This window comes from Hemiscyllium ocellatum, chromosome 26 (genome assembly GCF_020745735.1).
Source record: "Hemiscyllium ocellatum isolate sHemOce1 chromosome 26, sHemOce1.pat.X.cur, whole genome shotgun sequence".
NCBI lineage: Eukaryota > Metazoa > Chordata > Chondrichthyes > Orectolobiformes > Hemiscylliidae > Hemiscyllium > Hemiscyllium ocellatum.
The window spans coordinates 33,998,056-34,142,234 of NC_083426.1; the positions used below are offsets into that span (position 1 = coordinate 33,998,056).

At 39.6% G+C, this 144,179-nt stretch overlaps 1 protein-coding gene across 2 annotated transcripts; it reads left to right on the forward strand.

Annotated features, from left to right (window-relative positions):
• Positions 1-10,609: 10,609 nt before the first annotated feature.
• Positions 10,610-103,060, forward strand: LOC132828203 (receptor-type tyrosine-protein phosphatase R-like). Of its 2 annotated transcripts, none has more exons than XM_060845149.1 (10): positions 10,610-10,775; positions 11,011-11,096; positions 72,135-72,312; positions 85,837-85,921; positions 90,738-90,817; positions 91,408-91,545; positions 92,150-92,260; positions 95,288-95,445; positions 96,467-96,580; positions 100,878-103,060. In XM_060845149.1, the coding sequence occupies exons 2-10, from the start codon at positions 11,080-11,082 to the stop codon at positions 100,984-100,986; spliced, it is 990 nt and encodes a 329-aa protein (XP_060701132.1). In that variant the 5' UTR covers positions 10,610-10,775; positions 11,011-11,079; the 3' UTR covers positions 100,987-103,060. The 2 variants fall into 2 exon arrangements, with proteins under 2 accessions (XP_060701132.1, XP_060701131.1); XM_060845148.1 differs by lacking the exon at positions 10,610-10,775 and adding an exon at positions 17,204-17,452 and having other exon boundaries at positions 11,012-11,096; positions 100,878-103,058.
• The last annotated feature ends 41,119 nt before the right edge of the window (positions 103,061-144,179 follow it).

Sequence of the window (144,179 nt, forward strand, 5' to 3'; positions counted from 1 at the left end):
CTTTCAATGGATGTAGACAACAGGGTAAAGACCAGCTACATCTTTGTAACAGGAAGATGGAGTACTGGGCTAATGGTCGGATACTTGGTAGTGTGGATGAGCAGAGGGATCTTGGTGTCCATGTACACAGATCTCTGAAAGTTGCCACCCAGGTAAATAGTGCTGTGAAGAAGGCATATGGCGTACTGGCTTTTATTGGTAGAGGAATTGAGTTCCAGAGTCCTGAGGTCATGTTACAGTTGTATAAGACTCTGGTGCGGCCGCATCTGGAGTATTGTGTGCAGTTTTGGTCGCCATACTATAGGAAGGATGTGGAGGCACTGGAACAGGTGCAAAGGAGGTTTACCAGGATGTTGCCTGGTATGGTAGGAAGATCGTATGAGGAAAGGCTGAGGCACTTGGGGCTGTTTTCATTGGAGAAAAGAAGGTTTAGGGGTGACTTGATAGAGGTGTACAAGATAATTAGGGGTGTAGATAGGGTTGACCATGAAAACCTTTTTCCATGTGTGGAGTCAGATATTACGAGGGGGCATAGCTTTAAATTAAGGAATGGTAGGTATAGGACTGATGTTAGGGGTAGATTCTTTACTCAGCGAGTCGTGAGTTCATGGAATGCCCTGCCAGTAACAGTGGTGGACTCTCCCTCTTTATGGGCATTTAAACGGACATTGGATAGGCATATGGAGGATAGTGGGCTAGTGTAGGTTAGGTGGGCTTGGATCGGCGCAACATCGAGGACCAAAGAGCCTGTATTGCGCTGTATTTTTCTATGTTCTATGTACATCATGGTATTATTGCTTGAGATGAACCATTACAATCTCTTTCCAAACATGTATTTTTCTCTCTCAAATCATGCATATTTCCCTCTCTAAACATGATGCTGGGAACACTGGTAGGACCAGATAAACTTCATATTGATTTTGCTGCTGAATTAGATGCTTTATTGATGAACCCTGCTGGGACTTAACATCAGAGACCAGTGCAGCAGATCTTGAAATATTCTGCATTCTCAAATGGAGCCTTTCCATATTCTGCGATCTCCTCCTACTCACATGTGACATCTGGGATACCATGTGAAAATGCAAGATAATTTGATATGACAAGTGATTTGTAAGATCTGGCTTTGTAAGCGGGATTGGTTTTGACACGTCAGGATTCTGCTTACTTCTCCTGACTTGATTAGAATGTTAAATGTCTGAGTACTTTTTCATTTGCGCCATGAGTACCATTACTTACCATCCTTAACTGCCCTGGAGAAGTTTGTTTTAAGATGCTTTCTTGAACCCTTACAGACCTTGAGGTGAAGGGACACTTGTAGTGTTGTTCGGGGCAGAGTTCTTGGATTTTGACCTAGTGACAGTGAAGGAAGTGACAATTCCAAATCAAGATGATGTGTGGCTTTGTGGGGGATCTCCCAGATGATGGCTACAGACATTGTGACACTGTAATTCTGCTAATCTCCTCCTCAGTGATGAGAAACCATGCTGTTCTGTTCTTCAAGGTTCTCTTCTTCTCCCAACATTGGAGAACTATAACGAGGGTAGAAAATCCGTTTTGAAAGAAAACTGAGAAAAGTTTTATTTTAGCAAATTGCAGATGAAGAATGCTATTTGGTCTACCTCTCTCACTCTGTCAAAAAAAACCTACCGAAGATTAGATATCTTTTGTGTGAACCTAGACCATCTCACTCATAACAACATCAGTCCTACTAGGTCACATGAGTAGAGTTGAAAGTGATTTTTAAAACCCTCCTTTAAAAGGAAAAAAAACACAAAATGTGTCTGCAGTTTGGGACATAATCCACAGAGAGTGACTTGCTTTTGAATAGATGTCATCAATCCCCATCCCCCAGCCGTTACCTTTGCAGCAACAAGATCACAGTGCTGTCAGTTTTGACTTGCCTGAAAAGTTGTTTGAAGGTACCTTCACAACTTCTATGGGTCTCCTTCTCCAGTTTCCTCATTTCCCCTCCCCCCACCTTGTCTCAGTCGGTTCCCTCAACTCAGCACAGCCCTCCTAACTGCAATCTTCTTCCTGACCTCTCCGCCCCCACCCCACTCCGGCCTATCACCCTCACCTTGACCTCCTTCCACTTATCACATCTCCATCGCCCTCCCCCAAGTCCCTCCTCCCTACCTTTTATCTTAGCCTGCTTGGCACACTCTCCTCATTCCTGATGAAGGGCTTATGCCCGAAACGTCGAATTTCCTATTCCTTGGATGCTGCCTAACCTGCTGTGCTTTAACCAGCAACACATTTTCAGCTCCTATTCTCTTTCCAGACAACTAATTAATTTATATATGAAGCTAGTTTGGGTTCTAGCATCCCTCTTCTTAAAAAAAGCATGTTTTAGAATGATAATTTTAAAATGTCTGCAGTACTTTGAGGTTCTGACCCATGGTCATGGCAAAATGCTAATCACATTAGCAGAGAAAATTTTCATTTTTCAACCTCCAGCATCATCTCTAGGGAGGTACAAATAAAGTGCTGACTTCTAACATTGTGAATCATTACTACTGTGTTTGCACAACTGTATCATGCATCAAGTTTCAACCTAGCAGAGTACCGTTTATATCGTTAAACAGAAATGGATTATTACAGCTTGTCACCATGCCCACACACCTTAAACAGTAAAGAAACACTGAAATTGGATGCAAATGCAATGGAAAGGCAGCTAAAAACCACATTTCTGAAAATGTTGGACTCTTGATCTGCGCTCCACTTCTGCATGTGGGTCAACATGATTAACTCAATACTCAGGGTCTGAAATTGCTCGCTTCACTAGTTTTGGTGAAAAGAAATTAATACGAGTAAAGTACATGCAATAAAGTAGGAGAAAGTGAGGAATGCAGATACTGGAGATCAGAGTAGAGAGTGTAGTGCTGGAAAAGCACAGCAGGTCAGGCAGCATCCGAGGAGCAGGAGAATCGACGTTTCAGGCATAAGCCTAATTCCTGATGAAGGGCTTTAGCCCAAAATGTTGATTTTCCTGCTCCTTGGATGCTGCCTGACCTGCTGTGCTTTTCCAGCACCACACTCTCATGATGCAATAAAATACAAATGTGAGTCTTATACTGCTACGTTCTTTCCTCTTCATAAAAGGTATAGCATAACAGAGCAGAAATTAAGCAGAAAAAGAAAAGTTTGTTTCATAGTGGAACTAACATTTACAATGTCATTTTAGGTAGCGTAGTGACAACAAGTGCAAGTAAGTACTTTGGAATCTTTCTAAGAGGCAGCTAAATGCAACCTCCAGGTAAAACAACAATGTCTCCAAAAATACTTTTTGTCATGCCTTATTTATAATACAATAGACTTCAAATTTGAAAAATACGGTATTCAGAAATTGTTCAGGTAAAACAAATGAATAAGTAAAGATTTTCAAGAGATATCTTGCAATACATTGGTTGATTTACTAACTGAAATTATTTTACAATTAAAATGATATAATGTTCAAAGTCGTAAAACCCTATTCAGCATTTAGTAGCTGACACTTTGATGATGATAACATGGCGCAGAGATTTTCTGATGGTTCATTTGCCTACCAGGGGAGATGTTTAGGGAATATAAATCCATTAAGCTGGAAAAGCATAATAGGTCAGGAGAGTCGACATTTCGGGCATATGTCCTTCATCAGGAATGGGGAGGGGGAAGGGAGATGAGAGATAAATACAGGGGTAAGGCTAAGGGGAAGGTAAGTGGGACGGCGATTGGTGGATGCAGGTGGGGTGTAATTGTGATAGGTCACTGGGGAGGGTGGAGCGGATAGGTGGGAGGAAGATGGACAGGTAGGATAGGTCAAGAGAGCGGTGCCGGGTTGGAAGGTTGGATCTGGGATGATATGAGGGGAAGGGACATTTGGAAACCAGTGAAGTTGATGTTGATGCCGCTCTATCAGAAGCTGTTGCCACTGCTGGATTAAAAGCAGTCCCCACAGTCAAAGTTTTTGAGGCTTGTGATGCCTTTGGGTCTTGTGCAGCTGGGATCACAGAGCAGGAAAGCCAGGTTAGTGACTTTAAAGGTCAAAAGAGGAGGGAGCACTGATATACATATATATGAGAAGGTCATGTGAGCTCCTTCCTTCAACCACTGCAGTCCCTGAGCAACACCCACAGTGGTGTAAGACAAGGATTGCCAGAATTTTGGTTCAGTGTTCATGAAGAAATGAGGATACCGTTCAGGATGATATGCAATTTGGAAGGGAACCTGCATCTGATTCTATTCCTCTGTGCTTTCTGCACTTGTCCTTCTCATAGTAGAGATCGCAGGTTGGAAGATGCTGCTAAGGAGCCTTAATATAGGGCACCTTGTAAATAATGCACCTTGTAGATAATACATCACGCAAGTGGTGGAAGGAGTGAATATTGAAAATGGTGGATGGGATGACAATCAATCTTTGGTCATTTAGTCCTGAATGGTGTCAAGCTTCTTGAGTGTTATTGGAGGTGCACCCTCCCAAGCAAGCAGAGAGTATTCCATTATCCCTCTGAGAAGTGCCTTATAGATGGTAGACACGCATTGGAGAGACAGGAGGTCAGTATCTCACCGTAGAATCTAATCTTGGACCTACTCCTGTGGCTACAGTATGTGTATGGCTGGTCCAGTTCAGTTTCTGGGCTTGTCATAACAATGAACTTGAATCACATTTGTTTAATGTGTGTTTACTTGTCAGTGATATACACTTATACTGCAGACTCAATGAAATGTATCTAAAGGATTTTTTCCTCTTCTTCACTTTTCTTCAGTACTAAAACCCCAACTTGCTCAAACTTTTAACTTATTGCTTTAACTTTGATCCTTTGCATACCTGATAGTCATTTACCCCAAGACATGCTATTTCATGGTCATTATATCACTTTTATATGCAAGACTACTATCTGATTCACTTGTTGTTGGCAGGAAAATTCATTTTGAATTTTAGTTACCTTTTGAAAGAAAGAGATCCTTAGCTAAAACATATTGAAGAATTCCCACTGCTGCAAGGGTTCAATTTTATATCCAAAATAAGCAAATACTAGTGACTTTCTCACCCTTCACTAAAAGCCTGTCTGCAATTATTTGGATTAATTTCAGCAGTTCTCTATGACCTTGTAAATTTATTTCTTCCCCTAAAGTGTTTTATGTAAGAGTGAATATCAGACAGACTTGGGATTCAGGCAATCTGGCAGACAGTGTGAGATTATATTTGATTTTTTTATTTCTTGAAAATGAAGCCAGGGTACTTAGTAACTGCATTGAAAAGTGAAGTTTAAAATGATTAGAATATTTGTTAATTAAAAATTTGCACAAGTAATCCAAGCAAATATTTCCTGTTTAAATATAAATTAGGTAAATGTGATGGATTATGATATTTCAAATTAAGTAACCCCTCCCAACATCATTGGAAAATTAAGAGTGGGAACAGAACTTTAATATAACTATAAATTTTGAAAGATTGCTTTGGCCCTCACAGTAACATACCACAGATGAACTATCAAACACTTTTGCCCTGCTTGTTCTGTTAAGGGTGGAATGTTAATGAATTGGCACCACACACCACATATTACTTGTTAAACCACTGAGGTCATGGGAATCTGCTGAATAATTTACCAAAAGATTCACTATAACCACCACTGGACCAAAAAAATCGTTTAGAGATTTACAGCAGAGAAACAGACCCTTTGGTCCAACTCGTCCCATGCCATTGTTTCTCCATGAGATGTATAAGCACTATATTTGTATGTTCTGGCTCTCTGATGTCTCCTTTCACCATGTGGTGAAATGCAAGTGCTTCCTCCACCATTAGTTTATCTTAAAAAATAAGAGTAAGTATTACTAAGATGCCACAACCTACAAATATAGTTTGACATGTTGGAAGTGTTTATCAAATATTGTGTTCTAGTCACTTTTTAGAAATAAATCTTTCATAAGATTTGAGTATCACCTGCAAGGTCAGCCTTTTTGTCCTTAATTGCCTTTGGAAAGTGGTGACAAGCTGCCTTCTTTAACCATTGCCATCTATCTAGTGTAGGCACATTCATGTGGAGTTCCAGAATTTGGACCCAATAACATTGAAGCAATGACGATATAGTTTGAAGTCAGTATGATGTATAACTTTGGGTGTGAGAGGCATCTGGTTGAACTTCAAAGTGTCTAGTTCCTTGTCCTTCCACATTGGAGAGGCTATGGATTTCACAGAATCCCTACAATGTGTAAGCAGGCCATTCAGTCCATCAAGTTAATACTGACTTTCTAAGGAGCATCCCACCCAGTCCCAACCCCCTACCCTATCCCTGTAACCCTACGTATCCCATGGCTAATGCATATTTTTGACTGGGTGAGGAAACCAGAGCATCCAAAGGCCCAGGGAGAATGTGGAACCTGCAGACAGACTGTCGCCCGAGGGTGGAATTGAACCTGGGTACCTGGCACTGTAAGTTAGCATTGGAAACGACTGATCCACCAAGTCACACCAATATTTGAAATGTGCTGTCAAAAGAGACTTAGCAAGTTGCTGCAGTGAATGTATTGCTTACACCATTAATGGTGAAGAAATCAAGTGTTTAATCTGATGTTTGAGACACCAGTCAAGTGTTGGTGTTAAGGTTCCTGAACATTGCTGGATCCACACTCATCCAGGTCTTTTGAGTGTTGTCTGTCACTTCTGAATTGTGCCTTGAAGATGATCGACTGCTTCCAAGATGCACGAGGTGAGTTATTCTCTGTAGTCTCTCATTTACTCTTGTAGTCACATAAAATATATGACTGGTCCAGTTTTCTTTCTGCTCAATGGACTTTGGGCTTTAATAACAGCAATAATAATGCTGTTGAATACCAAGGGAAAATGGTTAGATTCTCTCTTGTTGGACATGATAATTTTCTGGTATTTGTATGTCCTAAATACTGCTTGCCAATTATCAGTCCAAGCTTGAATGTTGCTCAGATCTTGCTGCAAATGGACAGCTGCTTCAGTATTTGAGGAATCACGAACAGGACTGAGCAATATGCAATCATTAGCGAATATTTCCACTTATAAACTCATGTTAGAGAAAAGATCATTGATAAAGCTGCTGAAGCTAAAATGGTATTAGGAACTTTTGCAGTAAAGTCTTGCGATTGAGATCATTTGCCTTCAAAAACCATAACCAGCTTCCTCTTTGTGTCACTTGACAGCACTGTCAATGGCATCTTCCAGCACTTAGCTAATAACTAGGGGTAGAACAGCAACTGGCCAGATTGGATTTGTCCTGCAATCAAGCACATAAGAATTGAATACATTTTTCTGCTTCAGTTAAAGAAAAGTGCCCTATTTCTCCAGATGATTTATTTGAACCGACTTTCAACTGAGGAACAGCAAGAAACACAGAAGCAATTTTCATAGCCCCAAAAGAAGTTTTGGCTGGTGAAATAGTTTTGTTGAGGAAAATTCAACATTCAGCATTAACACAGAATCAACATGTTACAAATGTTCATACTGATCTAAGGTCCATAACAGCAAGAGCTGCATTTAGAACATAAAACATAGAACAGAACAGTACAGGACAGAACAGGCCCTTCAGCCCACAATGTTATGCCGACCATTGATCCTCATGCATGCACACTCAAATTTCTGTGACCATATGCATGTTCTGAAGTCTCTTAAATGTCCCCAATGACCTTGCTTCCACAACTGCTGCTGGCGACATATTCCATGCTCTCACAACTCTCTGTGTAAAGAACCCGCCTCTGACATCCCCTCTATACTTTCCTCCAATCAGCTTAAAACTATGACCCCTTGTGTTAGCCATTTCTGTCCTGGGAAATAGTCCCTGACTATTGACTCTATCTATGTCTCTCAATATCTTGTATATCTCAATTAGGTCCCCTCACCTCCTCCTTTTCTCCGATGGAAATAGTCAGAGCTCATTCAACCTCTCTTCATAAGATAAGCCCTCCAGTCCAGGCAGCATCCTGGTAAACCTCCTCTGAACCCTCTCCAAAGCATCCACATCTTTCCTATAATAGGGCGACCAGAACTGGACACTGTATTCCAAGTGCGGCCTAACCAAAGTTTTACAGAGCTGCAACAAGATCTCACAACTCTTAGACTCAATTCCCCTGTTAATGAAAGCCAAAACACCGTATGCTTTCTTAATAACCCATCCACTTGGGTGGCCATTTTAGGGGATCTATGTACCTGCACACCAAGATCCCTCTGTTCCTCCACACTGCCAAGAATCCTATCCTTAATCCTGTACTCAGCTTTCAAATTCAACCTTCCAAAATGCATCACCTCGCATTTATCCAGGTTGAACTCCATCTGCCACCTCTCAGACCATCTTTGCATCCTGTCAATGTCCCGCTGCAGCCTACAACTGCCCTCAATATTTGGAAGGCATTTGTGACTGATGGACAATTTAAGCACAATGATAACCCAGCAGAACAATCCCAGGGGAGATCAAATCAGGTTAATGACTTGAGCCCTGTGTGTTTGGGGGCCCCATGCTGGGTCTGTAGGCACCTGGGGAAAAAAATGGAAGCCAGTTTTGTTTTCATTACTGCAAGAGGGAATAGATGGGAGACTTTGGTGAATGATAATCACAGCAAAGTTACATCAGCATTCTTGGAATAATTTGTTCACAGAATGGAAGAAAACTATGGGGGTGGTCCAACGGATCAGAAAGGGGCGAAGGGAGAATTGGGCCTTCCTGGAAATCAACCTGTGATCCAAGATAATATTGGAATGCAGTGAAGTTGATTTATGTTTGATTTCTTTAATTACTACCATGCTTACTTTTCTTCTGAATGATTAGTCTGGTAGATAAACGTTTTCATGACTCAGTTGTTAATCACTTTATGGTTCACCATGCTGAGGTGGAACAAATTAACTGGTGTCTTCCTTCCTCTGCCTTCTCACCTGAACTCTCTCCTTACCTTTGTTCTTTGTACTCAGGAGATTTCTTACACTTTCTCAAGTAACTGCACCCAGGAGTCTAGTCAGAAACAGAAAAAGCTGATCTCTGATATGTGAATCGGAGGAGCCAATCAGTGATGTCTATACAATTAGATGTAGTAATGCACTTCAGGCACTAACTACAAAGTGAAAAAGCAAGAAGTGCCCTTTTTTGGCAGAGTGCCAATTCAACCTGTTCTGCATGAAACCGAATTTACTGAACATATCTCTGACAAATTCCAAACCAATATAATGTGTTGCAGTCATGACCATATCAAGTTAAGTGCTAGCAATTACATTCTGATGTGCTTTAAAGTTGTTAAATCTCTGGACCTTTGTTCCAGTTTTGTGATCAAATGTGCTTATTGAGTAGAGTGACTGAATCATAACATCACACAGCATAGAAGCAGACCCTTCGGTCCAACCAGCCCATGCTGACCATATTGCCAAACTAAAATAGTCCTACCTGCCTGCACTTGGGCATATATCCCTCCAAACTGTTCTTATTCATGATCTTATCTAAATGTCTTTTTAAACGTTGTAACTGTACCTGCACCCACCACTTCCTCCGGCTGTTAATCTCACACACAAACCAATCTCTGTAAATAACGTTGCCCTTCACATCTTTTTTAAAGCTTTCTTTGTCACCTTAAAAATGTGTCCCTAGTTTTGTACTCCCCTACCCTAGGGAAAAGATCCTTGTCATTCACCATATTTGTGCCGCTCATGATTTTATGAACTTCAATAAGGTCACCCCTCAGCCTCCTACGCTCCAGTGAAAAAAACTACCACCCTTTCCCAGTCTAGTTTTATAACTCAAACCCTCCATTCCCTGCAACATTTTAGTCAAATCTTCTCTGAATCCTCTCTAGTTTAATAATATTCTTCCTATAACAATAATAAAACAGAATTAGACTTAGGCTGAATCACACTGTGATAATGTGGCTATGTGTTTTCATTTTGTTAACAAAATGGAATAAAGAAATTACCTACTCTCAATCGCAGCTTGGCCTGACAGCAAAATGCAAAGGTGATTTTATTCATTTTCTGATAAATGGAAGAAATCCATATGGAAGATTTGAAAGAAATTCATTTATTTTTCAAATAAAACTAAAACACATTTCTTTATTACCAGTTACATGAAGTACATGTTGATTTTCCAAAATGAGTCATATATTAAGAAAGATTGGCAATGTAAATATTTCAACACTTTCAACTTCAAATGCTGAGCTTCATATATTTTCCCTCAAAAACCTGAAACATTCTGGGTTAACTATATGATGCACATGGTTAGTATGAAAACGTATTTTAGTTGTCAGAAATATTATTAAGCATTGTAGCTATGTGCAGTGTTTTAATATATAAGTCTTTTGGTTTGTTAACTAATAAAGGAAACTTATATTTCAAACTAAATGTTTCTGAGTTGTAACCTAGTGTTTTGGTGTGTATGCGTGTGTGCTTTTAAAATACACTGATAAATGTGGAAAGCTCATACTTTTGGCGAAGGATTCACACTGGCATTCAAAATGTTGCAACATTCTAAAATAGATGTATTAGGCTGTATCACCAATTTTCCACTTTTTTTTGCCATGTACATTTAATGTGACCTTTTGTTTCACCTTGTCAGCTTGCAAGTGAAGTAGAATGATGAAAGTGCGTAGGCCCGTGTGTAGGTGGTGTGGGAGGAAGCAGCAGCAAACAGTGAGAAGAACCTCTCTGCTGATAAGCAGCTTCCTGAACATTCAGGAAAATGCAGCAGTGTATAGTATAGGCTGGGATTACTACAGAGAGCGAGAGAGAGAGAGAGAGAGAGAAGGGGAAAGCAATTCCAATTTTCTACTGAATGTTTTAACTTTAACTTTAGGTGAGTACATAGAACAGCAAACAGAGAACACAAGGGGGACAGAAATTTGGCTTTGCCTTGAATGGGTTTAAACTTGAGAAGTTGTGCGGTTGAACTGGTTTTCAAAGTCCAATTTGACTGTTCCTGTAAGCATGCAGTGAGAAGTGTGCCGATGGAATTGTGAAACTCTTTGAAATACGTGCCTGTTCCTGCCCTTGTTCTATCTCATTCTATTGTGTGCTCTCTGCACTTTTAGAAATAAACTTCATGGACTCAGTTTGAGTAACAGTCAGCTGCTGCCGTCGTGGTGTAAAACACATTTTAAATGCTTTCCTTTTGTTGGTAAGTAACTTTTTGAACTATTTCCTCTTCTTGTTTGATTAAAGTGATGTAGCACTTTATACAGTGATAGAAAAATGGTTTATACTATCGTATTTATATGTTAGGACAATAGAGTAAAATTAATCCAACATGAATTGAGAAAAAGACACATAATATTGCATGTTCTTTTGTGGAATGTTATGAGTTTATCCAATCATTTATCTGTCTGGTATAATTTGAATGAAGCTTATTTTGCTGGGATGAAACTTTCACATTCATGAGTAGATTTTAATATTGAGTGCAACAGAATGCACAAATGACTTTAATAGTACAGTTTTTTTTTAAACGATATGCCCATTGATGAAAGTAGATCCAGTGTGGGTGTTACTAGATTCCTTTGTGAACTGAGAACTGGTTTGCTCTAAAATTGCTTAGGCATTCTGAGGCCTTTATATCAAAGACAGACCAATGAAGGAGGTCCAGATAGATTTTTTTACCTCGGTTTTCATCTTTGGTGCAATTTAACAACAGACTATCTCCTAGATTTTCTTTAAACATAATTACATTCATTTCAAAAATAAGCTTAAGTTGAATAGAAACTTTTAAAAATCATATTTAAAGTAACGTAACTAAATCAGATTTGAAAATATTTATAAAAGAACTAGATGGTTTTAGTACAAGCAACTTTTATTAAATTAGCGACCACTATGAGCAATATGTTCATTATCATATGATTATTTATAATATGTTAATAATTTTCACAAGGAGTTATCTCTGAGTTTATGAGAATGAAAACCTGAGGATTATATAATAGTAAACTGAAATTCAAATGAACCTGTTGTTACTAAAGAATAGATACACACTTTCCGATCTTTAATTGCAACATCTGGCTCCTGTACAACACTAGCAAGCATTCATGATAATTGCCCTTAGATTGGTAGAATTAAAATATGTTATTGATAATCAATCTATACAATAATCTGGATACATTCATTCATGGGAAATAGTCCAGCTCAGAGAGACGTTCAAACATCCTTTCCAATTACCTTGATGAATCATAATCTAGCACACAGTTTTGTTTCCAGTATGGTCAATCCCTTTTAAGTAAGTACAGAATATTCTCTTAGGAAACAGCATGCAATATCCAAAATCTCTTTACTTTCATCATATTTATCCATTTGCAATGAAATTCTTCCAGCTGTAAATTCCTGTTAAATGAAGAGCAGCTGCTTGACTTTTATTCCTTTCTAAGTCATAGGAAAGAGCACCAAGTCCAATTGCAAGCATGAATGGAGATGACTTTTCAAATATTCTCTTATTGCTTGTATTATACAATATAAACTAGCCAATTCGAGTAACATCATTGATACATGTAAAATATTATATGGCTTAGATATGACTATACGTTACCTCAAATAAGACCAGGAGGCTGTAAGCATTGGGTATCAAGCAAAGAATATGAATGTGACTTGAAACATATGTAAAACAAAGAAGAGTGATAAGAGATTTAGAATAAGCAACAGCATTAATTATACGTATGATGAGAGGCTTAAAATGTAACTGAATGCAACAAGAGTTTGACTTGTGGAATGGTGAGTTTTGATGGCATTTTCATCTTATTTTTTGTTATGTTGTCATGATCTTAGTTGGATTTGGTGCAAAAGAATACTAGTCATGGATGAACTGTATAGTCTATTTGTTTCAGAGATACAGCATTTGTGCGCCTTCTGTTGAACTTCTCATGTTATATGACTTGAATCACACGTGATGTGCATAGAGTAATGCCAGCTTTTATATCAGTATTGAATATAGTATCCAACTTTGCAGTAAAACAAGCTACAGTGATCAATTACATATCTAACCTGACTATGCTGATATTGAAAATTCTGTGACCATTCCATTAGACCACAAACTTGTTACATCCATTCTAATATATATATACCTATTTCACAAAAATATGCTAGAAACTAAATATTATTTCAAGCCCAGAACTTTGCAGGAGCATCCCCCCTTTCTTTGTAAGAATAATTATTATGGCCAAATATAACATTTTGGCCAAATGCCTCAACAGTGTATTATTTCATTGCATGTTTCTCTTAATTTCACTTTTTCTTTATACTAAACGTAATATTCAACTTCAAAAATATATTTAGTTTAACAACCATTCTTATTGCATGGTGACATCTATTTGTAGACATAAAAACACACAAGAAAATGCGCACATATCATACTTTGTTCATTCACATCAGAATTCCCGTATTATCTCTTTAGAACATTCACTTGCAAGATGGCTATTAATGTACAAATCCTGCAATAAATTGTTTTCCACAAAAGCAATTTACATGATGTTGTATGCAAGTTGAACCTGCTTTTGATCTGTGCATCACAATACAAAATATATTAAAAGCTCTGTTGCCATGGATTTATGGACTAATATAGCACAAAAAGTGAGTTTGGCTCATTGTACCAAAAAGCTAACCACTTAGCCCCACACCCTTGTTCTTGCCCATAACCATATATTTTCTTTTTCAAGTTACCTTTAAATGCCACCACTAAATCTTCTACTTCAGCTGGTGTATTCCAGATCACAACTACTCATAAAGAAATGTTTCCTAACATTGCCTCTGCTTTCTTTCTCAAACACCTTAAATCTGATCATCAATCCTTCCATGAAGTTTCTGCTATTCATGATCTAGAACAATTTGATCAAACCTTCTCTTCAATGTTTTTGCTCTTTTGAGAACATCTCCAATTTCTCCACAGAACTGAAGCTTCTCACCTTGGTACCATAATTCAAGTGTATCCTTCCCAAAATGTGGTACCCTAAATTAGATAGCGTACAAGTGAAGCCTAACTAATGTTTTGTAAACATTTACCATGACACCCTCTTTTTTTTGTTGTACATTATGTTTTGATAAATAGCCATGGATGCTATTCATTTTCTTTTTAACATCTTTCTCAAGTTGTCATGCTACTTTCAAAAATTTGTGCATGTACAGGTTTCTCATTTCCTGCATTCCCCTCCAAATCTCACCACCCCACACATAAATTCTATCATTTTGTTTGTGTTACCTCTTTTGTTTTGTTATCAAATATGAATCAGTTCACACTTCTCTGCATAACATTTCATCAGCCACATGCCCACTCTTTTCACAAGTCTGTCTATACCCTCCTGCCAGTTTGAATATTCTCATTAGTTACTAGATTTCTAAATGCATGCTATCAATAAATTTTAAATTACTCTGCATACTAAGTTATTAACAATTATCGAAAAGAGCAGTGATCCTAATACTGACATCTGAGAAATATTATCTATCCTTTCCTTGACTTTAACAACTCTATGATGGATTTAGTTTGTTAGCCCATACTTTACTGTGCAGTAATTAATAGCAGACATGTCACTGGACTAGTAATCCAGAACCCAAGGCATGGAGAGTTGGATTCAAATCATACCATGATAAATGATAAAAGTTTAATTCAATAAAAATCTTGAATAAAAAAAACTAGCTTAATAGTGACCACTACTGATGTTTGCAAAACCTCGTTTGGTTTACTAATGTCCTTTACGGTCAGAAATCTAATTCTGGCCTATATGTGATTCTAGATCCACAGCAATTTGTTGAATTTTAACTACTTTTTGGGGCAATGACTGTTGGCTCAAGCAATGGTGCTATGTCCTATGAATGAATATTTAAATAAAGCTACTATTTAGAAAAGCCTACTTCCAACATGTTAATCAATGTGTTCTATTATAATGAAGAATTGTGACTCACCGACACTAATGTACTTTTCAGAATCCAATTTATACACAAAAACCTACTTGAATTCTAATTGCTCATGGGTTTGTGATTCCCCACAATTCCACAAATTTTAAGTAAGTTGCCAATAAGCACTCAGACGAAGGACCAAGCAGTAACTAGTGCCTTTGGGAGTTAGTATATTCAAGAGAGGATCAGAAGTCATACAACACCAGGTTATGGTGCAGTGCTCCGAAAGCTTGTGATTTCAAATAAACCTATTGGACTATAACCTGATGTTGTGTGACTTCTGACCTTGTCCACCCCAGTCCAACACCAGTACCACCACATCATTCAGTAGAGGACAAAGCAAGTGAAGATAGAACAGGTGAATAATACATTCCTCAGCTTTAACTAAAAGCATTTATTTGTTATATCAGGAAATAATTTTATACACTAATTTTCCAATACAAACTTAAACCTCTTGACACTAATTTTCCAATACGTACTTAAACCTCTTGACACTAATTTTCCAATACATACTTAAACCGCTGACATTTCAGATCTTGAAAAAAATAATTAATTTGTGAAAGAAAATATCAAGGCACAACTGTAGAAGTGAAAAGATTTTTAACTGAACAAGAAACAGTACATCATAGGAACAGGCCCTTCATCCCACCAAGACAATGCCTTTCTAAACTAAAAGCTGTTTTCCTCTACCCTGTCTGTATACTAATATCCCCTGCCTAGTCATATATGTGTCACGAGCCTCGTAAAAAGGGTGACATTGTGGCTCAGTGGTTATCACTGCTGCCTCACAGCGCCAGTTGCCCAGGTTCAATTCCACCCTCGGACGACTGTCTGTTTGGAGTTTGCTCATTCTCCCCATGTATAGCTGGGTTTCTTCCAGGTGCTCTGGTTTCATCCCACACTCCAAAGATGTGCAGGTTAGGTGAATTGGCCATGTTAAATTGCCCATAGTGTTCAGGGATGTGGAGGTTAGCTGCATTAGTCCTGGGAAATGTAGAATAATAGAATAGGTGAATGGGTCTGGGAGGGATACTCTTTGGAGGATCAGTATAGACTTGTTGGGCTGAATGACCTGCACCTACACTGTAGCGATTCTATTCTAACATTGTTATTATATTTGCCTACACTTCCTCCTTGAGCAATGAATTTTAAGCATTTACTATCTGCTGAGTAAAAATCCTGCCTCTCACATCTCCTTAAACATACTTTCTTTTACTTTAATTCTATGTCCCCTTGTAATTAACATTTCTACTCCGGGAAAAAGACTCTAACTTTCCATTCTATCCATACCTCTTGTAATTTTATAAACTTCTATGAGGTCGCCCTCATCCTTTGACGTTCAAGTGAATACAAAACAAGTTTGTTCAATCTCTCTTCATATCCAATACCCTATAAATCAGGCACCATCGTTGTAGGCATTTTCTATACCCACTCCAAAGCCTCCATATCCTTCTGGTAGTGTAAAGACCAGAACTGTGCACAATATTCTAAATGTGGCCTAACTACAATTCTACACAGCTGCAGCATGACTTGCTAATTTTTATACTCTATGGCCCAATCGATGAGTTTTGTTCTTCTCCTTTTGATGCGATTCCATTTCAACATGAATTGAACACCAACTATTGTGCACTACAAAGACATTGCAGTCAGGAAATAGAAAGAATATGGAAATTATGCAGCTTTCAGTCGTATCACTAAATAAATAGGAGTTGTGTTCTCCACCTCTGCGGACCTCAATTTGTAATTATTGAATATCTTCATTACTGAAATCCATGTCAAACATTCCAAATTTATACTTTACCTTCACGGTTATTTTATAAAAGCTAGGGCAATATAATCTTGTAGAAGGCCGGTTAATCATAGTAGCTTATCAAATAAATTCAGTAACGAGCTGTATGACCAATATTTATTGAATGACCTTTAATAAAATATTGAAATTCTGAATCACCCGAAATGGTTCCCTTTCACAACACTTTAGGGAAATGAATTGCAGGAGGCTGTTGAAGCCTTTGCAGACTTGATATTTTTTAAGTTTATATTTTGCTTTGTAGAAATTTCTGCTATGCAATATACATATCAAGTTTTATATTAACTCTAAAAATTATGACAGATGCTTATTTTAATATCTATATTGAATAAGCAGCTTGGAAGAATAATTATTGCGAACTTATGCAATACTCAGACAATAATCTTTAAGGGAGATATAATAAAGTAATGTTTTAAAAGGTATAATTGTAGACATATAGATAGCCTCAAAGATATAATTATTCTGCACACTTAACTGTAAAGTGACTTAGAAGTTTATGCTGTGTATGCAGTGTTTGTCACCACAACAAATTTGTCATTTCTAATAATTTACAGATGTATTATCATTCAAGGGTGCCTTTGCATCCAAACTACCCACAACATCGTGAAGCCAGCAGGTAGTGTCATCACAGGCCTGCCTTGTTCTGAAATATATGCAGCACACAGCATGGTACAGTCTGGGCTAGCTTCCATTCCAGCACATACTGTGAGCTGTCAAGGTCAACATACAACAGAGAGCATGGACCACTCATCAACATTTTCCACATCATTCAAATCAGTGAAACACACCCGTCTTCAGGAAAGGTGAGATTGTAATAACTCAGCAACAGAAGAATCACTTTTGTATAGAACAATTTCATTCAATTGATCTAAAATAGATTTTTGAATATTTTAGAGTTGAAAGTATGCCAGGAGATGATAAAATAGATCCTTTGTTAAAAATCTATGATTATGAACTTTCATGGAAGAAATTCTTAATAGTAATTCCAGTTATCATCTGAAACTCCAAAACAACCTAAGTATTGAAATCTTGAAATCAACATCAATTCTATTAGTCCTGTGATGATGCTATGAGTTTGCCTGTTCAATGGGCAAACTATGTTAGATCCCCACTCTGCGCTCATTTAGATAATGTCATTCCAAGTAAAATTAGAGACACAATGTGGGGGAGAAGCAGATTTGTTAGTGTAACTGCATGACTCACACAGGCAACAGCCTATGATGCTGTCTAGCATGGGGAATTGAGATAACTCTGTGTAGTGATGCTTTGAATTAATTTTCTCTCTACAACTTGGTTTCTGCGTCACAGAAGAGAAAGATTTGCCAGGCTGCTGATTACAGCTTGAAGCTAATGTGCAATATCTAGCTTGGATCTAGCATGTCGATGATTCCCTCCATGGCAACGTAGCATGCTGATTCTCGTCCTGCTGATTTCTTTCCCTCTGCTTTGTAGTTCAGTTCGCATCCATCTCTGTTGAGTAATTATGGGATAAACAAACCAACATGAAATAAGTTGTCCCTTGATCTTAGAACTCCCCAGGAGGTCCATCAGGCTTCTTTATTTGTTATCTTAATGCATATTATATCTTTTCAAATTAGTAAATTGTTTGCTGCAATGACAACAGACCATTTTCTGTCAATGCTTGTCACTTTCCTGTCAACTGGATAAGGCAAGGATACGTGGGACTCTGTCACTACTTGCAACACTTCCACGCATAGAAATATTTAATAACCACTACAATATCCCTTTTAACAGTTAGCTTTGGGCAGCATTAGTTTAACCTGTGAAATGGTCCTCCACTCAGGAGACAGGGAGCTGTTATATTGAGTGAAAATACATTGATGAGTAAGGAACAATGGCAAGCATAAAAGAATAAGGGACTTGTGAGCATTGCACTTGTTCAGAGTTTTCTTGATATTCTCTGTCAAATACTGCTTTGTGCCTCAATTTTGAATGTGTGCAGGTTCAAATGGGATTCCTTTGCTGACTCCTCCACCTCTTAACTGTATTAACATTAGAGAATGTTGTGTGATTATTTCAAGTTCTTGACTTGTCCTATTGCAAAGCTGCAGCACATATTTTCCCAGGTGCTGTTGACACTGAGACCTCAACATGCTTGTACGATTAACCTGCTACATAGGATGGACATCACAAAGGAAATATAGAGCTGGAGTTAGCAGTGGCCAAAAACATTTGCAATGTGCAATAAAATATAGGAATATAGTTTTAGAAATGTAAACAATATAGAACACAATAGAAACGTGACAATAAATGAAAACACAGCCAAAACGTCTGTACACTGTTCAATCAGAAAAGAAAGTTTCAGCTGCCAGTACTTAGTAATTTAAAACCTTCCTTTTCATTTTACAATGTGCTTTTGTTTGTGGTGTTCAGATAAAGGCTCCTCATTTAATCAAAAATGCACCTGTCATGGAACTGATGGGACCGTGGTTTTACCCTTTATTAAAATCAGATCAGACATGAAATTGGAGCTCAATCTGAAATTCGCAGTTTCCTATCAGATGAATTAGGTTAAAATTGTTCAAAAATATTTTTTGAGATACTTTCAAATTGAATATTTGGTGCTTATTCCATGAAGTAGCTCTTGGTTAGAAAATCTAACTTCTTTTATCTATTGGTTGTCTATTGGGACCAAAAGACTATTTCTACACATTGCAGTTTCCTGGTTAATATAGAGTGTGAATGAGTCAAAATTTCCACCATCTTAAACTCCTCAAAACTATTGAGATCACTAGCACCCATAGCCGTTAGGTATAACTTCAAATCAATCTTCCTCATGAACAGTGCCTCAGGCTAAATAGGGATGTGTGGAACTTTGATGTAATGTTTGAGCAGGTGCAAAGTTTCCTCTGTTAAGAAACTAGGACAGTTTTATCCAATTTCCACAACCTTCATCCCCATCACCCTCCTCCTGGCCAGAATCTAGTCCACAAAGTTATGACCTACAAATCAAATCCCTCAAAATGTCAGAAAATAGAACAGGTCAGGCAGCATCTGTGTAGAAGGAAGTGACAGTCTCAACCAGTTTTTCACCAACTTTGCTTCCAGTCCTTTTCTGCTATTTCTGACCACATTATCAGGCTTTCCGGTTTTGGAGTCTGCCTTTAATAGGTTTGATGGTTGTGGGCTGCTTTGGGTCATAAACCCAACCCAGCACTCATGATTAGATTAGATTAGATTACTTATAGTGTGGAAACAGGTCCTTCGGCCCAACAAGTCCACACCGATCCGCTAAAGCGAAACCCACCCATACCCTACATTAGCCCCTTAACTAACACTACGGGCAATTTAGCATGGCCAATTCACCTAACCTGCATATCTTTGGACTGTGGGAGGAAACCGGAGCACTCGGAGGAAACCCACGTAGACACGGGGAGAACGTGCAAACTCCACACAGCCAGTCGCCTGAGGTGGGTGTTGAACCCGGGTCTCTGGCGCTGTGGGGCAACAGTGCTAACCACTGTGCCACCGTGCTGCCCACATCATGATCTACGATGCAGAAACATACATGTTCTATTCTACACGTGCAAACTCCACACACACAGTCAACCGTGGGCGGAATCAAACCTGGGTCCGTGGCGCTGTGAGGTGGCAGTACTAACCATTGAGCTGCCATGCTGCCCCAAAAAGAAATAATTCAATATTTTGAACAAAAACATATCACATAGACAAGCCAAAGGTCAGGAAGAAAAATCTATTTGTGGCTTACCAAAAAAGTTAAGCTTAATATTAGATTTAATGAAGGGATTTAACTTTGCGAAGAGTAGTAATAACTCCAAGAATTGAGAGTACTTTCGAAACCAGCAAAAGTGCAACCAAAAAGTAGCAGGTTGGTCAGTCATATTCCATTATCCTTTGCTCACTGTATTATAGCAGTGCAGGCAGAAACAGGTTTTGAAGACTTTATGTGGGGCTCAGTAGCACCAGGGAGTGGCAAGCAGGTTGGCTGACACCTTGACCACCTCCTATAATGTTGTGTCAGCTCAGAGGTAAGTGAGAGGATGCTGGGTGAGCTATGTGTTTTATTTTACACAGCATCTGCCCCTCCACCTTCAAACCCAGTGGGGAGGAGGCCATAAAATTCCCCTGTAGATTTGCTGCTGATACTAACCTATCAGGGAATGCAAGTTGTGGGGTAGACATAGAGGCTGCAATGAGATATAAACAGGTTAATTGAGTAAACAACAAATGGAAGACGGAATATTATGCTGCAAGTGTGAGATCGTAAAAATGGAAAATCAGAATGTTAATCTCTTATTAAATTTCGCATTAACTGTATTAGCTCTGAAGCAAACAGTCCCCTCTTTTCAATTCCTGTCATAGAACAGGGTGTTTCCTACAACATCCCTATCTGGACAGTGGGGCAGAATATCACAGCTGAGTCTGATTCAATCTACATACATTTATCAAAATATTTGCTATGAGATCCCAGTTTTCTTACTTAATTCTGAATCTGAGGTGCTGAGACTCATTGAATTGCCCACTCAGTTTTCCACTAAGATCATCAATGTCAATACTCATGTAATATGGTACTGATCGAATCAAGTCTTTCTGCTCTGCTACTAAATGAGCTGAGCCTTTTTTGATTTTTGTTTTATTCTAATAGAATCCAAGGTAAATATTTAAAGAACAGCAATACGTTTATAAAAAAGTCTTTCTCACTTCTGACCTTTAAAGCCATTTGATATTAAATCTCGGTGCTTGAGGCACACATAAGATATATCACAGATTTCAGCTGAGTGAGATTGTATCAATTATGAAGGCTTCTTGAAACGTTTTAGAAAGGAAACTAATTTCTGACTGAATGTGTTATTTACTGTTCTCACTCTTCCTTTCGAATCCAGGTTTCAGTTCGACCATAGGTTCCAATAGTTGATGATTGAGATTACATCTGTGCCTCCCTTGGGTAAACCTCCTAGTAAATATTGTAATAGGCACTTCAAACAGGATGTATTCATTTTCAAGGCATTGATTTTCAAAAGCTGTAGACTAATAATACAGCATTTCAACAAATACAGTTATTAACAAATCAAACAGCAAAGAGATGTCAGATTGCTACTTAAGGGAAATTACCTGATGTGTAATTCAAAAAGGATGGCAAGATTTTCAGTTACCAAATATTCTTTGAAATGTTATCCTTTGAATGTCAAAACGTGATGCATGTAAAATAGCTACATTAGCTCATGTTTTAATTTATCATTCTAAAATAATTTCCAACCTAAAAGTCAATTTTGAAGCCACTATTATTTATCCATATAATAGAGGGCATGGAAATTGATAGACATGAACTACTATGAGGGTAAGAAAGACTATTTAGAATAGACATCACTAATGTCAAATAGTTGTGAAATCAGAACTACAAAACAAGATAACTGAGTCTGTCGCTGGGGGCCTCTATAGAAAACAAGGGAAAAGCTGCAGTGTACACACTTTTTTAAAGTCAGAGTCACCTGAGCATGATACTTTTAACACGCAGCACCTTCAGTTGACTGTTGGTGACTGCAGCTGTGGATGACAGCCACTCTGGGTTCAGCAGGGGAAGGTGCCTTGTGTGTTCCATCATGGCAGCCCGACTATCTGACCTTAACCCACATGGCCGAGTAGCAGTTCCAGTAATATGTGGATGTGTCTTAATTGACAGGCCCTTCAATTGCAGATCACTAAAAGAATTGCTTACCAATCAAACCCAAGCTTCCTGCCATGAAATGTCTTGGGGTTGGGATTGAGACTGGTGTGCCAAGTTGAATGCCTATTTGCCTCTGATCTAGAGTCTGGCCACTTTTAAAGATTCCTCCATGAGTCTAGCTTCCATGTATGTGTATGCTAATCCCATCTATCTCTTCCTCTTCACAAATTCGCAGGAACCCTGTATGTTATCTGTGCTATGACACTGTTTGTCTGAAATCCTGCCTTGGAAGAGTCACAGTTTACTCCAACTCCTGACAGGCAGAAAACATCAGCTTGGATTTTACCATAAACTCTATTTTTTCAATATTGATTCTATTTTCCTTCCTTGTGACCTTTCCAGGGCTGACCTAATTTTTTTTGTGATCTCTGTGCCCAAATCAACTTCAGCTGAACTCACAGATCCACATATAACTCTATTTCCTCTTTGCAACATCTCTGTCCTCCAGACTCCCTTCAACTCCTCATTTACTAAAACCTACTTTTCTCTGAGTTACCTCCACATTTAATTCCTTAGTTGATTAATGTTTGATCTGTAAAATCTACCTTCTTTCTAAATCATAGGATTCCTACCGTGCAGACAGAGACCATTTGGCCTTTCAAGTCCCCATCAATTCTCTGAAGAGCATCCTGCCCAGACATAGCCCTGTACCCTATCTCAGTAACCCCATATCTAGCATGGCTAATCCACCCAGTCTACACATCCCTGGACACTACAGGGCAACCTAACATGGCCAATTCACTTAATCTGTACATCTGTGGGAGGAAACTGGAGCACTTGATGGAAACCCACGCAGACACGGTTGTCATGCAGGTTCTCCACACACAACCTGGGTCCCTGGCAGTGTGAGACAGCAGTGCTGATCACTGTGCCATGTGACACCCATTTTGATTGACTGCCCATAAAGTTTGATTCATTCAAAACTCTGATACCTATGTATTGCCAATCATAAATCCATATAATCCTCACTCAATTAAAGACAAAAAAACCCTGCAATGTTGGAATCCAAAAGTGGACAAACAGCATCAGGGGTGGAGAAGTCAATGTTTCAGGTTCTGAAGAAGGGTTGCTACCCAAAACATTGACTTCTCCACCTCTTGATGCTGCCTGGCTTGCTGTGTTCTTCCAGCCTCCTGTTTGTCTACCTCACTCAATTAAATTGGTTCCCAGTTGTCTGAACTTTTAATTTTCATACTTACATCTCTCTATGGTTTCAGCCCTCCCAGCACTGTAATAATCTCCAGCACAGCAATCATTCCCATTAAATTCTCCATATCAGTGACTGCAAGCTCTTTGCATCTATCTCTTCACCCTATCATTAGCACTATGTCTTCAGCCACTCAGAACCCAGACACTCAAATTGATCTCTAAATCACTACACCTCCAAACCTATTAAACATAAAAGCTACCTCTTTCACCAAGCCTTTGATCACCCTTCTTACTGCTGATTTTGGCTGAGTGTCCAATTTTTCATTATTGTTCAATGAATCACCTTGGAATTACTTGTGCTTTGTACATGGCAAGAAAAGGGCTATCCTAAAAAGAAGCTATGATTTATACACATTCAATGGTCCAATGGGCATCTGAAGAAAATGCATTGCCTTAACCAAGCATTAATGCATTCTAGCATTGAGAAAAAACACTTTCTCGTAACATGAAAGAATAGTAATTTGAAAAGCAAAGCTACATGCATGTGTTTTAACTATTTAAGGATAATGCCCTGTTTTGATGATTATTTGGAGGTGACCAGGCAATATAATTCAGTCTTGACAAGTGTTTTAGAATCCAAGACCAGAAATTGTCATATAACAATCATCAAATGTAACCACAATAGCTGACAAAAGTAAAGGTTTAGCAAGAACTGACAGTATTTTGATTGTCAGTGTATTTTGCATTAACACTTTATTTTGCCGTATCCTCTTGAAATATTCATTTTATTGATTATTTGTGTTCTTTGAATGAATATATGTTTCTGTTTCTCAATATGACTGAAGTATTTATTGTTAATGTCTTAATGTCTGATTTGGTGTTTGGTAAGCTGATAAGTTGAATATTAATGAGGTTGAGTTGGCTGTTTCAATAATGAGATGTTTCACAAATCTTAATTGTACTTACTTGGCAGCTCGCCTCTAGTGAAAAACTCACCACACAGCTCTGCAAAACATAAAAGATGTGGTGAGATGCTCCTGACATCATGTAGGCCCCATTGGACCTCCCACCTCACTGTGCCACAAATCCCATCATAGCCCATGCCAGTCAGACCCCTATAAGGTTGTATCCCATCTGTCCAATATGTTTTGTCCACCATCTATTCCATGACTTTTCACGAAAGCAAACTTGCTTTGTGACAAATTATGTTTTCTCTCTTTGTTGAAATATTAATTTTCAATTTCTTTCTTTTACTTAAAGCATCCATTTAAAACATAAAGGCCAAGTACATCATAGATATAAATAAGTAAACATTTTTAATATTATTTATAGACATGTAAAAATTAATTAATCCAGACATTGAAGTAATTAATAATATTGTCTCTTATTGATTTGTTTCATTAATTACCCACTTTTTATCTTAACTTGATTTAAAATCATTCATTGCTCCTGCTCCCCACCCACACAAAATTATTTTATTCACCTCTTTACCAATCCAGAAATGAGTCAGCAGACACTAGTTTTGTTTTATGTCATTCCTGATGAACATGTGATGCATTTATTTTTCTAGTTCCTGTAACAGTTGCAGCCGGCTGCTGTACAGATCTGACCATTTCTAAGCGTGGGCAGTGAAGATTTCTCAAAACAAAAGGTTATTCCTTTGCTGGTGCTTTTAGTACAGGTCCTCTGACTTCTGCAACAAACAGACAAACCCTGATCCAGATGAGCTGTGATCTTTAACTTCTGTGCAACAACTATTAAATAGCTCTGATGTTTTGCATTATTGCAATAAACCTCATAGCCCTCAGAAAATGTGTACATAATTCAAAATATAATTACATTTTCAAAGCGCTGTACATATTCATCTGGATTAGAAAAAATACACGCATTTGTACAGAATGTGAACTTTGTAAACCATCCCAAAATTCTTCTCAGGGACCATATCAAATAAAATTTGACATTAAGCCATATAAAGAAATGTTATGACAGGTAAGGTCGGTTTTAAGAGATTTCTTGTGGAAATAGAGAGAGGTAGAGAGGCAAAGAGAACGGGAATTCTAAAGTTTAGAACTTAGTGAACTGTGTGTATAGCCATCAATTGTGGAACAATTAAAATTAGGGATGCAAAAACAGCCAAAATTAGAGAAACAGAGAGATCACACAGAGTTGCAAACTTGAGGGAAGGGACAAGGTAATGGAGGGCTTTTAAAACAGAATTGAAAATTTTGGAATAAAGGTGTTTTATATTTTGGATATAATGTGAGTACAGTGATGGTAGGAGAGTATAATTTGGTATGATTTAGAATATGGGGAGCAGAGCTTTGGATAGACTCAAGTTTATAGACAATGCAAAATAGAAAGTTAGCCAGGAGATTATCGGAATAATGGAGTCGAGAGGCAACAAGGATTATGAAATAAATGCACTGCAATACAAGTTCCAAGAAATATAAAGATTAAAATGATCATTTTTGTGTGTAGGTTTATTGCAATTAGTATTGCATTATTCATTGAAGCTAAGTTTTATTTGATAGATATATGTGAATGAGTATGGTGCTGGAAAAGCACAGCTGGTCAGGCAGCATCTAAGGAGCAGGAAAGTCAACTTTCCAAGCGTAAGCTCTTCATCAGGAACAATCCTGAAGAAGTGCTTATGCTCGAAACAGCTGTGCTTTTCCAATACCACACTTTTTGACTCCAATCTCCAGCATTTGCAGTCCTCTCTTTCTCCTAGATAAATGTGGATGCTGAAGAAAAACACAAAGAAAGCATGGAAAGACAGTTGCTAGGAGCAGATAGACAGTTGTGACATGGACCATGCACTGTGATGGCATGTTAAATTAGTGCCCCTCTGTGACCTGAAAAGATTCAATATTGAAAAGCAGGTTTAGAAAGAAAAACTTCATTTCTTAAAAGTGGCTTTCACAACCTCAGATTCTCTCAAAGCATTTTATGAAAGAATTTGTTGATATCATCCTTGCTATAATACAAAATATAGCAGACAATTTGCACTCAAAACGCTCTCACAAACAGTAATGTAATAATGATCAAATAATCTGTTTTCTTTTTGTGATATTTGTTAAATATTAGCCAGCCCATAAATGAAAACTCACCAGTTCTGTTTGAATAGTGCCATGGGTGTTTTAATGTTTATCTGAAAAGGGGTCAACATTTCATCAGAAAACTAGTACCACTAACAATACAGCACTTCCTCAGTGAGTTAGTGCAATCAAACCAGAATGTTAGCTGAGAAAGGCAGAGGCCAACCTTCTGCTCAACTCAACTCCACACCTGGTAGTCTCACCATATGCTGGGTTGCTCAACCCAACCCGCAGAGTGCCCCAGCACTCTGGAACAAAGCTGCAAGTTTCAGGGTACTTTATCCTGTTCCTTTTACCATCTACAGTGATGGCTCAGTCCTCCAGATCTGGGAGCAGTAATCCAGCAGTACGTCGTTTTAGATTGGTAGAATCTGGTTTGTATTAATTTGCCATAGTTAATAGTTCACGAAGTGAAACCCTGGGTTCCTCAGCCTGTTAAAATGTTTAAATTAGCCCCTTTGTATTAACAACACTGTAAAACATAGTGGGAGGCTAGCCTGTGTCACTTATTTCTCCTGAAACATAAATAGATTCAAACATTGTTTGCAATTTCATTGAAGTTGGCGATCAGTGGATATGTTGTGAATACGAGCTACAAAATATAATGATGTTAACCATAAGAAACTAAAAAAAAGTATCGGAGGGTCCTGGATAAAGGTATTTGTTTCATTCATATTGTAGGGCAGTTCACAATTCATTCCGGGCAAGTGAAAAGCTGCTCGACTGACTGAGTGGGTAGAATTACTTAGCCAGTCGACAACATGAAAATCTGTCGACATAATCTTGTGCAGAAGTTATTATGGTCCCTCCAATGGCATTATCATTTTTAGATGTTCTAGCAAAACTACCAAGCAAGATATCCTTTTCACTTTCATGCAGGTATATCTTATGGGCTAGATATAAAGCATATTTGTCGGTCCTCCATGCTTGTTGCTGACAGTAGGAGGATGCAACAAGCATCTTTGTGAGCGAACCCTTGTGTGTTCTTTTATAGGTCACTTTTTCAAAGTCCTCCTCAGGATCCTCCACCGCAGTACATGTCTGCCACCTCTCTCTATGAGTAACTTGAACATCTTTTATCCTTTATCTGTCTGCAGCCCACTAGCGCATAAATGAAACTTCACAAACCGATTCCAGCTCCATAATAATTTCCCAGTGTTTCTGATTATTTAACCAATGAAGGTCGGCCAAACCAACACAAGTTTAAAATCAAGGCTAAACCTTTCCAGATCTGTATAAATCAGAGTCACACCATTCAGTTATTCACCAGTAACTGTGAAGATTGTTATTTATTGGAAATCTTTTTGTGTGCTTCGCAGCAATATTGCAATGGTACAGAATCTTTTCACAAAAAATCAGAATTTGTTCACAATCTTTGACCCCGAACTGGAACCAAACACACGTCTTAGAGATGAAAAGGTGTCTTTCATTCTTTTTTAAGGGGAAAGGCAGGCATCAACCTGTTCCAGGAAAACTTACCACAAGTCCCAAGGTGTCTGACCATGGCAAGGAGCTGCTAGCATTGGATAAGTTCATTAATTTCAGGAGCACACTATCTGAAACTGTCTATAGCTATAACAAGATACAAAAATGGTCGAAGCAACTGTAACCTTTGGCAGGAATCAGAGCCCATCTGCTCTACACTTGCAACTCTTGGATTATGTAGACCAAAGCCATGCCAAGAACTCACTTTTATTTGAGCTGCCCTTGGAAGCTTCTGAAACTTAGATTCCAGAACAAACTATGAGATACGGAGGTGCTCAACCAAGTTGAAACAACTGGACATGTAACCAGAATCCACGACACTGGACTATCACAAGATTGAGTCTCAAGTGCACTGGAAGTGCCAAAAAACAAACATATAAAAGCTCCTCTCAAAAGTTTTGAATCAACTTGAAATCCTACGAATAGCTCACTCAGGATCATAACCAGTCACTAAAATAAAAAAGAAACAGTGGGGCTTACTTCAAAAACAAGTGCATATCAAAGGCTGAGAGAAAATGCAAGTTGTGGAAATTCTGAGTCAACAACCCATCAAAGACTCAACTTTCTATCAGTATCTTATTCTCTTTAGCTCTAAAATCTCCGCGCAAGGATCAGCATTAGCATCATCTTTGTGCCTACTGAACCCTAGCAAATATCCCAGATGATGAACGTAGTCATCTTCACGTTACAGGTTGAACAAGAATGGGAAAGGAGGATTCTTAAGAAATATTCTAAAACATTTTTTTAATAAAGTGTTCAAACACCTCAGCTCTAAACAACTCAACCTCAAGAACTATCAGCAGACATCAGTCAGTCCACCCACACATGTCAGGACATATGGCACAAACTTAATCACCACAATATCAGGTTTGGTATGTGGTTAATGAGCACATGACTCAACATATCCGGGATACTCTTGTTGTTGCAGAACATTTAATGGCAACATTTCCCTTTCAAATTACAAAATGTTCCACTTCACTGCAAGCGCCAAGGATATCTTAACAAATCCTTCTAGTGACAAATTACTCAAGCTAAAGGGGCCTGATAGTCCTTGTAACTGGTGAAAATAAATGCAGGAAGGAGCTACTTTAGGTGGAATGGCATTCACAAATTTTGTGAGGTAACACTTTTCTTTAAGCTGCTGGACATTTTTAGTCAATGTTTGCACAATTAGATACTTGGCCAATTCTTGACTGAATTATTAAGCAATATGCAGAAATGATTACAGCATGTAATTTAAGAGCCTCTGTTAATTATCTTGTTAATCAAGTGAAAGCTGATAATCTTGGACTTATCCTTTGAAAGAAACAAGCAAAGTAAATCAAATGCAGAACCTGGAGTGAGAGGGGTGATGAAAGGGAGGCTGGGTAAAGGTTGAGTTCATTTTCCTATACATCTTAACTGTACTTCAGTTCAGGAACATTGACAGAATGTATCATCCTTTCATTGGGATGTGTCATCCCAGCAATGATGCAGCTGGAAAAAAGAAGATTCTTTAAGCAAGTAATTCTATATATCATTTATCAGTAGATATTTTACATGAGTTGTGGTAATAAAAAGATACAACAAATAAAAGAGCAGTTTATAATTTATGACATAAGAAGGCAAGTTGCTTCTGGAGAAAATCAGTATTTGTCAGTAAAGCGCTATGACTTAACATCTGCAATAAAACAGGTCTTATACTCCCCAGCTGCAAAGTCCTTTTACCAACAAGCTCTTGTACCTAAGACAATTTGATCTGGCTAAGAAGTGGCTCCATTGGTTCAGTCCAAGGAAACGCAAGATTTGTTTTTATTCATTCATGTGATGTGTTGACTGGAGCTTGCATTTTCTGCCTACCTTTATCAGTGAGAAGCTGATGGTGAACTGGTTTATTAAATCACTATAGTCCATTTGGTACAGATACACTCACAATGTTCTCATAAAGGAGTAAGATTTTGATCCAAAGAGAGTAAAGGAATCCCATGATGTTTCCAAGTCAGGATAATGAGGCCTTGGAGAGGAACATACAGGTGGTGGTGTTCCATAAGTCTGTAGTCATTGTCCCTTTAGTTGGTCATATGGATGGTGCTAGTGAAGGTGGATTTTTGGTGAATGGTGAATTTTTGCATTGTTTCTTGTGGATGGTACACACTGTCATTACCGTGTATCACTGGTGGAGGGTGTAAATGTTTGTGGATGTGGTGCTGGGCTGTTTTGTTCTAGATGGTGACAAACTTCTTGAGTGTTGTTGGAGCGGCACTCCTCCAGATAGGGAATATTTCATCATTTGTCTGATTTGTTCCTTGTAGATGGTGGATAGGCTTTGGGAAATCAGGAGGTGAGTTACTCAGTCCAGTTTTTCTTGCCTCTCTTGTAGCCATTGCATTTATGTGGTGAATCCACTTGAGTTTCTGGTAAATGGTAATCTCCAGCATGTTGACTGTAGGGCATTCAGCAATGGGAATGCCATTGTATGTCAAAGGACAACAGTTTGTTGGAGATGGCTATGTCTTGGCACTTAAATGTCATGAATGTTATTTTACACTTGTCAGCCCAAGCCTGGATATCATGCTTTTGAAAACAGACTGCTTCAGTACCTGAGGAGCCTTGAATTGCTCTGAATATCATGCATTCATCAGTGAATCTCCATGCCTAACCTTACAATAGAAGGAAATTTATTGATGAAGCAGCTGAAGGTTGTTGGATGTGGGACACCACCCTGAGAAATTCCTGCAGAGATGTCCAGGAGATGATAATGACTGACATTCAACAACCTCAAGCACTTTTCTTTGTATCAGTCATGGCTTCAACCAGTGAAGAGGTTTCCTGCTCATTTCCATTGACTGAAACTTTGCTTGGGCCCTTTGATGCCATACTTGGTCAAATGTGGCCTTGATGTCAAGGAGACTATCTTCAGTTCAGTTTATTTGTCCACATTCGAACCAAGGCTGTAATCAGGTCAAGAACTGAGTGGTTCTTACAGAACACAAACTGAGCATCAGTGAGCAGGTTATTGCTCATTAAGTCCTGCTTGATAACATTGTTGATAACCCCTTCCATCACTTTACTGATGATCAAGACTTAACTGATATGCCAGTAGTTGGCCAATTTGAATTTGTCTGCTTTTTGTGAATAGCTCACACCTGGGCAATTTTCCACATTATTGGGTTGATACCACTATTACAACTGTATTGGAACAATTTGGCCACAGGAGCAGTAACGTTCTGGAGCACAAGTCTTCAGAATGTCTACCAGAATGTTGTCAGGGCTTTGGTTTTTGCAGTATATAGCCCTTTCCTGATATCATAGAACATAGAACAATACAGCACAGAACAGGCCCTTCGGCCCACGATATTGTGCCGAACATCTATCCTAGATTAAGCACCCATCCATGTACCTATCCAATTGCCGCTTAAAGGTCGTCAATGATTCTGACTCTACCACTCCCATGGGCAGTGCATTCCATGCCCCCAGCACTCTCTGGGTAAAGAACCCACCCCTGACATCTCCCCTATACCTTCCACCCTTCACCTTAAATTTATGTCCCCTTGTAATACTCTGTTGTACCCGGGAAAAAAAGTTTCTGACTGTCTACTCTATCTATTCCTCTGATCATCTTATAAACCTCTATCAAGTCACCCCTCGTCCTTCGCCGTTCCAACGAGAAAAGGCCGAGAACTTTCAACCTGTCCTCGTACGACCTATTCTCCATTCCAGGCAACATCCTGGTAAATCTTCTCTGAACCCTCTCCAAAGCTTCCACATCTTTCCTAAAGTGAGGCGACCAGAACTGCACACAGTACTCCAAATGTGGCCTAACCAAAGTCCTGTACAGCTGCAACATCACTTCACGATTCTTGAATTCAATCCCTCTGCTAATGAATGCTGATACACCATAGGCCTTCTTACAAGCTCTATCCACCTGAGTGGCAACTTTCAAAGATCTATGTACATAGACCCCAAGATCCCTCTGTTCCTCCACCTGACTAAGAACTTTACCGTTAACCCTGTATTCCGCATTCTTATTTGTTCTTCCAAAATGGACAACCTCACACTTGGCAGGGTTGAACTCCATCTGCCACTCCTCAGCCCAGCTCTGCATCATATCTAAGTCCCTTTGCAGCCGACAACAGCCCTCCTCACTGTCCACAACTCCACCAATCTTCGTATCATCTGCAAATTTACTGACCCACCCTTCGACTCCCTCATCCAAGTCATTAATAAAAATTACAAACAGCAGAGGACCCAGAACTGATCCCTGTGGAACTCCACTTGTAACTGGACTCAGACTGAATATTTACCATCTACCACCTCTCTCTGACTTCGACCGGTTAGCCAGTTTTCAATCCAATTGGCCAAGTTTCCCTCTATCCCATGCCTCCTGACTTTCCGCATAAGCCAATCATGTGGAGTGAATTGAACTGGCTGAAGACTCGCAAGTGTGTTGTTGGGGAGCTTTGGAGGAGGTTGAGATGAATTATCCACTCAGCACTTCTGATGAGTTTTCTAAATGTTTCAACCTTTACTTTTGCACAGGTTAACTTGCCAATCATTGAGGATGGATATACTCCTCCTCTAGTGACTTGTTTAATACTTCACCACCATTCATGGCGAGATGTGGCTGGACTGCTGAATTTAGATATTTCCATTGGATGTGGTTGTGGTAGCTTCAACAGGTTGACAGCTCATTTTTAGGCATCACAGAATTATTATGGTGCAAAAGAAGGCCATTCAGTCCAGTGTGCCTGCACCAGCTAATTATCAGTATTCCCAGTGTGTCTATTAGTATGTAAGCTGCTCCTGGCACGCCCTCTGCAATCATCATTAGACCTTGGCTTGAGGTTAATGATAGAATGGGAAATACACCAAGCCAACAGGTTGCAGAATGTGCTTTGAGTGCAATTTTGCTGCTGCTGATGGTGCACAGCAATGTCTTCTCAAAGCTGCGTGGGTGCATAGCTACTATGAGTTTGCACACAAGTTGCTTGTCAGGCAAATGCAACAACTTCTGGTTTCAGAAGTCACTTCCACACATAGATCTTAGAGATCTATGCACAAAGAAACAAAATAGAGGAATTAATGGTTCACAGTGTGTCAGGGTGCTAAAACTTGAGTTGCTAGATCTATTCAAAATCTCTTTCATTGAGTACAGTGGTAGTGACATACAGGATGGTGGAGGGAAGCCTCAATATGAAGATGGGACTTTGTCTCCACAAGGACTGTGTGGTGGTCACTCCTGCTGATACTATTATGGGCAGGCAGATTGATCAAGATGGAGTCAAATATGTTTTTTGCCTTTTGTTGGTTCCCTCACTACATTTGACACCCTTACCATCCACCGTGCTTCATCAAAGTTGTGCTCAAGGTGGAGGATTGACTCTTTAGCCAAGTGTGAATGGTAATTAGCAGAAGGTTTGCTTGCCCACATATGACCTAATGCCATGAGATTTCATTGAACACAAAATCAACGTTGAAGACTCCCAGGGCAGCCTGGCTTCTAATCGTATACCACTGTGCCACCACCTTTGCTGAGTCCATCCCACGGTAGGAACAAGTGATAACCAGGGCTGGTGATGATGTTATCTGGGATATTATAATGTATGATTCTTGACTCATGAAACAGCTCTCTCAATCTTGGCATTGGCCGCTTGATATGAGCAGGGAGAAGTTTATAGAATCCATATGGCTGTGTTGTCATATGCAGTGCCTAGTTATAGGCTGTCTTTCTAGTTTCATTCCTTTTCGCTATTTTTTAGCTTCTTAGATTTGGACGAGATAAACAATTTATCATTTGCAAAGTTTTTTTTTGTGAAGCAGTCAATTCAATCAATTAACAGAATGAAGTCCACAGTCTTTGAATCAGGCTGGAAGATTGACAAAACAAATTAATTCCTAGTCTAAGCTATTGAATGCATTGCTTTAACAAAGCAGACACCTTCTGGATAGAATCTGAAATGCAATCACATTGTATTGTCCATGGAGACTGAGGTTTAAAAGGTATTTGAATGGCGTTGTTCTGCCAGTGGTAAATCAATCCACTGGCACTGTACATTGGAAAATCAGATTATGAGTTGCTGATTTTTGTTGCTGACACTATAAAAATGGTCTTCTCTTAAAGGGAACTACATAGAAAACAAACAGTTCTGCCATTGACCTGGTTCAAACAATACATTTGAAATGCGATGAATTATTCATAGACATCGGTGCAATTTGTAAAGGCCTTGTTGATGAAAAAAACATTGCTACATTGCCACATAACAGGAATTACACATTGCAGGATAACCTATTGTGTGAGGATCTTTGTAGAAGTGAAACAATGCTTCATAAATACATACATTTTTGCTGCATTTTTTTTGTCTAGACTTGTAAACAGGGAAGATTTGTCAGCACATGCTGACAAAGTTAGATGTTTGGAGGTGTGGCAGGCTTGGGAATCTATAGGTGCACTTTAATGGCCTTACAGGCAATACGTTCATAAATACAGCCACTTGGATGAATGAGTATTTCCACAGTTGTTCTTCAGCAATTCTTTATAGTTAAAATTGAACAAGATGAAATCCATGACCCAGCAGTGTAAAAGTCCAATTATTTTAAATACGGTAAAAGCCTGGAGGATAATGAGGCAAGACAAAGGCAATTGGTTGAAGGCTTCACTATTTACCCCATTGGTGGGAGTCCAAGGATTTAAACCTGGGACAATGGACTCCAGCTTTAAGGCATGGGAGAATAAGGGAATCTTCTGTCTGGGAGACTTATTTGAGGGGGAGGTCCTGATGTCATTTAGTCAGTTAAGTCAGAAATATGGATTGTCTAATAGGGACCTTTTCCAATATTTCCAGATAAAGAACTATATACAGAGGAAGACCATACTCCTGGTTCAGTTTTACAAATCAGATGTGGAGAAAAGAATACTCCGGTGTACGGGTGCTCTTTCACTCATTACTTTATAGCATTTCCTGAAAGGTCACGCTCTGAGGGACATGGAAGGGCTCTGTAGGATGTAAAAACGAGAGTTAGGAGAGGATATTTCATTTGAGGTATGGGAAGACATCTGGTGGAATGTAAGGAAAATCTCAGTATGTAACAGAGCGTAGCCCATACAATTGAAGACCTTACACAGGGCTCATATGACGCCAGAGAGGCTAGCTAAGTTCAAGAGAGGAGTATTAGCAGGTTGTCCCAAATGTAACATTAGTATAGGCACTCTTACACACTGTTACTAGTCCTGTTGTAAGATCCAGAGATACTGGAGTGCTATAGTAAGGGAGCTAAAGGACATCCTGGGGATTGAAATTAATGTGGATCCGGTATTTCTTCTTTTGGAGTTGCCAAATTTGCCCTCTCTGGGGGATCACAGGAAGAGATTGTGTAATGTTCTTACCCACTGTGCGAGGAAGAACATTCTGGTGAATTGGATATCAGAAAGACCACCAGGTCTTATGGGGTGGCATGGGCTGCTGAATGGAGCATCTCCCCCAAGGCTACCTCACAAATATGGTGCACCACAAAATGAAACAGTTTTACAAGAGGTGGCAGCCCTTTTTGAATTATATTGACACTGACTTATCAGCAATATTAATCAAGGCCGTGGTATAACCGGGGAATCAGCATGGACGCTTGTGGGGCCCTGGGAGGAGGAGACTGGGGGAAAAAGAATATGGATACTGCAGCTGGTGCTCCCAGGATGGGAGCGTGAGTGGATGTGTGAAAAGTGAGATCGAATAAAGTAGTGAGATATTATTCAATTTAAGTTATTTGAATTTAATTTAAGTTAGTATTTATTTAATATGTTTGTAATTTAGTTTAAGTAGGTATGTTTGTTCTGGTAGAATAGTAGGTCGTTTATTAACAATAGTATTGTGTTATGGCCTTTTTTGTACTGCCTTTTTTCTGTTTTGATGGTGTTATCCTTTTTCTTTGTATGTAAATGTTTTGTAAAAGATTTAAAAAGGCTTTCAATAAAAATATTTATTTAAAAAAATTATAATTGATTTATAATGCAAGAAGTGAAAATAGCATTATTCTTTCTTCAGAACTATGAAAAGTTGTGCTGAGCTTGAATTATCTTGTTGACAATAAATACTTGACTTTTAATTCCACTCTAATATTGGATCAGAGGAATGTTCAGTGGCTGCAGTTCATATTAGAAAGGCACATGTGACTCTAGACCCACAGCAATGTGACTGACTCGTAATAGTCCTCTGGACAATTAAGGATGGGCTGAAAAAAAGCAAATTCTAAAGGACTAAAAAAGTGGTATCAACTATATTAATGCATATTCTTCTCCATTTAATATTAGTTCCGTGCAAAATAGAGGATTTTCCCGTCATAAAGTAATGGCAAAGTCAAATAATTGCACCTAGAAATACATTGCAATCTATTTGATCAAAAAAACTATTGATCAGAAAGACCAATTGTTTGGAAATTAATTGAACAAACTCACTTTCCTTCGAGATTATTGGCAATGTTTCACAGTGCGCTTGGGAAGTACAAACATGGAAACTATAATATTTGTATAACAAGTTTCTTATGCTATATAATATTTGATTACAGTTACATTGTTGAGGTAATTATTCATAACTGCATTGTGACTTGTGTTTCAATAGAACATAGAACATCATAGCGCAGTACAGGCCCTTTGGCCCTCAATGTTGTGCCGACATGAGAAACCAATCTGAAGCCCATCTAAGCTACACTATTCCGTTTTCATCCATATGTTTATCCAATGACCATTTAACTGACCTTAAAGTTGGTAAGTCTACTACTGTTGCAATGTTACTAATGTCACTTTATAATCCAGAAAATTCCAAAATCCAGAAAATCATTCACAAGCATTCTGGACTCATAACATGGGGAATTAAATAATTATAGGGTGTAGGTTTGCTCGCTGAGCTGTAGGTTTTATATCCAGACGTTTCATTACCTGGCTAGGTAACATCATCAGTGGCGACCTCCAAGTGAAGCGAAGTGTTGTCTCCTGCTTTCTATTTAATCTTTCTCCTGGATGAGGTTCCTGGGGTTTGTGGTGATGTCATTTCCTGTTCGTTTTCTGAGGGGTTGATAGATGGTATCTAGATCTATGTGTTTGTTTATGGTGTTGTGGTTGGAGTGCCAGGCCTCTAGGAATTCTCTGGCATGTCTTTGCTTAACCTGTCCCAGGATAGATGTGTTGTCCCAGTCGAAATGATGTTTTTTTTCATCCATGTGTAGGGCTACGATGGAGAGAGGGTCGTGTCTTTTTGTGGCTAGCTGGTGTTCGTGTATCCGAGTGGCTAACTTTTTTCCTGTTTGTCCTACGTAGTGTTTGTGGCAGTCCTTGCATGGAATTTCGTAGATGACGTTGGTTTTGTCTATGGGTTGTACTGGGTCTTTTAAATAAAAAAAACTCAAAAAAGACAAAAACATCATTATATTACCTGCAGACAAAGGTCAGCTCACAGTCATCCTGACAGAAGGAACTACATGGAGAAAGCAAATGCACTACTCGCAGACACCAACACCTACCAACAGGTGGCACTAGATCTGACCCCACAACTAGGTAACAACATCACATATCTCCTAAGAAAATTACACAATTCCAGACAATTAAACAAGACGGAATTCCAGAAAATGCAACCAGACGGGACCAACACCCCATGATTCTATGGACTACCAAAAATCATAAACCAGGTGCACCCCTCAGACCCATAGTCTCATTACCCAGAACACCAACTTACAGACTGGCCAAAGAACTACACGCAAGACTGAAATACCTAGTAGAAGAGGCACAGCACTCCATCCACTCCACCCAGGAATTCCTAAAAATCATCAAAAACACCAAAATAGAGGAAGATGAAACAATGATCTCATTCCACGTAACAGCACTGTTCACCTCCATCAACATTAACCTGGCAAAGGAAATACTCACCACACTTTTAGAAGAGACCATCACACACACACCCAACCACCATCATTCACATTACCAAAGAAAACATCATGAAGCTAGTGAACCTGTGCCTCACCACCCACTTCACTTTCAACAACATAATCTACAAACAAACCAACGGCACACCCATGGGCTCACCACTATCAGGATTCATGGCAGAAGCGGTAATGCAAAGACTAGAACAAACAGCCCTACCAACCATCAAACCAAAAATCTGGGTCCGCTACATAGATGACACCTTTGTCATCTCAAAATGAAATAAGATAGAAGAGACATTTAACATCATCAACAACACCCTCACAGGCATAAGGTTCACCAAGGAGGAAGAAACCGATGACAAACTCGCATTCCTGGACGTCACAGTCAAAAGAAAGGACAACGGAGAACTACAAACCTGCGTATACAGAAAACCGGCAAACACTGACCAAATACTTAACTATATCAGCAACCATCCCAACACACACAAACGAAGCTGTATCAGAACACTATTCTAACGAGCCACCACACATTGCAGCTCAGACGAACTTCGGAAAACAGAGGAGAACCACCTATACAACGTATTGAAGAACGGATACTCAAAAAATACAGTCCGCAGATTCTTCAAGAACAAACAACGACAAGCAGACCAAACACAGCCAGAAACCCTAACCACCTTACTATACATCAAAGAAGTTTCAGAAATGACAGCCAGACTACTAAGACCCCTCGGAATCCTACTAGCACACAAACCCGCCAACACTCTCAAACAAAAACTAACAAACTTAAAGATCCAGTACAACCCATGGACCAAACCAATGTCATCTACAAAATTCCATGCAAGGACTGACACAAACACTACATAGGACAAACAGGAAGAAAGTTAGTCACCCAGATACACGAACACCAGCTAGCCACAAAAAGAACCGACCCTCTCTCCCTTGTAGCCCTACGCACGGATGAAAAAAAAACACCATTTCGACTGGGACAACACATCTATCCTGGGACAGGCTAAGCAAAGACATGCCAGAGAATTCCTAGAGGCCTGGCACTCCAACCACAACACCATAAACAAACACATAGATCGAGATAACATCTATCATCCCCTCAGAAAACTAACAGGAAATGACATCACCACAAACCCCAGGAACCCCATTGGAGAAAGATATAAATAGAAAGCAGGAGACAACAGCTTCACTTCACTTGGAAGTCGCCACTGATGATCTTACCTAGCCAGGTAATGAAGCATCTGGATATCAAATCTACAGCTCAGCGAGCAAACCTACACCCTAAACCTCAACCTGAGCTACAAACCTTCACAAACCCTGCAAGAATTGAATAATGCAGTTTCAAATCCCTCAACAAGGGGCAGAAGAAGGAAAAAAAAAAGAAGGCACACAGACAAGTAGTAGAAAGACAGATCAGCAGAAAAGTACACAAAAACTGAAAAAGAATGGGACAACAAGGGGGGACACATAGGGACAACTGCCTCATCCATTTAAACACATTTAATGCAGTGAAATGTAGATGGCTGAAGTTTCGATTGAAGAACTGTCTTAAGGAAGAAAGAACGGGAGACTGAGAGTATTTCAAAGTTTTGACCTTGATAGGTAAAGGAATAGCGTGATTAAAATTGAAGATCACCAAGAAAATGGAGACTGAAATTAAAGAAGAACAGATATCTGAGAGAGTTGTAGGTTTTGAGGAGGTGTGAAGTTAGAGAAAGGCGGAGAATGGAAGAGTTTGAAAACGTGGATGGGAAATTTAATATCAAATGTTTGCTTAACTGACAACCAACCCGGGTCAGCAAGCACAGGAGTGATTGGTTCAATTTGACACAGGTGAAATGAGGGAGATTGGTCAGAATACTTTTAAATTCTCAATTCCATACATAACAAAGACAGGAATGAGTATTGCAACAGCAGCTAATCAGAGTCAGGTTATTTTACTGTCATGAAAATAGGTAGTCTTATTGAAATATGTTGGAAGTTTGTTAGTTACAACCCTCAGGACTTTGGTGAGGGAAGCCACATTGTAGCTGTGGTGGACGTTGCATGCAATAGGGATTTCCAACAGTGAGTTTCTTTCTAAAGAGAGCACATGTGAAGGAGAAGTAAATAGAGCCTGAAAAACCAAGGCCTCTAACATCCACCAGTGAGAACAATAGCTTTGTGCCGATGTGCAAACCTGCAAAATTAATGCTAGATTTAATCCATTAAACCTGGAAGTAATTTAGACCACCTTGAGAAACTCTTGAAGGTTTGATATTGTGTTTTTTTTTTTATTTTCTGCTATAATGTGCAATAAATTCTAAGAATATCATATCTTTCTGGAAGGAGTTGGTTAGTTTTTGCAATTCCTCAAGAAACCTCCATGCCCTGTGCCGACATCCCATTTCCTAAATAAGTGTGGAATGACAATACAGTTGTTATGTTACACAAGATCTAATATGATTATAACAATGCACTCATTTTGTATGTTATGAAAAACTTGTATTGTGCAATTCTTATTTATTTGTCCATGAGATGAGGGTGTTACAGGCAATGTCAGTGGTTACTCTCCGTAACAAATAGACCTTGGAATAGTGGCAATTGGCCTTGTTGATTACAGCAAGCTTTGGGATGTAGATACATGCACAACGCTGTTAGGAAGGAAGCTCCAGGACGTTGATCTGGTACCTTTGCAGGAACAGTTACACATCAGAGTGGTGTATGGCTTGGAGGGGAACTCACAGGTCATAATGTTCTTGCACCATCCTTCTAGGTGGTAGTGATTGCAAGTTTAGAACATCCTTTTAAAGGACTTTTTGTGAGTTACTGCAAAGCATCTTGTAGATGGTATGCACTGTTGGCAGACTGGTGAAGGGAGTGAATGTCAAATGTGATCAATGGGATGCCAATCAAACGGGCAATATTGTCTTTGATGGTCATAAGCATTTTGAGTGTTGTTAGAACTGCACTCATCCAGACAAGTGAGGACTATTTCATAACACTCCTTACTTGAGCCTGGTAGATGGTGTACAGGAATTGGGAGATGGACAAGTTACCTGACTTGTCTTTCTACAGAAGACTGAAAATCACACAGCACCAGGTTATAGTACCACAAGTTTATTTGTAAACACAAGCTTTCAGAGTACTGTTCCGCTGTCGGGTAGCTACCTGACAAAGAAGCAGTACTTTGAAAGCTAATATTATCAAATACATTTGTTGGACTCTAACCTGGGGTCATGCAATTTTCAACTTTGCCATCACCAGCACCTCCACACTATTTTTTAAAAGAACTATACCTAGGTCTACTGGGCATGTGCCATGGTTAGCTGGATCATTCACCTCGTATCAAAACTGGCATTTTTCTGATGACTATTTGATTTGATGTGCAGCATTTTTGTGAGATTTAGTTCATTCTCATTGTTGGTTACTTTTGTCCAATCTCATGACTGGGGGCAGCATAACTATAGTGTGGTCAGGAATTGAATGACTTCAGTATGTGCCACATCCTAGCATACTCCAGGCTTCTTGCATGTTTGTAGGATCTGCAACATTTACAATAGCTTCAACTTTTGATGAGGCAGGTGACAAATGACTGAACAAATCAATTCTGCTTTTATTGCACCTGGCTTTGTTGAAGGTGTGGTTGCATTTTCTAAAGCATTGTAAATATGTAGGTAGGTGTGTCCTGAGTTCATTTTCAGTGCAATTCTAGATGAGATTGTTGTCATTGATGTTTAATGTGTCTTCAAGTCCCGAAAGCACAGACTGACACATATTACCTGACTCCAAAGTTGAAACTCTTACATTAAAAACATCTGCTAAAGTGGATAATACTGAAAAATACCTCAATTCTTCTGTAAGTTCAATTTGTTGGTAGTTTATCAATATTAAATGTCAGGAAAACAATTGGCTCCTGTCCCATAGCATCATTAATTGTTAATGTCATGTGGCTTTTTGTTGAATGGCTTGGTTTGGTAACTGTAGACTTTACTCTGGTTCTCAATCTTGGGAAGATGGATACCTTGGTTCCTCAGGATAGGCTCATCCCCAAAATTTTCCAGGAAAATCAAGGGCTGGTAGTTGATGAAGTTCCTGCTCTTTCTGCTTTTTACCACTAAATTGCATTCATTGACTTCTGCTTGATTTTAGGCCACTTAGGGTCTATCTGCATCTTGCATGTAAAAGCATTCAGTTTATTGATAACAGTGAAGCAGTCAACATAAACTTCAAGAATGTTGTTGATATGTGTATATGATAGCCATTCTGTGCAAATTTGTTTCTGTGTGGAAACTGATAAGTATAACACATTCTCCAGAAATGGCATAGTATAGATATTGTTTCCTTTGAATGAGATTGGTGTTTCAAAAGTCCCAAAAACTTTCAGTGGTTTATCTTGTTAGGCAAAATGTTTTCATGTTTGCTGATTTACAGAAGATGGGACAGTCTGGAAATTATTGAACATTTTATCTCCAATGACATTGACATTACTTCCAGACTGAGGAGATCATCTACTTCCATGCAGTCAGTGGTCACATCCCACATTACGTTTGAAAGAAATCACAAAACTATATTTAAGGTCCTCTGTCTCCAGTTTGGCAACATTCTTATACGTATGTGGCACCATCTGGTGATAATGGCCTTTACTTGATCCTTACTGATGTCAGAAGCAAATAGAAGCAAAACTATTGCATTTTCCACAGGCTTTATACTATATGCCAGCAGCAAGATGTTCTATTCAGTATAGATAAGTCACCACAGTGGAAGCTTCCTGTGGACAAATTGTAACTCTGTTGCTGTTATTGCTTTCCAAGTGTTTCCTGGCAGATATGAGGTAAACAATATTCACCGGAGTTAGACATAATTGCGAAAGCTATTGCTACAGCCTCAACTTCAGTAACTATGGACTCGGAAAGTGATAGTGATCTTGCTAGCTCCAGAAGCTCTTCAAATATTACAGCTTTCTGGATTGCTTTTTGGCACAATTGATTAAAAAGATACTCTTCAATTATTTGTAGTTGAAATTGCCTTTCGACATATTGAACAACACGTACTCAAAATAAATGCAAAATACATCAGGTGCTGGAGACCTGGAATAAAATCAGAGAGTGCTGAAGAAACTCAGCAGGTCTGGTAGCATCTTTGGAGAGAGGAACAGAGTTAATGAGTTCTCTTTGGATTACCTCAAGTGAGATTTGTCTCCTAACTGCCTCAGACATGTGTGATATGAGTCAATTGTCTCATTTGCCTCTTGCTTAAAACACTGAAAGACAATTAACCTTAAGCTTATATGCCTCTTTAATGTATAATGACAAACCAGATCCTCAATGTGTTCCCTCCTAAATTAAAATGCTGTCTGCATGAAATAGTGTTATATTCAAGGCTGGGGGCAAGTCTTGTTACTCTAGTCCCAAGCATTAAAAATGATTTTGCAGTTATCAAGATGACCAACTAAATACCTTATCGAAATCAGGTTTTAAACAACAAATCTAATAACCAGGTATATTTATAAAGCTAATTATGGGTTTATTACCAAATCAAACTTATTCACTAAAGGTGTAATTATTGGTTAACACTGAGAATCAACAATAAGAACTATAAATGCTCATCCCTCTAAATACATCAAAACATACACACCCACTCTCTCACTCTCTTCAAGAAAAGAGAAAACAAAAAAAGACATCTCTGCAGAGTTTAGTATTCTGAAAGAAAATACTTTTGTTATTCTTGAAGGCAAAAGGATAAAGAGTAGAATGTTCTGGAGTCTGATGTTGTGGCATGAGTTATTTGTTCATTCATGGGATATGACCTTCACTGGCTGGGCTAGAATTTATTACTCATTCCTAATTGCCCAGAAGGCAGGCGAGTGTCAGTCATGTTACTGTGGATCTGGAGTCTCATGTGACCTTTTCTTTCTCTAAAGTAAACCACATGTGGTTTTCCCTAACATTCAACAATAGTTTCATGGTCATCATAAAACTCCTAATTCCAGTGAATTCAAATTCAACCATCTGCCATGGCAGGACTCAAACCCAGGTCCCCAGAACATTACCAGAGTCTCTGGATTAATAGTCTCGTGATAATATGATTAAGCTATTACTTTCTCCTTCACTCCCCTTAAGTGGTCAAGTCACTAATCAAGCATGTCTGTGAAGTTGTGCACAGCTTGTTCAGAAAGTGCAAGCCTGAGATGATCTTTCAATCAGTCATTCTTTCAAAAGACGTCGGTTTTGTGAGTAGCTGTAATGTGTTTACTTTTTACAAACAGGAGAGACTTACTGGGCAGCTTTTCGTAAGCAGGCTTCCCACCAACTCCATTGTTTCTTAAAAAGGCTTTCCTCTGGTTGAACCAGAAAAAAACAAGAACCTGTCCAAGCAAGTCACTGTTCAAAACAGCCCCAGCATGCTTTACAGCAAAGCAAGCTGTTATGATCATTCATCTGATTTCTAGAAAGCATTACTGAAAAAATTCCAATATGCACAATTGAACTTTCAAGTACCTTTCAAGATGGCAGCGGTGAGATAGGGGAGGAAGTGTTCGGGCTCCTCAGCCCCGTCTGCTTCTGATTACCAAGCCTGTTGTATCATTTTAAATTATCATTTCCATTTATACATGTTTGACATCAAAATTTATCGTATCTTCTTTTAATTGTTTCGGTGGAGGAATGATGTTCCGAGAGGTGACTGCACTGGTGAAGGCAATATGGTCCATTCTTCATGGCCATTGCAGCCATGTCCTGGTGGGTTCTGTGGAGTGGGGGTCTGCTTTGGCAGCTCCAATGTCTTCACTAGCGTGGTGGATCTGACCCAGGATTTCAACAACCCAAGATTAGGCAGCTTCAATGTGAGCTTTCTGCAGCAGTGGAGAGTGTGGCTTCTTCCTTTTCCTTGATGTTGGGAACCCATGAGCCATGAATTGAACAATAATGAACTTCTTTCATCATTTAAAAAAAAACATTACTTCTGTTATTAGTATAGGCACCAGAATATGCAGTCTTCTTTATTCATTCACAGGACAAGAGCGTTGTTGGTTAGACAACATTTAATGCCCATCCCTAATTACCCCGAAGGCAGTTAAGAGTCAACCACATTGCTGTGGGTCTGGAGTCACATGTAGGCCAGACCTGATAAGGATGGCAGTTTCCTTCCTAAGGGACCTGGGTGTACCAGCTGGGTTTTTCCAAAAATTGACAATCGATTCATGGTCAACATTACATTCTTAATTCCAGATATTTATTGAATTCAAATTCCACCATATGGCTTAGAGGGATTAGAACTTGGATCCTCAGAATGTTACATGGATCTCTAGATTAACAGTTCAGAGATGGTACTACAAGACCATTGCCTCCCCTTAAACACTCTTCATTGTATTTTTTTGCAAAAATGAAAGCAACAATAAATTGCTATTCTATTCCAAAGTGTGCCTTTTAAAACGTTGCAAATATTTTCTCAAAATTTAAATGAATTTCTTTTCCCACAATTTTTAAAAATTGATGTTGCCCAAGTAATATTAAATATAAGGTGTCTTCATAAAGTGGACAAATACCATCTAAAAGTCCCACACGAGAAAACAATGCTTCCAATTTCTCACCAAATTCCTCACCAGTGGAAGGTTTGTTGGGAGAAATTGTAAGATTCAGAAAGAAGTAAAACTGCTCATGCTGTTAAAACATGGATTCCTTTACTTTTCCACTCTTATATAGGTATGGTTGTTTGAAGTGGGAGAAATGCTCAATGCAATTCTTTAATACGATATGATGCATGGGAATATAATTTAGATCCTGTGGCCATCACTGAGTTATACTTGTGAAACAAAGAACCAATATTTATGTAACTTGAACACTTTCCACTTGTCAGAAACCCACCACAGAGAAGTTTCCAATTGAGAATTCAGCAAAATGTAGAAGGTTCCAACTGCTCTTGTGCAACAGCTATTACTAACATCGTTCCCAAGATTTCCAAATTTTTCTTTCCAGGCTGTCACCCAAAATTATCCATACACAGGAGGCTTTTAATTATTGATTTCAGGCTGCCCACAGTTCTTAGCTTCACACACTGGCCAGATCCAAACCGAACAGCTTGGTGAGCCACACATGATGTCGCAATCAAAGTTCCCATCAGTTTGCTTATATACCTTAAGCTAACCCAATTAGTTGCTAATAGAGACATTTTGATTTGAAGGAATCCACAAATGATGCAATAGTATGAATACCAAGCTTTTCTAAACATATTATTGCCCACCCCTAATTATTCTTGACAAGATGGTGGTGAGCTCCCTTTTTAAACCACAACCGTTCATTGTGGGTACATCCAGGCTGCTATTGAGAAGAATATTCTTTGTTTTTTATCAAGTAAAATACAGGGAAAATATAGCGTAGGTCAGGATAGTATGTGACTTGGTGGGATACTATATGTTCACATGATTCTGCTGTCTTTGTGCTCTCGATTGTAGAGATTGCAGATTTGGAAGGTGCTGTTGCAAGAGATTTCGTGAGTTGTTGCAGTGCATGTTGTAGATGGTAACACATGTACTTTATAGATGCCAGGCATGTTTTAAGGATCCAGAAGGTGTGTCACTATCTACCTCTGACTTGGTCTTATAGCCACAGAATCTATATGGCGAGTACAAAACCTTTGCTCGTCAGTGGTAATAACATGATATTATTGGTAGGAAATTTCACAATGGCAATGTTGTTGAACAACGTGGGGATATGGTTACATTCTCTTATGTTGGAACAGTTATTTGCTGGCAATTTCATAGCATGAATATTGCTTACCACTTATCAAACTAAGCTTGAATGTTGCCCATGTCTTGCTGCATGCAGGCTATATCTGAGAAGTTGTGAATGGGGTTGAACATTGTGCAATCATCAACAAACATACTCCCACTTCTGACCTTCTGATAGTGGAAGGTCTTTGATGAAGTAGAGGGAGTTGTTTGGGGAAACAGAAAGACAAACCAATGTCCTGGGATGGAGATGATTGATCTTCATTAATAACAATTATGTTCCAACAAAAGAAAGCATACCAAACACCTTCACTATCCTATCGACCAGCGAGTCTGCTTTCAAAGAACAATGAACCTGCACTCCAAGGTCTCTTTGTTCAGCAACACTCCCCAAGATCTTACCATTGAGTGTATAAGTCCTGCTCTGATTTGTTTTTCTAAAGTGGAGCACCTTGCATTGATCTAAATTAAACTTCACCTGCCACTTCTCAACCCATTGGCCCATCTGCTCAAGATCCCATTTGTAATCTGAGGTAACCTTCTTCATAGTCCACCACACTTTCAAATTTGGTGGCATCTGCAAAACTTACTATCTATACATCCTATGTTCACATCCAAATCATTTACATAAATGACAAAAAGCAATGGACCCAGCACCAATCCATGTGGTCACACTAGTGATCACAGGCTCCAGCCTCCACACCCTCCACCATCACCCTCTGTCTTCTACCTTTGAGTGTCTAGGTTCCACTAGTCTCTCTGACAAACAGCAGAGCTGAGATCAGGAATTATCCTGCAAAATTTCAGTCCTATGCTTTGCCATTGAAACATTCTAGTCTTGACTACATGCATATTGATCCAATGACAATTACCGATTATTCAATATTTAACAAACTCATACTATTTAAGGGTCTGAGCTGATTTGTAATGCTGAGTAGTGCCAATGTAACAGTATTAGCGTGAACCTTCACTAAAGTATCTGATTGTCATTTTAACAAGAGTTGTACGAAGAAACTCCAATTTGAAAAGAAATAGCAGGAAAATAAATAAAACCACTGTCTTAAATAATTAAAACATTGAAATAAAACAAAATTTAGAGGCAGATATGAAAAATTTAATGCCTACATCATTTCTCTGCATATATGTCACAACAATTTGAATAAAAATAACTGCAGATGTATCAGTCTAAAACAAATGAAACGCTACATTTCAGTCTCTGTGTTAATGCCAAACAGCCTCTTGCAGATATTTAAGAATAGAGGCTACATGTGTGGTAAGAAATGTTAGTTTATTTGAAACAGAGCTGTTACCATTTTAGTAATGGCAGATACTATTGTCTCAGGATCTTAGTTGCAGAAAAATAAATAAATCCATTCAAGGACCATCCACTAGTGATTACTGAAGTGAAATGAACTGAGAGAAGCAGTAATTGTTTACAAAATGAAAAGCTGGTGAGGAAGTGTTTTTGTAAATACTTGCTTCTGCTCAGTCCTTGAGAATGATTAATGGGTTATGCTGAGCACACATAACATTCGGTCATTTCTATCCCACAGCTGACAGGAACCTGACATTTGCATTAACGGGAAACTCTCCATCAATAAGGTGGTGACAGCTCAACATTATGTAAACTGACATTTCCTACCATATTACATATAATAATGCAGTAAGTGAGAGTGCCATGTAGACACATATCTACAGCCTGACAGCTTTTGAGTGGAAGTTGCTCCATCAGTGTTTTATCAAAATCATGGAGTTTTTGATAGACAACTGACACCTCGAGCTTCACCTCTCAATAGTTTCAAGGCCTGAAACAAAAAAAAATCTAGCTACTCTTAATCAATTTGTTTGGCATTTAATTTGTATAGTTAATAAAAAATTATGGTCTTTGACATTGCACTCAGTAAAAGTCAAAGTAATCAATTTGCACAAAAAGACACATCAAAAAAGTGGTCCTTACTTCCTTGGAACATTGTTAGTAAACAATGAAATTTCAAGATCAAACATGCTAAAGCAGAACGCTTTTCTCAAGATTGGAACATTTATGTATTCAGTTTACACACGGTACGCCACATTAGGTGTTGCATGACTGGAATGGTAACTAGTCAAGGAAAGGCAACCATCACTCAACAATAACTACAAAAAATAGGCTATGTAAAGGCATCACATTAGCTACATGGACTTAGCTTCTTATTCAGTTCTTACTCTTCCTCCAGTTTTACTTCAAAGATTATCTTTAAGAGCTGGAAGTTTTTTTATCTTTACAACACAACAGGGAAATAAACCAAGTGGAAGCATTTGCACACATATTAGAACTTGCACATTTTGGCTTTCATCAATATCTGAACTTAAGAATTAGGTAGGCTGTATAATTGGACTGATTTCTCAAAGCTAGCTAAGACAAACACCAACCTCAGTATCTCAAATTCCAAAAGCATATTACATCTGAATTGTTAGGAAGGGCAATAGAAGATGCAAACAGGAAATAAAATAGTATATATTGGATCTTCAGAGAAGGGAGGTGATTGACAATATCTGGGATGATTCACTTGTCAACTGTCTATGTATGTGTAACAATTTATAATATTAATCTCTTATTTACATAGGTAAAATTTCACAAAGTGTTTAGTAAGTAAAACAATCAAGCTACTAAATTTTATGATGTAAGTAATTTGGCCCAGGCATTCTGATGGCTAGAATGTTGTTGGAACAATGTAGAGTAGAGTTGCATCCCAGGACACATTTTACTGAAGGTTTTCATCTTGCACTCGTCAGAACATTGCTCAAGAATATAAATTGATGAGAAAAACCAACATTTAAACAAAAGCGTAGATTGAAAATTGGTTGGTAATAGGAGTCTTATTAACAGGCCCCATGGAGATTATTTCTGTTAATGCTGATTGACAATTAACAGCCAGGTTTTGTTTAAATTTTAAAACAGGCAAGTTGATTCTGATTGATGGCTGTCAACTATTTTAGTCAATGAATCTCTTTTTCCCTTTACTTGACATGGGTGAGTGTGATCGTATGTTTTGAGTAACTTAGAAGGGTAAAGATTTATATTGTCAGACAACAAATTATGTGTTTAACCAATTTATATTTTGGCTGAGAAGGGTTTTGTTTTATAATAAATTGATAATTTTATGTTTGCTGAAGAAATCTGGTTGATGAAACTTTTCATTTTAAGTCTTATACATAAAAATAAGATTGCCCATATTGGGACATAGGTAAAATATGTTCTTAATTTATGTTGTGACCTGTGGAGCACTGGGACAAGAGAAAGACAGTGCACTCCTCCCATCACAGTCTTAACAATACCTAAAGCCATTTTGCCTTATATGCTTATTATCTTCCCCATCTCTTGCTGTTTATTCTTAATCATAGCATACCAAATTTAGACTTGTACATTTACTTTCTACATCCAAATTACTAGGCTGAGAAACCTCAAAAAGTAAAATGATGTTTTCAGCACAAGAGTTATTTTCAAACATCAGCATAGTTTATACACATTCAGAACATTGAAACAAACCAGAAGAATGGACGTTTTTAAGACTTACTGTAAGTTAGAATAAGTGTATGTTTGGCTTGAACTACCCAAGAGAAGTGGATTAACAGATTAAAATTTCTGCTTTGGTTGCAATTGACGAAAACTTCATTCAATCATTCCAAATCTGATCACTTATGGTTGGTGGATTGATGCTGTGATGTAAAATGCTTTTTTATTGTGAGCATCTCAGTTTCAGTGTATTATTCAAACTCCAGTTTCGACTTTCTGCTTTGGATGTAACCGGTGATTCTGATGCAAAAGGCACCATAAAATGAGCCTATTTTGTAAACTATTTTTATTTAGTTGTAACAAAATATGTTTGAATATTGATCATTGTAATGTTTTTCATGAATGAGCACAATTGAGCAATATATCTAAATAGTGATAACGTGGTAGAGTTTAAATAATACACTGAAACATTTGTCCCAGTTATGCCATTAGCAGAGGAATTGTCCTTAAAATGAAAATACAGTTTAGTAGAAACACCAAGTCAATATGTTTAATGTTTGGTGAGACGGACTTCCTCAGCTTTTCCTGTTCCTTGTTGGCTTGTCAAATCCGATAATTTACATCGTCTTAAAAGTTTTCAATTTTTTTTCACAGGAAGCTTAACTACCTGCATAAAATGCAAAATCTGATAATGTACCACAAAAGCTTTGAGAAATATGTAGTGTTACTTTCAGTTTGGCAGAAATAGATATGAATGAAAAAGGCAATTTCAAAGTCTCTGCTTACTCAACAGCAGCAGCTTCCAGGGGCACACATTGAAAGGAGCAGCCTAAAGCAAGCCAATCTAAGACTCCAATATGTATAGTAGCTATAATGGAACATATTCTGCTTTCATTGTTCCATTTTTCCATTTAATATTCACAAATTGATAAAATTTAACTCTGTTTTAAGAAAAATTGCAATTAGCTTTCACTGTATTGCAATAAATGTGTCAGTTATTACATGCTTGCTATTTGCTAAGAAGTACTAGTGACTGAAGCAGCACTTGCTATCATAGCTTTTTTCAGCATAGACCGTTTGTTAATGTGTAGAATTTAAGCATTAATGTCATGCCAAAAGTAATCACGACAAGTAAGCTACAACAAGTGAGCTTCAACTCAAAATTTTAACAGGTTAAAGAGGAACAGGACAATGATAACCTGCATTAGGCCACTACACTCTTCATCGACAACTGCTTTTGAGAAATTAATTGTTCAAAACATACTAATTTGACAATGGTAAAAAGAATGACTGCAGATGCTGGAAACCAGATTCTGGATTAGAGTGGTGCTGGAAGTGCACAGCAGTTTAGACAGCATCCAAGCGTAAAAACCCTTTATCAGGAATACACACAGACAGCCTGAAGGGTGGAGAGATAAATGAAAGGAGGATGGGAGTGGGGAGAAAGAAATGTAGAGTACAATGGTGGATGGGAGTGGGGATGAAGGTGATAGGTCAGAGAGGAGGGTGGAATCGATATGTGGAAAGGAAGATAGGCATGGGGACGGTGCTGAGCTGGAAGTTTGGAGCTGGGGTGAGGTGGGGGCAGGGAAAAAGGAAACTGGTGAAGTCCACATTGATGCCCTGGGGTTGAAGTGTACTGAGGCGGTAAATGAAGTGTTCTTCCTCCAGGCACGGGTGGTGAGGGAGCAGTAGTGACGGAGGACCAGGACCCCGATGTCCTTGGCTGAGTGGGAGGGAGAGTTGAAATGATGGGCCACAGGGCTGTGTGGTTGATTGGTGCGGGTGTCCCAGAGATGTTCCCTAAAGCGCTCTGCTAGGAGGCATCCAGTCTCCCCAACATAGAGGAGACTGCATCAGGAGCAACGGATACAATAAATGATATTAGTGGATGTGCAGGTAAAACTTTGATGGATGTAGAAGGCTCCTTTAGGGCCTTGGATGGAGGTGAGGGAGGAGGTGTGGGCGCAGGTTTTACAATTCCTGCGGTGGCAGGGGAAGCTGCCAGGATGGGAGGGTGGGTTGTTGGTGGGTGTGGACCTGACCAGGTAGTTACAGAGGCAACGGTCTTTGTGGAAGGCGGAAAGGGGTGGGGAGGGAAATATACCCCTGGTGATGGGGTCCGTTTGGAGGTGGCGGAAATGTCGGATGATTTGGTTTATGCGAAGGTTGGTAGGGTGGAAGGTGAGCACCAGGGGGCTCTGTCCTTGTTACGGTTGGAGGGGTGGGGTCTGAGGGCGGAGGTGTGGGATGTGGATGAGATGCATTGGATAGCATCTTTAACCACGTGGGAAAGGAAATTGAGATCTCTAAAGAAGGAGGCCATCTGGTGTGTTCTGTGGTGGAACTGGTCCTCCTGGGAGCAGATACAGCGGAGGCGGAGGAATTGGGAATACAGGATGGCATTTTTTCAGGAGGTAGGATGAGAAGAGGTGTAATCCAGGTAGCTGTGGGAGTCGGTGGGTTTGTAAAAAATGTCGGTGTCAAGTCGGTCATCATTAATGGAGATGGAGAGGTCCAGGAAGGGGAAGGAGGTATCAGAGATGGTCCAGGTAAATTTAAGGTCAGGGTGGAATGTGTTGGTGAAGTTGATGAATTGCTCAACCTCATCGTGGGAGCATGAGGTCGCGCCAAAGCAGTCATCAATGTAGTGGAGGAAGAGGTGGGGAGTGGTGCCGGTGTAATTACGGAAGATGGACTGTTCTACATAGCCAACAATGAGACAGGCATAGCTGGGGCCCATGGCTACCCTTCTGGTCTAGAGGAAGTGGGAGGATTCAAAGGAGAAATTGTTAAGAGTGAGGACCAGTTTGGCCAAATTACTAATTTGACAAGCCAACCTCAAATTGAAATTCTTTAATCAGCCTTAATTAACAATTATCATGGGTAACAGCAGCAAAATGCAAGAATAAAACCTCCACCTTCAACATCAATTGTTGGGTGCTTCTGTAGTGCAGTGATAGTATCTCTGCCTCTGAGCCAGCAGGTTCAGGCTTCACCTTCTCGAGAGGTGTGCAATAACATTTCTGAGCAAAGTGAGTAAAATAAATAAAACTTCTCCCTCATGAGCGGCAGAGGTGATATGTTAAAATATTAATTTTAGAAATACTTTTTTGTTTAGATTAGATTCCCTACAGTGTAGAAACAGGCCCTTCGGTTCAACAAGTGCACACCGACCCTCCAAAGAATAACCCATCCAGACCCATTTCCCTCTGACTAATGCACCTAACACTATGGGCAATTTAGCATGGCCAATTCACCTGACCTGCACATCTTTGGACTGTGGAAGGAAACCAGAGCAAACCCACAAAGACATGGGGAGAATGTACAAACTCCACACTGACAGTTGCCCAAGGCTGGAATTGAACCAGGTGCTGTGAGGCAGCAATGCTAACTACTGAGCCACTGTTCACCCCAAATAGTGATCTATAATGGCATTATGGCCATGGCTGTCACCAGATCATTATTTTATGATATGACGAGAACAAGTAAGGTAGGTGAGGTAAATATTAGTAAGGTAGTATAAGTCTCAAATTCCCTCAGGGATTCCGTTGACCACTTGCAGTAATTTTGGTAAAAGGCCAATAGAATCCATTAGAAAATACCAAGAACTGGTTGTAAGGAAACTCAGCAATTTCTAGGATTTTCCAATTAACTTTCTAAGGGCTGCAAACTCTGCCCAACCATTTTAAGATTGAGGATGGAATTTTTTACTAGGAACTTCCTATTTTAAGAAACCTATTCCAAGTGCTCTAATGAGGGGATTAGAATAGGTGACTAGTTTATACAGCTGGCACAGACATGATGAGCTGACTGACCTATTTCAGTGCTGCCGCATTTCGATGGTTACTTCATTCCTACTTAATTCAAAATTCAGCTAGTGGCCTGGACTTTGCAATCTCCTTTGAATTTGCTCAGAATCAAAAAATTGGGAAAGAAGAGAGATTTTGCAGAAATAGTATGGTGTGTTATTAGATAAAACAGAAACTGATATCGATCCAAGTTAGAAACAGTCAAGTTTGGGACTGATGTCAAGAAAATTTTGTTGAAAAAAGTAACACAAAATAGATTTCCAGCAAAAGAGTTGAAGCAAAATCATTCAGAAATGTAATAGATAATATGATGGAGATTAGTAAGATTTATTTCATGGTTGGATAAGTTAATTGATGCTGAATGGGTTTCCTTATCAATTTCTTGCAATCTTAAAAGAAAATAGCAACAAAGATACATTTTAAAAATTGCAGCTTGTTTAAAACATTTGTGATGAATTTTTTTTAGCTGGCCTCAGTGCTGGTATTGGCAGTTAAAGTCCTATTTGGCTGATTAATTTTCTTTCTCAGATTCTTTGGTTCTCATTCAGAACAGAAGGATACAATGATTCATTCATTTTTTTTTCCCCAGGTTATGTCTTTGCAGTCTTTGTCAGCCTTTCACTTTCTCTTTATTAGAACATCTTGAGCACAAATTGTGATTTTAAATAATTGGCAAATGTGTTGTGATTGCCATCAGTGCTGTTTTATGGGAAACATATTTATAATGGATGGAGCCAGCATTGCATATCACAAACAAGAAACTATTTTCTACAGATCCATGTTAAGCGACAACCGGAATCAAAACTTCAGCAAACAACAACTTTTAGGTTGTCCTAGCTAAATGAGGAGAAACTGCAAATTAGCTGGAAAAGTAAACCAGTGGCAGCTGTGCAATTGAAGTCCCAGACTTCCTGTATAAACCAAGTCTTGAGACTCAGTAGTAATGCATGTGTGGGCATCCAGTAGGCAGATTGGACATCAGTGTAGAAGATAGCATTGATGAATGAACATTATTTAAGAAGCAAAGAGGGAGAAGCTTTAGGTGAAGAAAGCATTTCTTTAACATCTCCATCACATCTATATTTTATGCTCATTGAGTTGGGGAATACAATAAAAAGTGACTGATGCTCTTTGAGAATTAACAGCCGGATATCAGTGCTGCTTTTATGTTCTGTGAAAATTTGCTGATGTTAATAGTTTTCAGATTTATCAGACACAGTGATTTTGTTCAATGAAAATGGATTCTGCTGCTAAAGCAGTTCGTCAGAATAGACAAAACTGCCACCTACACAGTGAGAAAGAAAGCAGTTATTAATGGATATTTTGTCACAGCAGGAACTTGAAAGTCAGTTTCTCTATTAACTATTTAAAAGCCCAAATTCCATGCCAAAACCATTCCAACAATTAATACTATTACAGTCAGGTTGTGGGTGGGTGGGTGGGTTGGGGGTTGATTGTCTCCCTTCATTTACCGATCCTTGTGAGACAGCAACAGATTTTTTTTTATTTTGAGAAAGGATCTACTTGTCATATATGCAATTTACATTCTGTGATTACCAAAGAACTGATCGGGCAGGGTTGCTTATCTTCATGATGCTTAAACAAATCAAGGTAAAATAATAAAATTCAATTTCACATTCACTCAAATACGGATTACAAAATGGAGCAGAAGAGGCCAAATTAGAGTCATAAAAGTGTAAAAGGAATATGCAGTGAAGTTTGATGGCTTGCCTTTCTTCAGGTTGAGCTTAGTGGTCTCAGTGCTCCAATGAAAAGATATTGAGACTAAGCTGGTTGATCTTCGAGAGACAGAAGCTGGGTTAAATTCACTTTCGAAATCTGCCTGTAGCAGTGCAACCTTGGATTATTACAGTCATCAAACAGGAGCCTGAAGTAGTAAAGAAGTAGTATTTGACAAACTAATGTCAGATATGTCTCCTGACCCTGATGGCTCGCATCCTAGGATCCCAAAAGAGATAGCAACAGAGATAGTGCATGCACTGGTTGCAATTTTCAAAAATATTGAGTCCCAGCACCTTTCATGTGATATTAATTTCAGTTCAGAATGATCCTTATTTAGTGACAGTTTCATGAGTTTGGTTCAACATGGTCAAGTGATCACAGCAGCCATTTTAGGTACATCTCTTTTACTTTAGTCCATGAAGGTATTAACTTCAAATCATGTCAATAATATCAATAGCCTGTGTTTACCATTATCATAACAATATAGTCATGAAACTACAGGAATACCAGCAGTGAACAAAACCTAAATTACAAAGCATCAAAGAAATTAACCTTTTTTTTCTGCTTGAATTCATTCAATTTTGGTGCAATCAGCAGAAAGAGTCAGGCTATTTTAAAAGCAAATTGTATTCACAAAATAAAGTTCCTGGAATCTTCTTTGTTAGTTTTAAAAATATGAATCAAGAATCAGGCTCTACTCACAAACAGTCACTGTCCCTGTCCCCAGAGTGAATTAGTTAGCACAGGAAACTCTGTTAATTATACTTCAGTTCAAGGTTTAAGTAGATTCAAAAAATTATACTGGATTTTCTAGGCCCATGAACAGCTACATATTGAAAAGTTTTGGGATGATTTCTTTTAAGTTACAAGGAACTGACTACTGTAATCAATCTAGAGGACTCTACAGCATCAAAACAGACCCTTTAGCCCATTGAGTGTGCAATGGTTAGTTAGGTTAGTTTATTTTCTGAATGTAATTTTCAGCAATTTAAAATTGGGTTACTATATCTGATTTTGTTGATATCCTTAACGATAGTAATCAAAATTTAACAAGTTAATACTCATAATTGTATCAAGGAATATTTTGTCAATGTTAGTGAAAATGTTGCCTGTTTGTGCTGTATATTAGAGAAACATTTCTTCACATATCGCCAAACAAAACTGAGTGTTGATTTAGGATTGGACATGGGAGGGAGTATACTTTTCAAAACAAATGTAAATTTCAATTGATTTACTACCTACAGCTTTTTGTAGAAAGTTCTATATTTTCTACTATTTGGTACAAAAAGCTTCTTCATTTCACAATTAAAAGGCTGAGCTTAAACTTTAATAATATGCCTCCTTCGTTCCGAAATACGCTACCAAAGGAAGTAGTTTCCTTGGACACACACTTTCGAATTCTTTTATCGTTCTAACCACCTCGACAGGATCAGTTCACAACTGAACTAAAAATGGAAACAAATTTAGGTAATGTAACCTGTGCCAGTTATTGATCTTTGAAGCCCTGGTACTATTCTGGCAATTTTAGACTGTACTGCCCCAAGTGCTATTTTCAGAGGCACAATGCAATCAATACTCCAGTTGGGTTTAACCAAAGCTTTGAAAAAAATGAAGGTAACATCCTTTCTTTTGCGTTGCAGTTCCCATGGAATGAAAACCAACATTCCATTAGCCTTTTTGTCTACATGATGTACCTATGCACGGGTCATTAATAATTTATGTGCTTGGACAACCAAAGCCCTTTGCTTCTCCTTGCTTTCCAAAACAAAATGTTTTTGGATTTACAGTGGGTGATGTCACACATTCCGTTCCATTTCTCACAGTCTGTCTGGGGGAAAATTTAAGGCTGTGTCTCCTGACACTCTCAAAACTTTTATATTGCGCATACAGAAATCACTATGCATTGCATAATTTGGGAAATGCCCTGCTAGTGAAATAAAATCAGGGTGGCACCCAAATAAGCAGAATAAGTAAGAGTAACTGGAATAGAATGATGCCACTGGGAGTGGTCCTGCATATCTACATTTGGCACATGAGTACTGAGGGGAAAATGAGGACTGCAGATTCTGGAGATCAAAGTCGAGAGTGTGGTGCTGGAAGAGCATTGTGGGCCAGGCAGCACCCGAAGAGCAGGAGAATTGACATTTCGGGCATATGCCCTTCATCGGGAATGAGGCTTGTTCGACCGGGGGGGCTGAGAGATAAATGGGAGGGGTGGGGCTGGGGGGAAAGTAGCTGGTAATCAATAGGTAGATGAATGTGGGGGAGAAGGTGATAGATTGGAGAGGAGGGTGGAGCAGATAGAAGGGAAAGATAATGGACAGGTCAAGAGGGCGGTGCCAAGTTGGAGGCTTGGGACTGGGATAAGGTGGAGGGAGGGGAAATGGGGAAACTGGTGAAATCCACATTAATCCTGCATGGTTGCAGGGTCCCAAGGTGGAAGATGAGGAGTTCCTCCTCCAGGCATCAGGTGGTTAGGGTTTGATGATGGAGGAGGCCCAGGATCTGCACGTCCTTCGTGGAGTGGGAGGGGGAGATGAAGTGTTCAGCCACATTGGTTGGTGCGAGTGTCCCAGAGATGTTCTCTGAAACAATCTGCAAGTTGGTGTTCTGTATCCGTTGTATCCGATTGGTCTCCTCTACATCAGGGAGACAAAATTATTCCCAATTGCTCTGCCTCTGCGGCATCTGTTCTCAGGTTAACCAATTCCACCATAGAAAATCCCAGATGGCCTCCTTTTTCAGAGACTGTAATTTTCCATCCCACGTGGTTGACAATGCCCTTCAGCACATCTCCTCCACTTTCTGCACCTCCACTCTTGAGCTCTACCCCTCCCAAAGTAACAAGGACAGAAACCCCCTGGTCCTCACCTTCTACCCCACCAACCTCCGTTCACATCACATCCTCGTCCACCACTTCTGCCACCTACAAACAGACACCACCACTAGGGATATGTTTCCCGCCCCACTCCTATCAGTATTCCAGAGAGACCATTCCCTCCGCGACTTCCATGTCAGATCCATGCCCCCCACCAGCCCTCACCCCACTCCTGGCACCTTCCCTTGCCACCGCAGGAAGTGCAAAACCTGTGGCCACACCTCCCCTTTCACCTCTGCCCAAGGCCATAAAGGATCCTTCCATATTCAACAGAAATTTATCAGTACCTCCACAAATTTCATCTACTGTATCCGTTGTACCCAATATGGTCTCTACATCAGGGAGACAGGATACCAACTTGCAAATCCTGGGCCTCCTCCATCACCAAATCCTAACCCCCAATGCCTGGAGGAAGAATGCCTCATCTTCCGCCTTGGGACCTTGCAACCAATTAATGTGGGTTTCACCAGTTTCCTCATTTCTCGTCCCCCCACCGTAACCCAGTCCCAACTCGGTACTGCCCTCTTGGCCTGCCCATCATCTTTCCCATCTATTGACTCCACCTTCCTCTCTGACCTAACACCTTCTCCCTCACCTTCATCTACCTACTGCATTCTCTCCTACCTTCCCTGCCCCCAACCCCAGCCCCACCCTCTCCCATTTATCTCTCAGCCCTCCGGCCCACAAGTCTCATTCCTGAAGAAGGGCTTCTGCCTGAAACGTTGATTCTCCTGCTTCTTGGATACATGCCTGACCTGCTGAGCTTTTCCAGCACCACACTCTCTACACATGAGCTCTGAGAATGCTTTGGGCATGTCAGCAAATATTCTCAAATTTCATAATGGCTGGAACTTTGGAGTCAGGTGTGGAGCTAATTCAGGAACAAGAGTGCACAAACGGAAAGCCAATTCTCATCCAACTGACTTCCACAGTTAGGCTGCACACTGTACCTTGATCAGGGGAATCAAGTTGTTGATATCAATATTCTGATCTGGGATCCACAGGTCTCCCTTATTCCCTGAACTTAGCATTGAAAACAGATGAGAAAACAGATGCAATTCAAGATATTGAAACATGACAGGAAAATAAAACTGATATGTAAAGAAACAACACTATTGATTCTTTGTGGGAAGGGTTTTGTTCACAAAACTTGTGCTGAGGTGTTGCTTTTGCAACTTTTGAATTGTTACCTGCATCATGAAGTGACCTACATTTCAGATTTCTGATCCATCAGATCAGCTTAAGATGTGCTAATTTAGAAACTAGGTGAAGACCAAGTTGAGCAACACCAGGATGAGCAGAGGTAGCACCAACAGTTGCTCAGAAACTAGCAGCTGTACTGGAGAGAGATCAGCAGAAAAGTGTGCACTACCAGCGGTCATCTCTAGCATGCAGGTCTATAGAGAGAGGAGAGTTTCCTCAATATCTCCCGGTTATAGGAAAGATGTTGTGAAACTTGAAAGGGTTCAGAAAAGATTTACAAGGTTGTTGCCAGAACTGAAGGGTATGAGCTATAGAACGAGTCTGAATAGACTGGGGCTATTTTTTCTGGAGTATCAGAGGCTGAAGGGTGACAATAAAGGCTTATAAAATCATGAATGCCAAGGATAGGGTGAATAGCCAAGGTCATTTCTCCGGTGTGGGGGAGTCCAAAGCTAGAGGGCTCAGGTTTAAGGTGAAAGGGGAAAGGTTTAAAAGAGACCTAAGGGACAACCTTTTCATGCAGAGGGTGGTGTGTGAATGAAATGAGCTCCAAAGGTGGTGGTGGAGGCTGGTACAATTACAACATTTAAAAGGCATCTGAATGGGTATGTGACTAGGAAGGTTTTAAGGGGATATGGGTCAAATGCTGGCAATTGGGACTAGATTAATTTAGAATATCTAGTTGGCATGGATAAGTCACACCGAAGGGTCTGTTCCCACACTATACATCTCTATGATTCTATGTTAGAATATCAACTGCGTCAGTAAATACATGCTGTTGTGTAAGGTAGTGTCAGAAATCTGCAGCCTCTCACAGCAAGACCCATTACCAAATGGGCCTGGTGACTATCCATTACCAGTGGCTGTCAAAGCTATTTTACACACTCAACATCTTTGCTGCTGACATTTGCAGCATCTCACAGTTGCCAAGCCACAACCACATGATGACTGATGGCTTGTTTACCAAGGTTGGCAACGACGCTAGCCTTTGCTTTGATGACATCAGTCAGAGTGAGTGGGTGCTCAGGTTTGCAACTTTCCATATGCCCAGAGAAACATTGACAGCAGGCACATGGCAATTGAAACACCCCCAGACTACCTAGGAGTACTCATCAACTGCAACGGCTTCAACTTCAGCAATGTGCAGCTAATGTCCAACTACAAAGTGAACTTGTGCATGATTTCCACCTACATCCTTTTATTTTGCCATCTTTCCTATACTTGTTATCTCAGCATCTCAAAGCTGATTTCTGACTTTCTGCTCAGACTTGAGGGATACTTCCTCAGAATGTGGTTGATGACAGCCATGAGGATCCCAACCAAAGAGACTTGGAATAGCACAGTGAAAGCCATAGGTCAAATGAATGCGGCACTGAACAAGCCTACAGCATGCTGGAGATGTGATTCAGGTTCCTAGACCAATCTGGAGGTGGCTTTCAGCGTACACCAAATACAGTGTCACAAATATGCATGTACACAATATTTTGTGGTAATGAAGTTTGTGCCTGTGGGAGGAACAATGTGCAGAACCCACAATCTCCTCAGATGATTCTGGGAAAGAGGAGGAGGAGGAAATGGAACATGATGTGGTCAGTGTACTGCCACAGTACACGTTACTCTCCGGATGCCCTCATTTTTGTGAGGGTCACAGTTTCCACCAGCTCACCTATCTGAAAACCACATGAAATAACAATTTATTGCACCCCCTAACAATGCTACCCTCTACCCAACTTTTGATGACATGTGAAAGAAATATTTCTGTAATCAACCCACCATCCTTTTCACACTCATCCATTGTTTTCTGTTAGTTCGTTCCCAGAAATGGAAAGGTCGCTGGCCAGGCAGAAACCAAAAACAAAATAAGGAAACTGTGAAAGTCGTGAAATAAGAAATATATACATAGCTCAAAAATAAAACAGAAATTAAACATTAGAATGTATGTCACATGGCCGTACTCACAGTTTTATGCAACCATAAATCTTTACTCTTAAGTGGCAGTTCTATGTGCTGCAACTGTTGTAAATTCAGCTGTTATAGAAACTGGCTTCTCATATCTCTGCCATTGCAGTTCTTGGCCTATGTCATCGGGGCTTTGGAGCCTATGAGAGTTCTCCAAAAGCCTTCCATATCTGCATCTATGCGAGCACAGTCACAGCTAAATGAACGCCAGGCAACATGTCAAGAACTGACATGGGTTGGGAGTGTGGGGTGAGAAGTAGAAATGCTCTCAGCCAAGATCCTGTTTCAATTTCCCCTCTCACCATCATCCTTCTCATGGTCCAGCTAATTGCTAGCAATGAGCTGGAGAATACTTTGCTGCAGGTAAACAAGATGAGGAACAGTCAAGCTTGTGAAATTGTTTATGTTGGAAAATTATAGTATTCATGCTATTAGTAAGGGCTTGTATGATGTCATTTCATCACTATGTTTCATGCTTCATTTCCTTGAGTAAAGGTATCATCACCAAGCTTTGTAATAACATGTCACTCATGCTTGAAATGGACTCCTCTACGCTCTCAGCAAGCGCGCATATTGTAGCACAGCACACATTGTTTGTTATTGCTCCAGAACTATCCTGTTCATTGATGGTGCCCAAGACACAGCATTAGTATTAAGCTAAGCAAAGTTTGGAGCATACTTTCTATTCTGCTGGGGACTCACACTGCTGTCCCTGCTGTCAGTTCCTACTCTTGTGCACGAGTGTAAATCAGCATTAGCAAAATCAACAATCTGTCTTCCTAGTACCAGTAAGTCTGAGTATCTGAGCTGGCCCATATTCTGCATGTATCTTATGACGGGGCAGCTTCTGAGTCAGTGATCTCTTCTTGGAAGTTGGAAACTTACTTCTGGAGTGAGATGGTTAAGTTCAAGAAAAAGCTTAAAGATTTAAATTCAAGCTGTCAAAGTAGCAATCTTTTAATTGATCATTATGCACAAGATCACACTTCACTCATTGCTGATATGAATGAATGTTGCATTCCATAAGGCAGCATGATATTCAATTCTGTCTCCATCTTAGTAAGCATGCTGATCATGACTAGAGGGTCAACTACATTCTCTGCCTGTCCTTTTGCTCTGTCTCTCCATGGAGGAGACCAAAAAGGAGCACAGGGACTTAGAGTATTTGCATATTTGAATGAGTGAGTGCAAATATTTGTTGAGGGTGGTTAAAAGGGACAGCAATATCATTGCACGAAGATGCAAGTGGGTGACAGAGGTGGATAAGAAGATGGGGATGTGAGGAAGTGTATAAACAAAGAGGAATAATATGTTAGACTGAGGAGTGATGTTGTATAGTGAGTTTAAGTACTGACGTTGGGATGATATATCATACTCCAGGTAAAAAAGTGACATCTTCCCTTTACTATCCTCACCTTTCCTGTTCTGTTTATCTCACAAAATCACTTATGACATTGAGTCCACGTGCATAGCACCCCATTCCTGTTGCTGAATGCATGGGTAACCTTCAGCCATGCTTTCCCCATTTCATTCCCTTCACTTGGGTAGGATTACTCCTTGCAGGCCCCGATAGACCAGCAACACAATTAATAAACCAAAGTGCATTTTTTTCAACACCTGGACTGCATTTTAGAATTTTTCTGTTGTACTCCATACTTTTTCAAATTGCAGTCTGGAATGTCACTTTAAATAATGAATTTAAGTTGTTTCTTTCAAGTCATCATCATTTCTGCTTATGCTCGTTACTTTGAAAGCCTGGAAATGGTTTAATAATATTGTTATTGGCCAGTCATGCTGTACTTATGTCCAGATTGTCCATGGGATTTTAGGATATTCCCAAAAGGATTGTCTTTCCCTACTCTACTGAGGTCCCTTGGTCCCAGCGTGCCACCATCCCTGAGAAAGGTGGGTCAGCTGAGTGGTCAGTGAAAGGATGATTTGACAAGCTATACCTTCCCACTACATAGCCAACAGAAAAGAAGAAGTCATCCCATTGAGGGAGTTCTGGGGTAGTTGTTTGAGGAAAATCTTACAGGTGGAAGAAGGCCTCACTATTCCACTTTATCACCATTTTCAACACCACTCTATCGGAATTGGCAGAATGCAAACAAACTTCCAGGCTGCTAAGCCAGTTATAAGATGCATTTCTCCATAATGCAGCCTAATATCATCAATGATATCTTACCAAATAGTATGTTGTGTGATTTTGTTTCCTTTGAAATCTGAAGATAGACCATGTATTTAGATGTTTCTTGAGATGTTTACATCAATCAATCAAATTCAGTATTTTGTTATCATTGATAGTCTTAAATGGAGATAACAGGGACTCCACACAGACTTTCAGTTTCCTCAACAAAAGCCTTGAAGTTCTATAATTGTTGTGGAATGATTTTTCTAAAAACACAATTGCATTCAGGACTCTGAATATCTGCAGCATGTAGAGTGTAAAGTGATGACATAATAAACCAAGATTTGTTGAATATAAGCACAAAAAGTGTGGCTGGCTGTTATAACCTGCCAAGTATTGCTTTTGTAAGGGAACCATATGCTGCCGACAGGGAGGCAGGCATTGTGCTGGCGATATCTCCTGTCTGTGGCTATGAGGGAGCCATTTTAACAGTCTGCTCTACTGTACAACTATAAAAGAGGCAAATTTCCCTTGCGGCTGCACCCTTTCCTTTGTGCAGAAAATGAGAGAATATACTGTCACAGTAACTTCTAAGATAGAAGCTCATCCAAGACATATGACCAGTCTGAAGGAAAACATGATGTGGCAGTGGTGGTGGTTGGGACAGGGTGGGAGAGATGTCAGCAACAGTTAAAACATATAGCGGCAAAATGAAAATGTAAAATTCTGTTCTCACTGACCTGAACTTACATGTAAATTTATTCGGAATGGTAAACAGTATTCTTGGGCATTTGAGAATTGAAGGAAGCTGCAATTTCCAACTGTTAATATCACCCCTCCCAAGCTGTGAAATGTTAAAACAGATATTTGTTTACTTCAAAATGCAACAATTCTTGTATTATTGCACAGATCTCAAAAACACAGTATAACTTTAAGACAGCTCAATGCCATCATTACATGTGATGCTCCAATACAATGTTCTCCATCTTACTTTCTGTACTATCAATCTGTTAGTAGGTCAGCAAGTTACCGTGCTAGATCAGTCAGTTAGCCAATTATGGATATAATGTAATTGTAATCTAAATAAGCATATATTCCAGACAGTATATGTAAAATTGAGATGTCACATTAGTGTACATAAATTCAAAAGTCTTGATAAGATTGAGTGTCTGTGCTATATGTTACATGGGGTAACTGAGAGAAAACCCCATTATAGAGACAGCAAGTGAGCTCTAGAAAATGATGACAGAATTAAGCACAAAAAGCTATTCACAGCAGGTTGGTATTGCTGTAGTAGCAGCTGCGAAAGCCTTTTCTGTCTTATGATTATCCAAATATATTGGAGGCACATTTCAATTTTACTTTATCTGAGCACATTTCACAAAGTTAAGGGTGCTGTCAGAATGTGAAGCTAAAGATCACATCTAATATCCACAAATGATGACTACAACTGCATTGAAGTACAGCAACCCTGTTGACAGGAACTTGTTTGTAGACTCTCTCTCTTTCTCAGAAAAGAAACATAAGGCACGTCTAACTTAAATATATATATATATATATATATATACAGTATATATATATACTGTACAAAAGGCCAAGGACAGCTCCAAAGTGTCAGTGATTCTAGACTGAAGTACAGCCCAAAATGTGAGAAAATATGTTCTAAATATTAAGCCTTTCCTGTCCACAGTCAACAGTCAATTCCACTATTTTGTTTTCTTTAGAAGTAGTGCGAAAACAGAAATAAGGCCAATATGATGTCACTCTGATATTTCTTTGCAGAAATGCTATGTATAGGCAATATTCACTGATTTCTTTTAAAAGAAGAAAATATAATGAGAAAGAAAATGGCAATCTCAAAAGCAGCAATAAGGAGAGGAACATAAAGAGAGAAACTAACAAAATACGGAAAGTGTTACACTACAGTACAGATCCTTCACCTACAGATAATTTTTAAGGAGTACAATGCTTGCACGAAAAGTTAGAAAACAAACACTTGAACATGGAATGGCAGTCCAGTGACATTCTATCAGAATTTCAATTTCCAAAGAAATAATTCATCTTCACTTCATAGATTAACAAATAATTGACAAAGACAGTGAAACATATTCTCACTTTTGGAAGGAAAATATTGTGAAGAATAAAACTCTTGTGCACAAAGTTCACAACAATAGTTCCAATTTTTAGAAGATTTTTAAATTCACATTATTTCATTTGGAAAGGCAAGGACTGATTAGGGATAGTCAACATGGCTTTATGCATGGGAAATCATGTCTCACAAACTTGATTGTGTGGTTAGATCTCATGGAATACAGGGAGAACTAGCCATTTGGATACAGAACTGGCTCAAAGGTAGACGACAGAGGGTGGTGGTGGAGGGTTGTTTTTCAGACTGGAAGCTTGTGACCAGTGGATGCTACAAGGATCGGTGTTGGGTCCTCTACTTTTTGTCATTTACATAAATAATTTGGATGCGATCATAAGAGATATAGTTAGTAAGTCAGCAGATGACATGTAAATTGAAGGTGTAGTGGACAGTGAAGAGGGTTACCTCAGATTACAATAGAATCTTGACCAGATGGGCCAATGGCTGAGAAGTGGCAGATGGAGTTTAATTCAGATAAATGTGAGCTGTTGCATTTTGGGAAAGCAAATCTTAGCAGGACTAATGCACTTAATGGTAAGGTCCTAGGGAGTGTTGTTGAACAAAGAGATCTTGGAGTTCAGGTTCATAGCTTTTTGAAAGTAGGTAGATAGGATAGTGAAGAAGATGTTTGGTATGCTTTCCTTTATTGGTCAGAGTATTGAGTACAGCAGTTGAGAAGTCATATTTCAGCTGTACAGGACATTGGTTAGACCACGGTTGGAATATTGTGTGCAATTCTGGTCTCCTTCCTAACAAAAAGATGTTGTGAAACTTGAAAGGGTTCAGAAAAGATTTACAAGGATGTTGCTGGGGTTGGAGGATCTGAGCTACAGGGAGAGGTTGGGGCTGTTTTCCCTGGAGCATCAGAGGCTGAGGGGTGACCCTATAGAGATTTAAAAAATTATGAGGAGCATGGATAGGATAAATAAACAAAATCTTTTCCCTGGGGTCAGCGAGTCTAGTACTAGAGGGCATAGGTTTAGGGTGAGAGGAGAAAGATACAAAAGAGACCTAAGGAGCAGCTTTTTCACAGAGGGTGGTACGTGTATGGAATGAGCTGCCAGAGGACATGGTGGAGGCTGGTACAATTGCAACATTTAAGAGGCATTTGGATGGGTATATGAATAGGAAGAGTTTGGAGGGATATGGGCCGGGTGCTGGCAGGTGGGACTAGATTGGGTTGAGATATCTGGTCAGCATAGATGGGTTGGACCGAAGGGTCTGTTTCTGTGTTGTACACATCTGTGACTCTATGAACCATCAATTCATTGGTAGATAGGGGCACACACGTCCAGAATGTGGTTTCCCTTAATCTAATTTGCCTGCAAAGCTGATGGAGCTAGTCACTGAATCTAACATCCATCAAATCCCTCTAAAACGCACATCTAGACAGCCTAAGGATTATACCATTAATGCACTGCTCAAAGAAGGATGAAATTTTGAAGCAATTGTTGCAGGACAGCAGTACATGCAGGTGTTCAACTCTGTAATAATTATTGCAACTGTCAATTCTGTTAGCTAAATAGTCAAATGTAGATCGCCACAACCAAAAAAATGGTGTTGAGTAATTCACAATACATGCAAGCTATGTCCCATAATAGGACATATGGCCACAATATGCAAGAAGTCTGAATGCTCAGAGGAAACCAAAGTGCGACAGAATTTTCAACAGCAGCATGTGAAATGGAAAAAACCAAAGAACTTCCATCTATGGTCGTCCAGCATAATGTTCAAAAGGTACCTACAACGTTACAGCTTGCAGATTTAGTACAGTCAGACAATGCATGTGATGAATTTGACACATGGTAAAAAATGAGGTCTGCAGATGCTGGAGATCACAGTTGAAAATGCGTTGCTGGTTAAAGCACAGCAGGTCAGGCAGCATCCAAGGAATATGAAATTCGATGTTTCGGGCATAAGCCCTTCATCAGGAATGAGGACAGGGTGGCAGGCAGGTTAAGATAAAAGGTAGGGAGGAGGGACTTGGGGGAGGGGCGATGGAGATGTGATAGGTGGAAGGAGGTCAAGGTGAGGGTGATAGGCCGGAGTGGGGTGGGGGCGGAGAGGTTAGGAAGAAGATTGCAGGTTAGGAGGGCGGTGCTGAGTTGAGGGAACCAACTGAGACAAGGTGGGGGGAGGGGAAACGAGGAAACTGGAGAAATCCGAGTTCATCCCTTGTGGTTGGAGGGTTCCCAGGCGGAAGATGAGGCGTTCTTCCTCCAACCGTCGTGTTGTTATATTTTGCCGGTGGAGGAGTCCAAGGACCTGCATGTCCTCGGTGGAGTGGGAGGGAGAGTTAAAGTGTTGAGCCACGGGGTGGTTGGGTTGGTTGGTTCGGGCGTCCCTGAGGTGTTCTCTGAAGCATTCCGCAAGTAAGTGGCCCGTCTCCCCAATGGAGAGGAGGCCACATCGGGTGCAGCGGATGCAATAGATGATGTGTGTGGAGGTACAGGTGAACTTGTGGCGGATATGGAAGGATCCCTTGGGGCCTTGGAGGGATGTGAGGGAGGAGTTGTGGGCGCAAGTTTTACATTTCCTGCGGTTGCAGGGGAAGGTGCCGGGAGTGGAGGTTGGGTTGGTGGGGGATGTGGACCTGACGAGGGAGTCACGAAGGGAGTGGTCCTTGCAGAATGCTGATAGGGGAGGGGAGGGAAATATATCCCTGGTGGTGGGGTCCGTTTGGAGGTGGCGGAAATGACGGCGGATGATACGCTGTATACGGGGATTGGTGGGGTGGTAGGTGAGAACCAGTGGGGTTCTGTCTTGGTGGCGGTTGGAGGGGTGGGGCTCAAGGGCGGAGGAGCGGGAAGTGGAGGAGATGCGGTGGAGGGCATCGTCGAACACGTTTGGGGGGAATCTGCGGTCCTTGAAGAAGGAGGCCATCTGGGCTGTGCGGTGTTGGAACTGGTCCTCCTGGGAGCAGATGCGGCGGAGACGAAGGAATTGGGAATATGGGATGGAGTTTTTACAGGGGGCAGGGTGGGAGGAGGTGTAGTCCAGATAGCTGTGGGAGTCAGTCGGTTTATAGTAGATGTCTGTGTTGAGTCGGTCGCCTGAGATAGAAATGGAAAGGTCTAGGAAGGGGAGGGAGGAGTCTGAGACAGTCCAGGTGAATTTGAGGTCGGGATGGAAGGTGTTAGTAAAGTTGATGAACTGTTCAACCTCCTCGTGGGAGCACGAGGCAGCGCCGATAATTTGACACACCCTCCCTCATGGCAGTTTGGGTCCATCCATACTAAATGGACTATATCAGTTTGAGAAGGAAGATCACCACTGTCTTCTCAAGGGCAACTAGGTACAGGCAATAAATGCTGGTCCAGCCAGCATCACCCACATCCCAAGGCAGCTCAGAGAAAGTACGCCAACATGGAAAGGGAAATTTATACTTCAGACTCAGAATGAAAAGGTTTCAATATATCCATTCAGCAAATATTTCATTGTTCAGAACAACCACAAGCAGTTGTTTATGATTTGTTAGAAACCTCTCACACATGTATCTCCATGACCATAACTTGTAAAGACTTAAGGGTATGATTTTGAAGTACAGTACAAACCAGGTTCACAGGTGAATGTTCTCAAAGCTCTTAGACAACTCCCAAATCCCACTCAGAACAAGGATGCTCCTTTGTGTCAGTAGAACATTTCTACACCAATCTCATTCATTTTGATAATAGCTAAACAGTGCAAGTTTAAGAAGATATGTCTAATGATTACAGCTCACAAAGATCATCACCAAAACAGTGTTAACACAGTCTGCAGGTACCTGAGGAAGCAATTTATTTTTGACCATTCAAAGATGAACCAGAACTCACTAGGAACATGATTTTCACATCAAACAAGTAATTATTCTTCAAACTTTACACTGAGATATGCTTCGTCATATATTCATCTTCCACATGGGCACTGAAAAACCCAAGAGATTGATTCTTGATCTATTTACTAGTGCAGCATTAATTAGGACATCAATTGCCTGATTAGGTCATGTGAAACATCCCTCAATCTTCAAACTCAACAAGAAGAGAAGCTTTCATTTCCATAAGAGTTGTGCTGCAAGGATATAACTGATATTTTCTTGTCTAAGATTTTATTCGGGCAACTGAATTTGTCAATAAATTCTGCTCTGTGAGATAATCAAAGATACAATTAGTGCAATAATTTTGACACATTAGCCACCATATTTAGTATGTTTGGTGTTCCTGAACAAATTGTGTCCAACAAGGATCTGAAGTACACTCATGCCAACTTCTAAGACATGCGCAGAAAATGGGGTATCCAACACATTACCTCAGTTCCTGACTACCCTCAATCAAATAGTCTGGCAAAATGTACTGTCCATATGGTAAAGTCCTTGATCAATACTTTCAAAGCTACTTGCCAAGATATTTCGATAGCCATATTAAATAACTGTGCATGTCTCAGTTTGGAAGATAGTTATTCCCTTTCACACACTTACCACCCAACCACATAGCGTATAACGCATTGATGGAGAGAGGGGAGAAAAATGGTACAAGATAATAACCAAGGCAATGTAGACAATTATGCTGACTTGAATCAAGCCAAAGGCATCACACTTTGAAGCGTTCGTAAAAATACGTAAGTTCATGGAATACTGTGATGCTGTGTCCAGCCCAGATCATATAACATTGTCACAAACAATGGCCAAAACTTACAATTAAACAGCGGAGTTGTACTTGATTTACAGATCCTATGTGCTGAAGACTAGAACCAGAGTTAATAGTCCTCAAGCCAGAATTCAGACAGTTGGTACACTGGAAGAATTGCAAAACCTTCAGATTGCCAAAAAATTTGTGATGTCAGAGATTTTAGAGGAGATGGGACAATAGTAAATGTTAATATAGTTACAGACCCTAATGCTCAAGTGTTAACCATGGAGACAAAGGCTTGGAGGAGGGGAAATATGGTGTAGGATAATGATTGTGGTTAATTTCAAAGATTCTACCCAATCTTATGTCATCATGTATTGTTGGGTAGGGAAGGGAAGAGACTAGCTCAAAATCTCAATGGGGACAAATGTGTCATCATGTCTTCTGATTATCTTTATTATTATGTCTATCAGAACAATGTAGCTTACATATATTACTACCATGCAGCTATAATTTGTGAAGGTAAGTCCCTTCTCTTGTTAATAGGAGAAAGTGAAGGCTGATGAAGGGCTTGTGTCTGAAATCTCGACTCTCCTGCTCCTCAGATACTGCCTGACCTGTAGTGCTTTTTCCAGTGCCACGCGTTTTGATGACTCTTCTTGTTAATGGTCACTAGTGGTTCACAATGTACCACTGTTAATTAAATGGGCTCTTAGACACAGTGTAGAATGTTAGTGCCCCTACCTCTGAGCCAGAAAGTCTGGAGTCAAATCTCACCCACCCTGGAGATATGTAATTGCATCTCTAAATACATTGATTAGAAAATATCTAGAAAGGAGAATTCTCAACACATCCAGACAGTGGGTTGTGGAGGCATCATGGAACTCAAGTGTCTGCTTCTCTTTGGTGGTTATGTCTGTGCTTGGTTGTCCATGGAGAGGGAGCATGCATAGACCACCAGCATACTATTGGCCTTTAGTAACAAATGGGCATTGGAATAGCCGGGGTGTGTTGTCATTCTAGTGATAGCATTCCAACCTAAGTTTCTTTTGTAAGTTTCTGTCGAAACAATGCATTACCAGGTGCTGTCTGAACCAATTTAATATTTATTTCAAACAAGTAGAAAGAAAGAATTGTGGAAATATTCTACACCAAAGTTAATGGTTGACTCTGCAACATGTTCAACAAGTTGGAAATTCATTGACAGAGATGCTCATTCTATTTCTCAACTTGCTTTCTATTTCCAACTTATTTTGAATGAATGATGCAGTCAAAAAGATTAACAATTTGACATAACAAAGCAGAACTTCCTTGGTGATTTTGTTGCTTGTCAGATTTCACTTCAGTGCGGAATCAGCAGGAATCCTTTTTTGTGCACACAAGTGGAGGAATTGCCAAGTTATGGCAGTGGTGCAGAAATGCCAAGCAAATGCTCATTATAACTATTAAGTAAATGTAACACCTCTTTCTTATACATTCTAGGAGAGGCTCGAATGTATCTCTTACACTGGATGTGAGTGCTTTGGGTAATATAGAACCCATCAAGTCTACCCCACGAGAAATAACTCTGTTGTACCTCAAAACCACCAGTTCTGTGTTAAACAAGGAACAACTCAAAGAAGCCACGAATAACACACAAGCACTGGAAGCTGAATTTTCGGTAAAGTATTTTCAAGTTATAAGTTGAAAAATAGATTGCATTGAGCAACATTGTTTTATGCAGCAGTTGTTGTAGCACTACTTGTCTGGTTAGACTGCTTGCAGGGGAAATTAAGGGCAGCAAGGTAACCTGTTTATATCACTAAAGGAGAGACATTGGACTCCAAACGTTAACTTTGTTTCCCTCTCCATAGCTGCTGCCAGACCTGCTGAGTTTCTTCAACAATTTTTGCTTTTGTGTGCTATTTAAAACACCTATTGGTTTTCATTGTTGTATTGTATAGAGTATTTTGGAAATGAAAACTTGAATGATAACAAGGACTCAAAAAATTGAGACACAAAGAAATAATTCATCAATAAAGGAAAAGAATTATGTTATTGACCACAATTTTCATAGATGACTGAATAAAGAATAGGAATTAGGGCAACACTTGGTGTTTTTCATTATTCACAGTCCTATGACGTATATAATTTCCTTACCAAACTGGTTTCGGCAAACAAGGTTTTTGCCAATTTTTGTAGCAGTCAGTGACTCTTTCCTATAGCAGAGGTATCCAATCTATGGCCTAACCAATGACTTTGAGCGAGCACAGTGTGGGCCTCGAGTAGGCCCTGCACGTGGACCTTGATGGGTTCATTGCGTACCATTATTGAGTCCAGCACAGACCTAAAGAGATTCCTTCCTTCCCTTCCTGGGGTGAGCACAGGGCCTGGCATGAGAATTGGTGGTTGTTACATTAGCAGAAGTGACCATTGGTGAAAGATGGCACCCGAGGATCAGTGACTTCATTGTTGGTTGGAGCTGGATCTGGTGACGGCAAAGCGGTGGGGAAAGGGCATCATAGCAACATTGACTAGGTGGGCCCAGCACCAAGAGATGCGACTCTGATGTTAGTTGGTGAAGCACAGGTGGTAGCGAGGCATTAGAAGAGGAATGGTAGCACAGGTATCATTGGAGGTGATAAGCTGGCTCAGGACTGATAGACTCTCTTTGAGCAAAGTCTTTCCTGTTCCTTATTCTTAAATTAATCAAAGTGGTGCCAAATAGTGGCAACAAAGGAAAGCTTTCCACTGTATTTTATTGTATTCCTACTGTAAAATACTCATGACAAAAAAATCATTCATTCATTCATTCATTTACTCATTCATAGACACATATGGCTCAACAGACCATTTCATACTGTCTGGCCTCTGTTTTATTGATAGATGACATTACCAGTTCTTTCATAGGGTTTCCATATTCAATAATAGCCTTCCAGCTTTGAATTTTAAAATACAAAATGTTTATTTGAAGCTGAAATTTCATATTCGGGTAAATGCAAGTGAAAAGTTTTGCTAGGTGCTCCTCTCAATCAGAGACCCTTTCTTTCCTAATGATCATGAATTGGAGCTCATTCTTTTTCTCCCTCTGAAGAAGGAGGTTAAACTTCTTAAACAAAAAGGTGAAAATGGGCTTCCTTATGAAGCTATATAGCTTGGCACATTCTATTTCGATTGTGAACTCATTTAAATGGCCAATTTGTTGATTTTGATTTATGTTTTAATTAAAGTCATGTTTATTTTTGTGACAACCCTTATCTTTCTAAATTTTGGTCACCTGTCACCTGAGAAGGACAGAATTTAAGATCTGGCATCCCAAGATGGCCACCATTGTCCTACCTTCACATTGCAAAAATAGTTTATTGCAATCATTTCACGTAAAAATATTTCAGGCTAAATGTTTTTTTTTCCAAAAACACTAAAAATAAATAGAGGCTGCAGTTTGCTTCCATGATGTGAACCCAATACTGGCATCTTGACCTTGACAGTCTGTGATGGTCTTCTGCATCCAGTTCTCACCTATTGGAACTGGCTGTTAATCATATCCTCTCTGCCTTGTAGCACCAGATGCAGCTGAGATCTGTCATCCACAAGGAGACCTGGCTCCTCTCTTTCATCCTTATCCATAGATGATTGCTCCCATTCCCCTCATTCTTCAGCTACTATCATATTGCCTCATTGCCTATCATAGTTATGCAGTGCTCATCAGGCCAAGCTGAGAACCTCGAGGACTTTCTTCTCCTGTACTGCCCTCAAAGTTGTACCATTGGGGCCTGTGTTGCCTCTCCATGTGTCTTCAACCAAAATTCAATACCTTTCATCTCTCTGCATTGAAATTCATCTGCTAGGTATCTGCCCATTTGGCTAACTTGCCAATGTTGCTCAGCGTATCCTTACAATTCATGACTCTCCCTAGCTTAGTATCATCTTCAAATTTAAAGATTTTGGCCTCAACATAGATCTCCAAATCATTTGTATAAATCAGAAACAGCAAGGATCCCATCACAATCCCTGGGGAACATACCTTGCAACTCGTCGTAAGTCTGAGAAATACACATCTCTACCTACCCTGTTTTTTTTTTAATCCTTCAGTCAGTTTCTACACCATGCTGCCAGGGACCAATCAATCCCCATATTTTCTAAATTGCCAACCAACATGCCATGGTCACCCTATCAAATGCTTTCTGGAAGTCCAAATATACAACATCCACAGCGATACCCTCGTCCACTGCCTGGGTCACTTCATCAAAGATCTCATTTAAGTTTGTCAGACATATTTTGCCCTTGACAAAGCCAAGTTGACTGTCTAGTCTTAACTTGTTTTCTCTGTGTATATTTATTTTATCCCAATGCATGGCCTCCATCAGTTTTCCCGCTATTGATGTCAAGCTGACAGGTTTGTAGTTTCCTGATACAGTTTTGCTCCCCCTGTCCAAAAGCAATGTTGATAATTCCGTAGGTGTTGAGATACTAATCACCTCTTTTTAAGTCATTGCTTCTAACCTTGGCATTTTTGAGATGGCAATGTTAGATTTGCAAGCACCAATGGTATGGTGCAAATCACATTGACTGGCACTTGAATGCCAAGCATGTCCACCCTGCATGCATTGCAAATGGAAAAAGAAATGTTTGTAAATAAAATTTACCTGGGATTTACAAACCTATGCATCATATATTTGCCCTTTTAATGTCCTAATATCCAGCAGATGTGGGACCCCCACTTTTGCACAACAGACTGGCATTGATTATGCCTACCCTAGGCATTGCCTGAGGTATTTGTCAGCTGCATTTTCCATCTAGAGAACGGCAAGTGATTGAAGGGAATGCATTTGTTGGGAACCATTAGCATCTACGAGTAAAAAGTGAGGTCTGCAGATGCTGGAGATCAGAGCTGAAAATGTGTTGCTGGTTAAAGCGCAGCAGATCCGGCAGCTTCCAAGGAACAGGAAATCCTTCCTGATGAAGGGCTTTTGCCCGAAACGTCGAATTTCCTGTTCCTTGGATGCTGCCTGACCTGCTGTGCTTTAACCAGCAACACATTTTCAGCTCAACTATTAGCATCTAGCCCTGCTTGGATTCCAGGTAATCCTCAAAACCTCCACGTCCCACTTTACCTTGCACTATCGTGACTGCCCATTTCAATCTATTATCCACATTGAGCTTCACCTCCAACTGTCCTTTCCACCTCCTGAGATCTGGTATTATGCCTTAATGAAGTCCATCTTGCTTCTCCACATTCCCCCCTTGGAGTTCATATTGGTGGCACCTACCAATAAAACCCCATCTCCTATAGTCTACTATGCCCTCTGATTTTATTTGACCTATCCCTCCCATACACCTTGGATATCCCACCAGCACCACCCTTGTTCCCATCTCTGCAAATACCTTTGCTTTACTGCCCTGCCCCCAACCTTTGACTCCAAACCTGTTTTGAAAGTGATACTGCATGCCTCCTTTGCAGCCTGCTTAATAATTGATGGATGGATGCCCAGGACTGCATTTCGAGTCATAGAGTCACATAGCACAGAAACAGACCCTTCGGTCCAACTTGTCCACACTTAACCAGGTTTCCCAAACTAAACTAGTCCGACTTGCCTTCATTTGGCCCATATCCCTCAGATCTAATTATACAAAGGAGATGAATTATCACAATACCAAGGTCACCAAGGTCACATGCCCCAAATCAAGTGTCACTTTCTGTATTGAAGCTCAAGCAAAACAAAACAAAGTTGTACATTTTTGTGGTGATGTCTGCGATCAGCAACCTGGGAAATACTCTGTGATTCTCCTAGCCAGTTTCTCACCTGTGCTCCTCTCATTGCTATCTGAGTGTTCTGCTGGCATCCAGGTTTTGAGGTCACCTGTTGACAGCCAGGAATCAATGGTGATGGAAATACTGTACCCATTGTGCAGGTAGTGGTTACCTGGAAGTTGGGTTTGCCCTAGACCTCAGATAGGCTTCGATGTGCAGCCCCTAGACAACATGAGTGACCAGACTCTGACCGCTGTGTTTGCAGCTCCCCATCTGATGATATAAGACTCCTCAACCTGCCGGAGGAGGTCCTCCAAGATTGATTATTGTCCTCTTCCCGGACTGCAGTCAGACAAACCCCCTGATGGCGAGTGTCCCAACCTGACTGTGTCCAAGCCCCTGGACTGTGCATAGACGGTGCCCCTAACTGATGATACCAGGACCCCTGATTGACACAGTTTGAAAGCTTTCCTCACCATCCCCCACCTTGACTGGCCTGAGGACTAGCCACTACCCAGTTTCCAGCCTAATTGTTTGGTTGAGTGAACATGCAAATGTGTTTGATGCACACACAGCTGGCACACATTGGAGCAGTTAGATTGTTGGCTTGGTGTGCCGTGCAGCCAGAGAGGTCCCTCCTCCCCCTGCAGAAAGATCCCACACTGATAAGCAGCACATCTGTGTGTCTGCATAAAATAACATATCAGCATCAGAATGCTAATAACCTTTTGCAAGCAAGGCTTTGGCAAAACAAGGCTTTGATGCTGTGAGGATGCAGGTAGCTGTTAACCTAAGGAACAGGCAAGTAGTCCTGAGGTGCATTGTAGTCCAATCTGTGAGCTGAAGGAAACATATCCCTGCTGCAACCGTGTCAGGGAATCCAGAACACAAGTCTGTGCTTTCAAAGTGTTCTGTCAGTGGATTGGGGAGGTACCACAATGGTCATGAGGAGTTGGCAAATATTGGGTGACAATGTCCATGGACAACGAGCGGGCATGGCTGGTGGTGGCCAAGGTACCCTGAGATACTGTTTGAAACTGAGCACCAAGGAGACACCTTGCAGTCAGCAGTGAGCTGAAATCACCAAGGACCTCCTCCGATTTCCACGTTGGCATTTCTCAATGTCTGGCTTGTTTGCTGCATTTGGTCAGGTAGGAAGCTGGGGTGTTAATAAAATGTTTGACAAGCAATAAATCTTAATTGTAAACTTGCTGCCTAGCGAAAAACTCACCTTTCCGCTTGTGAGAAGTATAAACAGGAAAGGTGATGACCTAATGGTATTAGCTCTAGAGTATTAATCCGGAAACCTATGTAATGTTCTGGGGAACTGGGTTCAAATCCCACTGCAGCAGACAGTGGAATTTGAATTCAATAATAATAATAATTAATAATCTACTGATGACCGCCAAATGATAGTCGGGGAAAAACCCACGTAATTCACTGATGCCCTTCAGGGAGGCGAAATCTGCCATCCTCATCTCGTCTGACCTACATGGACTTCAGACCCATGGCTGATTCTCAGTTGCCCTCTGAAATGGCCTAGCAAGTTATTCCATTGGACCAATCATTACCTGGCATTGACCTAGGCACCAGAAAAGACAACAACAGAAACAGCATTGTCGATGCTGCAAAGTCCTCTTCACACTCATCTGGGGGCTAGTGCCAAAATTGGGAGAGCTGTCTCATGGATTAGTCAAGCAACAGCCTACATAATCATACTCATGGAATCATACCTTACAGACAATGTCCAAGATACCACCATCACCATTCCTGGAAATGTCCTGTCCCTACAGCAGGACACACCCATCAGAGATGACGGCACAGTGGTAAACAGTCGGGAGGGAGTTGCTCTGGGAGCCTTCTACATTGTCTCTGAATCCCATGAAGTCTCATGGCTTCAGGTTAAATATGGGAAAGGAACCCTCCTGCTGATTACCATGTACCGTCCTCCCTCAGCTGATGAATCAGTACTCCTCCATGTTGAACAACACCTGGAGGAGGCACTGAGGATGGCAAGAGCACAAAGTGTACTCTGGGGGTAGGATTTCAATGTCAGCAGTACCTACTGAACAAGCTGGGTTTGCGGCAGGTGATGAAGGAACCAACAAGAAGAAAAAGCATACTTGACTTCATCCTTACCAATCTGCCAGCTGCAGATCCATCTATCCAAGACAGTATCAGTAAGAGCAACTGCCGCACAGTCCTTGCGGAGATGAAGTCCCACCTTCAAATTGAGAATAACCTTCATTGTGCTGTCTGGCACAATGGGACAGACTTCAAACAGATCTAGCAGCTCAAGACTGGACATCAAGGAGGCACTGTGGGCTATCAACAGCAGCAGAAATGGACTCCAGCACAATCTGTGACCAAATTCCCTGGCATATCCACCACTCAACCATTACCATCAAGCTAGGGGATCAACCCCTAGTTCAACAGAAAGTGCTGAACAGCATGCCCGGAACAGCTCCAGGCATGCACAAAGATGAGGCGTCAACCTGGTGGAGCCACTGAACAGGATTACTTGCATATCAAACAGCATAAGCTACAAGTGACAGACAGAGCTAAGCAATCTCACAACCAATGGATCAGATCTCAGCTCTGCAGTCCTCCCACATCCAGTCATGAATGGTGGTGGATAATTGAACAACTCACTGGAGGAGGAGCCTCCACAAATATTCCTATCCACAATGATGGAGGAGCCCAGCACATCAGTGCAAAAGATAAGGCTGAAACTTTCGCAACAATCTCCGTAGCAAGTGCCAAGCGGATGATCCATTTCAGCCTTCTCCAGTGGTCCCCAGCATCACAGATACCAGTCTTTAGCCAATTCGTTTCACTTCACGTGATATAAAGAAACGTTTGGTGACACTGGATACTGCAAAGGCCACTGGTCCAAATAACATCCCGGCAATTGTACTGAAGACTTGTACTCCAGAAGTGCTGTACTCCAATTGTACTGAAGACTTGTACTCCACTAGCAAAGCTTTTCCAGCACTTTTTTGTGGAATATCTTTGTGGAAAATTGTCCAAGGCTGAAAATGTGTTGCTGGAAAAGCGCAGAAGGTCAGGCAGTATCCAAGGAGCAGGTGAATCTTCCTGAAGAAGGGCTCATGTCCAAAATGTCAATTCTCCTGCTCCTTGGATTCCTGAAGAAGGGCTCATGCCCAGAACGTCGATTCCTTGGATGCTGCCTGACCTGCTGCACTTTTCCAGGAACACATTTTTAGCTCTGATCTCCAGCATCTGCAGTCCTCAATTTCTCCTGGAAAATTGTCCAAGTATGTTCTGTACATAAAAAGCAGGACAAATCCAACTGGGCCTATTACCGCCCCATCAGGCTACTCTCGATCATCAGTAAAGTGATGGATGGTGTCATCAACAGTGCTATCATGCAGAAGCTACTCAACAATAATCTCCTCAGTGACACCAGTTTGGGATCGGCCAGGACCACTCAGCTCTTGACCTTGTTACAGCCTTGGTTCAAACATGGACAACAGAGATGAATTCCAGAAATGAGGTGAGAGTGACAGCCCTTGGCATCAAGGCTGCATTTGAACAAGAGTGCCATCAAGGAGTCCTAGCAAAACTGGAATCACTGGATATCACGGGAATAGAGTCATACCTGACACATAGGAAGATAGCCGTGGTTGTTTGAGGTCAATCTTATCAGCTCCAGGACATCTCTGCAGGAGTTCCTCATGGTTGTGTCCTAGGCTCAATCATCTTCATCAGCTTCATCAATGACCTTCCCTCCATCATAAGATCAGAAGTGGGGATGTTGGCTTGAAACTTGAAAGGGTAAGATAAGATTTACAAGGATGTTGCAAGGGTTGGAGGATTTGAGCTATAGGGAGAGGTTGAATAGGCTAGGGCTGTTTTCCCTGCAGCGCTGGAGGCTGAGGGGTGACTTTATAGAGGTTTATAAAATCATGAGGGGCATGGATAGGGTAAATAGACAAGGTTATTCCCTTGGGTTGGGGGAGTCTAGAACTAGAGGGCATAGGTTTAGGGTGAGAGGGGAAAGATATAAAAGGGATCTAAGGGACAACGTTTTCACACAGAGGGTGGTGTGTGTGTGGAATAGGCTACCAGAGGAAGTCGTGGAGGCTGGCACAACTGCAACATTTAAAAGGAATCTGGATAGGTATATAAATAGGAAAGGTTTGGAGGAATATGGGCCAGGTGCTGGCAGGTGGGACTAGATTGGGTTGGGATATCTGGTCAGCATGGACGGGTTGGACCAAAGGGTCGGTTTCCATGCTGTACATCTCTATGACTCCATGACTCAATGTGAATAGCCCCTAACCAAAACATGGGTTCTCATGTTTCCAAATTAACATGCTCCTTTTCCCACATTATTTAAGAGCATTATTTTAACTGTGATTAAAAATTCTATCTATTTTGCATTTTTACTGGGCGAGCCAGAAATCTAGTGTTGCTAATGTTTATGTAACAGACAGTTGGGATGACATGGTGGCACAGTGGTAAGCACTGCTGCGTCTCAACTTCAGGCACCTGGGTTCAGTTTCAGCCTTGGGCGACTGTGCAAATTCCACATAGACATTCTCCCTGTGCCTGTGAGGGTTTCCTCTGGGTGCTCTGGTTTCCTCTCACAGTCCAAAGATGTGTTGGTTAGGTAAATTGGTCATGCTAAATTGCCCATAGACATCAGAAATGAGTCAGCTAGGTGTATTAGTCTGTGGTAAATGTTGAGTTTAATGAGGTTTGATCTCACTTGGGAGAGATTCTGGGAAATCCATGGGATCTGTTTTTGTTACATTTGTTGCTTGATGTATGCTGTGAGGTGTTGATGACACCTGTTACTCATTATCCAGGTTATTATTAAAAAGGTTGTGTATATATTCTAGATTGTATTACTGTTCTCACTTTGTATGGTAAAGCGTTTGTTCAAAACCATGGAAGCTGGTTGTTTTATTCTCTGAGCAGGTCCTCCAGATCTTACTTTGTTTACTTTAAAAATGAAAGTTACTGGTTCCTATCCAGGTTGGAACATAAATTTGGAAGTCTGGACAGGGATTATAACATCGTAAAATAGATAATTAAAGTAGTTTATGATCAAGGCCTGTTAATTAGGGTATCCATCACATGAAGCTTTTAAAACTAAACCACAAATGTGGAAGCAATAAAAAAACAATTGCAGTACTTGACCATACATGTTCCAATCTTCTTTTCAGACAAGATTTCCCATTAAACCAGATATATACTCTCTGTTCGAATGCTATTTTGCATTTTCCTTTCAACCACATGGATATAATTACAGGACTCACACTAGAGCCCTCCTAAACACAAGTATTCTTAACCAAATAAATGAGTATTATATTGGATGTGTTCAAATATCAGATATTAACTATTTGACAATTATCTTCTTGAAGGGGATCCTGCCGTGTGTTCTGGTTATATGGCTGTCATGTTCTCACTGCTATAAATATCTTTTCTTTTTTATTTCATCCTGTGCTCCATTTCCTAAAGCTAAACCTGCAGAGTAAAAATTTTGGCAGACATCTGAACCTCCCACTGTGGACACAGAATAATCAAGTTGCCTTGCACTTAACCCCGTAAATATATATGGGCACTCGTGCTGGTGATGATTTCACTCCCGAACACTATCTCCCCATCCTGCTCAGTCCGTAAATTACTAAAGTAAGCTTAAAACCAATTCAAGAAAAGAAAACAAAAAAATAACAAGGTGACTATTTTATAATAACTAATTTAAATCTGGGCTTCAATTAAATATCTACAGCGAACACCAAGTCAACATATTATGCATCTTCCCACATTATCAGCAACATAATCACAGGATCTGATCAGTATCAAGACACTTATGAAAAGGAAAATTTTGAATATTAAAAAAGAAACATCTGATACCTGGAACTGATTAATTTAAGTCTAGCATTTAAGAAATTGGTATATACATAAAGGACATGATCAGAGCTATGCAGGAGTAAAATTAATGATTGAAAGAAAATTTGAAATTGATTTAAGACAAATTAATTTATTTTTGGTAGTCAAATAGAGCGACATATGTCTGATATATCATGCAAAAGGAAAAATAGTGAGTGTCTTTTAAATTGTATGGTTTGAGCACGACTGCACATGTTCATTTGACTGGTGCACTGAATTATTGTCTGACCAGACATTAGCCCCACCTAGTGGCCAAGCTGGGTTATTCTGTTCCTTGTTTCTAGTTTTAGTTTCTCTCGACTCCTATTGGGAAATGCTGACAGAGATTTGCTAAATCCACGCATTCACGTTCTACCTGCCTCGGAGGTATGGCATGATGCTGCTGAAAAGGTTGATTAAAAGTATTTTTTTTATTTTGTATGACAGCATCAAGTCACAGTCACTGGTGTAGTTCAGTTGCGTTAGGTTGAACCTTACCTTTTTTGACTAAGACCCAACTGATGTGAGTCTTTAGGAGGGATTTCCACCACAAGATTTTTGTTGCACTGAACTTGCCTCATTAACCCGCCCTATGGAATCCGTCATGTCCAGTTCTGGGCCTCACATTACTATGTGCCATTCCCAGAACAACCAGGATATCTTGGATTCACGACATCTCTTGCACCCACCTCATCTTTAAGAATCTACTGAGCACCCAAGCAAGTACTCCCAGTCCAAAGTTGCTCTCACAGATCCTGTCACTTGTCCCAGATGTGGCAGACAGGGGAAAATTGGCACCGTGTGGGCAGGGACCAGGAGCACATGGTGTCCAGCAGTGAGACCTTCACATCTCCCAGGGCCAGCTGTGGACGCCACAACACCAGACTGTGCCAACCTAATCTGAGCTTGCCACCTGGGTTAAAACAATCCCAGCCACCCAGAGAAATGCACAGCACGCTTACAAAATTAAACTAAAACAGAAATTGCTAGAGAAACTCAGCAGGTCCAGCAACTTCTGAGGAGAGAAAGCAGAGTTAATGTTTTGGATCAAGTGACCCTTCTTCAGAAATTTCTCTTGTCAGATGCGGTTGGAGCTGCTGAGTTTCCCCAGCAATTTCTGGTTTTGTTTCTGATTTCCAACATCTGCAGCTATTTTCTTTTTTACACAGCATATTTATCTTCCTTATCACCTCATTCCAGGAGGGAGACAGACCCCAATAAAACTGAATGACTCAAGATGGGTGGTGGGATGCCCAATGTTCAGGTCTTCAGCTCTTATGTGAGAGCACCCTGACTGGATACCCGGAGTGACTGACTATTTCCAAATCTTTGGACTAGTATGGGAGGCTACCCTTTACAACCGTGCTGGGACCCTTTGACCAAAGCCTATAACTTTTGACTTGCTGGCCTGCTGATAACCATGCCAATTTGTCTTCCTTTGTGTTTGCATAATGTAGCAAGGCAAGAATGATGTACTATGATCCTGGTACCTCTGGCTGAGATGGAAAACACAAAAGGAAGGGCAAGGCAGCAGAAGGCAGATGTAGTGAACAAACAGTTAGACTCTCAGTGTGTGTGTCTCTGAGCACACAGTGTCATAGAGCCATATAGCATGGAAACAGACTCTTCAGTCCAACTTGTGCAAACTGACCAGTCATTCCAATCTGACCTAATCCCATTTGCCAGCATTTGGCCCAAATTCCTTTAAACTCTTCCTATTCATAGACCCATCTAGATGCTTTAAACGTTGTAATTTACTAGACTCCATCACTTCTTCTGGCAGCTCATTTCATACACGTACCATCCTCTGTCTCTCTCTCTCTCTATTGCTTAAACCTTCCAACACCTTTGTAAATCTTTTCTGAGCCCTTTTAAGTTTCACAACATCCTTCCTGTAACAGGGAGACCAGAATTGCATGCAGTATTCCAATAGTGGCTTAACCACTGTCCTGTACAGTGCCCAACTTCTGTACCTAATGCATTGACCAATGAAGGAAAACACAACAAATGCATTCTTCACTATCCTGTCTACCTGATACTCCACTTTCAAGGAACTATGAACCCGCACTCCAAGATCTCTTTGTTCATCAACACTCCCCAGGACCTTACCATTAAGTATACAAGTCCTGCCCTGATTTGCCTTTCCACATTTATCAAAATTAAACTTCATCTGCCACTGTTCAGCCCATTAGCTCATCTGATCAAGGTCCCATTGTACTCTGAGGTAACCTTCTTTGCTGTCCACTACACTAATTATGTGCTGGATAGTGTGTTGCGAGAAAAACACAGCAGGTCAGGCAGCATTCAAGGAGTAGGAGAATTGATGTTTCAGGCATATGCCTTTCACTAGGAAGGGCTTATGCTGCCTAACCTGCTGTGTTTTTCCAGCAACACACTCTCGACTCTGATCTCCAGCATCTGTAGTCCTCACTTTCTACTAATTATGAACTGTCAACATACAACACAATTCGTTAAATCTTGAATCTCCACATAAGCTCATCCTTGCAGACACACACACAGAAGAAACAATTACATGGATGTTAGAGATGAAGGGAAACTGGGAAAACAACTCAGAAGGTTCTGTTCCCTGGATCTGCAGAGTTGGTTCTTGTGCTGATCAGAATGATGCTTCTTAGTCTTTCATCTCCAGATGCTTTAACGTTTTTACAAAGAGACGGGTTAGCTGGTTCACATTTATGAAAGGTCCTTGACGTATTACTTAAAAATTGAAGCTTACAGCAATTGCTAAAGGAAAGATAGACTGCTTAATCAGTTCAACTAGGCTTAAAGTGGCTTTTACCACTGAGAACAGAGAGAGCTCCTCAGCAGGTAGAGATATTAAGGCTTCTCCCTGCCTTGTTCACAGCCCCAATCTGTTTCGCAGCCCAAGAACCATTCATACAATTATTAGCAGGCAGAGATCTTTTTTCATCAATAACAGGTCACTAGTTCACAGACCATCAACTATCTGTTGCCAGCCAAATCTTCATTTATACATAGCCCTTGGCTTGAGCTCATCTGGAAATTACACTTCATCTACTACTTAAACTAGCAGATAGATAGTGTATACAGGTCATTTCACTATAATGTGCGTTTCATTAAAGTAAATTTGTTGTAATGCAATTGGTGAACTGGGTAACACTTTTTAAAGTGCAAACATATAAAATGTGTGTTGGCTGTAACACGCTTACATCGCGAACCCTTTAAGCACTGTTTCTAAAGTGTGATTTTACTGTAACATGGGGTTGCCCAAGAATGCAGCCAGCACATTATAGAACTACCTGTAAAGAGTGCTAACAGTGAGTTACTTGCTTATAAAGTACAGCAGTCTTTCAGCATTTTTTCCTTTTTATAACAGTTATTTTTCCCATTCCAGTCCATAATTAAGAATATAGAAAAATAAAAATTGTGATCTTTTATATTTTATCTTTTATCTTTTACTTACCCTTTTAATCAGTGCAATATTAACAGTAATATTTCATGGGCTCTATGCTTTTGTTAAATGTGCAATAATTCAGGTCGCATTCTGATGTCCTTTCTGTTCCTCTTTAGCGAATTCCACCCAATTTTATTGATGCTGATGAATTGAATATCCCAGGACATGCTTCTAAAAACAGATATAAAACAATCTTGCCAAGTAAGTCTGTTATATAAATACTATTTAACAACAATCCTAATTGTAATTTGGTGCATTTTATCAGCACTTACTTTCTCCAGACTGTGGAAATGTGAATTTGAATGAAAATGTTATTGTATTATTGTAACATTATTTTAATATTATCACTGCTAGAAAGATAAAATGTGTGCACTGATATGATATTGTTACATTCTCTATACATGTTTTTCTTCATACCACACACTGACAGTCAGAATTATTGAAAATAAAAACATATCTATTGATTAAGAATTTTAATAAAGCAAATTATTTGTTGTCAAGAGTGTGGTGCTGGTAAAACACAGCAGGCCAGGCCGGGAGCAGGAGAATCAATGTTTCTGGCATAAGCCCTTCATCAGGAATAAGGCTCATGGGCTGGGAGGCTGAGAGATAAATCTCTGACTTATTACCATTATCCACACCTCCACCTACCCATCGCACTTTCAGCTACCTCCCCCCACACACCCCCCCCCTACACACACACACACACACACACACACACACACACACACACACACACACACACACACACACACACACACACACACACACACACCTCCCATTTAGCTCACCAGCCCCTCAGTCCACAGCCTCATTCCTAATGAAGGGCTTATACCCGAAACGTCGATTTTCCTGCTCCTTGGATGCTGCCTGACCTGCTGTGCTTTTCCAGCACCACACTCTCATCTCTGATCTCCAGCATCTTCAGTCCTCACTTTCTCCTGCGTCTGTTTGCTGTTTATTGACTTGAGCAATTAAAATATTTACCAGTTTATATTTTTTGTTGTCAAAACAATCCAAAGAATTCCTTCTTTATTAAAAACTTATATGGATTAGAATTTAAGAATTATATCATTTCCAGAAAAAAGAGAAGGGGGAGAAGAATAAAGAGGGAAAGCTAAACAGAGAAAGACATAAAGGAAGAAACCAAGAGAGTGGTAGAAAGAAAGAAAGTGTTAATGAGAGAGGCAAAGCAATATGATGAATTTTATTCACTTAACTATAGTACCTTTGTAGAGAACAACAGCCACGGTCATATTGAATGGCAGAACAGGCTCAAAGGGCCAAATGACTTACTCCTGCTCCTTTATTCTATGCTTCAATGTTTATAACACCCTCAGTACAGGTATATTGTGGCTGCAGTATGCACTATTTATAGGATGGACTGCAACAAGTTACCAAAGCTTTTATGGTGCACCTGTCCAACCCAGAACTACTCGTTATATAAGGTTAGGGACAGTAAATGAATTCCAACTGTTACCTACTTGTTCCACCCCAAATTCACACATCATCCTGACTTACACATATTTTCATTCATTTATTGTCACTGCATTTAACCATGGAATGTACTCTTAATGGCTACATTCAGCTCTTGAACTGCAACAATTGAATCAGTCAGCTCATGGAAATCTTCTCCTAGGTAACTATCATTGAATGAATTAAAAAGCTAACAATAGTTCACTGTTAAAATTATGCCAGAACTTTTATCCAGCTTATTACATATTTGTACTAAATCAAAAGTTAACAAAGATTACGGAATGCATAATTTAGAAAAAAGTCTCAACAATTGAAATTAGGTGGGAAATAATGTATTATCAGCATACAGAACTGAACAGTTTTTCTGTTGTCATATTTAAAGTCAAATGTTTAGGGTGGCACAGTGGCTCAGTGGTTAGCCCTGCTGTCTCACAGCACCAGGTTCGATTCCAACCTTGGGCAACTGTCTGTGTGGAGTTTGCACATCCTCCCTGTTTTGTGTGGGTTTCCACCCACAGTCCAAAGATGTGCAGGTTGGGTGAATTGGCTATACTAAATTGCCCATAGTGTAAGGTGCATTAGTCGGAGGGAAAAGCAGTTTGTGTGGGTAACTGTTCAGAGGGTTGGTGAGGACTTGTTGGGCCTGTTTCCACACTGTAGGGAATCTAATCTAATGTCATCCAGACTTGCTCTGTATGTCACATTTATTATCTATCCATATTTCTTTTAATTTTGCTTCTCTATAGAAAGAGTTTTAGTCAAAACACCATTGCTTGCCTTTAATCTATGCTCATCATTTCCAGATCATGAATAATTTAGCTGCACCACAAATAAACTTAAAATAAAATTAGGTTTGGAATAGTGAGCACAGAGATAAAATGACACCTGGATAACTGCCTGTAGAAACTCCAAATAATAGATCAACCAAACTTAGCCATGAAAAGACACATACAAAATCAATCTGAAGACAGAACTATGTTAATTACCCCAGATCTGATCACAAGGAAACACAGTAAAGCAAAGCTATTCATTGTCATACAAATCAAATCTGATTAATCAAGTGTGGCAGGTCCAACAATATAAGATACCTAGTTTTATACAACTTGATCAAATATTGCAGAATTAGCAAAAATAATAAACTTCAATTGGTATGTCAAATATAATATATTTGATTTAATGTAACAAATCATATACGCACACAATTTTTAATAGAATTCAAAAACAATTTTTTTTAAGAAAAGGGTCCCTTCCTTTTAATATCTGTGAGAGTCATCAATCTGTCACCAAATCCTGCATGGGGTACATCACAGTTTAAAACTTAATATCATGTGTCTAAATTTCTTTACCACATTCACATTGAAGGTTTGAGTTTAAACAACATGTTTCTTGTGAAATATTCACCATTATATTTACTCCATGTTATTGTAAATCCAGTTATCAAATGGACCTCAGTTACCACAGACTGAATGCATTGCTTTATGGTGAAATTGAAGTGGATAGTTTATCTTGAACTCCTGTACTTGCTCAGGTTTATTTGGTGAATGGATGATAAAAGATATTTTATCACTAATTGGTCAGTAACAATCCATTGTGTACTTATAGATAGAATGAGCAATATCATTACTAACAAAAATATATAGACCCATTCTTCATGATATTGTTTCCAATAATTGTTCTGATGTTGCTCTAATTTACCATAACTACTTGAATACTGTTCCTGTGCCTTTTTGATACAGTGGAGTATCTATATTTATTGGATTCCTTTTCACTGCTACTTACTAAAGCATATATTTATGTCACATGTATCATGGTCAATGCAAAGATATGCTGGGTAGGTGGAATAGCCATCCTAAATGCAAGGTTATGAGGATCGGGTGGGGTTGGTCTGGACAGGACAATCTTTAGAGAGTTGGTGCAGACTCGATGGGCCAATGCTTCTGTAGAGATTCTATGATTCTATGTTACTCAACAAAGAAATGTTTCTAAGTACCCATTCTAGCCAACAGACACTCTCAGTTCAGCACGTTTCAGAATTCTTGTTAGATTAGTCAAAGTTCCCTCTCCTCAGTATCAGTGAAAGATGTTGAGGATATTCTGTTCACTTAGATTAATGTTAATATTAGAAGGACATGCCATCCACACATGGGCCAGGTTTTAAGCACAAAACCTGAGTGTTTGGATTAGATGGATGGTGAAAGTGTTTAAAACTCCTGACTCCCAACTTGCCTCCATCTTGCCCCCTCCACTTTATTGGAAGTAGAGAGACAGACTCATACCCACAAGGCAGGCTTTCCATTTAAATATTATAATGAGGTGGTATATTAGATTAGATAAGATTACTTACAATGTGGAAACAGGCCCTTCGGCCCAACGAGTCCACACCGACCCGCCGAAGCGCAACCCACCCATACCCCTACATTTACCCCTTACCTACAGACAATTTAGCATGGCCAATTCACCTGACCCGCACATCTTTGGACTGTGGGAGGAAACCAGAGCACCCGGAGGAAACCCACGCAGACACGGGGAGATAGTGCAAACTCCACACAGTCAGTCGCCTGAGTCGGGAATTGAACCCGGGACTCAGGCGCTGTGAGGCAGCAGTGCTAACCACTGTGCCACCGTGCCGCCCACGACCGGCTCAGCCATGTGGACCATTTCAAATTTGATTAAAAACCAGGGATTTCTTGAACTTCAGGAAACCCATTAGCTATCCGGAGGGCAAGATCGCTGTTCTAGGACCTAACTGCTTTTCTACATATGCTGAGTTCAACTCATTTGCCTCCCCAGCCTGATGATCAGACTCATTCTCAATCCTTCCAATCTCCCTCAGACCTCCCACTAGCCTCCAATCCACAGGCTTCCAATCTCTGACCACTCCCCACATCTGATTGCTTAGGCCTCCAACACCTTTCTCTGCCATACCTCTGTAATGATCAGTGTCTTCCATTCCATCAGAGCTCATTCCTGACTTGATCCTGCAAACTCTTCTGTAATGTTCCCTCTCAGACTGACAGTGAGGCTGACATCCAGGCAGGGAACCAGTCAATGATGTCATATGTAAGTTCACAGCTTAAGGGAGCCCCTATTCCGCCCCCTCCCAAATTCCTGGTTTTCCCACATGTTACCAGGCCTCACTCCTCAGAGATCAAACTGTGTTTTTTTAAAATTCCACGATTATCTAATAGTAACCAAATTAGATCATTTTTTTGTGTTACAGCTTCTGTCCGTTTAACATTTGTCTAATACATTCCAGGTAGATTTCACTTGGGCTATTTTATTAATTGTGCCTTCCATCTGTGATTTTATTCTGTAATGTACATTTCTGCTCTCTTCATATGCAATAACAACAGTGCCTCACTCAACTAGGAATCCAGTTGGAGACATCAAGTGACAACTCTTGGCCCAGAGGTTAGGGATATCCTTCTCCCTGCAGTGATTCAGATTTCTGAATGATTTTATTTGGCATGATTTGTTTAGGTTTTGACCAGCTCCTGCAATGTTTGATGTTCCATTTTAAACCTGTCTTTCCCCTTTTTAGACCCACAGACCCGAGTCTGCCTCAAATCAGGAAAGAACGATAGTCACCTGAACTCCTATATTAATGCTAACTACATTCGGGTAAGGTTACTTATGTATTATTGTAATAGAACATATTAAAAAAAAACTTGTCTATCCTCATATCTTGGCTCGGTTTAACTGAGCTCAGTATTAATTTTGCACATGTCCTTTCGACAAATACCTACAAGTTCTAAATTCTGAACCATTTTGTTCAAATTAATAAAGGGGAGACATTGCTGCCCCTATTTTTAACTTGTTGAAGTAATTCTCAATGGCATCAATTAAAGATGGTCCTCATTTTCTTCCTGTTTGTTCTGTGATCTATCTTGAAACTTTCTTAGTTATAGCTTATCTTCCAATTTCCAATGTCTTTCCCTAATTTAAAGAAAGTAGTTATGAATTTGACTTTAAAATCTTTTTCTATAGATTTGGCTTCCAATCTGGATGTGCATAATGATTTGTACTAGCATTTCAAATTACCCAGTGCAGTCCTACTCACTTGATTGTCTTATTGTGTTATTGCAAGCATTGACTTCCTGTCATTCCCTGCACACTTTCAATCCTAAACAAATGGGTAGAATTTCATACATGAGAGCCTATTAATATATGACATCTGGACCTGATCACCTTTGTTTATCACTTTCATACAGGGGTATGGAGGAAAGGAGAAAGCATACATTGCTACCCAAGGCCCCATGATAAATACAGTAAATGACTTCTGGGAGATGGTTTGGCAGGAGGATTGTCCAATTATTGTGATGATTACAAAATTAAAAGAGAAGAATGAGGTATATGTATATGAAAGTTTTTTTTAACTCAAGTTGACATTCAAAGCTAAAGAGAGTTAAATGATATATGGTTGGCAATTGGAATCAGATTAGTAGGGACCTTGATCTAGAGAATGTACCAGTTAATGATGATTGATAGTAACTGCCAGGCTTTGTTTAAGTATTAAGCCAAGTAGGTTGACTCTGATTGGGAAAGCATTGTCCTGTGAAATCAACCAGCGAACGGCTGTAACCTGTTTTGTTGAGTCAAAACAGACACGGTGTATGTACACGTTCTTTCTATCTTCATCAAACAGAGTCCTTGTATTGATATATGTATGTGAATTGGAAGCTATATACATTAATACACAGGCCATCCTCCTCCATGGCTGCTTCTGCTTATCTGAATCCACTTGTCAAGTGATTGGCACAGTCATACAGCCTAAATATTGGTACTCCATAAATTGTTTAAATCATCATTTGATTTTGTTCAATTATTTTAATTATACCATTATCAGATAGAAAATCTTATGGTACAAACTGCTGAAAAGATTTGATATGAGCAGATAATATCGAAATGCAAAGTTATTCCTTCTCTCTGACACTGGGCTTCTTGTATTTTCAGAAATGTGTTGTCTATTGGCCAGAAAATCAGGACACCTTTGGCAGGTTTGAAATTATTGTAAACAATACAGAGGAATGTGATGGATACACTATTCGGGATATAAGTGTTAAGGTACAAAAGCAGTAATCACATTTACTTTGTTAGTACTTGTAAAATATAGCAGATAGATTTAATGCTGGTAATCATGATTTTGTCTGTTGTCCATTTATAAAATAAATGGTCCAGAATTTCCTATCAAAGTAATAGTGAGCATAATGGTACTCACGTTTGTTCGCATACACATGGTACAGCAATTAGAGGCAAGGGGCAAGTAAATGCAGATATTCAGATATCCCTTTGTGTACTGTCCCTCTCTGCAATTAGCAGTCTAACAATGCAATGCATTGATGGTGTGAAGTTGTATATTTATGCAATAGTTACAAAGAAACTTGCATAAAATGCAAATTCTTTTCATTTACACTTGCATGGATGCAGTTCAGAGAATGTTTACTTGGATAATTCTTGGTATAAAAGGGTTGTTGGAAGAGGAATAGTTGAGCTATTTGTGCCTGTGACTGTAAGTTAGAAGAGTAAGTGATGGTCGTATTGAAACATATAAAATCCTGAAAGCACTTGATGGAGTGAATGCTGAAAGGATGCTTCACTTGTCTGAGACACTATAGAACACAGTTTTAAAAGTAAGAGTTTTCCAATTAAGATGAAGATGAGGAGAAATATTTTTCTTAGAAGGTTTGTGGAATTTACTTTCTCACAGAGCAGTATACAGACAAGTTCATTACATATTTTTAAGGCTGAATGAGATAGATTCCTGATTAACCAATGAGTCAAAGTGCAGCGTGTATGGGTAGAAAAATATACTCAGGGCTACAAACAGTCAGCCATGAGCTGACCACATGATGGAACTAGTTTGATGGATTAAATGGCCAACTCTTACTCCCAAACCATTCAAGGGACGTAGGCATTGCTATTTAGGCCAGTTTATGTTACCATCCCTAATTTCTCTGAAGAAATTGATGATGTGGAGCCTGCATGAACTGTTGTAGTCTTGGATTGTCAGGATGTGCTTTTAGAAAAGGAATTACAGAATTTTGACGCAGTGACAATGAAGTAACAGCAATATACTTCTAATTCAATATGGTATGTTGATTAGACAAGAAGTTGAATGCGTTCCCATAAATCTCCTGCCCTTATCCTTTTAGGTTGTAGAGCTTATGTGCTTGAACGATGCTCTCGAAGGAGACTCTGCAATTTGGTCTGGGATGAATTCTGAAGAGACTTAGAAAGGGAGGCAGAGCAGGCCATTTCTAATAATTGAGGGGATTACCATAAAAACTCATAGATTTCTTATTAAATGTAAGAGACTTAGAAAAGAAGAAGCCCTTTTTTTTTAAAACGCAGCGTTGTTGTGTTGTTGAGTATACTATTGGATTGATAATTAAAAGGTAGATTTAAGAATTGATAACATAGGTGATTGAGGAAAGGGTGAATATTTTGGGAATAGGATAGAACAGGTTTATGAAACTAGAATTAGGAATTGATGACAATCAGGATGAATGTGATTAGACAGGTGAGGTTAAATGACCTTAAGCCACAATATCTTACATCAAAAACATATTAGAAATGATTTCCAGACTACCCAGACCCTTGGCATTATAGTAGCCCACAAAACACACTTAAACAACTGATGAACCTGAACAATCCATTAGATTCTTCCAGCAAAGCTAACGTCATTTACAAGATACCATGCAAGAACTTTAAAAAACGCTATTTTGGACAAACAAGCAGGAAACCTGCCACAGGATACATGAACACCAACTAGCCACCAAAAGATATGACCTACTCTCACTAGTTTCCATACATACAGACAAAGAAGGACACCACTTTGACTGGGACAGCATGCACATCCTTGGACAGGCAAAACAAAGATATGCACAAGAATTCTTAGAGGCATGGCATTCTAATAGGAACTCCATCAATAAACACATTGATTTAGACCCTATCTACCTTCTCTTGAAACATCAGAAATGACATCTAACACCTTAAGAAACCAAGACCTATAAATAGAGAGGCAGTGCTTCACCAGAGACTCTCACTGATAATGTTACCTAGTATTGTGATAAAACATCTGAAACCAAATCTTCCAGCTCAGCGAGCTAACTTACATACTGACCTTAAGCTGTATTGTTATTTCTATGTAAACATTAAATAACGGACTGAAGAGAAATTAATATCACTGGCTTATAGCACAACTAAGATGTTAAACATACACTCTTAAAAATTCACTCATATGATATGAATGTTGTTAGCTGGGTTTATCGCCGTCTTTGGTTGCCTTTGAGAAGGTGATAGTGAGCTACTTTTTAATTCATTGCAGTCCATGTTCTGTCATTTGATCCACAATGCAGTTGGGGAGGGAATTTCACAGTTTTGATCCAAATGACACCAAAGGAACAGAAATATATTTCCAAGTCAGGAAGGTGAGTAGCTTGGAGGGAATCTTGGAGGGTGGTGTTCCCATTTATCTGCCAAACTTGTCCTTCTAGACTGAAGTGGCTGTAGCTTTGGAAGATGCTGTCTAAGTGATCTTCTAAGTGAATAATATGCAGGTACTTGTTTTATAAAAACAGTTGAATTTATATAATGCATTTCAGTGTTTACAAACAGGTTACATAGAATATGGAGGGATGGTTTACCATTATCATGATCAACTAGGATTTCATACATTCATTTCAGAATTGTTTTGATCTATATGGAGAAGCCAAGTACTTATCCTCAAAAAGGGGAAAGAAAGAAAAAACAAAGAGGCAAATTCTCCAGGCCATTTCCAAGTTCTGTCTAGTATTTAAGATCAGTAGAATCATTGATAGCTAGCATTGCAAAGTAGGAGAGTAAGGATGGCCACTCAGCAGGAAGAGAAATTTAAAGAACAAAGTGAACAGACAATTTGTTTTGGTCCAGTAACTATCTCCTCAGAGCTCCACAGAAACTCTACAAGAACAATGACTAAAATCACTCAAACAAATAAAAACAGAAGTTGCTGGAAAAGCTCAGCATCTATGAAGAGCAATCAGAGTTAACGTATCGGGTCTGGTGACCTTCCTCAGAACTGTAAAAGTAAAATTACTTGTTTCTTTTTAGGATGGAGAACAATCTCGAAATGTAAAGCACTACTGGTACTCATCCTGGCCAGATCACAAGACACCAGATACAGCACAATCACTCTTGGATCTCATCCATGAAGTTGAAGAATGTAGACAAGCTGCAGGACACAGCGGACCCATTATAGTTCATTGCAGGTGAGAAATCATTTTAAGTAACTCCCAGTTGTAGCAATTCTACCCAAAATAGGTGGAGGAAACATAACAATATATGACTGTGAGTGTTTGGTGGGTCAATAAGAATGGAAATTTGACTACTTGAGGTTATTTTTGCCTAAACTTACTTTTTGTCACAAAAATGTTCATACGTTTTCCAATATGCAATATCACTCAGAAATATGAAAAGTTGTTGTCTTTTGCCATCAGGGAAGGGTAATAGCTAAACAATCACATATATCCTCACTATTGAGGATTGCACAGTCAATGAAATAAGATTTCAATTTATAATTCTTTTAGAAATACCATCTGCACCTTTATCAGGATAGTAGCACTGACTGTATTTGGTTTGTGCTTATGCATCATTGTATGTTGATTTGAAATTCAGGGATGAATTTTGGTTTTGGGTCTGGATTCCAGTGTCAAAGCCAAAGACTTCCAATCTCTCACCTGGTTGGGAGTGGTCACCTGGCAGTGATTTTCCCTGAATCATCCAGTTAGTGGGCAGAGGGCATTTCACTGTCCAAAATTCCTTGATCATGAAAGGAGCTGCAGCCTTGCCAGGAAGCAAGAGGGCACCTCCATCTTGATGTAAGTTCTCAGTAATTTTCAGGAAAATAGAAAGAGGAAAGCAATGTTTGACAGACCACTTTTGTGGAGAGGGATACCCAGTGACCATAGCTGTGGTCATGTATTTGAAGAAGGCTCATAGTCAGCTCAGAACAGTGCCTCCTACTTACACTATGTTACCTTCAGGCAGTTAGCATGTTCCCAGTGTCAAAAATGTCTTGCAGGGTGGCTGTGAATTTAGGTTGTTCTGATAGTTAGCTGAATTAATCCATAAACTACCTTATCACCACATTTCCAATATTATGTCTGTGTAACTGGAAAATACAACTTTATTTATCTGTCTGTCTCCATTTTACCCCACATTGGCATCAAATTCCATGCTAATTTACACCTCATAAAGCTTTTTAGTACTGAAAGTAATTATTGTGTTTAGTGCAGGGATTGGGAGGACAGGTTGTTTCATTGCTACAAGCATCGGGTGTCAACAGATAAAGGAGACCAACGAAGTCGACATTCTTGGAATTGTATGTCAGATGCGGACAGACAGGTCAGTGTTGATACTTCCAAGATTTCTCGAATCAATATTCAAGATGTTGTGTGGTTTAATGGACAGAAAGAAATTTTTTAGACTAGAACATTTCCAATTTTAGCATCAGATGTCAATGTCATGTACTGATACCTGAGAGACAGCACACTTGGTAACGAGTTGCAATATGCACTAAGATGCCACCCTGTCAGCATCAGAGAAACAGCATCTTGTTTTTTGAAATTCCACATAATCCTTCGTTTGTACAAGTTGGGATTCAATTTCTGACAAATGACTGCATATACAGATGAACTTCAATTATCCAGCATTCAATTAACCAAATTTTGGATTATCCAAACAAGATGGCAAGGTCCCAATGTTTGGTTAACAATGTTATCTGGCATTCAATTATCCAGCATTTGATTAACCAAACAAAATGCTGCCCCCCCCCCCCCCACACCCCGTTTCCTTCTGATAATTGAGGTTCCTCTGTAAGTATGTTTGCTACATCTGCCCACAAAACAAATACATTTCAAATTAAACTTTATTGTTGCACAATGCCTTAACATATGCTGAAAATATGAAAGGCACTACATCTGACTATTGCCTCATATTCTTCACTTGTCAAATCACATGTCCCTTTTTAATCCTGCTTCGATCTATGTCTAGTCTATGTAAGCTCTACCTCCAAGTCACTTACTAAAGCACTTTCAAACTCTCGATTATCCAAGTAAAAAGTGAGGTCTGCAGATGCTGGAGATCAGAGTGGAAAATGTGTTGCTGGTTAAAGTGCAGCAGGTCAGGCAGCATCCAAGGAACAGGAAATTTGACATTTCGGGCTAAAGCCCTTCATCAGGAATTCCTGATGAAGGGCTTTAGCCCGAAACGTGGAATTTCCTGTTCCTTGGATGCTGCCTGACCTGCGGCGCTTTAACCAGCAACACATTTTCAGCTCTCGATTATCCAACCCTTGTCCTCCATTCAACACAATAATTTTTCAGTTTTTGATCTGTTCAGCAACTCCCTATTATTTGCTTTTGTATTGTCCCTCTATTCAATGAGACACTAGTTTTCTCCCACCCTGACTATTCCATCAGTATTGAACCCATTTTCACTTCTTCAAGCCCAAAGTATGTAGACTTAAGTGTATTTGATGTACAGTAGGTGATATTCAGCATTAAATTTAGCTGAGCATGTTGATCATGATTGTGCCTCATGTTTCATTTTCAAAATGACTCTCCACTCCTGGAAGTTTTCCTTAATAACTATTCCTTTCTCTGACCCCTTTTCTCTAAATCCCAACAAGTGCATTAAGCTTTTAGGTTTCATTTTACTAAGACTGTTACTATCCTCTATCCATCCCCGCACTTAACTTGACAAGGGTCTCCTTACCATTGCTCTGAGCCAGTGTCTTTTTGTAGCATATGTCACATCATGTTGTATCTGAGTTGTTCTTGTTTATGACACCTCCAGCCAGCTGCCTTGACCTCATTCTGGCAAAGACAGGTGAATATTAGTGTTAATTGATGTAGTTGTGTCCAAATATTTCATGATTCTTTTGCTGGTTTAAGATTTAATTTGCTGCAATCATTCCTTTCAATAAGACCGACCATGATCCCATGTAAAAAAATGTGAGATTCTGCCAATTACTCTGGTTCTGGAACTTTCTCTAATTTGTGCTCATTTTCCTAGACACGCATGTCTAATGTGTGCAATTTAAAAGTTTTCATATTGAAAATGCCTGCATTTTTTTTATGAATTGACTAATACACACCAACAAAAATAGAAAATGAGTCATTATTTTAAGCCAGTTTCCAAAATTTAAGTCTAATTGCTCACAAATGGATGACCGATTTTGAGTATGTTTATTTTTGGTGAACTATCAATTTTCAGTCATATTAATAAAATTGTATCAGCTTACTACTCTTGAATACATCATTTTTTTTTAGAAAAGAAGAATTGATGTTTTTAAGAGTAGTAAACTGATGTAATTTTATTAATATGGCTGAAAACTGATAGTTACATTCTGTTACTCTGTCCAATTGCATGACTAATGGAAGGCTTGAGTTCATGACAATGCCAAATAATGTTATTGGAAATGTGAACCATAGTGTAGCCAGCATCAATTCCAGCACATTTTTGGTGCAATTTTCCAACTGCATATAAAATGCAAACACTATGATTTTGCTCACTACTTCAAAATCCAAATGATTTACGTACATTGAGAATAAAACTGTCCAAACAATGTTCAAACTCAAATCTGTTGAAAATTCATTTGCCTTAATTGATTGTATCATGTCCATCTAATAAATTGTCTATCAATGGCTCCAATTTTCTTCTTATATTCTGGATTGTTTTCTAATAAGTGTTTTCTGAGACATTTCATCAATATGTTGTAAAAATACAATTATATCTTATTTTTAGTAAGTCCAGTTCTATTGCTTCTTCAAAAATGGACTGTCAAGTTGATATTTGCCACATCTGTACTGTTCTTATTTAAAATGCTCACTAAAGTCACTTGGAATCACTGATTCTTTGTCTCAACCTTTACTCCTGAGATGGGAAGCATGAGTAGTTAAATTTTCCAGCAAAAGCAGAAATAACTTTAAAAACTCAGCAAGTCTGGCAGCATCGTCTTCTGCAATTTCTGAAGCAACATCATGAAACATTAACTCTATTTTCTCCCCAAGATGCTGCCAAACCTGTTGAGTTCTTCCAGCTATTTTTATTTTTGCTGGACAATTTCCAGCATCTGACATTCTTTGTTTTATTTCAGTGAAGTTTTCCAGTTAGATCTTGAGAGATATTTCCCCAAAGACATGTGGGAGCAGGGAGCAGATGGAGTCTTTTTTTTATGAGATCAGGATTTAGAAACTGGTCTATATATTTGAAATGCTCTTTTTTCAGTTGCAAGAGTGTTGCATGGAATTCGCAATTACTGTCAGACCTGAGTTGAGATGATTGGTATAAGTGGCTTTTTAATTGCAGTGAAGTCAGCTGCAGATATTTTAAAATCTATTAAATTTCATCTTAACACAGCCCCTGAAGTCTTCCCATGCTTGATTCCAGTTGAATTAGAATGGACAGTATAAGGGCAAATGCTAGTGAGTGGAGGTCATGAGTTGGCAAAGGGTCTGTGAGGAGTTATGGGCTTGAGTGGGTTGAATCAGTTTTCAGATGGTGTTACTAAATGGCACAGGCGATATAAGGAGCCATGGAGATGAATGGAGGGATATTGAAAGTGAATGGGTGGCATGGGTTGGTTTGAGTTGGTATGGATGGTTCATGGTGACTAGTTAAGGGAGGAGAAATAGAGTGAAGGCTGAGAATGCGCTGGTATAATATGGAACAATGCAAATGAAATGAGATCCTAAAGAATAGAAATGGGCCTTTTAACCAGCATCCCCTTTAAACTCCATAACCTTTGTTGTCACTGTCTCACTGTTTCCGGAGACAGCAAACCTGATTCCAGCATGCACCCACTCCCAGGAGTTAAGATCTCACAATCCAGGGTATTTTTTCTGGTTGGGTTGGGGAAGTAAGAAATTTCCCCAACTCTGCCATGCTCACCTTAGGAGTGACAACCTGGGCCAGGAATTAAGAAGCACTTAATAAGATAGAGGGGGCTTTCCTCATTGTTTATTCCCCTGGAATGATGTGGAGATGCTCAGTGTTGATGTCCATTACAGTGAGAAGTTTATTACATTTCAAATATCTACATTTGTCACTTCGACAGGTTGAAAAGTCTTCCCTAAGCTTTACGAATGACAAGGCAATTTGGACTTGGGACTCTATCTGTTTCCACAAATTGTAACAGATATCCAATGTATTTTTAGCAGCATTTTGCTTTGATTTGCAAAATGATAACTTTCTAATAGGAGATTATGCTTTAAAATTGCCAGTTGGAAATAATATAGGAAGTCTGCATTTATCTAAATGCATCTGGTATCAAAACGTAAAATGTTTACCTTGCTTCTCAAATACATTTCTAAAGTGCTCAATTCTGCATGCCACATACTTTATTTATCTATTTATTTTAAACCTTTCTGTGCAACACAATTCATTCCTTGACAATAAAATTCAAGGTCATGAACAAAATGTCCTTCCACTGCTTGCATATCCAGTTACTATTGCATTAAAATGGACCATCGCACACCAGAAGAGAGTTACTATGTTCAATCAATAATCTGACATTTGAATTTCAGCGCTCTGAAATTCACAGCTGAATTAATTTGTTAAATACTTGCTAGCTGTGCAAAGATCTCATATGACGTTGTTTCACAAATATTACATGGCTTACCCAATTTCTTTCTTTTAGGGGTGGTATGATCCAGACAAGTGAGCAATATCAATTCTTGCATCAAACATTATGTCTTTATCAAAGCAATTTTTCGAAGAAACCTGATTCATCTTCAACTTCAAAGTGAAGCTCTCCTCTTTCTATTTAATAAGGCAATGGTGAATGTTTCAAATAAACTTTATCTAGGTAACAAAAGAATATAGTGTCATGAATGTGACAGCAAAAAATATACTTCAGCAATTGCGTTACTCTAATTTTATGGTACAGTAGATTTCCATTTATCTGTAATGTAAGATATTAAAACTATGATCTTTGGATGTCTGTCAGTGGCTCAGTGGCAATTCCAATAGCATTTCAGAGTAAGATTCTGATCATTTTTCCAATTAGATTTTATAATATGGTAGTCTATTTTACAACATCCCATTTATGTTTTACACTATATTTGCTATTTAACAAGGCACAGAGAACTCTATGGAAACATAAAAAGGATGGAGATTTATTTCATCCAGTTTTATGCTCTTAATTCTAATCCAAAGTCTGTTAAGGTTCCATCGATTTGTTTTTAAATGTAGACTTGCAACACAAAACATTTACCAAACTAGGAAGATTATTGGAATGGAAAATGAAGTATTCACTTTTGTAAGTTCAGCAAGAGTCTTCTGAGCACAAACCACATCACTGCAAGTGCCACAATCATTAAAGTGCTATGACAAAGTGCCTCAACCCAACTTCATAGAAAATCCCTTACAAAACTGCTATACAGTAGCAGTCATGAGCTGCTTTTTTTAAACAAGGGTGTTTAATACATTGAGGAGAGACTTCTATAAGTAAAAAATGCTTGAATATCATGCATTTTCAATTTTGGTAATTTAGAACATGACAACTTTGCAATAATTCAATAATTCATTGTCCATTCATTATTACCTTTCCTCTAGTACTGTCAAGATTTTCCCTACTCAAAAACAACAGTATGTCCTGAAATGTCCATAAATTTTGTCAGTCACTCTTATTTTATAAGAGAAGGAATTGGAGATAGTTGGAAGACCGAACAATTAGAAAAAAAAGGAAGAATGAGGATCTTGGAAATTATATCCTTTCTAGAGGATTTCAAATCCCAGAAAGTATTATGAAACATCTATTAATGCCTGTGTCAAGAGGATCAAGTTGCTTTGCCAACTATTTGGACTTGTGGCAGAATGATTTCACCTATTGTGGAGATACATTTCCTCATAAGTCAAACAACAAATAGCACTGAAGGAATCTGAAAGTGCCACATGCTGAACCCTCCTCTCCCTGAGACACATGCATTTTGCTTGTTGAAGGATGAGAATATGATTGTTGATTTAGGGAGTAATCATAAGCCACGAAGACCTCAACCAGATTATTGTACTTTCCAAGCAACCAATTCATTCAATTATTCTTCCCTGAGTTGTATTTAAGTTTTCACATTTTATTTGAATCATCAGAACCCATTCCAGCAGATCAGAGATTTTCAAATGTCAAACACCAGTTTTCTAACAAATAATGTGATTACAGATGTATGAGGTTTCCAGTTTACTCAAATGGACTGCTTTAGAATACAAGTGATAGACCAAATCAATCATTACTTTTAATGCAGTAAAGTTATTACACCATTATAATCTTACAATATTGTATCGGCTATTGTATTTTTCTGGACTATTTGCCAACAGAGCTCTGGAATTGCTTGGTGAAAAATGCACACATCCATCCTATGGTCAATTCTTTATATATATTGGCATCAGTTGTCCCCATGGAAAATCTTCTCCCAGACAGCCTGACTAAGATACAGAACTTGATGGCCTGGGCAAATTTGCAATTGAAATTCTTGTTGTACCATCGGTCAGTGTAGCATCTAATAGTAGTTACCACTATTATTCGTAGGAATGGACATCCAGCTTGTTTATCAGTAAGCAGTGTTGGCAATTACTGCAGAAGTCTCCTTCAATGTAATTAATTATTCTTAGTTCTGCCTTCATTTCAAGTTAAATATAACTGAGTTTCATTTCATCATTTTATATATTTTTTAATGAATACTAGGATAAATGGAAAGTTATTGTAAATGATGCATTGCAACATCCAAAATGGAGACCACTTTATTTTTATATGTACTTTTCATACTGCAAATTAAAATATCAATGTTTTTACAGCTTTTAATAAAAGTCATAAAATTTGTTTTTTAAATATTTCAGTACTTAATGAAATTATATAAACTGTATGGATTTGATTTTGTTTAGGATCTTTATTTTTTGTAAAGCAAAATTTTAGAAAAAATCTGAATTCCACATTAGATTTTGTGCTCTTCTGTGCACCATATCAGAGTTTGTAATGTTGAAAAATGTACTCAAAAGTTGTGATTTCTTTTCTTTTGTGTTATTTCTTTTGAGTGTGCTGCTAAATTGTTGTATAGATAAGAAAACTTAAATTTGCACAGCTTGATTCTTTTTTTCTATAGTGTTTACACTGGCTATAGGCAAAGATGATTTAATATTGTGTTACAGAAGGGTAGATTTCCTACTGTCAATAATTTTAGAAAAATAGTTCTCCATACTCCACTTACCCTCTTCTTTTATGTAAAATCATTGAAAACAGGATTTCCTTTTTATCCCCAACACTAAATGTAATTGGCATTTAGAAATAGATAAGGCAAATGGCTAAAATGAAAATATAGGGTATACCTGGGCATTCCAGAAACCTGACATCAAATTCTCAGACATTCTTACATAAATTCCGAAGCACAATTTGATTTTTGCACTGAGATTTTATTTTTACCGAATGCTGTCAAACCTTGGGACACACTCAATTCAGCTGTGGATTTATAAGCCAATCCTTGACCTCTCAGGTGCCTCCACTTAGATAACTAGTCATTCCAATTACATATTTGTGCTATCCACTTTAAGAGCAATATATTCCATTTATAACCCTGTTTGCAGTCTATTTTGTGTTAGGCACAAATAAAAGATCATTAGGTTTATTTCATTTCTTACTTTCCATGGACTGTTTACACTGGTATATGCCACATGAATAGTGGAGGAACAATCTATGTTATGAGGCAGAAGTCATTTTTTTGTCTAAAGTGGTGTATCTGTTTGATGGTGTTGTCTTTCACAACCCTTTGGGTGAGGTATTAATGAGACTGTCTGGATCTAACTGTTACTCTCTTGCCACAGAAAAGAGATAATTTGATCTATTTGAATACACTGCACTGACTTGCCCTTCACTGTTGCCTGGCCATAATGCTGGAAGCCTCCTAATAGTATTTTTGGGTGTACCTACACAACATGGTTTGCAGTAGTTCAAGAAGGTGGCTCATCCCCACCTTCTCAAGGGTAATCAGAGATTGGTATTGAATGCTATACTTCCTATTGACACCTATATCCAATTAATAAAAAAAACTGGTGTTACATTAATGACTGGCTGCCTATCTCAGTCGTGCCGCATTCTGGCATGTTGATGAAATCCTTTCTCGTAGATGATTTACAGCCGGCTTAACAGCCTAAAATATATTAAATTCACAATAAAAATCTTGATAAATCAACAACTACAGCTGAAATATAAATCCATACTACACTATGACCATGGTATTTCCCAGATAAGGCAAACATTTTTTGAAATGTCCAAAGATTCTCCAATATAACAACTTTGTCATCCCATTCTTCATGTCATTCTTATCTTTGCAATGTTCCATAAGGTGAAAGACATGAAAAAATAAATTATTTTGTTTGTTCAGATCAAATGGCTGACCTACCTAGTTCTAAGACACATGTACTAATAATCTCAGATAGGGGGGAAATGCAACAATTTAGGGCAACATAGCTGCACTGTTAATGTTGCTGAATGTATACATGATGTTCTTCACACATCTAAGACTTCAGCTAAGACTTCCAATCCTTCAGTTTCACTTTAAATCATTCTTTAAGTCCAACCCAGGTTACACAAATGCCATTTATATCTACTAATTGTTATTGTTAAGTAGTGTTTAAAATGTTCTGATCATTGTCACTATTAAATAAAACTACCACTTGCCTTTGCATTAGAAAGCTTATTTTGAGGTGGTGAAAAGTTCTTTTTCAGTACCAAATTCTTGACTGCCATTTTGAAGAATAATATTATTCATAATATATGAAATAAAAAACAATTCTATACAACATTTCACTTGTCATGGTTGTTGATTGTATTACAAATCTGAAGAGATTTCTGTTCATGGTGGGAAAACATACAGAAATTAAGTTTCCTTTAAACAGTCATGTCAAATGCTGTCACTTTAAAAAGGTTATTTGATGCAGGGATTTTTTTGAAGAGAGGCTGTAAAGGTAGAGGTGTCGATCTGCCTACTGAAAATGGCTTAAGTAAATAACTTAGGAGGCTTTAGTTTTTTTTTAAATAGTTGGAACAAAGGAAGGGAAGCGGCCAGTTCTCACAAACCATGCTTTCTAGTTTTCATTTATCTTTAGCAGTCAGAAGCTTTTTGGGGTCAAAGTTGGAGCTTCAGTAAATAATTCCTGGCTGCTACTTTCTCAGAAATCTCTCTTGATGTTGTTTCCTCCTGGACTGGAGAACTACATGTAAGAATCTTTGTCTGAATCTACCTTTTTGCCAAGGGGTGTGTTTGTGGGATGTTACTATATTGGACGTTAATTGGTAAGAGGTACCATATCTATTATTCAGTTAAGTTTTCCCATAGTCACATTTTTATTATAAATTCTAAATTCCACTTTCTTTTATTTGCATTTTAAGTACAGGGTTTAAATAAATTGCGTTTTGCTTAACATTGAGTAGTTTGACCGGTTGCATCACGTCTGGACCACAGACTTCACATTTAACATTAAAGTAAGAAAAAGTGGGGGTCTAGGCTACCTTCTTAAAATATTCTAAGGATGGTCTGGTCTGGTCTCTAACATGTGATAGTAATAAAATAATAACACTCAATGTTGACTTCCATCATCTGGTTTTAACATATGGGAATTACATGGACTAAAATGGTTTCGAAAAGGAGATAAAAAACACTGACTTAAAAATGCCTGCAGTAATCATTTGATTACTGTGCCATGTTACATGAAACTATCATTTAAATATATATTTCAAGTTACGTTATTATCATTTCTTTTCTCTGGTTCACTATCTCCTTTTTAATTATTTACTTGAGTCCTAGTGTGTTTGATGTTATGTCTTCATTATTTTTTTCGCTGGGTTAAACAAATAATAGAATTGATATTCCTTTCATTCATTGTATAGGAACCAGATAGAACTGAAATTAACAGAGTTATCTAAAAAGACTGAAACCAGACAGGCATGAAGAAACCTGCATTTCTTATTTTGAACTACAATCATATATTGGAGATGAAAGGCATCACCCATAATTATTTAGCTTGAAGAAGTTTTATATTGGACCTCATCCATTATCTCTCTTTCTCTGTCAGCAGTTGCTGCCAGATTTTCTCCAGCATTTATGTTTTTATGACTTTTTTTTTCTGATTTCCAGCATCTGCAGTAATTTGCTTTCATTATACATAGGGATCTCAGACACTAGAAAACATAATCCAGCTGTATTTCAGGAAGCTGCTTTTGACAGAGCAGAAGAGATGGATTTATGATGAGAACTGAAGAAGTCTCTCTCTCTCTTCCCCTATCTCTTTCTCTCTCCATCTTTCTCTGGAGGGACAAGGTCTGATGACAAAGCAAATTGGGAAACTTCTGAACACAAAGAACTTAAAAGTATCTACAATATACACAGCTGCTATTGAGACAGAGCATCCCCAGTCAAATGTGGTCTTAGTTTAAAACCTAACACCTCAAGAATAGGCTTACAACTGTATGTTATTTAATATCCTTTTTCGATCCCTTTTTTAACATTTTACCTATGTCAGTCTGTGTTTGAATGTATTAATTGTCTTTATTATTTTTTCTCTGAGTTGAACAATAAAGAGAATTGGTATTCCTTTAACTTAAGAAAACCTTGTAATTGGCTCCTTATTGTTTCTGGTGATTTTGTTTAACTGCATTCTAATAGGAGTAAAAATAGAGTTGCACTCTATTATTACTAAGTCATTTTTGTAGCCAATTTAGGAAGTTGAAAAGAGGGAAGCCACTCACCTTGCTTCAAATGGTCACAACAATACCTATGGATTGCACCTCATCCTGGTATAGGAGTTTTAGGAATGACTCAAACTGAAATCTATAACTAGAAGAATTAAATCTTTCAATAACGTTTATACTTCTGGTTTTCAGAAGAAAACACATTTCAGGCTTTTTGGCCAACAATCCGAAAACTTTTTCTACTTCAGTTTCCATGTCCCAGACCATAAGTCCCTTTCTGTCCTCCCAGTAGGCAATGGTGATGTTAGTATCATATTTTTCTGAATGCAGTGAAAACATTAACTCAATCGTATTGACACAAAGTGCAATATGACAGGATGACAATTTGCTCTGTGAGAGCTTTCTACTCCCTGTAAGCAAATAAATTCTGAAAACCTCACAGATGATCGTTATACACCTAGATCTGTTAACAAGGTGCATAGGGCAGAGATGATACATGAAAATGATGGACAGGGCACTATCAGTCTATTTAATTCTGGAGACAGTCATACTCCTTGGATTAATAATATCAAAATTTGTCTCTGGAAAGGGATAGGAGGGTAAGACCACAAGTGAAACAGATATGGGATCCAGAATTTAGATTTGGAAGACCCTTGGCCAGTATCCTTATCCAATAAGTACAAGGTTTCTTGTCTCTGTGGATGAGAGCACAGCATATAGGGATCATCAGCAAATTGGCCACAGCACTGTTGGCTGCAGCTCTATTCAAATGGGTGGAGAAACAAACAGTATAATAGCAACATGGATGGTCTAATAATGGGAATAGAATCCCAAAGGTTGTTTGGTCTACCTGATGCATAGGTACAGGAAATCTCTTCTGATCCAGAGAGAAATGTAGGGTGGGAAGGGAGGGATCTAGATGCAGTGGCCCACATGAGTTCCAACTACACAAGTAGAACCATAAAGGGAATAATCACAATCGGATCCATTTGCAAATTGGTTTAAAATAAATAAGATTAGAGAGGTAAAGACAGCATGCAGGTTTATGTGGCACCAACACCCATACTGCAAAGAGAGAGATGTTCCATTGGATGGATTTTATTTGAATTGTGTTGGGACCAGTGACCTGGAGGATCATTTCACTAGGTTTGTAGGTAGGGCTTTAAACTGAATCCTGCTGGCAAACATTCATTTTAAGGGAAGTTTAAAAAAATCAAAAAGGAATGTGTAGGCTGAGATGCAGCTTAATTAAGAGGCAAAAAAATATTCAAACTGTGACAGGAAGGTAGAAATATATGTAAAAGAATACAACAAAATTAGAACCATAGCAAGTAATAATGGTTAAAAAAAACCCCAAAGCTTAAGGTTCTTTGTCTGAATGTACACATCATTTGTAACAAGATAGCTTAGTTTTCAGTACAAATTGGAACAGACAAACATGAAGATCTCTATTACTGAGACAAATAGTCACAAAGGTCAAGGAGGTGAGTAGCTTTCTTCTGAAGGAGATAGCTGAGGAGATTGTAGAGGCATTGGATGTTATCTTTTCGGGAATCCTCGGAGTCAATGAGAGTCCCAGGGGACTGGAAAATGTCTTATGTAACATCCCTGCTAAGAAAGGAGGAAGGCAGAAGACAGAAGACAATGGTCGGTTAGCCTGATCTCTGTCGTCCGTCATATTTTAGAGCCCATTGCTAAGGCTGAGATTGTGGAGTGCTTGGAAGTGCATGGTACAATAGGGCCGAGTCACCACGGCTTCATCAATGGGAGATTATGCATGAGAAATCTGATAGAAGTCTTTGAGGAGGTAATGAGCAGGTTGGTCAAAGGAGAGACAAATGAATGCAATATATTTGGATTTTCAGAAGGTCTTTGATAAGGTGTTGCACAGGAGGCTGCTAAATAGATTAAGAGCCCATGGTTTTAGGGGCAAGGTACTGGTATAGATAGAGGATTGGCTGACTGGGAGAAGGCAGAGAGGGGAGGATAAAAGGTTCTTTCTCAGAATGGCAGCAACTGACGAGTGGAGTTTTGCAGGGGTCAGTTTTGGCACCACAGTAATTCATGTTATACATCAATGAGTCAATAGATCTGGACCTAGAGAAGCACAACACATCAGACTGCATCAGAAGAGAAGGAAAATTTACTTTTCGGGCTGAGGCCCTTCATCAGGACTGGGGAAGGAGAAAGGAAGCCCAGAAATAAATAGGGGGTCAGGTGGGGCTGGAGGAGGGGTAGGTGGAATGGTAATAGGTGGAAGCAGGGAGGAGGTTGTCATGATTGGTTTGTGAGGAGGGGTAGAGCGGATAGGTGAACAGGAAGATGAACAAGTAGGTCAGGTAATGGAGGTGGGGAGGGCAGAGGAGACTGGACATGAGATGAGGCTAGGGTTGGGGAGATTTTGAAGCTGGTGCAATCTATGTTGAGGCAACCGGAAGGTCCTGTTGGTTGATGCATGCAGAGTCGTGATGCTCTGCAAACCAGTCCCTGAGTCTGCATTTAATCTCCCTGATGTAGAGGAGACCACATCAGGTGCAACAGATACGATGGACCAGGTTGGAGCCACAACTGGAAGGCTTGTTTGGGGTCTTGGATGGCGGTGAGAGGGGAGGTGCAAGGACAGGTTTTACAAATCTGTTGCAATGAAAGGTACTGGATATGGAGAGGAGTAGAGCTGACAAGGGAGTTTGTGGTGAGTGTAGAGCTGACAAAGGAGTTGCAGAATGAATGGTTCCTGAGGAAAGCAGATAGAGATGGGAAGGAAATATCTTTTTGGCGGTGGAGTCTGATTGTGGATGGTGAAAGTGCTGGAGGATTGGATTTGGAGTTTGGTGGGGTGGTAAGCGAGAACCAGGAGGACTGTATTCTTATTGTTGTTGGGGCGAGGGAGTTAGAGGGCTGAAGTGCGGGAAAAGGGGGAGATGTGGTTGAGAGCATCATTGATCACAAACAAGGGGAAACTATCACCACTAAAGTAGGAGGACATTTGGGATGTCCTTGAGTGGAATGCATCGTACTGGGGCAGAGGCAGTGGAGGAAGAGGAATTGGGTGCATAGGATTGCATTTTTGCAGGAGGGCAGATGAAATTAGGTAATAGCTGAGGTCGCTGTGGGAGTCGATGGGTTTGAAAATCTGCATACACCCATCACCATCCCACCTACCATTCCCTCAGCCCCACCTCACAACTCCGGACCCCCCCTCTGCCCCCAACCACCACATTTAGTCTTGTGCTCCCTTCCCCCTTCCCAGTCCTGATGAAGGGTTTTGGCTCAAAATGTCAACTTTCCTGCTCCTCCGATGCTGTCTAACCTGGTGCGCGTCTCCAACTCCGCATCTATTGGCTTTATACACTAATGATCTGGACAAAGGAACTGAAGGCATTGTTGCTAAGTTTGCAGATGACAGAAATATGGGTGGAGGGACAGGTAGTGTTGAGGAGGACAGGAGGCTGTAGAAGGACTCAGCCTAGGTGAGTGGACAAAGAAGTGGTGGATGGAATACAATGCGGGGAAGTGTTAGATTATGCACTTTGACAGTAAGATTAGAGGTCTAGACAATTTTTTAAATGGGGAAAAGCTTCAAAAATCTGAGAGTCCTGGTTCAGGATTGTCTTAAGATTAACATGGAGGTTCAGTTGGCAGTTAGGAGAGCAAATACAATGTTAGCATTCATTTCAAGAGGGCTAGAATAGAAATGCAGAGATGTTTTGCCGAGGTTGTTTAAGTCTCTGGTCAGACAACCTTTGGAATATTGTGAGCAGTTTTGGCCCAATATCTAAGGAAGGATACTTAGGCATTGAAGAGAATCCAGAGGAGGTTTACAAGAATAATCTCGGGAATGAAGGGCTTATCATATGAGAAATGGTTGAGGACTCTGGCTCTGGACTTGGCAGAGTTCAGGAAAAAAAAAGAACAATTAAATGTTGGTGAATTGATGATTCTAAAATACTCTGGTATCTTTAAATACTCTTCTTGTTGTTGTGCTTTTAAAATGGTTCAATGCTTGGCAATATTTTCCAACATGCACTTATTAAAAATATTAGTAAGCACAGTCACCACTAGAATATGGCATGTCTTTAAGTAAGCTGACATGTATGTGACAGCTATAAATCAACATAGCTGCAAAGGCCAAAGATGATAGCAGCTGATCACAAAAACAGATGATATACTTACCAGACATTCTGTCCTGGATGAAAATCTGACTACTGCCGTGAATCCATGATACAAAATCTTTCTTATAAATTGTAAAATCTTTCTTGTGTCTATAAATAGTTTCATGTATGTTTGACTTTATGCTTGGATTCTATTTAGGGCTAGAACTATCATGTTTAAGTCTTACTTTATAACAAGCATGATAAGATTTTATGGAAGACATTGTGCAAACAAACATTTTCCTTCTCTTTCTGCAGGCTTGGGACAGAAATCCATTTTGGGTGGCTTTGAGAATGTTTGATAACATATCAGCTTTGTCCAGTTTTCTTTTCCGCCCATTACAAATATGTACGCCACTAGCTCATATCGCTGTTCAATAGCTGCTTGTTGTTCTCTGGCATGTCTCCCTGAGTGCGTTAGGAAGCTATCAATTATGGTGGGATATCAGAGTTGAATCCAATTTAGATCCACCAGACATGGGGATGCAAAGAAGAAGAAGAAGCGAATGTTATAGCAATTAGCAACAGGAACTCTGGCTGACTTCTTCTGTTCCTATTCTCCACTCCTACTCATTCTGTACCTAAAGAAACTGTGTCTAATTTCAGTGGCTTAGTTAAAATGTAGTTAGTTAAAATGAAATAGTTCAACAAGGAAGACAAATTGAACTGTAAATTCTCTGGACTCTATAGCTGAGTTTAACATAACTTTTTTAAATTAATAGGATATGGGTGTTTTTGGCTAGTGCATTTATTGTGTATAGTGCAGTTAAAAGTCAATCACATTGACCACAGGACCATAAGATACATGTGAATTAGGCCATTCAGCCCATCAAGTCTGTTCTACCATTCAATGAGATCACAGCCAATCTGATAATCCTCAAGTCACCTATCAACAACATCTATATCATAACTAACATTGAATGTTCCACCTCACTCTCACATAGTTAGTACCTCCTTATCACTGTCATGTACTCATTTACCACTGCACTCATCTTAGTTTGCATACACTGTCCTTCATGACAGTCACATCAAACAAAGAGATTGCACCCCACTTACTGCCACCTTATTGACAATGGTTAATCAGAGGCAGAATGAGTTTACAAGAGGTGTGCAAAGAATAGTTGCATGTCTTTATCCCATCAGAGAATATAAAAGACTGCTATCATTGGCATAATTATCATTAAGCAGCTTGATTGAAACTCTAGTTATGCTCTCATACATAATTCTCCTTCTCATACTCACTGCATGGTGGCTCAGGTGAATGCATGGCGACTCAGTGGTTAGCACTGATGCCTCACAATACCAGGGACCTGGGTTCAATTTCTGCCTTGGGCAACTATCTGTGTGGAGTTTGTACATTCTCCCTGTATCTGCCTGGGGTTTCCTCCCATAGTCCAATGCTGTGCAGGTTAAATGAATTGGACATACTAAATTGCCCATAGTATTTAGAGATGTATGCATTAGGTGCACCAGTGAGGGATAACTGTAGAGTAATAGGGTACAGGAACGGGTTTGGGTGTGTTACTGTTCAGAGGGTCAGTGTGGACTTGTTGGGCCAAATGGCCTGTTTCCACACTGGAGGGATTCTATGACTCACTCAACCTCATTCTCCTCTGATTTACAAACTGGTTGGTGTTGTAGGCACTCCCCACTTTCTTTGCCCCCTCCTTTCCTTGTACCTGTCTATTTTCAGATCCTGAAGGATTATCACCTGGCTAGGTAGTGCTGGAAAAGCAACAGATAAAAGAAAGCATGAAAGAAATGTTGTTATTCTTCATCACACTCATAGCTATAAATACGAACACTGACATGGTTCATACTGCAGAGGATAACTTAGACAGGACATCTATAGTTAGTGAGATTCCAGGCATAGGTAACTTGCAGCCAGAGAGGGTCAAGGGCTGTAATAGGTTCCAGCTTGCAGGAAAATAAGGTCATGTGAGATGGCTATGTGAGATGGTGCAACTTGTGGTAAGGTCTTTGAATAAAAGTGGAACCTTTAGAAAGGCGATGTCTCACCTATTGAGAAATATTGGCTAATGAGACTACAGTACTCTTTTGTTCAGCAGTGGGCAGGATACTCCAGGAAAGGCAGCTACCAGAGATGCAAGATAAGGGTATGGCCCACATCACAGATAAGTAATCATGGGAAGGATTTTGCTGGCTTTGTAGTGAATATAAATTATAAAATGGGGTGGACATGGGCAGAGGTATTTCTCTCAGCGGATCCCTAACTTTCCCAATTTCATGTACTGCAATCAGGCACTAAGAACATCTCCTTTCAGCCCAGAAGACAACAGGTTCAATGGCCACACCTATAGACACACATCATGGCAAGGACATGCCTACAGTAGGATTAATAGCAGCAGCAGTTGGATATGGTGCTTAGGTGGCCGTTATTTGTCCAGGAGAAAGTGAGGACTGCAGATGCTGGAGGTCAGAATTGAAAAGTGTGGTGCTAGAAAAGCACAGCAGGTCAGGCACCATCTGAGGAGCAGGACAGTTGACCTTTCGGGCATAAGCCCTTCTGGGAAGGTGATAAGTAGATGCAGGTGGGAGGGGGTGATGGTGATAGGTTGGAGGCGAGGGTGGAGCGGATAGGTGGGAAGGAAGATGGACAAGAAGGACAGGTCAAGAGGGTGGTGCCAAGTTGGAGGGTTGAATCTGGGGTGAAGTGGGGTGAAGAGAGATGAGGAAACTGGTGAAATTGGCATAATCGCCCAGTAAAGGATTTTAGTTTGTGGTGAAATAGGAATGATAACAATGAACTCTCTTGCCTTGGACTTAGTTCTGGTTGCTACATTACCAAAAGGATGTGCATGCTTTGGAGAGGGTGCACAGAAGGTTCACCAGGATGTTGCCTGGTATGGAAGTCTCTAACTATGAAGAGAGTAGATTAGGATTATTTTCATTAGAAAGACAGGGGTTGAGGTGGGACCTGATTGAGGTCTACAAAATCATGAGAGGTAGAAACAGGGTGGATAGCAAGAAGCTTTTTTTTTCCCAGAGTGGGGAACTCAATTACTAGGGGTCATGAGTTCAAGGTGAGAGGGGAAAAGTTTAAGGGAAATATGCTGCAAAGTTCCTTAAACTGAGACTGGTCGGTGCCTGGAATGCATTGCCAGTGGAGATGGTAGAGGTGGGCACAATAGCATTATGTAAGATGTATCTAGACAGATTCATGCACAGGCAGGGAGCAGATGGATACAGATCCTTGGAAAATATTTGACAAGTGATAGAGGATCTGGATCAGCACAGGCTCGGAGGGCCGAAGGGCCTGTTCCTGTGCTGTAATTTTCTTTGTTCTTTGTTCTTTGTTCTTTCTTAATCATGGTAGTCTGGGAATGGCAGTAAGGTGATCATCTCCCACACCCTCCTAACCTCCAAGCACAACACTAGAAAAGGTGGAAGATTCTGCTCCCCGATGCATCATTTTTTATGAGATGTGAAATCGAGCAAAGCTAAAAGTGACCCTTTAAATGGGGAATGCAATGTAATCCCAGGGATGCTTCAAAGGATTAATTAGCTGGCACAGGCATTTTAAAAGGTCAGGTCAATTTTTCCTCCACATGGTCTCTCCAAAATAGTTGGAAACGTGTTTAAGAATACTTTTGAGAACAGGCAACAGTGACTTTGACATACAACCAATTAACATTCACTTCAGATCATCATTGGACCAGAGGCCTAAATATGGCAAAGATCCCTCATTCACTTGCTTCGAACAAAGTGATGACATCATGTCAGTTGGGTCTTGAGGAACAAAATGTATGTCAAATTTGAAAGAAGAAATTTCTGTCTATTTCCATGTTCATCCTTAAAATGCAGGCAGTGGGCAGACAATAATCACACCAATGTTTCTCTTTCCAATTAATTTTGTTGGAGTACTTCAAAATGTTGCACTTCAGAGCACACTAGCACCTTTTACTGGAATGCTGCTTCCAGGACACTTTGTCCAGGGACAAGCACAGATAGTTACAAAGTCATAGAGATCCACCACAAAACAGCCCATCGAGTCTGCAACAGTCCAAAACAACTACCTAACTATTCTAATTCCATCTTTGAGCACTTGAATGCCTTGGTATCTCTTCTGCATATTGAAATACGTTTTTAAATGTTACAGACAGTGCATTCTAGATTCTCACCATCATCTGCATGAAAAGATTTTCCTCACATCCCATCTAAACCTCCTGCCTCTTTTCTTAGATTGATATGGCCTGGCCATTGATCCCTCCACCAAGGGGAAAAGTGTCTTCCTGTCTAGTCGGACTATGCCTCCCATGATTCTATATGCTCCAATCATGTTTCCCCCTCAGACTCCTCTGCTCCGAGGAAAACTATCTTAATCTATCCAATTTCTTTTCATACCTTAAACTTTCCAGCCCAGGCAACATCCTGGCAAATCTCTGCACCCTCTCAAATGTAATCACATGCCCCCTATAATGTAAATTGCAGAACTGCACACAAGACTCTAGCTGTGACCTGACCAACATTTTATGCACCTAGCTCAAGGATTTGTCCAGGTTACAGCTCAAGGAGCCTTGTCTTGCCCTCTTGCCACTCGCCTATTTTGAGCTGACGTTGAATGATCACAGAATCACTGTCTTGACTTGTCTTTTGGCACACTGCCCCCTCAGCCAAAGCTTAAAGGCACACAAATTGACTTGTCTTATACAAAGCCAAGCAGCTTGTCATGGATGTCAGCAGTCATCAGTCAAGAGAATGGATAGATTGCTGCATAGCATCTCACATCTATAACATGTCCCAGCTGGAATGTATTAAACATACTGCATGTTCTTTAACCAAATGACCAGGTCACAACATTGTTGGAGAGTAAAACTCAGTCATATCAGACACCTCACTCAGTACAATACTTCTAATTGTGGTACAAAGGCTTGAATACAGTCAGCTAACTACACTCTTGACTTGAATACAGTCAGTGAGCCACGGTCAGTCCTGCAGGTGTAGTGCAAACATTCAGGGGAGTCACAGGAAGTTGGAAGCTTACACACAAATCAATTAGGGAACTGGTCACCCATCAGGGGTTAGAGTTATCCATCCAAGTTGGTCAAGGGTGTAGGTCAAGGTCAATCTTGAGATCATCTGAATAAAATTCATGGGGATTGGATGGGGCTATTATCAGGGTACCCCATTACATGAGGGAAGTTGGTGAAATAAATGCTGGGGGTTATAGGCAGCAATGTAGAATGCTGAGGGAGCAAGAATTGTGAAGAAGGGAATTTCATCAAATAATGCTAAGTGGTGGGAGGCGATCATGCCTTGGAGAACATGGGAACCTGTGGGATCTGCAGCTGTACCACTGTGGCCTCAAGCAGGGATGGGGGTGGTGGCAATGCAGCACAATGTGAGCATGTCTAAAGTGGAGGACCAGTGCTCAGGATGGCACAATAAAAGTTGTATAGATAACTCCAGGTGGTGTGTGGGAAATGATAAGCTGGCTAATGAGTGCCAAGAAGCATTGAACATGGAAATTCAGGGATGTCCCTGGGTTATCAGACTGAGGCAGAGGTTTACTGTGTCAAGTAGAACCTGGGTGATGTTCTGTATTCAATTGATGCAAAAGACACAGTAAATGGCAGTTGACTAAACTTGGAGTGGATGGAGTTGACATGTTTTTTGTTTCATCTGAGCATGGTTACAATGTGAGGCTCCTTCAGTGGACAGTTGTATTCATCAGTCACGTACATGGTGCAAGTTGAAGTCACTCATAATCATAGCATTATGCATGGGAAGTGTAGGGAACGGGAATGTAAACAATGGTCACAGGCAATCTCGACCATGTCAATGGTCATTGCAGACTGACAATAGTTATCTCTGTGAAGCCGAAGTAATCACAAGGGGGGATGTGACCACAGACTTATTTGGTTGGTCTCCCAACGGTGCCTGTGTAGTCGCCTTTGCAATCATTTTCATATATTTTACCGGTTACAAAGTTGGTCGAAACTCCACGTGGTTCCCCCTGAAAACCGACCTGTGAGAGGAAGCTCAATAACAGAGGTGTGGTTTTAGCTTGCTTAAGTGGTTGTATTGGTGTGGATTTTATCATTGGTCTTATCACTGATTTTATCATTGATTTTACCTTTGATTTAATCTGGTGCTGTGTAGCCACTGGCAGTTTTAACTTTCTCCTTCTGTTGCATGAGCATTACTCTCTCAGGTCGCCTAATACAACCAGAGAAAAGATACGAGACAGCTGGTAATCTATCGGTTAATGTTAGAAACCTATTTTTATCAGTGGCGATTATGTCGAACTCCAAAATTTCTGGTTGGGTGGGAGACCAGGAAAATAACCGCCCCACACGGTTGTTATTGGCGACACCGTGTGCTAAATGTGTTAGCCAAATAAGGACTTGACCATCCTTTTCTACGCAAACGGAAGAGACCATAATTGTTACTCCAGCACGACTCCCTCTGGCAGGCAGGAGGAGGCCGATAATAAAGCCAAGAGGATTCAAGATCAAGTTTGAACTGAAGGATTCATAGAGAAAGCCCCTGCAGAATCTTGTTCTTTTAATAGCCGGACAATTTTTAATTTGAATTTTAAAGGGCCCTTTGATTTTAGTCAAATTAGAGAACCAGAGAGCAATAAAGAGAAAAGTGAGAGGAGGATTATCCATCCGGTTGTTAATGAGAAAGATAAAATAGAAATAATAATAGAATATCCATTAGATAATTTTATATATAAATTTTGTAATAACATTTATAATATGACAGGATTGTTTAGAAAACATTTAAAATTGTGTAAAGGGATTAAAGCTGTGAAAGTTAAATGTAGTAAATGAGGCTGGGAGGGTAGTTACCACTCAGTCGCATGTCAGTATCCTAAATATAATAGTAATATAAGAGAGAGAGAAGAAGATAAATCATTCCAATGCGAAATTTACCCACTTAAATTTACAACAGCTCTAGGTTTAGGGCAGCACAAGAGGCACATGCACCCTAACTTAAGAAATATTAAAAGAAATAAAGAGACAAAAGGTAATTTGGAAAAAGTAGAGAAAGGTAAAAGAGGAGTGTGGTCCAACTCCAAAATAAAAATGCTAAAACAATTAGAACAGGAAATTATAGGTTTTAAAAATATTAATAAACTTATCGCTGAAAAATTAAGAACTAAGACGCCAAAACAAATTTCCAATAAAAGAAGATTATTAGTTAGACAAAATAAGATTAGCAATAATGTTGTGGGCACAAGTCAGGAAGTACTCCCCATTAATGATAATAGAAGTGAAAAGAATAGTGATATAGATTTAGGTACTCCAATAAAGGAGATAGTAATAGAAGAAGATAATCATCAGGGTAATAATAATACTAATGGGAATGTAGAATCTAAAAATAGATCATTAATAGAATTATTAGAGATGATGGAGGGCAAAATAAGTAAAAGCAAACGTACAATATAAATGACTATGATAGCATTATGGATATGGTAATTGATAAATTAGGGACTTAAAATGAAAGTAATAGGTTGAATAAATCAAAATATAAAAAGGGATTAATTACTAAGCATAAGGATAGTAGATAAGAATGTAATATGAGAGTAAATAATGTTAAAAGAAGATAAAGTAGGAAAAAAAGGAAAATTTAAAGAAACACAGTTTAATATAAGAATAAAAGACAATACCTAGCTAGAACTATGATGGGAGCTCCATCTAAATGTGAATGTCTGCTTAGTAAGGAGGAGCTTAAAGAGCATTTTAAAAATAGAGTGTCTATTCCCAATGTTAAAAGTAATCTGAGAGGCTTTGCTAAATACAAAGGTCAAATTGAGGGATCTATGTGTGACATGCTGACTGGCCCCATAACGGTGGAGTACGTCAATCAGGCCGTTAAGGTGATGGATGTTAAAACTGCAGCGGGGCTGGATCAGATGACACTTAGAGATGTAATTAGAATATTTAATAAAGATAATACGATAATCCCCAAAATTTAAACCATTTGGCTTAAAACAGGCAGTATCCCTGATGTAGTAAAGATAAGTAGAACTGTATTAATCCCTAAAGTTAATGATGAGGTTGGTTTAAAGGATATTAATATTTGGAGACCCATCACAATAGGCCCAATTTTGCTTAGGCTTTTCACAAAAATTATAGCAAACAGATTAAGTAAAGTTATAAATTTAAATAAACTGCAAAAAGGTTTTATGGCAGGAGTTGCTGGTTGTGAGGAGAATATTAAAATATTGGAGAATATTATTACTGGAGATAAGAAAAAGAAAACTGACTTAGCTGTGGTATTTGTGGGCCGGGCGAAAGCCTTTGATACTGTTGGGCACAAACTGATAATAAATGCCCTTAAGAGAATCCAACTCCCTCCAGTTTTTATTAAATTAATTATGAGTTTATACAATAATAATTTTACTAGAATCGAAGGTTTTAATTGTAAAACGAGTTTGATTAAAATTTTAAGAGGGGCTAAACAGGGTGGCTCCTTGTCACCGATTCTTTTTAATATAGTTATGGACCCCCTTATAAGTACCATTGAAGAGGGGAAAAAAGGAATATTTTTGAGTCAAGATAAGGATAGTCACCATTGTGCAACCTTAGCGTTTGCCGATGATATAGCATTGATCAGTCAATCCTATGAAGGAATGGCATACAATTTAAAACTGATAGAAATATTTAGTAATAATACTGGGATGGAGGTTAATGTAAGAAAAACTAAAGGATTTTACTTTGCTTATAAAAATAAAACTTTTATTTATAATGATAGGGTTAATTGGAAATTTAATACAGTTTATAGATCCAGGAAGCACCGATAAATACCTAGATGCAAAAATTGATCCATGGTAAGCCAATCGAATTGGGAAGACCAATTAGGTAACTGGATAGATAATCTTAAAGGATCTCTTTTAAAATCTGTACAGATATTGGAACTCTTAACATATATTTTATCCCTAGACCTTATTATTATTTAATTTTATCGAGAGTATCATTAAACTATCTTAATAGACTTGATAATATAATTAAAAGTGCAGTTAAAGAAATATTACATCTCCAACAATCCACCACAGATGGGTTTTTATACACTAGGACCTGTGATGGTGGCCTTGCATTGATTAAATTGTTTACATTTATTCCAATTGCCATTTTAAAGAAACACAAAATGCTATACAGATCCGAGGATGAAATTTTACATGCCTCATTTTCATTTGAGGGTTCTAATATAGCTACAAAAATGCAAAAACTTAGTAAATTGAAAGTTTTAGAGAAAATTTGGAATCCAATTATAAATCGACAATTGGAAGAAATGGATATTACTGATGAGGAGAATAATGGTATAGAGGGATTCAGTAATAAGAACTATACCTACTGGAGGTCAATAGAACTTCAGAAATAGATGGCCTTGCCCTGTTAAGGGGCGGGCACCCATTACTTCAAAAATGATAATATCTCCAATAATTGGTTGACAAAAATTCAATATATGAAGATGTCCAAAGTAATCAATTCAATTTTACTACGAACAAATTTATATCTTACAAGGGCGTCACTAACTTAACATCAAGAATTGCCGGCGATGTAATGATACCTCAGAAACTGTTGCGCATATTTCAGGATGGTGTCCCTACGTAAAAAATATGAGGATTCAGAGACACAATAGAATAATGGAAGAATTAAGAAAGTTTATCAAGATAAAAGGATGGATAACAAACGTGGAACCACGCATAAAAGATAATACTGGGAAATTATGGATACCGGATTTAATTTTTAAAAGGAAAATCATGTTATCGTGGTAGACGTATAGATCAGAATGGATATGCAACCTAACTCACTGGAACAGGCTTGGGAAGAAAAGAAAGTAAAATATAAACATCTAGAAAAGGAAATTATGGCCCTTACAAAAGGAACAAGAATATCCTTTTATGGATTCGTGATGGGATCCTGAGGAAAATGGTTTGAAAAGAACAATGAACTAATGAAAGACCTCGGGGTCGAGAAATTTAAAACCTTCGTTCAAAACATCACAAATCTTGTGTTATCTTTGACTCTTGAGCTTTTAAGGATTATTATAGACTCATAGGATTCTCTATTTGGCATAATTTAATAACTTTTAAAAATTTTTAATGTTTAATTTTAGAATAGTTTTAAATAAGGTTTTAGGTTAATTTTAATTAGTAGTTTAATATTTTATTAATAAAAGTAAATTATTTTAAGCCACTGATTAAGGGTGGTGGGTAATATTGATGTAATATAATTAAAGTGCACGCAACACATAACAAATGATGAGCGGTAATATAATCGAATGGTTGAAAACCCAGCTCATCCCTCGCTTTATTGATTATTCTGGTTTACAATATTTTATCCCGCTCCCTTTAAGATAAATTGGCTGTGGCTAGTTAGATAGGGATATACTTATGTCGCAAGCGATGTTAAAACTCGAAAAGGACACGATCCATTCATATGGTGAGTGCATGAAATATGACACCTGCAGGCCATAAAATACAAAGATAATGCAAGACCTCATAGGCTAGAATTGATTGCCTCTCACTTTGAGCTGGAAGTATTTTGCAGCATGCTCTAACATGCAATGAAAACTTTCTTGGGTGACACAGGGCTGGGAGGAGCAGGCTTCACTGCTCACACTTGTAACATCTCTTTGCACGATGATTGTCATTGCTTGGCATAGTATCCTATGTCAAGTTCCATGTGGAGGCATTCCTGGACTTCCTTGTCAGACAGTTCAATATTCCATTGTATGGAGAAGAATGTTAAATTGTCATTTGTGACTGGTACAAATACATACAGCTCAGAAAAATAAGGTAATATTCTGTTTCATACATTCCCCACACAGATACTTTGCAAGCGTGACTGATGCAGTCAGCCATAGGAAGGCGTATTATCACTGTTGCTGTGGTGCAAACCATTTCGAGGCGAACAAGTATGCCAGCAAGCACAAGATAAACAACAACCTCTAGTGGATGCCAAGTATCGTCCACATGAAAAGGCTGCAGCTGAAGATCCCCTCAGGATGGTCTGGAGATTAAGTTAATGTCATTTCCTCCAGGTGAGTAAGGCTAGTGGCCAAAGGCTAAGGATGCCCTAGGACACTGTCACCGAATGATGACAGTAGGTGATAGGGGATCTACAATATGCAGGAGTGAGTGGGCATCCTATCACATTGGCTGTCCACGTTGAAACTGTGCTTGTATGCAATTGGCTCATTCCAAACAGCCATTGGGGACCCTTGTTAGATCTCTCAATGTAGGAACCCCACAAATGTATGAAGGCAGTTACCAGGGCAATTCACGACAGTCTCACCATTTCATCTCATCTGTGATGAGTTCAGCGCTTCAGGTCAAATGGTCAGCTTTGGCAGCATAGCTGGTATCTTCCAGGGGAAGGGCACAATTGGCTGGACGTATGTCACATTGAGAATGCCAAGGCATAACACAGTTGAGTCCATCAATTCAAAAGATTTTCATCCAATCAATGTGCAAGTGATCTGTGACCATCAGTACAGTATCCTAGAAGACTGCACCATGTAGTCAAGGAGCTGCCATGATGCTTATGTCCTTGAGAGTTCAGATGTTTTTGCTGGGTTTCAAGGACTGAATGCCTTATAATGGCATTTGGTTGAAATCGCTGTTACCAAATCTCCTCTCTCAGACCGAGGTTAGATGCAATACTTTTGCATGCTATGCCCTGTACAACTGGAAAAGGCAAATAGGGGAAGAGATAGGCTCCAAAGAGTTGGAGAGCTGGTGGAGTCTTCTGAGGAGGGAGATGAGAACATTGAGCAAGAGGAACATCTCTTTTCAGGTTAGAGTGCTGCAATATCAAATGCAACAAGCCAGGCAGGACTTACTTGACATACAATTGCCACAGGTAACACCTGGGTGCAGAGATCATTCATTGACTATAGATTTGTTGGCAGTCATAAGGCAAGCAGTCTATTTCTGTTCTCTCAGGCAAATACAGCTTCCACTTGCTTTTGTTCACTTTTGCCATTGCAGCCTAAAAGTAAATGCTCAAAGCAGAGGCTTTCCAATATGTGATGGTCCCATATTAAACAATGAGAAGATGGTGGTCTGCCTTGGGCATTTTTCAGAAAGGGTGGCACTGACATGGACAGGGTTGTAAGATGGGATGAGATGAGGATGGGTAAATTGTGTTGCTTTGTTCTTAAATAGCAATCAATATATGCATGTGCAAGATGTTTGTGCTCTTTTCATCACAATGCTTTGCATGCATGTGTCAAATAGAGCAATGCGAATCTACTTAGTTTTTATTCTCTCTCACACATTGAAAAGATTAGCCTGAAAAACAGTTTCATCCTTATGTTCTTAATTCTGTATATTTAAGCCTGTGAATGGCCCAGCATGGATGATTGTGTGTTAATTTCACCACCAACTCCTGCTCAAACTTCCACCATCAGCAATGCTGGTGAATCTTAGCTCGCTTTTTAGTAGAATATTAATGGACATGAAATGATTAGGTGGTAGCTAATTGTAGATTTGAGACCATAAATACCTAGAATGTGCATGATTGTTTATCATCCATCAACTGGTCTTAAGGGACTGCTCATGCAATAACATTTGACATTTTCACTCTGCCTGAGCACATACAACAGACCTGGGCTCCTTCTTTTTGCAGTGCACATTCTCAAAAGCCAACATTCGGAAAAGCATTTCGTGAAAGCTAGTTTTTGTTAACTTCTACTAACTCTTTCACCCACTAATCTCCCCCTCTGGAGTACATTTACCTCTCCCTCTGATAACACTTAATGACTTTCTCCTTTCATTTCCCATCCCCTCTGTCCTCTTCAGCCAGCTCTCTTACTTGGTTATTGGCTTGTTTACTGTATAGGAGGAGAAAGTGAGGACTGCAGATGCTGGAGATCAGAGCTGAAAATGTGTTGCTGGAAAAGCGCAGCAGGTCAGGCAGCATTCAAGGAACAGGAGATTCGACGTTTCGGGCATAAGCCCTTCTTCAGGAATTCCGAAACGTCGAATCTCCTGTTCCTTGGATGCTGCCTGACCTGCTGCGCTTTTCCAGCAACACATTTTCAGCTTGTTTACTATATATCTTGATATTGCTCTTCTCCATTATTCCATGCCTATTAAGATTCCCATTCCCAGCTTTACCCTTACAACCATTCAATTCCACTATTCTTTTCCCTTACTGAGAACATCAATACATCCCACTATTTTCTCCACCCTTCATATCCAGTCCCACTCTTCACTGTACCCTTTTTTTAAGTTCAGCCCTCCTTGCTTGGGCAGGTTAGTGAGGTCTGTTCAATCTTTAACCCAAACACTGCAGGTGTTTCAGTACAGACTGGCTGATTACATTTGAATGAGAATTCTCTTGAACTGGTCAATTTGGAGGGGCTTCAGCCTCTCATTTACAGAAAGAAATGCCTTTTCCTGAAAGCAGGCTGTTCAAAGAAGGAGTTCGTACTCATCAGAGCTTGGAAGAAGCAGGGTTTGAGGTGTTAATGAGAATTCCTGACATGTTAACACGCTCAAAATGATTGGGAAATATGAACCACCTAAAAACTTCTGAAACTTAATAGCAAAAGTTTAAACCTGCTGGTGGGAAACAGGAATTTTGTTTTCTGCCTGATGAAATTACCCTTACCCAACATTCTGAAAGCTTTGGGCAGGGTTTGAGGCTATAAAATTCTGCTTTCTGATACTTAGATTTCCTCTTGCCTTTTCTGACGTGGGTGATATTCCATGCAATGGGCCTGGTTCTTCACCTTAGTTACTTAATAATGGGGAACCAAAATCAATGTGATGCCAACTCTTTCTGTGGAGTGGTTGACTAATGGAGGATGGACAGGATTGTGTTTCCACATGCAGGTACAATGTCTGTTGCTCAAAACACAATGTTTGCTTTTCTCTGTGATTCTGCGACTTAGCAGAGGAATCCTGTATTCACTAATTACTACAGTAGTAATTAATTTAAGATAATCAGTTGACTTCATAATGTGTCTCACTTATGTTTGTTGGGGGTAATGTATAATCATTACTCATTGACCCATTGTCTGAAAATGAGTGAAATATATTCAAGCCTTGGGCCCTTTTGAGTTACCGTGGAGTTTAGGCAACCTTTAGCTGCTTTCTTGATGGCAGTTCCTCTTCAATCAGAGTTGATCAACAAACAAACCAACAGTCTTGTTCTCCTGTTTGATTAGATTCCCTAAAGTGTGGAAACAGTCCCTTCAGCCCAACAAGTCCACATTGACCCTCTGAAGAGCAACCCACTCAGATCCATTCCCCTACATTTTCCCCTGACTCATGCACCTAACACTACGGACAATTTAGTATGGCCAATCCACCTAACCTGCACATCTTTGGACTGTGGGAGGAAACCGGAGCACTTGGAGGAAACCCACGCAGACACGGAGAGAATGTGCAAACTCCACACGGAATCGAACCCAGGTCCCTGGTGCTGTGAGGCAGCAGTGCTAACCACTGAGCCACCATGCCGCCCGTTGTATGAACTGTCATGATCATTTGAAATTTCTCTTTTTTGCATTTGTCCAGATGAGAGAAAGTTGAAAAGCTTTGCCGAAATATTTTTAGCAATAGTCAAATTTTACACCAACATGATACTGCCCGTAATATGTTGTTACATTATTTATGGTAATGTTAACGGTTTTTTTTTGATATTTCGTTTCTGTTGGTGAAGTTTTTCACGTGATAAGAAAGCGTTTTGTCTGATGATGTGAACACTTGAATGATTGCTTTAGAATGCTTAAAAGATTAACTTTATTGCTTTGTTTGTGTCCCAATACACCACAAATAACAAACACAGTAGGGTGCAAAGTATAAATCAAGTAAAATGCAGACAGCACGCAGATCAGTTCATGGGTATTAATGTCATGTGCAGGCAGCTGCTGTTGGTATCATGTATCAGATTTATTTGATAGGATACCAGTTATGAATGTGTTCACTGTTTCTAACAGCAGCGTCCTTTTGATTTCCTTGTGTCAGTAACATTCTTCAGTTATTCTACACAGTGAAGCAAACTGTCATCCATCTTTATTCATTTCATCAAGTAAGCCTGAGTAGACTGTGTCGGCTGAGATAGAGAATAACTTTCTATACAAGTGCCAATGGTTAGTAAAGGAAGGGAGCCAGGAATAATATTGTGGAAGTAGGGAGGTTTTTGCTACAGTAGAATTGATGAAATCACATCTAAAGTACTGCGCTCAATTTTAAGAAAGGATATATTTGCATTAGAGGTAATTAAGAGGAGCTGATGCCTGCGATGAAGAAATTATCCAATGAGAAAAAGTTGGACAGGTTGGTTCCATATCTGTTGACGTTCAGAACAACTGGAGGTAATGTTTTAGAAACATATAAGATCCAGAGGGGAATTGAGAAGTTGGAGGCTGAAAAGATATTTCCACTTGTAGTGGAGAGGAGAGCCATGGGAGACAATTAAAAATAAGGGGTCTCCCAAATAAGATGAAAATGGTGTGGATTTTGTATTTCTCAGAGGGTCATTACTCTGTTGGATTTCCTTCCCTAAAGAGCATTGGAACCAGGGTAATAAGTAATTTTAAGGCTGAATTAGTTAGGTTCTTAATTGACTAGATTGAGTTGGGTTATCTGGTCGGCATGGATGGGTTGGACTGAAGGGTCCGTTTCCATGCTGTACATCTCTATGACTCTATGACAAGCAAATCAAAAGTTTAGGAGGTAGATAGCAAAGTAGATCTTTTCAAATAGCAGAGCAGGCTCATGGGGCTGAATATTTAACTCCTACTTCTAATTCCTAAGCTCGGATGTGTTATGTACAAAGATATCCCTACATTATATTCATAAATTTGGAGATTACCAAAGGTTTGGTACAGTCTGCCTCCAGAAAAGAGCAGTAAACATGTATAGTGCTGCCAGACACATACTATGTAAATGAGTTTCTCTGAGCTGTTGTGTATAAATCAGGGATTGTAAACAACATGTAGAGAAAGCAAAATAAAAGGTGGGAAAGAAATTATGACAGACAAGATACAGAGAAACAGTTAATTTTTTTTCCCAATCTCCAGTAGTAGCGAAATCATGAAGAAACAAAATTTCATACTTAAAAAGCTAAATTATTTGAAACAATCCATTGCAGACATCTAGGTGGTAAAAACAATGACTGCAGATGCTGGAAACGAGATTCTGGATCAGTGGTGCTGGAAGAGCACAGCAGTTCAGGCAGCATCCAACGAGCAGCGAAATCGACTTTTCGGGCAAAAGCCCTTCATTAGGAATAAAGGATGAAGGGCTTTTGCCCGAAACGTCGATTTCGCTGCTCGTTGGATGCTGCCTGAACTGCTGTGCTCTTTCAGCACCACTGATCCAGAATTTGGTTTCCAGCATCTGCAGTCATTGTTTTTACCTCGTTGATTTTAACCCTACTGCAAATCCTCTTGCAAGGATGCCTGCCTTGAAGAAGTTTTCCTCCTCTCTCTACAAGAATCTCATGGAGTCCCTCTCCCACTGCAATTCCCAGGTCATTTCCTCTGCCCTGAAGCTCTTCAACCATGTCATGAAACAAACTTGGTACCACAGCCACATTTGCTTCCTCAGTGCCTGCCTCTGAAACCAACTCATCCCACACGGACTCCAAACCACCTTTAAACCAGCAGAGTTCAGATCCGAACAGGACAAACAGTACAGACTACAGATTCAAAAACACCAGCAACAGTTCTCCTTCAAGATCCTCCGCTCCATGCTTGCAGCAATGCGCCGGCACCTAACCTCTCTACAGCCAGCCCTGCCTCAGCTGAGGGCCACACTCTCTCAGAGTTGCAAAGGACCCACCCTGTACTACATCCTCAGGAGAATTCATACTCTCAACAAGCAGTATTTCAATTCCATTGCAGACATCTACTGAATATAATCCCTGTAATTTTGATTCAAAAGTAAAATCTGGGCCATAACAAATTATTAATGGATGAATTGAAGAACTAGAGAGTTTCTTCAAATGATTATAACATATCAGACAGTTAAAATATTTACTCCCTGCTAAATAGACTAGCACAAAAAATGTTCTGATTTATCTATTAATGAGTACCTTCATCCCTGGTATAGATTTCAATATCATATCTCACAGATTTATCAATACACTCAGTTCACATTAAGGGCAATTATTGATTGTTCAAAACCTTGCTAATGGCACAATTCATCTCATTAATATTCAGTTTCCTACCTTACCAAGTGTGCAAAACAAGCCACATGTTGAGAAAACATGCCATGGAAACTAGAATGCACATGATGAGAATCTAGCTTGCTGTCTGTTCCAAAAGGCCTCCTTGTTAAGTAGGGTCAAACACCATCTCAGGATACAATCTACATGCACCAGCTGTACCAATCCATCCATCATCAATGGACATTGGCATCTGGCATTTGCCTCATGACGATCATGGCAGTTGTCAGCTACACTGGCAGGTGCCTCACGAAGTATAGACTAGCAATGCTAGCACCTGAAACTAGCACTGAAAGGCTGCAATAAGGACACAGTGCATGCATGTACAGGCACCCATTTCATAGATTAGACCATGTTGCATCTCAGTGCTGCTCACTTGCTTTATTGATGCTTAGTCACTTTTGCCTACCTGCATGTACACACCATCCATGTCTTACATTGTCTTGCCCTGGCAATTAGCTGAGTCACACACCCAGAAAGCTTGCCTTGCTGGTCAGCAGTCCTCACTGAAGGTTGTGTACATCTAACAGTATGGCAGTGTGTTATGTCAATCTCACACCTGCACCATGCACCAGAGGTTTACGTAGCAAACAGACTGTTTATGCAGCAAGTGTCCATGTCTAAAGTCTTAGGGGAGTACTCCTCACCAATGTCTGGGGATGCACCTGTTGGCTCCTGGTAACTAAGTCAAAGGCAGCATCTTATAAAGCCCTTGGCTTCAACATGAGGCAACTATCCAATTGGGGTGATCTCAGTCAGGGGTTCCATGCCTCTGCAGTCAGTAAGTGAATCATGGCCATCTCCACTCCCACTCCCTCTCACTCAGGACCTGAGAACCCCTTCCCCCATGAACCAAGATTCCTTCAGGCCCAATGAAACCTGACAGAACACTCCCATCCACTCCCTACCAAACCTGACATCTCCATTGCATCCCGTCCGACCACTTACTTTGTTTTCCTTGTGCCCTATAATCTATTCACCAGGCATTCACTTAAAGCCAAGAGTGTGGTGCTGGAAAAGCGCAGCAGGTCAGGCAGCATCCTAGGAGCAGGTGGGATCCATTTTGTAGGTCGCAGAAGTGATAGAGGATGATGCTATATATATAGACGATGGTGGTGGTGGTGGTGGTGGTGGTGGTGGGGCAAAGGCCAGGACAGTTTTGTTCTTGAAGCCATTTACTTAAAGCCACCAGATTACTCTGCACATTGTCCCTGAAATGTTAATAGTGAGAATTCAATAAGGGCAATGCCATTGAATGAAAAGGAGCAGTTTTTAGATTGTCTCTTCTTGGAGGTGGTCATAGCCTGACATTTATGTGATGTGAATCTTACTGCTACTTGTCAGCCCAAGCCTGCATATTGTCCAGATATTGTTGCATTTGAACATAGAACATAGAATCTGAGGAGGTGCAAATAGTACTGAAAATTATGCAATCATTAGCAAACATCCTCACTTGCAAACTTATAATGGAGAAAAAGATGATTGATGAAGCAACTGAAAATGTTTGAGCCAAGGTCACAATCCTGAGGAACTCCTGCAGAGATGTCCTGGAGTTGAGATGACTGACCTCCAACAACATGACCTTGTTCCTATGTCCTAAGTATGACTCTAACCAGCAGAGAGTTTGCCCCATGATTTCCATTGATTCCAGTTTTTCTGCCTTTTTTTACAAATAGACTGAATCTCATTTTGCTTTGAGAGACCAATTACACAAGGGGAGTGGCATTCATTTAAATAAGACATGAATCAAGTGCTGGAAATATTCTAAATCACTGGAGGTCAGTTTTCCCATTAATTAATGTATTCTTAGTGAAATGATATGTACATTTTCATACAGTAATACATGTACATACACTGGACTGGTGGAAAAACATAAAATACAAAAGGACGTGGAGTCATGGAGTCATAGAGATGTACAGCACAAAAACAGACCCTTCAGTCCAACTCGCCCATGCTGACCAGATATCCCAACCCAATCTAGTCCTACCTACCAGCACCTGGCCCATATCCCTCCAAACCCTTCCTATTCGGGTACCTATTCAGATGCCTCTTAAATGTTGCAATTGTACCAGCCTCCACCATTTCCTCTCGCAGCTCATTTTATACACGTACCACTCTCTGCATGAAAAAAGTTGCCCTTTAGGTCTCTTTTATATCTTTTCCCTCTCACGCTAAACCTACGTCCTCTAGTTCTGGACTCCCCACCCCAGGGAAAAAGACTTTGTCTATTTGTCCATGCCCCTCATGATTTTATAAACCTCTATAAGGTCACCCCTCAGCCTCCAACGCTCCAGGGAAAGCAGCCCCAGCCTACTCAATCTCTCTCTATAGCTCAAATTCTCCAACCTTGGCAACATCCTTGTAAATTTTTTCTGAACCCTTTCAAGTTTCACAACGTCTTTCCGATAGGAAGGAGACCAGAATTGCACACAATATTCCAACAGTGGCCTAACCAATGTCCTGTACAGCCGCAACATGTTCTCCCAACTCCTGTACTCAATACTCAGACCAATAAAGGAAAGCCTACCAAACGCCTTCTTCATTATCCTACCTACTTGAGACTCCACTTTTGAGGAGCTATGAACCTGCACTCCGAGGTCTCTTTGTTCAGCAACACTCCCTAGGACCTTACCATTAAGTGTATAAGTCCTGCTAAGATTTGCTTTCCAAAATGCACTATCTCACATTTATCTGAACTAAACTCCATCTGCCACTTCTCAGCCCATTGGCCCATCTGATCAAGATCTCCTTGTAATCTGAGATAATTTTATTTGCTGTCCACTACACCTCCAAATTTGATGTCATCTGCACACGTACTAACTATACCCCTTATGTTCCCATCCAAATCATTTATATAAATGATGAAAAGTAGTGAACCCAGCACCAATCCTTATGGCACTCACTGGTCACAGGCCTCCAGTCTGAAAAACAACCCTCCACCACCACCCTCTGTCTTCTATCATTAAGCCAGTTCTGTATCCAAATGGCAAGTTCTCCCTGTTTTCCATGAGATCTAACCTTGCTAATCAGTCTCCCATGGGAAACCTTGTCAAATGCCTAGTGAAGCCCATGTAGATCACATCTACCACACTGCCCTCATCAATCCACATTGTTACTTGTTCAAAAAACTCAATCAAGTTTGGGATACATGATTTTCCATGCACAAAGCCATGTTGACTATCCCTAAGCAGTGCTTGCCTTTCCAAATACATGTAAATCCTGTCCCTCAGGATTCCCTCCAACAACTTGCCCACCACCAACGTCAGGATCACTGGTCTATAGTTCCCTGGCTTGTCCTTAACATCTTTCTTAAACAATGGAACCTCGTTAACTAATATCCAGTCTTCCAACACCTCACCTGTGACTATTAGTGATACAAATATCTCAGTAAGAAGCCCAGCAATCACTTCCCTAGCTTCCCACAGAGTTCTAGGGTACACTAAGGCTGCTTTGCTGATTTTTGAGGGTCCCTATTGTCTCCTTAGTTATCCTTTTGTCCTTAATGTACTTGTAAAAACCCTTTGGATTCTGCAAGGTTTGTGAAGGTTTGTAGCTCAGGTTGAGGTTTAGGGTGTAGGTTTGCTCACTGAGCTGTAGGTTTGATATCCAGACGTTTCATTACCTGGCTAGGTAACATCATCAGTGGCGACATCGAAGTGAAGCAAAGCTGTTGTCTCCTGCTTTCTATTTATATCTTTCTCCTGGATGGGGTTCCTGGGGTTTGTGGTGATGTCATTTCCTGTTCGTTTTCTGAGGGGTTGATAGATGGTATCTAGATCTATGTGTTTGTTTATGACATTGTGGTTGGAGTGCCAGGCCTCTAGGAATTCTCTGACATGTCTTTGCTTAGCCTGTCCCAAGATAGATGTGTTGTCCCAGTTGAAATGGTGCATTTTTTTTCATCTGTGTAGGGCTACGAGGGAGAGAGGGTCATGTCTTTTTGTGGCTAGCTGGTGTTTGTGTATCCTGATAGCTGACTTTCTTCCTGCGTGTCCTACGTACCTTCAACAACATAATCCACAAACAAACCAACGGCACACCCATGGGATCTCCGCTATAGTAGAAGCGGTAATGGAATGACTAAAAAAACAGCCCTACTGACCATCAAACCAAAAATCTGGGTCTGCTACATAGATAACACTTTTGTCGTCACAAAACGAAAGAAGATAGAAGTGACATTTAACGTCCTGTTGTAATCTGAGGTAACCCTCTTCACTGTCCACTACACCTCCAATTTTGATGTCATCTGCAAACTTACTAACTGTACCTCTTATGCTCGCATCCAAATCATTTATGTAAATGACAAAAAGTAGAGGGCCCAGCACCGATCCTTGTGGCACTCCACTGGTCACAGGCCTCCAGTCTGAAAAATAACCCTCCACCACCACCCTCTGTCTTCTACCTTTGAGCCAGTTCTATATCCAAATGGCTAGTTCTCCCTGTATTCCATGAGATGTAAGCTTGCTAATCAGTCTCCCATGGGGAACCTTGTTGAACACCTTACAAAGATCATATAGATCACATCTACTGCTCTGCTGTCATCAATCTTCTTTGTTACTTCTTCAAAAAAAGTCAATCAAGTTTGTGAGACATGATTTCCCATGCACAAAACTATGTTGACTATCCCCAATCAGTCCTTGCCTTTCCAAATACATGTACATCCTGTCCGTCAGGATTCTCTCCAACATGCCCACCACCGAGTTCAGGCTCACCAGTCTATAGTTCCCTGGCTTGTCTTTACCGCCCTTCTTAAACTGCAGCACCACGTTTGCCAAACTCCAGTCTTCCGGCACCTCACCTATGACTATCGATGATACAAATGTCTCAGCAAGAGGCCCAGCAATCACTTTTCTAGCTTCCCACAGAGTTCTTGGGTACACCTGATCAGATCCTGGAGACTTATCCACTTTTAACCGTTTCAAGACATTCAGCACTTCCTCCTCTGTAATCTGGACATTTTGCAAGATGTCACCATTTATTTCCCTACAGTCTATATCTTCCATATCCTTTTTCACAGCAAATACTGACACAAAATATTCATTTAGTATCTCTCCCATTTTCTGTGGCTCCACACAAAGACCACCTTGCTGATCTTTGAGGGGCCCTATTCCCTAGTTACTCTTTTGTCCTTAATATATTTGTAAAAACCCTTTGTATTCTCCTTATCTCTATTTGCCAAAACTATCTCATGTCCCCTTTTTGCCATCCCGATTTCCCTTTTAAGTATACTCTTACTGCCTTTATACTCTTCTGAGGATTCACTCGATCTATCCTGTCTATACCTGACTTATGCTTCCTTCTTTTTCTTAACCAAACCCTCAATTTCTTCAGTCATCCAGCATTCCATAAACCTAACAGTCTTTCTTTTTACCCTGACAGGAATATACTTTCTCTGGATTCTCTTTATCTCATTTCTGAAGGCTTCCCATTTTCCAGCCATCGCTTTACCTGTGAACATCTGCCCCTAATCAGCTTTTGAAAGTTCTTGCCTCATACTGTCAAAATTGGCCTTTCTCCAATTTAGAACTTCAACTTTTATATCTGGTCTATCCTTTTCCATTACTATTTTAAAACTAAAATTGGATTGTGTTCGTTGTCCCCAAAGTTCTCCCCCACTGACACTCAGTCAACTGCCCTGTCTTATTTCTCAAGAGTAGGTCAGGTTTTGCACCTTCTCTAGTAGGTACATCCACATACTGAATCAGAAAAGTTTCTTGTACACACTTAAGAAATTTCTCTCCATCTAAACCCTTAACACTATGGCAGTCCCAGTCTATGTTTGAAAAGTTAAAATCCCCTACCATAACCACCCTATTATCCTTACGGATTAATGAGATCTCCTTACAAATTTGTTTCTCAATTTTCCTCTGACTATTATGGGTCTATAGTACAATCCCAATAAGATGATCATCTCTTTCTTATTTCTCAGTTGAACCCAAACAACTTCCGTGGATCCATTTCCAGAAATATCCTCCCTCAGCACAGCTGTAATGCTATCCCTTATCAAAAATGTCATCCTCCTCTTTTGCCTCCATTTCTGCCCTTCCTGTAGCATTTGTATCCTGGAACATTAAGCTGCCAGACTGTCTATCCCTGAGCCATGTTTCTGTAATCCCAGTCCCATGTTCCTAACCATGCCTTGAGTTCATCTGCCTTCCCTGTTAGGCCTCTTGAATTAAAATAAATGCAGTTTAACTTACCAGTCCTACCTTGCTCTATGCCTGCGCTGACTGTTTGATTCTCTTTTGTTCTCAGCTGTACCAGTCTCAGATTGATCTCTTTTCTCACTATCTCTCTTGCCCGCCCCCCCAAAATCTTACTAATTTAAATCCTCCTCAGCAGCCCTAGCAGATCTCCCTGCCAGTATATTAGTCTCCTTCCAATTTAGGTGCAATCTCTCTTTCTTGTACAGGTCACTTCTACCCCAGAAGAGATTCCAATGATACAAAAATGTGAATCCTTCTTTCATACACCAGCTCCTCAGCCATGCATTCATCTGCTCTATCCTCCTATTCCTGCCCTCACTAGCTCGTAGCACTACGAATAACCTTACAGGAGTATTAATTTTACAGTTATGTTGGCAGTTAAAAAGTAAAACATAATTAATATATGCAAATCTCTCTAGTAAAGCCTAGAATATGAGATGAAGAATTGAGTTACATTTCATTTAATAATCTTTCTTGTGTTCTTAATTTATTTAATTACATACAAGAACTTTGGGATACTGCCAGTATTGAATTATTTTATTGAAAAATGCAATGACGCAATACATTTCTTTTTTCACACACTGTGGACACATATGTATTTGCACTGGATTTAAATCATTCATTTAGACATGTAAATGTATAACAAAGCAAAACCTTAGAAATTAAAATCAAAACAAATTACTATGGAGACTAGAAAATTGAAATGCAAACAGAAAGTGCTGGAAAAACTTGACTAGTGCAGTTTCATTTGTGGTGATAGAAACAGCATTAATATTTTGAGTTGAATGTAATGCTTTTTCAGAAGTGACATCCACACTTCTTTGGCAGATCTTCATGAACAACAAATCTGAGGATCTGAAATAAGAACTTCATCAGCTGCTGAATTACAAAACTTATTGATTTTTATACTGCTATAACAGACATTCCTGGCATTTGAACTCAAAGCAAAATTACACACAACTCTAGGATGTACAGAAAGATGCTACTGCCCAAGAGAGTGCACTGGAAAAATGCTGCCTACTGAATGGGAGCTTTGGTGTGTTTATTTAAAGAGATTTCTGAAATGTATCTCCACTTATTGGAGACTTAAAACATGCCATGAGTTACAATGTGAAAAAGCATTGCCATAACTGTTTTTGTTTACAGTTGTTTAGTAAGAAAGTGGTTCTTCCAGAAGAAGCCTTAAAATCACTGCACAATCAGCAATTTGGTCACTGAAATTCGGCAATTATTTCTTCAATTAGTTTGGAATGTAAATTCCTGATACTTGTAAGTTGAATCATTAGTGAAAAAGTACTTCTTTGCTTTTCTTAATAAAATACATAAATTATGCACAGTTGACAGTTTTATTGGATTGTAATATTTATTATAAATGTGAAGTGCTTTGTTATTCTGAAATGAAAATCTGTTTCAAGTTTTGATTAAATGTGGCTTAAAAATGAGTGATCGTAGGGAGCGAAGGCAGTAAATTATTGGAATATTTCTCATAATGTCATAACTGCAAAGTTAAAGCTGTGGGCGGCACAGTGGTTAGCACTGCTGCCTCACAGCACCAGAGACTTGGGTTCAATTCCCACCTCAGGCAACTGACTGTGTGGAGTTTGCACATTCTCCCGTGTCTGCGTGGGTTTCCTCCAGGTGCTCCGGTTTCCTCCCACAGTCCAAAAATGTGCAGGTTAGGTGAAATGGCCATGCTAAATCGCCCATAGTGTTAGGTGTAGGGGAATGTGCCTAGGTGGGTTGCGCATCGGTTTGGACTTGTTGGGCTGAAGGGCCTGTTTCCATACTGTAAGTAATCTAATATGAATCTTATGATAGGTTTCAATTACTCCTTTCTGCTTGGTGCCAAATAATGCTGATGGTTTCAAATTACATCTCATCTTTAAAATAAAACAAAGTTACATTATGTTTAATGTGATTTCTCTTTTGTGCCTAAATTTTGTCTTATCCCAAAATGTTTATTTTTGCTTTAGTTAACTCCACAGAGTGTGGTGCTGGAAAAGCACAGCCAGTCAGACAGCATCTGAGGAGCAGGAGAATCAATGTTTCAAGCATAAGCCTTTTTTCAGCACCACATTCTTTGACTCTGATCTCCAACATCTACAGTCCTCACTTTTTCCTCATTAACTCCACATTTGATGATTAACAAACTTAATCATTCACAAATGTCAAATCAGCAATAAATTTCCTTGATAAGATTTTTAAATATAATGGCAAATTGAATCTGATGATTTAAACAGGTTGAATTATCAATTTTCTTAATTGCAAACCATAGAGAGAGATCAGCAGTCTTAATTTTGTAATGTAGAATAGTTGCTTGGTTATACAGGACTTGAAGATGTTGAAAAAAGAGAACATATAGTTGAAGTCTTCTGTCTTACACTCACCAGGACACGCACATGAATACCAAACTAAAACAATACAAGCTAATTTCCAATGCATGAGAAAAGGGTTTTGATTGATTGAAGAGACAAATGAAAGTTGAATTGTCATTATTGGCTTTAAGGAAAAGATTGGATGGTTCTGGTGCATTCTCCTCAGAATTGGCTCAAATAATTAAAGTCTATTTGCCAACTGAACCCCACATTTTTTTCTCAGATTTATGTTGTACTCTTTAAAGTTTGGCATTCTTGTATTGATGTTAGCAAGGCAAAAGGTTTCAGTAGTAAAGTCCATTTTTCAGTAATACTCATGTATTGTATATGTTTGTTTTTAGTATAGCTTACATTGCAATGAAAGCTACATTCATTCTACTTTCAGCTCAGTGAAATCAAAAGTATATTGAAAGAGAAAGAATTCACATGAATTCTACTTTATTTAAAGTCATAGAGTTGTAGAGTCAGAGAGGTACAGCACTGAAACAGACTCTTCGGTCCAACTCGCCTATGCTGACCAGATATTCCAACTCAATCTAGTCCCATCTGCCAGCACCCAGGCCATATCCCTCTAAACCCTTCCTATTCATATACCCATACTGATGCTTTTTAAATGTTGTAATTGTACCAATCTCCACCACTTCCTCTGACAGCTCATTCCATGTATATACCATTCTCTGCAGGAAAAAGTTGCTCTTCCGGTCTCTTTTAGATCTTTCCCCTCATACCCTAAACCTATGTCTTCCAGTTCTGGACTCCCCTACACCAGGGAAGTGACTTTGTTCCTATCTATGCCCCTCATGATTTTATAAACCTCTAAAATGTCCCCCTCAGCCTCCGACGCTCCAGGGAAAGCAGCCCTAGCCTATTCAACCTCTCCATGTAACTCAAATCCTCCAACCCTGGCAACATCCTTGTAAATTGTTTCTGAACCCTTTCAAGTTTCACAACATACTTTTGATAGGAAAGAGACCAGATTTGCATATAAGAGTCCAAAAGTGACCTAACCAATGTCCTGTATAGCTGCAACACAACCTCCCAATCCCTGTACTCAATACTGTGGCCAATAAAGGAAAGCATACCAAGCACCTTCTTCATTATCCTGTCTACCTGTGACTCCACTTTCAAGGATCTATGAACCTGCACTCCAAGGTCTCTTTGTTCAACATCACTCCCTAGGACCTTACCATTAAGCATATAAGTCCTGCTAAAATGTGTTTTCCCAAAATGCGGCACCTTGCATTTAACTAAATTAAACTCCATCTGCCATTTCTCAGCCCATTGGCCCATTCATCAAGACCAATAATAATGAAGGGATTGCTTAAGGGTTTTGTGGAAAGAGCAAATGAAATATGGCATTAATGAACTATCAAAAGCAGATGTTGAGTATTGGGGCCAGAAAAATAAAGTGAAAATGAGCACTGTTATGGTGCTGTGGTAATGTCTTTATCTCTGAGCCAGGAGAACTTGGTTCAAATTCCACTTTCTTCAGAGATGTGTCATAACAGCTCTGAACAAGTTGAATAGAAAATAGATAGGTTTTAAAAAAAGGAAAGTAAGAGGTCTTGTGGTACAGTGGTAGTGTCCCTACCTTAGAGCCCGGAGACCCATCATCTGCACCAGAGCTGTGTAATAACAACTCCGAGCATGTTGGTTGCGGAAAACTCAGAAAGTGAGAATCAACTAAGATAACATGAATAAAAAGGCATTCAGCAACTAAACAAATGTACTCAGTGAGTGGGGATGAAGAAATTCAAGTACAAGATAAACATTAGAACTTGCATGGTGTTTACGCGTGTGTAGTATGCCAATAAGCATTGTAAAACTAAACTGTGTTGTTTAAGAAATAATGATGGTGGACATTCTGTAAATAACTATTTGTAGTTTACACAACTAGAATGGAAGACAGCACTCATTTCTTCCCATTTGAATACAGATTTTCCCTTTGAAGCTTCATAATTCTACAGGGACATATGAGGTCAGCCCAAAGCTGACTTACCCTGCCTCCAAGATGGGGTAGTTTTAGTGTAGCATCTAATAGATTTCAGAATTGTTCAATTGTTAGCTTATAACTGAAAAAAAATGTAGAGTGGTGGTGCATTCTTCATGGTTGACAACAATGAGTAATCCTTTAGTTCAAGAGATCGAGATGTCAGTTTGGAGCTAACAGCCATTGTGGAATAGATTGACATAATTAGGCAATCCATTGAGTAATGTGTTTATATTTTATTTTAATTATTATTGACACAATATTTATATTTTGTATCGTTCATTTAATCAGAGGGTGAATAGGTTTAACATTTGTGTAAGTATGTGCTAAGCAAATGTATAATTTGATTAGAAGAGGCTACTACAGCAGACTTTTTATTAACTGACACCTATAGGACCAGGAGTGTGCCAACTGATCAAATATTCTAGTTATCAAAAGGTCCACATAATCAATGTAAAGACACACAAAGTAATAGAAATGTAATGCAGGGGATATAAACAACATTATGTTATACTTCATTACAGCATAAATCTCTTAAATAAAACTTACTCACACCCTCAACTGATTATTCAGACAGTGCAGTACTTAAGGAGAAATTGATTTGAAATTAAATCAACTATTGAGTTTAATAAAACTATTAAGTTCCAGCCTATCCAACTTCTCTGTATAACACAAACCTTCCAGTCTTGTTAACATCCTTGTAAATCTTTTTTGTCCCCTTTCCAGTTTAATAATCCTTCTTAAAGCAGGGCAACCAGAATTGTACACAGTACTCGAAATGTGACCTTACCAATATCTTGTACAGCCATAATGTGATGTACCAACTCCTGTAATCAATGCTCTGGCTGATGAAGGAAAGCATGCCAGTTGCCTTCTTTGTTAACTTGTCCACTTGTGATGCCACTTTTCAAGGAACTATATATCTGCACTTCTTGGTTCCTCTCTTCGACAACACTCCTCAGGACCTGACCATTGACTGCATAAATCCTGCCCTGGTTTATCTGAGCAAAATGTAGAAAGAGTTTGGCAAAAATGGAAGGAAAGGAGTGCCATATATTGGCCAGGAATTGAACACAAGCAGGTGAGAGCTCCACCCCTGAAGTACCAATACAAACATCTACAGAAATATAAATTGTACCTTCTACCGTTAATCGGAGCACAGATATGGCATGCCTCAATAGCCCCAGTGAGACTTGAACTCAAGGCCCTTGGTTTACAAAATCAGTGCTCTAATCATTGAGCTATGGAACATGAGCCTAAACCTATGAATAAGGATCAGCAAAGTGCCAAAGAGCAACTGCATTCAAGTAAAGAGTCAATATCTTTCAGAGAAAAGAGGGAGAAAAAACTGGCAGTGAATTGTGCCATGATAAAATCTGATGGACCCAGTGTAACATGGAATATGATTCATATCCTCATTAAAGATGGGATAGTGTGCCTGCCCACATTCTTTCTGGTTGCATAACTTGTACTATTTCAGTGTTACTGAGCAATGATCCAGCATTTAATGATCAGATACAAAGTTGTAAAAATTATTTGAGAGTTCACAAAAAGGGTATCATGGGAAAATATGCCAACACTTCCATGAGTAAATCGCGAAACTATTTAAGAGGAGTGATGGCCTTATTACGTTGCTGCTTAATTTGAGTCTCTGGTGCATTTTTGGCACCAATGTGAATAATGTATCAGCTTAACACAAAGAAGTGCAACAAAATTCAAAAGCATATTTCAAGGAATTTTATCCAGCCTAAACCTTTTTTGCGTGAAATGATGAGGACAACAAGACTTACAACAAATGTTTTCAAATTACCGTCTCAGTGTTTTTTCGGATTCAAAATGGAAAAGAGCTTACAAAGCAGAATGAAAAACCAGGAATTATTTCACACAAGTGCTTGCCTTCTACTATTAATCCTCCTAAGCTAAGGCAGCTGTAAACATGAGGTACTAATCCACATGATTCATTGAAATTAATTTGTACTGTCGTATACCCTGTCAATATAAAGCAGAATCATGAAAACATTATAGGAAGCTTTTCCTCTGTTACTGATAGCTGAAGGACAGTAAATAGTGTTACAGTGCAATCATTAGTGATTATTCCCCTTTCAGACCTTACAGCACAGGAAAGGTAATAAACAATAGGCAATAGACAATTCGTGCAGGAGTAGGCCATTCTGCCCTTTGAGCCTACACCACCATTCAATATGATCATGGCTGATCATCCTTAATCAGTATCCTGTTCCTGCCTTATCTCCATAACCCTTGATTCCACAATCCTTGAGAGCTCTATCCAACTCTTTCTTAAGTGAATCCAGAGACTGGGCCTCCACTGCCCTCTGAGGCAGAGCATTCCACACAGCCACCACTCTCTGGGTGAAGAAGTTTCTCCTCATCTCTGTCCTAAATGGACTAGTAAAAAGTGAGGTCTGCAGATGCTGGAGATCACAGTTGAAAATGTGTTGCTGGTTAAAGCACAGCAGGTCAGGCAGCATCCAAGGAATAGGAAATTCGACGTTTCGGGCATAAGCCCTTCATCAGGATTCCTGATGAAGGGCTTATGCCCGAAACGTCGAATTTCCTAAATGGACTACCCCGTATTTTTAAGCTGTGTCCTCTGGTTCGGCACTCACCCATCAGCGAAAACATGTTTCCTGCCTCCAGAGTGTCCAATCCTTTAATAATCTTATATGGCTCAATCAGATCCCCTCTCAGTCTTCTAAACTCAAGGGTATTCAAGCCCAGTTGCTCCAGTCTTTCAGTGTAAGGTAATCCCGCCATTCCAGGAATTGACCTCGTGAACTACGCTGCACTCCCTCAATAGCCAGAATGTCTTTCCTCAAATTTGGAGACCAGAACTGCACACAGTACTCCAGGTGTGGTCTCACCAGGGCCCTGTACAGCTGCAGAAGAACCTCTTTGCTTCTATACTCAATCCCTCTTGTTATGAAGGCCAGCATGCTATTAGCCTTCTTCACTTCCTGCTGTACCTGCATGCTTACCTTCATTGACTGGTATACAATATCTCTCTGTACTGCCCCTTTACCTAAATTGATTCCATTTAGGTAGTAATCTGCCTTCCTGTTCTTGCCACCAAAGTGGATAACCATACATTTATCCACATTAAATTGCATCTGACATGCATCTGACCACTCAGCTAACTTGTCCAGGTCACCCTGTAATCTCCTGAGATCTACATCACATTTCACCCTGCCACCCAGCTTAGTATCATCAGCAAATTTGCTAATCTTATTACTAATACCATCTTCTATATCATTAACATATATTGTAAAAAGCTGCGGTCCCAGTACTGATCCCTGCGGTACCCCACTGGGTCACTGCCTGCCATTCCGAAATGGAGTTGTTTATCACTACTCTTTATTTCCTATCAGCCAACCAGCTTTCACTCCAAATCAGTACTTTGCCCCCAATACCATGCACCCTAACCTCCTATGTGGGACTTTATCAAAAGCTTTCTGAAAGTCCAGGTACACTACATCTACTGGATCTCCCTCGTCGATCTTCAGAGTTACATCCTCAAAAAATTCCAGAAGATTAGTCAAGCATGATTTCCTCTTCATAAATCCATGCTGACTCTGACCTATCCTGTTACTACTATCCAGATGTGTCGTCATTTCATCCTTTATAATAGACTCCAGCATCTTTCCCACCACTGAGGTCAGACTAACTGATCTATAATTTCCTGCTTTCTCTCTCCAACCTTTCTTAAAAAGTGGTACAACAGTAGCCACCCTCCAATCCGCAGGAACTGATCCTGAATCTATCGAACTCTGGAAAATAATCACCAACGCATCCACGATTTCTCAAGCCACCTCCTTCGGTACCATGGGATGTAGACCATCAGGCCCCAGGGACTTGTCAACCTTCAGACCTAACAGTCTCTCCAACACCAATTCCTGGCAAATATAAATTCCCTTAAGTTCAGGTCCTTCAGCCACTGTTACCTCAGGGAGATTGGGGGCTTGTGTCTTCCTCAGTGAACACAGATTTGAAGTACCAATTCAATTCTTCTGCCATTTCTTTGTTCCATGTAATATATTCTCCTGTTTCTGTCTTCAAGGGCCCAATTTTAACCTTAGAGGTAATTGATGAAGCAACAGGAGATGGTTTGGGTGATCCTGTGGGGAAAATCATAAAAGAACTGGAGTAATGGCATCACTGGGATTTGAGGAAACCATTCTGTTACACATTGCTTTCCAGTACAAGCTGATATGTTGGAACCTTTCACCCCAATAAAGACTCTTGATCCCATCACCAGCATAGGAGAGATTAATAGGAATAAGAAAGCACCACCCTGACTCCTTGTGGAGGAAGAGGCACTTGAAGTAAGGTCAACACCCCTTGTCCTCCTGTCGCTTTGCCATTGGCGCTGAGCAACCTGCCTGTTGTTCCTGTGTCTGCCCCTGCATTTGTATGAAGTCTCAACTTTGCCTACACCATAGAATCTTCTCCTGAGTGTACCTGGTGAGTGTCTGATATCTAGCAGCCTTTATATACCAGCAGCCTTGAACAGCTGAGGGAGATGTGTCCACCAGTAGGTTTTCCCAATTCCATTAACACATTAATGGAAGTGTCATTATCAGAGCTATTGAGGGTGCAGGAGGTAGCCTTGCCAGTCTTTCCTTCAAAGCATCCTCCTCTCAGAGGTAGAAGAGACTGGAGAGGAGCATGGACATACCGTTCATACCTGATGGACATAATAGAGACGATGCATTGTGACCAAGGGATAGAAGCTGTAGCATGATTATACATTTACAGTGGAGTTAATAGGAGAGTAACACAATGATGGACAATGCCTCTGACTTGCTTGTTGTTACATGGAGGTTTCAGCATCTCCACAAGAGTAATCCTGGCCTTTGACTGCCAGGACCAAAATCCTCCACTGGTAGTAGGTGAGGAGACAATTATCTAGCATTCCACCAACCGTCCTGGCCCATGCAGCTCTGTTGTGGGTGGTTTTCATCTCTAATGAAAGAAAGGGAAAGATTGAGTGAGAAGGAGATTTTTCTGTTGGTGCAGGTGAGGTAAGTGGTGTGGTGTCCCAAATAAGGAGGAAATATAGAGTGTATACAAGGTTAGTAGTGTGGGGAGTTTCAGTAAGAGCGGTGTGGTGAGAGCAAATGAGTGAAGAAGCATCACAGCCATTGGTGGGAGTCATTCAAGATCCTACAAGCTCTGGTCAGGAGATCTTAGTGCAAAGAATTTGAACTGCACACAGTGTGCGAACAGTAAAGTTCACAAAGCATGTTTTACCCATAAGTGTGTTTTGGCTTCAGTGTACAGACGTCTGGAATGAAGCCCGTCCATCATACAATGGAGCACTTACCCCACACACTCTGGCTGTGGTCCCATGTATTTTCAGCTCCA

Excerpts from the sequence above, each read along its gene's own strand:
- LOC132828203 (XM_060845148.1), top strand. The coding sequence starts at position 17,316 with ATGGTACAGTCTGGGCTAGCTTCCATTCCAGCACATACTGTGAGCTGT. Across the intron at positions 85,922-90,737 it reads ATATAAAACAATCTTGCCAA|ACCCACAGACCCGAGTCTGC; the intron begins GTAAGTCTGTTA and ends TCCCCTTTTTAG. Across the intron at positions 96,581-100,877 it reads TGTCAGATGCGGACAGACAG|GGGTGGTATGATCCAGACAA; the intron begins GTCAGTGTTGAT and ends TCTTTCTTTTAG.